Consider the following 121,896-nt stretch of genomic DNA (forward strand, 5'->3'; position numbering starts at 1 on the left):
GGTCATAAGCCTGTCCATGCACAGTATCTGGAGAAACTAAAGCTGGGGTGTTCTTGGACCAATGGAAATTCCAGGGTCCCTTCCTTCCCAGATAGCACCTTGTTGGTGACTGCTGCACAACCCTCTGGGGTGCCATCTAGTAGAGCTGGGGACCCTCCCCCATCAAGTCATGGCACATGTTAAAGAGGCGTTTTTTACTTTTTTCTAACACTGCTGCTGGCAAACTCTAAATTTGTCATGCAGGGGTTTCAAATACTTTGCGAGTATTTTAGATGCTTTCAAGTCTTTTAAAATAAATAACAAAATAGCAAAAACACTTTAAGGTGCCAAAGCCATGTGGATGGTTTTAAAGACTTACTTGTAACTCTACCTCATTACTTTGGTTTTCATTTTTATAACCATTCTTAAATATTCACTTTTGTCCACTCAACATTCTATGGTTTATTTTGACAGATCAACTGATTGTTGGGTATTGTTTTGCCCTAATATTTTTCCTTTCAGTATCAAATAGTCACAAAATCTTTGTTGGAAATTAATGAAAATATTCTTGGTATTTAAAGGAAAATATCTACTTCAAAACTTGTTTAAGAGAGACATGCTCTTCAACTGCAGATTTTAGCTGTTTTTGTATGGGCCAGTAGCCTTTGAGAGAGCACTTCAATTTACTCTTTCTGAAAAAATTTTCACAGCCAGAAATATGTTCCCCCTCTGACACAATGGTCTGATATGAAATAGAGTGCTCTGTTTTTAGGACAAAAGGTAACTTGAATGTGGCTCAGCATAATTCATCCTGAAATTGTGGTTATGAAAATTCATTTAGCATGCTCAGCTGCTATACTTCCCATTCTAACCCTTTTGATGTCGACTATATTATGGGTCACATTTCCTTTAATGGCCAGTGCTTTAATATATTTTTAGTTTCTGATTTAGTAACATTGTTTACCATTGGATTAGACTCTAACCTTGGATGCCAGTAAGTGATAACTGTATGACCCTGAATAAAATTGCTGCTTTGTTCATCTGTTCTAGGCCTAAGACACTGTCTTGAGTGTCAGTAAGTGACTTGTCAGATAAGTTAACTGTGGGGAAATTAGAACACTTGAGTCAAGAATCATTGTACCTTGTCTTTGTGCTCACTCAACTGGCTACACCATGAAAAAGTACCTGCATTTCCTTCATGGAGTCGTGGATTAAATGAAAGGGGTGGGAAGAGGAAAAGATCTTTAGCCATTATTAGCCTTTTGTAAATATTCTAACTGGCAAGCATAAAACAGTATAGTTAAGACATTGGTTTTGTAGCTTGTTAATCTTTAAAGTGTAATGCCGCTGTGGAAAACATTCTTACCTGTAAGGAAGACTGTAAGTTCTTGTGCCACAAATACAGCAGGACTAAAAACATTAGGTTACAAAGCAGAAAAAAACTCAGCCAGTAGTATTAATTTTAAATTATGTAGTGTAATCAAATGTGATCTTCAAGACTTTTTATATTTTTCTTTGTACAGAGGTCTTGTCCTCTGAGTGTTTCAAAAGGAACATTTTAAAGAAGCCTACAGATTGACATTTTCTGTTCTTTGGTTTTCTCATAATTCTCTACAATTTTTCCATTACTGAACACAACAGAAACTGGACAGTTTTGTGTAGAATATTGATTCCAGCTAATAAACCATCACAAGTGCTTGGGAGTTGATATGTACATGATACTCTCAGAGGTAGTAATGTATAAACTAATTTTATAAACTCTTCAACTGTGTAAAATACGTACATATTAACATCAACCATCTCCTTAAAAGTTAACCTACAAACATAAACATTATACAATTTCTTTGGTCAGAAACATTTGGACTAAGGCATGTTACCTGGGTCAGGACTTTCTTCAGTGCCATTTAGCAGACAGTATTTTGTCTATGCAAATAGCAAAGAATTACAGAATGAAACCTAAAGCAACCTCACAGTTAAATTTCACATAAAATTTCCTCATTATGGAATCCAGAGTTTCAAAATTATAAAGGAAAGGACCTAAGGCAGTCATATATTTAGCTTCACAATTAATACTAATGCAAGAGGAGCTAACCTGTACTACTGTAGAAAAGAAAGTTAACTTTTGTTGGATGGGAAAAGAACAAGTTGGACAGAGGAGACAGAGAGCTCTGGCCAGAAGCACAGACAAGTGGATCCAGGGGTCCTTGTCCTTATAGCAAAGCCATCCTAACAAGTCCTCAGGCTGCGTAGTAGAGGCTCGGTTGCCCATCAAGGACCACCCCTGGCTCTCACTCACTGTTACACAGTTGCTTCAAGACAACCTGCTTTCTCCATAAGAAGCTCCCTCATGCACAGCTTGCTACACTGTGCACAAAGCAAGGAGCTCAGGAAACTAGAAAATTCTTCATAATCAGGAGGCAAAATAAAACATTCCTTCCTGTAAGGTGATTGTGCCAGTGATTTGTCTGGCTATCAGAAGGCTAATGATCTCATAGCCAAATGAATGCATGCATTATTTCATACTGAAAATATTCTACTAAAGGGCCAAACATGTACACATTGTACATTTCATTCTTTGACTGATGAACACTTTGATAGTTTCAACTTTGCGGGTGCACTGAGAAATGCTGCTAAAATGTAGTGTCTCCATTTTCTCTGTGGAAACTGGCTTTTTAATCTGGAATCACTAGGTCACCTGAAGACTAAAGTTCAACTTTCTGAAGGATTGCACATGACTTCTCACAGGACTTTGTCACTTAATACCACCAGCAATATCTAAGGCCCTTATTCCTCCCAACTTTCCATGAAGATGTTTGGAATAAAAGCAGTGACTGAGTACAACAGGTACAGTGCATTAGACTGTCATGGGCCTCACTTGGCTGCAAGTGAACACACACACACACACACACACACACACACACATGCAGAAAAACATATACTTGTGTATATGAGCACACAGAGACACAAAGACAGAGACACACACAGACACAGAGACAGACACGTAGACTCACATTCTCACATAAAAGTATCCACACCCACAAAAACCCACATAGGCACACATACCTACACATATACTTAACATGGGTACACAAAGTTCTTCCACGCATATACATGTATGTGCATCCATGTACACTTACACACACAGAATATTGTACAAACAAAGACCTACACATATGACAGGCATGCTGGCGTGTGCGCAGGCACACACACACACACACACTCATACTCACACACATTCATATATACATAAACACACATAGAGGGAGACTCAGACTCACACTCATACAATCACAGAAATACATAAGAACACACCATAAATAAAAGCACAAACAACAACAACACACACAGATATACACATTCACACAATCCCTCCATTACCCAAAAATGCCAGAGAGAAGACTGGCTTGTTGCTTTCTGCTGCAGGAGCAGGTATTGGGTCCTGTGATGTGTCTACAAGGTTCTTAGATTCAGCCAGGCTCTGATGGCCTGGCTTGAAGTTATTTCCCCTTCCAGGATTTCTTTTCATCCTGAGACTCTCTGATCCTCAATGTAAGTTACACCCTCTGCACAGCAAATCTGAGCACATAAGAGAAAACCTTCAAGAAGAAGGACTCCTAACAAAGCCTCTAGCTAACTGCAAGTTGAGCCATCAGAGTAGCCTCACAAAACCTACAGCAGCTTTTCAGTGGATTACAGCATATAAAATATGAAAGCAGCAACCAGGTCAGTCAGGAGACCAGTGAAGTTCCCTCCAATTCTCTTCTAAAACGCAGTGCTGTGTAAGTCTGAGAAGGAAGCTGTGTAAGTCTGAGAAGGAAGCTGTGTAAGTCTGAGAAGGAAGCTGTGTAAGTCTGAGAAGGAAGCTGCACTCATTTTCCATTTGCCCAGAGCTCTCTTTCTTGCAAGCTGCTTCAAAACAAATGACCCACAGTCCCCAGACCTCACTCACTCAAAGCTGTGCCCTAGTTCCTAAGTACCTGCATAGCAGCCTGCCTACCATAATGACATGTAGGTGATATGTGACAGTCCCATGTCCTTCAGTAGAATTCTGCTTCTAGTATAGTAGGAGGATTTGCTTGTCAATCAACCAGCTTCTTCCAAGAAGCTAACACACCAGAAAGACTTGTTAATGATGACAGAAATGAACAGTTGGATGAGATTTTACGTGGGTGGAAGTAGGTATATGGTAGTGTGCGTGTGCGTGTGCATGTGCGTGTGCGTGTGTGTGTGTGTGTGTGTGTGTGTGTGTGTGTGTGTGTTTAGACAGGTGGAGAGCCTGCTTCGACTGTCTCAGCCTACCTGACCCTGCTTTGCCCAGAGGTCACAAACCTTCTCTTTAGACCTCACTGTCTCCTAACCTCCTTACAGGACTCTTCTAGCAAAATCTGCTCCTCTCCCAAGTTTCTTTTCTGCCATCTCAATGTGTTCACTTCTTTCTTCTTCTTCCTTTCTGGAGACAGCTGTGGAGGGTGCTGAACTAGCACCAAACATTGTGAGCCTCAGCCAGCTCCCATCTTCCCCTTGCACTTCCAAGTACTTCTGCCAACTCTGAAAGACAGGGCTAGGCTGGAGCCCACAGTAGCCATTCTAGCATTTCCAGGAGCCAGACCAAGTCCAGAGAAAAGCCAAATTCTAGAAGATTCATACTACTTCTGAAAATTTTATTGCCAAAAGTATTGATGTACCTTTAAGATCTAGATGTGGCTCCCACCTAATTTTAACTGTCTGTGATATTGGACAGTCATCAGCAGGTAGAACACAAACATCATCTGAGAGAAGACAGAAGACCTCCCCCATTCAGGAACACGTTCCATCTATGAGTCCCATAGAAACCATCTCTGAAAAGTCCCTGCCAGAAACTCAGAGGCCCTTGGATGTCTGGCATTCCCTCATAGTACAAAACATTTTTTTTATCCAGAGGCTCCTGAGGCTGCAAAACATGCTAGAAGGGGTTCACAGATTTTTCACACTTAGCAATATTGAGTCTAAGAGACATAGCCCAAGTCTATAAGGCAGGTTGCTTTCTAAGAAGTAGACAAACTAGAACCAGAGCCCTCACTATGGTTCATAGACAAAAAAGACAGAATCAGTACCTCCCATGATCCTGGGTCCTGGCCAGGTCAGGTGATCATCAACAGAATTTGCCTCTAAATCACTGTTAATTTCAAGTTAAGTATCCACTAAGAGAATATGAGGAGGAAAGGGAAGGGAAGAGACTCAGGGATTTTGTAGCATATAGCTTTATTAAGGCCTCATCTTAGCTTTCAGCTTATCTTTTCAGTGACTGTCAAAACAATCCAACCATGGCCAACCTTGAATGAATGTTCTCCAGATTTCTGGTCTTTTTCATTCCAAAGCCTATTCCATAGACCCTAGGATGAGAGGGAGGGAAAATGGGGTCAAGTGTTAGAAAAAGCTGGTTGCTTTTGCAATACTCAAAACACCTAGAAAAGAATGATAGATGCCCATGAAGTACCCAAAGATGTCAGAAGTGGATGACAGCTTCCCATGCAGTGACTTCCACATCCATAAGGTCTATAGCTTCACAGGCAGTACTAGTACTGACAGTGGGTAAAGAGGGTAGTGGATCTTCTGCTATAAGAAAGCATCTAGAAGATGTTTATATAGTCCACGTGGACCCCAGAAAAGGCCAATATATCCCATCTACATCCCAAGACATCTAAACAAGGTAATAGTTCCCAAACCACCCAGAACAGATGGATACATTTGCATGCAGTATCCCATGCATTTAGAAGATGGAGAAAAAGTCCACATCCAGTGTGCAAAGCATTAAAGTCCACTTCATTACCAAGAGCAAGTAGAAGGCGGTGATATAGCATCATGCAGTACTCAAGTCATGCAGAACAGGAAAACGCCTTTCCATCTGTACCTTCCAGTAGTTTCTTTAGTATATAAAGATAAATGAACTTGTATGGCTGATTAGCATAGGGCCAAGAGCAACTATGTTGAGGTCCACTAAAGATCTGAGTAAGAGGAAATGCTTGGAATCCACTTATGCCCCTAAAAGCAGAGCAGCTTTCCTCAAGTTGGAATCCTGTTTCCAACCACTATGGTTGGACCTGTTGCTCAGGCCATGCTGCAGTTCTACTGGCTCTGGATGCCATAAGCTAGCCCAGCCATGCTGTGCTTGGAGGACATTGTCAGCTAATATATGATGTAATCCAAGTAGGTCCAGAGTACCTAGTGCTCAGCACCACCAAGCTGTGATTGCCTTTGTCCAAGAGGAAAGCACCCAAATGTCTGAGACCTTGGTGCATGTCTACTGGGAGTTATCTTCTATGTTATGGGCATCAGATGTCCATAAAATTTAAAGGAATTCACTAAGGATGCAGTGCAGCAAAAGTTTACTGACAGAAACCCTTCAAAGAGGATCAATTGTGTGTGTGTGTGTGTGTGTGTGTGTGTGTGTCCCTGTGAATCCTTGGAGCCCTAAGTCTATACTGGAGACTCTTTGCAGGTGATGTTCTTGCTGAGGGTTAGGGAACCCCACTTTAACCAGCACTGTCTTAGTCCATATGCTCATTTTGGTGGTACATTAGAATTGCATGGAGAGATTATATAGCAGTCCTGATGTTGAGTATCCTCCCTGGAAACACTAATTATTTGCACCAGACTTCTGTGGAGCACTAAGAAGCCAGGATTGAGAATAGGTGTTTTGAAGACAGAAAGAAAACATATTAAAAGTTTTCATGTGGGCCAAGACCAGTGGCACAGACTCCTTAGGAACTTTTTAGAGAGCTAGTTTTTCCCTTAAGGGATATGGTGGACTCGCTGGATCCATTCCTAGAGATTCTTTGATTTCCTGGGGGTCAGGATACAAGGTTTCATAAGCAATAGAAGTCCCAGTATGTTGGAGTAAGATGTGGCAGCCACTATATGAGGTTACTTCAGAACATATCTCAAATTCACATGAACCTTGAGTCCTGTGTTCATGAGTACTTTTGGTGACCTGAAGAGTGAGGTAGGTTCACTTTCTTTACCCAAGGCAGAGAGAAAAGGATGAGAGCCCCTGCCACACCCCCATGCATTATGAAAATCATCCAGAAGAGGGAGCAAGATGCTCAGTATCCAACTATCCAAAAGAAAGAAAAAGGCAGATTCCCATGCAGTACCAAATCATCCAGACAGCTTCTCTGGACCAAATACAGTTCGTGTATAGCCCTAAGAACAAAGAGAAGTCTGCCTCCTGATGCCCTTCAGTGTGTCATGCAGCCTTCCCTCTAATCCTTTCTTATCTGTCGCTACTGTCTCCAACCAGCAGAAAAGGAGTGATGACACAGCGTTCTTTTCAAAGCAGTTTATTCAGGAACCTTACAGCATGCAAGTGTCTTTCTGTCTCCCCTTCTCTCTCTCCTCCTCTGCCCCCAAGCGCAGTCCCTTTTATCCTCTCTCAACTCCACCTCCTCAGTCCATGTTGCGTGGCTACAGTTCATAGGTCCGCGTCATCTGGCCTGATCTCACGTCATGGGTGCACCTGCGTGGCTCACACGGTGGGAGTGGCTAATCCCGGGGGCAGGAGGAAGTCAGGTGCTAGTCACAAGACTTGGCAGGGGTCCCAAGCGCCATCTTTGGACTGCCGCCACACCTGCTCTCCACACTTATCCTGGTCATTACAAGATTGTACCGTCAATGGAGGCATGCATGCATGCTTGCACACACAAGCACACACACATACACACAAACACACAAACACACATTCTTAAACTCTTAAACTATGTATGTTCTTATAATACAAGCATAGTACATTTTAGTAACCCCTTTATGTTTTCAGTAATGCTAATATAAAGATCCTCCAGAATACTATGGAGGCATAAAACAAATCTTGAATGGGATGAATATATAGTGGGCATATCACTTAGTGACCTAGATCAGTGATGTGCTTTCCACTCATAAACCAAACCTGGAATCAGGGTTCTTGACCTATTATGCAATCTGCCTTAGAAAATTCCCAAAGCTGTGTAGAATAAGTTGTTTCCAATAAAGGATCACATATTGGTGGGAGACCAGCCTCTTGTTCTTGGCCACTGCTTCTGACATGCACCAAAGTGAATAGCTTTTCCAATAGAAGTTCCATTTACCACAGCCTGACTGAATTTGTGTCTAAAGCTATGAGCCCTAAAGGACTCAGTAAGAGGCCTCCCAAATACAGGCTTCTTGTTGCCAAAAAAAAAATTTTTGTAGAATCCTGTCCTGACAGCAGAAAGGTCAACTAGGGTGCTTATGGGTCCAACTCTGTTGGTGCAGGTCTGAGGCCCTGGGTATCTGGGGAAAGGAAGCAGCACACACTAGCTCATAGCTCTCTCTGCTGCAACCGCTGGAACTGTAATAGGACTTTGTTTGTTTGTTTATTAGAAATGCCTACAAACTTGCCAGAGTTGGCATATGGTTTTCATCTCAGCATGCAAAACATTCTAAATTGTTCGTGTTCCTGCTGTTTTGATTGGGAAATTTTTTAACCCCCCCCCCCCCCCCCCCAGCTAAATGCTCTGCAGTGAGAATGCTAAGCTCCTGCTCTGGGAGCCCTGTTATTCATCTTAGTCAATGTTTTCATTCTCACCAACCACTCCACAGATCATCCCATTATTTGTTTTCAAATAAGAAAACAGTAATAGAAAATTAGTTAATCTGTGTGCTCTCATATAAGCTAGATATCATGACTGTACAACGGCCCGTCCCATCTTTTGCATTTCCTAAGCTTTACTTGTTTTATTTTTGAGAGGTCACTAAGACAGTAAAGATCCTGAAATTTCACTTATCAACTGAGAACTGGGAGCCATGCCTCCGTCAGTCAGAAACATGACCTCTCCTATGTCTCTTTTCAATCTACATCCTGTGCTCTGTAGTGCACTAATATCATTTGACATGTGAGGCAAAAATTTTAGAATTTTATAGTATCTTTGGCTCCATTAATCTAATCCTGTACAACCAGGTAAACATACAAGTTGATAGGAATCTACACATACAGACACACACACACTCACACACACAACCACAAACACACACACAAGGCACATAAACACATGAATTAATATATATTTTTGCCTGTACATGCATATGCAAATCTAAAACTTTATTTATTATTTTTATTATGACCCTTAAATTTTTTTACAGTCTGAACTTTATCCTCCTCCTGATCCGCCCTCTGACAGGTCCTCATTCCATTGTTACTCCCCCATCTCCAATGAGATATCCATGCCCTCTGAAACCCCCCACACCCCACCAGAACTCTCCATTCCCTAGGGTCTCAAGTCTTTCAAAGGATAGTTACATCTCCTCACATCAAGGCCATTCCTGGCTGTCCTCTGCTATAGGTGTCAGGGCCTTGGGCCAGCTAGTGTGTGCTGGCTGGTTGGTGGCTCAGGGTATGAGATTTCTCAGGGTTTTGGGAATGATGATACTTGGAGGAGTTGGAGACAAATGCATTCTGTCTGGGATTTAGCTATTTTTTTTTTTCTTTTTTGTGGTTCAGCATCAGCTACTGCCACTTCCTGAGTGAGTTGAAGCACAAGATAAAGATATTGTGAAATGAGAACAGAATGCTGCAAGGTGAGCAGATTGCTCTGGAAGAGTCCTGTGAAGAGGCCAGCATGATGTTCTATGACATATGTGCAAAACAGCAGCAGGTAGGATGAATGAAGCACAGGGCAAGCTGTCCTTCTGTCTAACTGTAACCCAGTCAGACTCATGAAACCCATGAAACCATGCTCCTCTTTACCCAGGCACTCTACTATGTCTCATCCGGTTGTTCATCTATATGATCATTGACAAGACTGCCATTGTGTTAGCCTCTTGCAAGAAACTGGAGAATCAGCAAACAAATTCTTCTGCTCAAATACAAGATGCATTTCAGTAAGGGAGGTAGGTTGATCACACATCATACACTCACATACGATTCTGTTATAAAGATGCTTTGTGGGAGCCTCCTTTAGAGTAGCACAGAGCTTTGAGTGATGAAGTCAAGGCCTGTAGCTCAGTTGTTTGCAAAAATCATGTGACGTTACAGACAGGAAGCAACTTGGAAGATTACAGCCCAGTGTAATGCCCAAAAAATGTCTCTCTTTTTTTGTCTTTTTGGAGAGAGGGGGAACTTTCTCTCTCTGCAGTGCAAATGCTCTCTTCATCCTGCCCATATCTTATTCCATATTGACAGAGCCTGAGTAGCAGATTGTCAGTCCTGCTTTATAGGAGTGATGCTGGAGTGTTCTTTCATGGTGCTTATATTCTGGAGCTGACTGAATGACCAGGGATGCAGTGAGTCTTCCCACATACTGAGCAGTATGTGAGAAATTTGGGGCTTCAAGAGAAAATTTATTTAATTACCTCAACAAACTTTGACCAAAAAGTGTCTTTCCTCAGCATTTTCAATCAGCAAGGGATTGGACAGAAAAGTTCAGGGTTTCACTTGAAACATTAAATTCTGGTGTTTCTCCACCAGAATGCTCTCTGCAGTGCTTTCTGTTCATTCATGTTTTCTATAGTGTGTGTGTGTGTGTGTGTGTGTGTGTGTGTGTGTGTGTGTGTGTGCGTGTGAGAGAGAGAGAGAGAGAGAGAGAAAGAGAGAGAGAAAGAGAGAGAGAGAGAGAGAGATGTGTGAAGGTGCCTGCAGAAGTGCAAGCATTTACTCTTTCCTGTGTCTACACATATGTAAGTTCACTTGCTCATATATCTTAAATGATGGTAGCCATCAACTTATTGCAAAACAAGTTCTCTGTCATTTCACTGTGTGTCCACCAAACACCAAACACAGCAGCCATTGTTCTGCGTGTGCAAACAGGACCCTAGAATTAATGAGGGGAAAAGCATTGTAGCATCATATTTTCAAGTATTGGTAGAGGCAAAACTGTTCATCTGCACAGAAATTCTTTGCAGGAAACCAGAGGACTGTCTAACAAGGTAGTGAGGAGCAAGCTGCCTTATAAAATCCATGTGCCTGAGAGATAAGAAAGGCTGGCTAAGGGTTCCTATCTTTTTCTGCTCTTGATGAATAGTGACTGGAAGGTCAGGTGTCTCAATATATCTTCTCAGCCTCCTGGTTTGCTTTCCTCATTGCCAGCTACAAGTTTTTTTTTCCAGCTTTCCATAAGCTTCACTCACATATCCTTGGTCTTGTAGTTTTGCCTGGAATTTATTATTTGGAAGATTGCATTGCTTGGAGTTGCAATGATAAGATGCACCTAGCTCTGCTGATGTTCAATAACTGGTCTGCCTCTGACAGACCCTTAGGCTCATGACTATCTAAAGCACTCACCCTGTGTTCAATCTGTATCACTCTGTAATTTCCTTTACTCAAAATCAGCCTCAAGGAGGGTTGGGAAAAATGAGGACCTTCATACATTGCTGGTAGATGTTGTAGCCAACACGACCTTCAGGGGCCATAGCCTGAGCCCAGTCATGTGCCTGTGGTTGATAAGGTTTGGACATGACCCTCAGAGTGCAAAACAGTCAAGAAAATGATAATTTGTATTTTCAGAACAATCAACCCTTTCTGAGGTTTTTTAGAAAAAACAGAGTCTGAGGACCCCATCAATTATTCACCATGAAGCCCTAAATTCTAGTTGAGAAAATAAAGGTGAAAATTATGTGGTTGATCTTTACTTCAGAGGCATCTGTAAATGGTGTTCTCTTGGGCAGTTGGGTGTTAAAGCATGTAAAAGAGAAGTGCTACCTTTGAAGATTCATGCTTCTAAAACATGCAGCATGACTTGCCATGGACTGAGGTAGACACTAACCCATTCCCTGTGAATCACTGACTTGCTTTCTGGTATGCAGGATTTATCCAGAATATGAAGTGAAGACTTCACAAGTAAGGTAAATCCAGTGTCAGGGACAGAATTCATAATTCATATTACTCTTTTGATAAAGGATTCTTATGAATAATTAATGCTTACATTTTCACTTTTAAGAGGAATGATCTGAAAAGAGCAACAATTGAATCTCATTGCCAAAGGGCTTTTTTAGAGATGTCTACTAGCTCAGTTTTTACCTGTGTGCCTGCAGTTGCTTAGTTCTCTAGGTTGTAGGACTATACAAAGTCATTATTGCATATAACTCTGTAGGGACAGTAACAGCTTTGAGAATTCTTGAAGCAGAGAATCTAAGAATTGCCACTTTCAACAGGTGAGTGTGAAAAACAGAGACTTGTGAATGGTTAAAGTTTTCAATGCATAAGACTTATCATCTAGTTCAGAGCTGAGAAAGAAGCACTCTATCCAGACAAGCAGTATTACATGCACGATATGTTAGTAAAATGAATAAGTTATGGGCTTCAGGAAAAAGACTTCAGTGAGACTGGCTGCTAACAACTGTATGCTACAAAATTATTGGTAGATATTGGTAGAAATCAGGAAGATAAACTTTGAAATGTTTATCTCATTAGAAATGGAAAGATTTGAACTGAGTAACTGCTGCGGACCATGTAGAAAAGAGTAGTGAGTTTCCACTAAGAGATAAGAAATCCTTCTTGCTGAATGCTCACCTGAGAGGGTCTCAGAGAAGTGCTGAGGCACCTCAGAGCTGCTGGCCATCCAGGAGGGGTCTGAGAGCGTAAATGGTTGTTTGTCTTGATTGGTCATCAAGAATAGGTTCATGGAGATCAGTCAAGAAAATTTGAAAGACTTCCAGCCAAAGCCTCTAAGATGTCTCATGCTTAGCCTTGGAAGACTGTGACCATTAAATCCCCTAAGGGCCATGTCTACAATCATCTTGAGAAGGGTATTGCTATCAGTGACTCCCTACTCACTATGATTCCAATGCCAGCCACAGGTGGTAGATCTGTGCAGCTAAATCTGCAGTAATAGAATGCTGCTTAGTTTAATTATTGTGTTTGGTTTGGGGTTAGAGATTTGATTGCTCAGGGTGTTTTGTTTCCTTTCTTTCAATTTCAAGTTTGGTTATTTTTTGTTATCTATTTTTCTGTAATTGATTTGCTATTTTGCACAGGTTATACATTGTAATTAATGACTGCCCCTTTAAGCCCCTATTGAATAGAATGAAAACATTTTTTTATATAATGTATGGTAGATACTTAAGTAAGGTTTTATTTTTTTTACAACTTTATTTGAAAAAACAAAGATAAATGTAAAGATTTTAAGCATTTTTTGCATTAAAGTATACAATACATTTTTGTCAGTACTTGGTTTTTTTTTTTTAAAGGTTTGATAGTGTGATTAAGATCTTACTAGTTACAATGACCATAAAGTACATGTAAAACAAGATGTAACCTGGAAATAGTCAAAGATTTTTTGGTGTGTAAAGATTTTTTTTACTAAAAACATTAATTAAGTATATAGTAGTCAAATTCTCTTACTAGTATCATGCTTAGATAGTCAATGATTACTTGCTAAAGAAATTGAAATTTGGGTTTGCTAGAAAGATCACATTTTATTTTATATATACATGAAAGCATTTCATGAAGCCTCATTTCTTCTAATAGGTTGTTTATATAATTATAAACCATATTTATGGTCTACTTAATAGACACCTTTTGTAAATTTTACCTACTAATATTATATGATTTTGTACAGATTATAAATTGTCTTTTGTTACGTAATACATATATGTATATAAAATCCAGCCATAAAATTAAGGGAATTCATGTGATTCCAACATTCAGTCACTTTGTTTTTTACGTATATTTCATTTTCTGTCTAGATAAACTAATAGCAACAGAAGAACAGTCAAATTAAGATTATATCCAGAAATATGACCTATGATAATTATACTAAATATTTAATAATGATGCAATTTATTGTTATTTAATAGCAGTGTACAATAAAATTATATTATCAACTCTGTGTTTGGAGAGTATCGACTGAAATAGAAATAATAAAACTGTTATAACATCTTGAATATGGAAAAGAAAATATTAGCAATATATTTTTGATGATATTGAATAAAAGTTTGTATGACTGATTAAGTTCTGTGAAAGAAACCGGTATGGACATGTTACTTATATCTAATATTGAATAATATTGGACAGATTGCATTTAGTCTTTTCTTATGTAACATTCATACAATTGATTATTTTTGTATTCTAAGCCTGAGACATGATGTTTCATGAGAATAGTATTGGAATATCACATCAAATGACATTTCATTAATCTGTAAAGCTTTTTTGATTTTATGTTTACATTATATACTTCAATTTTTGAATAGTTTAAAATTCAAGGGTGAAATATTTTTGTGTTTTCTTCAATTACTTCTAAAGCAATTTTTATTAATTATTTTATTACTTTACTTTCCAAGTGTTGCCTTTCTCCAAGTCCTTCCTCCCAGAGTTCTTTTCCCCATTCCCCCTTAACTTCACATCTTAGGCGTGCTGCCTTCTCTCAGCCACTCCCTACTCAACATCATCCTTTACTGAGGCATCAAGTCTCTACAGGATTAGATGCATCCTCTTCCACTGAAGACAGAAAAAGCTACATGTGTTACAGGACATCAGGATGCAGGAATGTGTCAATATACAAAAATCCATCAGCTTAATCCACTATGTTAAAAATTCGAAGAAAAAAAAGTCACATATGCTTCTCATTAGATGCTATTTTAAAAGCCTTGAAGAATTATTCTTTTGAATAAAAATGTGTTCTCCACTCTTAAGTCATAGGAACCTTTTTTATTCAGCTGTGATGACATCATTCTGTAACCCCAAAAGTATCACTCAGAGAAGGCTCTCTGTAAGTCCCATTAGGCTTGGGTAACATAATGAGTTCCCAACCAGCCAGAGCTACACAGGGTCTTAAATTCTTAATGTGAACAATGTGTCTAACTTTGTGGATACCAGTAAAATAGATTTGGACCAAAAATCTTCCAAGAAGCATAGCAAGACTGCTTAGTCATCAGATGATAACAGCCAACCATTGAACTGAGAATGAGATACTCAATGGAGGAGTTAGAAAAAAGACTGAAGGAGCTGAAGAAGTTTGCTTCCCATAAGAACAACTATACTCATTAAGTGGAGCTCCCAGAGACTAAACCAGTATCCAAAGTATACACGTGGACAGACCTATGGTTCCAGCTGCATGTGTAGCAAAGAATGGCCTTGTTGGATATCAATTGGAGGAGAAGCCTTTGTTCCTTCCAAGGCTCAATGCCACAGTATAGGGGAATGTCAGGGCAGGGAGGCAGTAGAGGATGGTTTCAAAAGTGGGTGAATGGGTGAGTGGGGTAGTACCCTCATAGAAGAAGGGGAAGGGAAATAGGGAAAGGGGATAACATTTGAAATGTAAATAAAATATATCTAATAAAAAAATAAATCTGTTGCTGGACCGTCAAAGGAAAAAAAGTAAGAAAGAAACATCTAGTTCATCTCTATATTTAGAACTGCCCAATGTGTGTTAAATGTAAAAGTAGTGAAATATCACTTTGTCAATAAGTTTTTGCTAAAAGGACTGAGAGTAGAATTAGGAAGCCCTCTGTGGACTACTGTCTGTACTTAGTGGTTTGGAGGAGGTATTGGTAGGCACAAAGACAGGCCAGGAAGATGTATTTATGTGGGACATTTCATAAGTCATTTCTACATATTTATAATTTGTTTTGTTGTGTGTTACATACACATGAATCCTGGAGAAACAGATGGAATAGGGTCTAGACCAGAACATTGCAGTTTGAAAGGTAGTTTCTGACTACAATCTTTCTTAGGTATGCAGTCTGTATGATGCAGTGTATACATGCTGGAAAAACTGAGGTACTTATTGGAAATATCTGGTATCAACTACTTTAATGTCATAACACTTTGATGTAGTAATGAGTGTGTTTAATTCTAGGCTCAGAGAGCTGTATCCCTGTGTTCCAGGCCAGCCAGGTCTATATGTACTATGCCACAAAAGGGTCAAAGAAATGTATGTAAATGAACTGGTGGGATTTCACAGCAGGTAAAAGTGCGTGAAACCAAGCTGGTGACCAAGTTTGAAGTCCAGGAGTCACACGACAAGAGAAAATTGATTCAGACCTTGTTTTCTAGGCTCCACACAAGTGGGATGGCACACAAGTTTACACATGGAGACACAAATCTATAACTGTACAAACAATGCACAACATTTAGAAAATGGAGACACCACATTTTTTGAATTGTTGTTTCATAGAAATCATTACACTGGCCAAAAAGTATCTGTAATAAGAAGACACGCTAGTCTTCAAAAGATTTTCCTACCCATGCCTATAGGTTCTCCTTCCCCTTCCACTCACATGGGACTCCCTTAAATTAATCATTAGTTGCTAGAAAATGGGGTTGATATGGAAGGCACAGGACACAGAGCTAACCTGATGCAAAACCTTTGTAATCAATGCATCCTAGAATGCTTAGGTTTTACCTAGCATAGACAAGGTTAGCTTTACCTGTCATTACACTGTGTCAAGTACATGATTATTTTCCTTCATGCTTACAGCAATCTTCTGAGATTAAAGAAAACCCATAGGAAAGACACTGAAACTCTCTAAACAACTGAATTCTTTCTCACATTTTATACAGGCTTGTTCCTACCAGAAGGAAAGTTAGATTCTCCAGTAGTCACAGAGCTAAACATTAGAAATGACCTACAAAAAGACAATCATGGTCAGGTTTTAAAATTCACATTGAAATGTGCAACTACCTATGAGATAAAATTCTCTTTCTTCCAAATAAAATTGCAGCCACTGCATTCACTGAGGATTTTGCAGGCATGGTCTATGCCTTGCCTGCACATTTGAAATATACCAAGCAACTTTTACAGAAGTGCTGTTTAGGAAGCTGAGAAAATCACATAAAAAGTAACAATAGATCCAGGCCTTATCCCAGGCATGATGTCACCCTCAGTTCACTTAACCATATGCCTCTCATGCTGGCTAAGAGTCACTATCGTTTCTGATTTGCAAATCACTATCATTTCTTGAATTTTCCTTTGTAGAGAAACCTAGCCCTGAAATATGCTCTGCCTCTTGAGAAAAGCTGCCAGGGAAGTGGAAATGTGTACTAAAGAAACACCTGATTCCTGGTTGACCCTGCTGCTTCCAAAATCTGCCACCTGATGCTGATCCCCTAAATTTTCAAGAATCCTGCTTGCTGAACTCATTGTTAGTCTTCACCTTGTGGGGACGTACAAATAGGAGTGGCTTCAAGAGTGGTGGAAACCTTGCCCTTTCCCAGCCTCCTGCTTGGCTTATCTGACCAGACAGTGTTAATGTAAGAAAACCATCTTAGCATTTTCTAGTTTCATGAATCCACATTGAAATTTGCCATAAACTCTTGGCAGAGTTCATGACCACCAGGAACACCTGGCCTTCCTTCTCTCCTTTGTCACCTACTGGGTTCCTCTCCATTTTTCTTTTCTGTTCCCTTTCCTGATTAGCCTTGGATACTCAGATTATGGGAACTTATCCCTTTCCTTCAGACTCTGTGTATGGGCTCTGTCTCTCTTTAGCATTCTATGTATCAGGCTGAGTTTTCTGCTCTGCAGAACCAGTTACCCACAGGGGCTTCATCCCAAGAATATTTGTTTGCACTGCCTACTCCACTGCTTCCCAGGTTCAGATATCAACAGTTTGCCAAATCTCTATTTGGTTTTCATTGCCTAGGTCATTCAGTTTTCAAAAAAAAAGAAAGAAAGAAAGAAAGAAAGAAAGAAAGATAGAAAAAAGAAAAAAGAAAAGAAAAAAGAAGAAAAGAAAAGAAAAAAAAAGGCAATTCATCTCACTACCTGAGAGACAGAAGGGACTTCTGAGTTCCACAACTTCTCCCCCACTTACATGATTTCTTTCCACTCTTACAACTGAGAGGCTAGGTGGCATTTTACCATGGATTTAGAGCACCCATGTCAAGAAGACAGAAGCCATCATCTGGGGCTGTTCTCTGGATTTGACTTTTTTCCATGTGATGTTCCATGGGTGATCTGGATTGTACTGAGGGCCTCTCTGGGGATCAGGGCCCATGAACTGCTCATAGTACTTGGAGGTGTGGGAGAAATGCTGACTTGAAAAAGTCATCACTTTTTCTTTGTGATTCAGCATCTGGAACTGCCACCTCCTGAGAGAGTCAATTCACATGAAGAGGAAAGCAAAGCTATTGTGGGATGAGAACAGAATGCTTGTAGCAAAACAGAATGTAACAGAAGTGCAGTACAACAGGAGAAAGTGGCTCTGTGGTGAGGCCAGCATGAATATCTATGACCTATGTGCCAAACTGCAGCAGGTAAGATGAATGAAGCATCAGGGTAGGTTGTCCTCATGTCTAACCATAAACCCTATAAACATCCTCTACCTTATCTAGGCACTCTCCTGTATCTTATTCAGATCATTTGTGTGATCATTTATAAGACCCTGTGGTGTGAGTCTCTTGTAAGAAAGTGGAGGACTGCCAAGCAGTCCTTCCTGCTCAACTACAAGCTGCAGTTCATTAGCATAGATAGGTTAAACAAACATTACACAGCCGTAACACATATGCTAGAGAAGTTCTATGTGTGTGCGTCCTTTGCATTAGCAACAAGATTTGAGTGATGAAGTTAGGGCTTTAGCTGATTTTCTCTGTAAGGTGCATTTGTGATTATAGATAGAAAGCAATTTACAATTATTAGAGCCCAGTGGAATTGCCAAATGAGTGGTTGTCATGTCTTCTTTAGGGAGGGGGCTTGTGTCCTTTCTCTTCATTTCTTCCTACATTGCAAGATGGTCTCCTCAGTCTGCCTAGATCTTATTCATACTGATAGAGCTTGAGTAGCTTGTCAGTACTGTTTTATGTCAGTGTTGCTATAGTTCTTTTCTTACATTCTGGAGCTTACATTCTAGAGCTAGCTCACTAGATGAAGAGGGATGCGTGAAAGCAGTCTCTCAGGCTGAGGGTTGGTGTGAGAGATGTGAGGCTTCAAGAGAAAAGGTGTTCCAACTCTCTCAACTTAGTCTGCCCCAGAAGTATGCTCTCTAAGTATTTTTGTCTGTAGCAGATGCATAGGAGAGTTCACCATCACTTTAAACATCAGCTTTGCATATTCTGCATTCAATGATTCTTCCAGCATTGGGGTATCCTCATTGTTTTCTGCTCATTTACGGTTTCTGTAGTGTGTGTGTGTGTGTGTGTGTGTGTGTGTGTGTGTGTGTGTGTGTTAGGTATCTCTGTGCTGATATGCATATTGGTGAGTGTGTTGAGAGGCCATTTAATTACATGTGGTTTTGATCAGTCTTTCTGTAAGGACTTTAAACCCAGGTTGCTGGGTGAACCTGATACTTCCTGTTTGGTTAAGCTGTCTGGGCAGCATCTTTGAATCTTCAGTCACCTCCCAGGAAGAGCTTCACATATTGTTTGGTCTCAAGTAATTGCTACAAGGTTTCATTGCCCACAGAGAGGACAAACCTCATGGCTTTCTCTGCATTGTTATATATTTTACTGTTTTGTAATTATCATCTTCGGTAATAAAAAAGTTAAACAAAATAGCTATTTTAAAAATAAAACTTAGACTTTGTTGCTTTCTTTGCAGTTAACCCGCTACAGATTCATGGTTTGTCTTATTGGCTTCAACACTAGGATGCATGGAATCCTACTTTGTGCTGCTGAGTATATTATGAGCATGGCTTTCAGTCAGGACAGATTTTCCCCAATAGATTTTCAGAGTGCTGCATTTCAGAAAAATCATTGCAGGTTAATTCACTAGCCTCCTTTCAAATGGCATTAGGAATGTTTTAATTTCACATGAACTGTAATGTATTGTAGAGTTTCTGAATAATGACCATGGTCTATTGTGTTTTTATGGTGCTACCAGGGTCTTCTGAGACATAGCCAAGGTAGGTTAAGAGAGGACAGTATGATTCGACAACTTCATGAGTATAGCCTTACCCTTGGGGAGATTTGCATACAGCACGAAATTGTAGATCATATCATCTCTTCACTGTTCATGGATTTCCTGTGAGACGGTTTCTCTGAGATTCACAGATGTAGGGGTTCACACGTAGAACACAGGCGGGTTTCCGTATTCTAGAAATAATATGAGAGTTCACGTCAACGATCGCCAGGCCCCACAGAAGGCCTGTGCATGGTTTTCTAGGTTGCTCCCACCTAATGTGAACTGAGATTCAGACATTGCTACACAGTTATTTTTCAATACAGTATATATGAACTATTGAAGAAATGTGTTTTTTTAATCCTGCTTGGTGTGTAGTTCACAGTTCAGTTTCAAGAATTACTGTTTAAAAATAATTACAGAAAAGAATCCAGGCCCAGATGCTCACAGGCCCTTCTCCTTTGGGAATGATTCTGGGAATGAACTCAGCTGAAAAAGTCATACTAGATTATCCCCTGAATAAAGCTGCTGTTTGCTGGATAGCCTACATGGCAAGTCCTCACGGGGTCTTTGTCTCTTTCATCCCTAGGTCTAACATACACCAGCAGAAGCTCAAACAGGGCACAGCCCAGGTCAAGATCTCCCTCAGACACAACTCTTCACCAGGAGCACTGACTGTGCCAAGCAAGTGAACCACCATTGCATCTCATCTTTATAACTATGGCAATCTTGGGCTACATTTTCTTACTTTTCTATGTGTGATGGGACCTGTATTTTGGCTAGCATCTGGTTCATCATGAGTGCAACTTTGAAGAGCTTCAGAGAAGTGCTGAGGGACATCAAGATATGCTGGGTATCAAAAAGTTTGAGAATTAAATTGTTGATTGCCCTGATGTGTCATCAAAAACAATTTAATGGAGATCCATCAAGGGAATTTGCTAGTATGTGGCTTAATTCCTGTAACATATCTCATGCAACAAATCTGAGATTCTACCTCACACCAGTCAGAATGGCTAAAATAAATAACTCAGATGACAGCAGATCCAGGTGAGAATGTGGAGAAAGAGGAACACTCCTCCACTGTTGGTGGAGTTGTAAGCTGGTACAAACACTCTGGAAATCAGTCTGGTTGTTCCTCAGAAAGTTGGACATAGTCCTACCCGAAGACCCAGTTATTCCACTTCTAGCATTTAGCCAAAAAGACACATACTCCACCATGTTCATAGCAGCCTTATTTATAATAGTCAGAGGCTGGAAAGAACCCAGATATCCATCAACAGAGTAATAGATACAGAAAATGTGGTACATTTACACAATGGAGTACTACTCAGCTATAAAAAAAAAAATAAATGACTTTATGAAACTCTTAAGAAAATGGATGGAACTAGAATTTATCATCCTGAGTGAGCTAACCCAGTCACAAAAGAGCACACTTGGTATGTACTCACTGATAAGCAGATACTAGTCCCCAAAAGCTCTAAACACCAGAAACAATTTACAGACCTATGAAACTCTAAAAGAAAGAAGGCCAGAATATGCATGCCTCAGTCCTTCTAAAGAGAACAAAATACGCACAAGAGGAAATACAGGGACAAATAGAGGATCAAGGATTAAAGAAAAGAACATTCAGAGACTCACTTACCTGGGGATCCACCCCATAAGCAGCCACCAAATCCAAGCACTGTTGCTGATGCCAAGAAGCGTTTCCTGACATGAGCCAGATATGGATGCTTCTTCAGAGGCTCTGCCAGAACCATACTGCTACAGAGGAGGGTTCTTGCAGCTAACCATCTAAAAGAACATGGGGACCCAATGAAGGTCCTAGAGAAAGGACTGAAGGAGCTGAAAGTTTTTGCTACCCCATGGGAAGAACAAAGTTATCAATCAACCAAATCCTCCATACCTCCCAGGAACTCAACCATTGAGGCCACATGGAGAGACTCCAGGTTCCAGTTGCACATGCAGCAAAGGACAGCATTGTCTGGAATCAATGGGAGGAGAGGCCTTTGGTCCAGGGAAGTCTTGTTTTCCCAGTGTAGGGAAATGCCAGGGCACTGAGGTGGAAGAAGGTGGTTGGGAGAGAGAGTGCCTTCATGGAGGTAATGGGTCAGGGAGAGTGGATGGATGTTGAAAAGGGGATAACATCTGAACTGTAAATACAGAGAATATCCAATAAAAAAATTGTGGGAAGTGAAAAATATGTGGTATATAATGTGAGGAGAAAAATGTTTATAAATTCTTTCTTCTTTATTTTCTTTTAATAAATTGACATCTAACATTGTGGGAAAAAAGGAAAAATGTCAAGAACACAAAAATTTTGAGAAGATTGACACTTTACTCCCATCTCAAGCTTTTATTCTGCCCCCAACCGCTTTTCTTTACCAAATTCATGTGTTCTTCAAAAAGAAAACAAAGTCCATTTATTCATCCCCAAAGAAAACTAACTTTATTCTCCTTAGCAACTGTCAGTTACCAACAGCTCTACACCTACGGATAGGAAGTCATGAGGGGGACCTCACTGATGTCTGTATTTAACTTGGAAAAACCGCGTGCATATTTTATGCATGCAGTTACAGTTGCTGTGTTTTCTTGTGTGCAACATCCCTGTCATAATTAACAAAACTGGCTTATTATATATATATCCACAACCTATGAATCTTACAGTATTCTCTTCTCCTACTTATGATGTGTTCTCTAAGGTTATGCATTTTAGGTTGAGATATAGAAACATCAGGGAGAGCTGAGCAATCAACTATCTCTTATTCTGTGTACAATTACAAACTGGTGCTGTGGGTCTCTATAAAGGTTGTTTGCTGTAATGAGAATCTTCTCTGATGATGGTTGAAAGTTGCACTACTTTTGTTTCTAAACATAAAACTAGGAAACAGTTTAATACTATTTTCATATAACAGGATAACAATAGTAAGATCCTTTGTAGGGCCTGTGCTCTAAGCATCCATGGGTATTTGATTCAGTCGATAGTAGCAGCCATGAGTCCTTGTGAGAAAATGGTTAGTTATTACCACACCATTCACACCACAATTTCACATAGTGGGATATCTTGCCAGGCTGATGATCATTGTATATCACAGGGTTGACAGTTAGATAACTGTTGATTATTTCCTTTCATGTTAGCATGAAAACCATATCTAATAATATGAATGCTAGCAGAAAGAGACTACAGGTTACTACCAGATTGATTTCTCCATAGCCTTGAAAAGACCTTACCATTGACTTTTAAATGGTAAGCAAGACCCAAGGCAACATTCCATTCTGGGAAATGAGGGGGCATACATATGACACAAAAGAAGGGTTATCTATGCCTAGCACTGCTCTTTTTGATGGACTGAAGTGTGTAGCATAGAAACTGCTTCCTAATTAATTATAATGGTTACTATATATATATATATATATATATATATATATATATATATATATACATATTTTAAATTCATATACTCCTGAGTGTGAAGCCATCAACTCGAGCATGATTCTATTTTGCCATGGTAGTAGTTAACTTAATCCCAGGGCTCACCACTTTCAAGGTTCTGTGAGATTATTGATCACTTTTCCCCCAGCTGTTTTCATAGCATATAGACTGCAGGGTATCGATAATTACTTTAACAAAAATATTTCTTTTAAAAGGATGCTAAGTAAAAGAAGCCAGACACAAATGATTACATAGTTGATGACATTCGATAGGACCTAGACATAGTTATGTTAAAATATTTATGTGAAATATTCTCTGACACAACTATCTATAAACTAATGGCCATAGTATGTGAACTCCCAGATCTCGGCTATTGAGGCATCTCTTGAAAATACTTCATAATAGATGCCACAGTTCCATATATCTGCTTCCACATAATCTTTCCTTGAACAGCTTTTCCATTTCCACATTTCAAAAGCTAACACAACTATTATAGTCCATTGATATATGTTTAGAGTACAACACTACTTTTCTTTTTTTTCTCTTTCAACTTTATTTCTTTTAAAAAAGAGATACATATACAGATATTTAAAGGCATTTTGGCATAACACTGTATGAATATATTTTTGTCAGTACTTAATTGTTTTAGAGGTTAGATAGCATGCATTGAAATACCACTAGTTACAATAAGCATAAAGTACATGTAGGACAGAACGTAATATGGAAACAGTTTTCATGGTATGTATAGATTAAGCATAATGATCATTGAATACCAAAAATTTCCACAAGGCTATATTCTTAGCTCTTGAATTATTAACGATTTAAGGACCAGGTGTAGCATACTCTGAGAGGGTGCCATACATTTTTTTTTCCCTAAGAAGGACTGAGGCTTTCATTATTTGGCCTTTGTTTTTCTTGAGCTTCATATGGTCTGTGAGTTGTTTCTGGGGTGTTCAGAGCTTTCTGGGGTTAGTATCCCATTATCAGTGACTGCATATTATGTCTGTTCTTTTATGACTGGGTTACCTCACTCAGGATGATATTCTCTAAATGCATCCATATTCTTAGGAATTTCATAAAGACATTGCTTCTAATAGCTGAGTAGTACTCCATTCTATAAATATACCAAAATTTTTGTATCCATTCATCTACTGAAGGGCATCTGGGTTCTTTCCAGCTTCTGGTTATTATAAATAGGGCTGCTATGAATATTGTGGTGCATATGCCCTTATTGTATGTTAGATCATCTCTGGGGTATATGCCCAGAAGTGGGTCTTCAGGTAGGATTATGTCTAATTTTCTGAGGAACCACCAGAATTACAACCCCACCAAAAGTGGAGGAGTGTTCATTTTTCTCTTCATCCTTGCCAGCATCTGCTGTCATCTGAGTTTTTGATCTTAGTCATATTGACTGGTGTGAGGTAGAATCTCAGGGTTGTTTTGATTCGAATTTCCCTGATGACTAGGGATGTCAAGCACTTCCTTAGATGCTTCTTAGTCATTCGATATTCCTCAATTGAGAACTTTTTGTTTAGCCCTGTACCCCATTTTAAATAGAATTCTTTGATTCTCTGGTGTCTAGCTTCTTGAGTTCTTTGTATACATTGGCTATTGGACCTCTATCAGATGTGGGGTTGGTAGAGATTTTTTCCCATTCTGCTGTGTGCCATTTTGTTTTCTTAGCAGTGTCTTTAGCCTTACAAAAACTTTGCAATCTCATTAAGGCCCATTTCTTTATCCTTGGTTTTAGAGCACAAGTCATTGGTATTCTGTTCAGGAAAATTTCCCCCATACCTATGTGTTCTAAGGTTTTCCATAATTTCTCTTCTGATAGTTTCAATGTACCTAGTTTAATGTGGAGATTTTTGATCCACTTGCACTTGAGCTTTGTACAAGGAGATAAGAAAGGGTCCATTTTCATTCTTTTGCATGCTGAGTGCCAGTTGAACCAACAACATTTGTTGAAGAGGCTGTTCTTTTTCCATTGAATGTTTACAGCTCCTTTGTCTAAAATCAAGTGGCCATATGTGTGAGGGCTCATTTCTGGATCTTCTATTCTATTCCATTGATCCACGTACCTATTTCTGTACCAGTACCACACGGTTTTCAACACAATTGCCATGTAATATAGCTTGAGGTCAGGGATAGTGATTCCCGCAGATGTTTTCTTGTTGTTAAGGATGGATTTTGTTATTCTAGGTTTTTGTTATTCCAGATGAATTTGAAAATTGCTTCTTCCAACTCTATGAAGAATTGAGGGGGGAATTGCATTGAATCTGGAGATTGCTTTTGGTAAGATGGCCTTTTTTACAATGTTGATCCTTCCAATCCTTGATCATGGGAGATCTTTCCATCTTCTGAGATCTTCTTCAATTTTCTTCTTCAGAGATTCAAAGTTCTTGTCATACAGGTCCTTCACTTGCTTAGTTAGTCACACAAAGTATCCATATTGTTTGTGACTATTGTGAAGGGCATTTCCCCCCCTAATATTTTTTTCTGCATGTTTGTCCTTTAGGTAGAGAAAGGTTACTAATTTGTTTGAGTTAATTTTATATTCAGCCCTTTGCTGAAGTTGTTTATCAGCTGTAAAATTTCTGTGGTGAAATTTTTGGTGTCACTTACATATAGTATCATGTCATCTGCAAATAGTGATATTATTACTTCTTCCTTTCTGATCTGTATCCCTTTGATTTCCTTTTGCCGTCTAATTGCTCCGGCCAGGACTTCCAGTACTATGTTGAATAGGTAGGGGAAGAGTGGGCAGCCTTGTCTAGTCCCTGATTTTAGTGGGATTGCTTCAAGATTCCCACCGTTAAGTTTGATGTTGGCTATTGGTTTGCTGTATATTGCTTTTATTATGTTTAGGTGTGGGCCTCGGATTCATGTTCTTTATAAGACTTTTAAAATGTAGGGGTATTGAATTTTGTCAAATGTTTTTTCAGCATCTAGTGAAAGGACCATGTGGTTTTTTTTTTCTTTGAGTTTGTTTATATGGTGAATTATATTGATGGATTTCTGTATATTAAACCACCCCTTCATCCCATTGATGAAGCCTACTTGATTATGGTGAATGATCATTTTGATGTGTTCTTGGATTCGGTTTGCAAGTATTTTGTTGAGTATTTTTGCATTAATGTTCATAAGGGATATTGATCTGAAGTTCTCTTTCCTTGTAGGGTCTTTGTGTGGTTTAGGAATGAGGGTTAATGTGGCCTCGAAAAATGAGTTGGGTAGTGTTCCATCTGACTCTATTTTGTGGAATAGTTTGGGGAGTATTGGTATTAGGTGATCAATAAATGTCTGATAGAATTCTGCACTGAACTCATCTGGTCCTCGGCTGTTTTTGATTGGGAGGATTTGATGACTGCTTCTATTTCTTTAGGTGTTATGGGATTATTTAGATGGTTTTCCTGATCCTGGTTTAACTTTAGGATCTTGTATCTGTCTAGGAATTCATCCATTTCCTTCAAATTTTCCAGTTTTTTTGAGTATAGGATTTTGTAGTAGGATCTGATGATTTCTTGAATTTCCTTAGTTTTAGTTGTTATGTCTCCACTTTTCTTTCTGATTTTGTTAATTTGGATACTCTCTCTTTACCCTCTAGTTAGTCTGGCTAAGGGTTTATCAATCTTGTTAATTTTCTCAAAGAACCAGCTCTTGGTTTTGTTGATTATTTGGATGGTTCTTCTTGTTTCTATATGGTCAATTTCTGCTCTGAGTTTGATTATTTCTAGCAATCTACTCCTCTTGGGTGTATCTGCTTCCTTTTGTTCTAGAGCTTTCAGCTGTGCTTTCAAGTTGCTAGTGTATGCTCTCTCCAGTTTCTTTTTGGAGGCACTCACAGCTATGAGTTTTCCCCTTAGTACTGCTTTCATTGCATCCCATAGGTTTGGGTATGTTGTGCTTTCATTTTCATTAAATTCTAAAAAAATCCTTAATTTCTTTCTTTATTTCTTCTTTGACCATACTATTGTTGAGTAGAGCATTGTTCAGCTTTCATGTGTATATGGGCTTTTTGTTGTTTTTGTTGTTATGAAAGACCAGCCATAGTTCATGGTGATTTGATAGTATGCATGGGAGTATTTCAATCTTCTTATAACTATTGAGGCTTGTTTTGTGACCAACTATATGGTCAGCTTTGAAGAAGGTGCAGTGAGTTGCTGAGAAGAAGTTGTATTCTTTTGTTTTAGGGTGAAATATTCAGTAGATGTCTATTAATTCTAACTGGTTCATAACCTCTGCTGGGTTCACTGCATCTTTGTTCAGTTTCTGCTTCTATGATCTGTCCATTGATAAGGGTGGGGTGTTGAAGTCTCCCACTATTATTTTGTGTGTTGCAATGTATGTTTTGAGCTTTAGTAGGCTTTCTTTTATGAATATGGGTGCTCTTGTATTTGGAGCATATATGTTGAGTATTTAGAATTCATCCTGATAAATTTTCCCTTTAATGAGTAAAAAGTGTCCTTCCTTATCTTGTTTGATAACTTTTGTTTTAAAATCTACTTTATTCAATATTAGAATGGCTACTCCAGCTTGTTTCTTGGGGTCGTTTGCTTGGAAGGTTTTTTTCCTAGCCTTTTACTCTGAGATGGTGTCTGTCTTTGCCTCTGAGATGAGTTTCCTGTATGCACCAAAATGCTGGATTCTGTTTATGTATCCAGTCTGATAGTCTATGTCTCTTTATTGGGGAATTGAGTCCATTTATGTTAACAGACATTAAGTAATAGTGGTTGCTATTTTCTGCTATTTTTTTTCTTTTAGAGGTAGAATTATGTCTGTGTGTCTTTCTTCTTTTGGTTTTCTTGCTTTTTTATTTTCTTGTTTTTTTCTAGGATTTAGTTTCCCTTGTGTTGGGTTTTCCATCTATTATTCTTTGTAGGGCTTGATTTGTGGTCAAATATTGTGTAAATTTAGTTTTGTCCTGTAATATCTTGGTCTCTCCATCTATGGTGTTTGAGAGTTTTGGGCTGACACTTGTATTCTCTTAGGGTCTGCATGATATCTGTCCAGGATCTTCTAGCTTTCATAGTCTCTGTTGAGAAATCAGGTGTGAGTCTGATTGATCTGCCTTTATATGTTACATGACCTTTTCCCCTTATTGCTTTTAGTATTATTTCTTTTCTTTGGGCACTTGGCATTTTGACTATTATGTGTCGGGAGGAATTTCTTTTCTAGTCCAATCTATTTGGAGTTCTTTAGGTTTCTTTTATGCTCATGGTCATCTCATTCTTAAGGATAAGGAAGTTTTCTTCTACAATTTTGTTGAAGATATTTACTGTGTCTTTTAGTTGATATTCTTTGCCCTCTTTGATTCCTATTAACCTTAGGGTTGGTCTTCTCATTGTGTCCTGGATCTCCTGGATATTTTGGGTTAGGAGCTTTTTGGTTTTTGCATCTTCTCTGACTGTTTTGTCTATGTGTTCAATGTTGTCTTCAGCCCCTGAGATTCTCTCTTCCATCTCTTGTAGTCTGTTGGAAATGCTTGCACCTGTGACTCCTGATTTCTGTTTTAGGATTTCCATCTTCAGGGTTGTCTCTTTTAGTATTTTCTTTATTATTTCTATATTCATCTCTTTGGTTGTGTTTCCTTTAGTTCTTTGAGTGATTTTCGTGTCTCCTTTTTAAAAGCTTCTATTTATTTATGGTTGTCCTCCTGCACATGTTTAAGGGAGTTATTTACGTTCTTCTCAAATATCTCCATCATCATCTTGAGGTATGATTTCATGTTTGAGTCTTCTTTTTCTGGAGTGTTTGGCAATCCACTGCTTGCTGTGGTGGGAGAGTTGGGTTCTGATGTTGCCAGGTTGTCTTGGTTTCCATTGCTTAAGTCCTTTCATTTTCCTCTTGCCATCTTGTTGTCTGTGGTTATATATGGTCTTGTTCTCAGTGACTGGTACTTTTCTCTCCTGTGGTTCTCAGGACCTGTGGGCTCAGGAAGGATATTGTTTCTGAGTGTTTGCCTTTTTGTGGGCAAGCAGTGAGTTCTGGTGGCAGGTACAAAGTTGTCTTTGTAGGCTTGGGGCGGGGGGCTCTTGTGAGGCTGCTCTGGGAGCTCGGCCCTTTACCCACTGGTCCTGAATACTAGTGGTGGGGATCTGGCTCCTTCTCCAGGCCAAAATGGAACCTTTTCCAGCCAGTAGAGCACTCTCTGCTCACAAAGAACGCATGGTGTGCCCAACCTGGGCCTTTGTGTCATGTTCACTTCTGGTCCAGGTGTAAAAGCACTCGTGCTGATATTCCAGAACCACCTTCACCAGTCAGTCATGATTCTCTCTGACACAGTCCCGGGCACTGCCTCCAAGCACTCTCTGTGCTCTGGGTACTCACTGCACAACCTCACTAGGTATGTATCCCAGGTTACCTGCTGGTCTAGATGGACAAGCTTCTTGGCATCAGGTCTGCCAGCACAGCCTTTTTAGCCGGGCAGTTCCAGATCCTTCCTTACTGTGGGCCGGAAAAAAACTTTTACCACAAGCACTGCCTCCAAGCGCTGTCGTGTTCTGGGTGCTCACACTGCAGCCTCCCCAGGCCTGTGCCCCAGGTTATCTGTTAGCCCAAGTGGCAGGGTCCAGGGGCACAGCCTTTCCCAGCAGATCTGGGTACTCCCTTACTGTGGGCCTGAAAGGAACCTTTGCCACCAGCACCACCACCAAGTGCTGTCTGTGTTCTGGGGACTCAGTGCACAACCTCACTAGGTCTGTGCCCCAGGGTACCTGCTGGTCTAGGTGGCAGAGTGCCTGCATAAAATCACTTTTTAACGGGAAAAAAAAAAAGATATCAACCATTCTTGCCATATCAAGTTGCAGTTAGACTTCACACTATTTTTCTTAATGGTATTACTCATGTTCACATATTACTGGTGCCAAAAGTTATTACTGGGTAGTCTTTTAATTAGTAGAGTCTGACTCCTAAAATTTTCTTAACCTTATTTTTATTTAGATGTTAGGTCAATAAAACAATGAGAGTGTCATTAAGTAAGCAGATTCTTTGTTGGTACTTGTTTTTATTTGTTTTACTTGAAGCTAGGCTGGATCCATTCTCAGCATGTCTACTGAACTCATAGACACTGACATCATCAGCCCAGCAGTGTCCAAACTGAGATCCATAGAGTTTACAGTCAGTAAGAACTGTTTTTAGTAATTTAACTTTTCTTATTCCACAAAATCATAATTCATTTAACAGTCTGGTACTATCCAATAGAAATAGGAACTAAGTTAATAGCTAGTAAAATCTTTAGGGTGTTTAAACCCTTTTATATCTATTCTAGCTTTATTTTAAAAACAATAAGATGCTATAGAAAGAAACGTCCACACATATATGTTCATACACAAAATGATTGCTATATCACAAGCAATTGGAATCCCACTGACATAAAGGACTGCATGTGGCCAAGTGCTGATTCCACATAGTTGTATCCATAAATGGAACCAACTCTTAAACATCAAGAAATTTCTTCAACAAGCTGGATTTGCAGTTGCTCTTAAGAAATTGATTACAGAGTCTTTTGAGCCTGTGTTACAGATTGGTTCTCTGTAGATGAGGTGTAAATGTGCACCACTGTGCTAAAAACCCAAATTTAATGCTTGTTGCCACTTACTTTACCTTTATAATATTAGAACTTACCACCTTTGCTATAGATCATAACAAAGCTTTTAGTGTTTTTAATATGGTTGGGGCTAATTTTATTAAAATATTTTAAATTATTGTTAGTAATTGTTGAAAATAAGATTAAATTTTAGGGTTCAGGATAGGGCCCAATGTTACATCCTTTTACCAATGAATATGAAGTGTTATTTTATTCTACTATTAAAATAAATGTCTACATTATTTATACTATGAAAATGCTATTCCACGGGAAAACCAGTCTTAACTGATTAATATGGTTACAGTTGTGCTTGTTATACATTCTGTCAAAGTTTTTTATGCCTCCCTTTATCATGTGCCTTCACTGTGCTCTGAGCAGCTTTATTGTGCTAAATGCAACTCACGTGGATCGAATTTACATCCCCTTTCAAAAACTGGTGTGTTCTTAATTATGATTTATTAGTAGAGACTTATAAAGTGTTTAGGAACACAGAAATTTAAAAACCAAATTCTTAGAATTTCTAGTACTTAACTAAACTTGATCATTAGAATATATTTTCAACTGATGTTAAGTTTATTCTTAAAATATTTTGCTTACTCTTTTGTGTAATTTTGCCACATGACAAATGTGTCTTCAACTTTAGGCCTTCAGATTAAGTAATTGATATTATGACTATTTCAGTAATAGACATTAAGTTAGATTGAAGTAAAAAGATCATTCTCAGTGAATAAATTTGTAGTTCCTTGTTACCACTCATCCAGGCTAATTTAGAGAATTGTTTCTTCCTCCTGTTCTCTAGGTGTCTTCATTGTCTGTACTGAGAGAGAGAATAAGAACACAAAAGCAGCCCAACTATACTTAACCTGAGTTATTTTCTACTGCTGTGAGAAGACACCATGACCAATGCAACTTATCAAAGAAATCATTAAATTTGGGGCTTGTTTACGTCTTCAAATCAATATTTTTATATAGTGTATTCACTAGTACTAGATAACACACAGAGAGGGGGGAAGGGAGAGGGAGAGAGAGAGGGAGAGGGAGAGAGAGAGGGGGGGAGAGAGAGAGAGGGAGAGAGAGAGAGAGGGAGAGAGAGAGAGAGAGAGAGAGAGAGAGAGAGAGAGAGAGAGAGAGAGAGAGAGGAGATATCATCATATATAACCTCAAGTGTAAGCATTTGTTTTGATTTTTGCTTTATTGGTGTTTTATTAGTTGAGCCACAAATAATGTTTGCTTGTAGCCTAATAACTAAATTACAAAAAGGGGCTTATATTCAGTTAGCTCTGTACTCATTTTAAATATAATTGTTTTATTCTCTAGAATAAACAATCTAGAGTCAAACTTCCTGAGTTCGTTTTATATATTGGATATTAGACATCTATCAGATGTGGGATTGTTAAAGATCTTTTCCTAATCTGTTGGCTGCTGTTTTATATTCTTGACAGTGTCCTCAGCTTTACAGAAACTGTCCAATCTCATTAAGTCCCATTTATCAATTCTTGACATTAGAGCACAAGCCATTGTTGTTGTGTTAAGGAAAATTTCCCCTGTGTTTTAAGGTTTTCCCCACTTTCTCTTCTAATAGTTTCAGTGTACCTGATTTTATGTGGAGATCTTTGATCCACTTGCACTTGAGCTTTGTACAAGGAGATAAGAAAGGGTCTATTTTCATTCTTCTGCAAGCTGGCTGCCAGTTGAGCCAATATCATTTGTTGAAGAGAATGTCCTTTTTCCATTGGATGTTTTCAGCTCCTTTGTCAAATATCAAGTAACCATATGTGTGAGAGTTCATTTCTGAATCTTCTATTCTATTCCATTGATCTACCTGACTATCTCTGTGCCAATACCAGGTGGTTTTTAACACAATTGCTTCATAATATATCCTGAGGTCAGGGACGGTGATTCCTGCAGAAGTTTTATGTTGTTGATAATAGATTTTGATATTCAAGCTTTTTTGTTATTCCAGATGAATTTGCAAATTGCTCTTTCCTACTCTGAAGAATTGTGTTAGAATTTTTATAGGTATTGAATTGAATCTCTAGATTGCTTTTGGTAAGATGGCATTTTTACAATGTTGATCCTTCCTATCTATGTGTGTGAGATCTTTCCATCTTCTGAGATGTCCTCCAATTTCCTTCTTCAAAGATTTGAAGTTCTTGTCATACAGGTCCTTCACTTGCTTAGTTAGGTCACAAGAAGTTATTTCATATTGTTTGTGACTATTGTGAATGGTATCTTTGCCCAAATTTCTTTCTCAGCATGTTTATCCTTTAAGTAGAGGAAGGCTACTGATTTTTTTGAGTGAATTTTATATCCTGCCACTTTGCTGAAGTTGTTTCTGAAATGTATCAGTCCTCTGGTGGAATATTTGGGGTCACTTAAATATACTACCATGTCACTGGCTGAAAGTTCTACTTTATTCAATATTAGAATTGCTATTCCAGATTGTTACTTGGGGCGATTTGCTTGGAAGTTTTTTTTTTTTTCTAAGCCTTTTATTCTGGGGACAGAGTTAAGAGGTCAAGTCATCTTTCCTTGCTATTCTTTCTCAGAGGTCTGGGGTTGGTTAAGAGTTTTCTATATAATGGACACATTTTCTTAAGCAGGGGACAATCACATGCATCAGAAACAGGAAACTAATAGCATGTCTGCTGAACCTCCTTCAACGCCTAGGCATATCTTGAGGTCTGTGCTTCTGTGTGCTGAGGCCTGGGGACCAAATTCCTGTATTGTTACCAGGATGACTACACATACTACTAGGCTGGCATAAATTTTCAAAGCTTAGAAACAGCAACAGGACTACCTCAAGGAATGGTTCTATGTTGAATTACCGCAGATCAAGAAGAAACATGGTGGGGGCGGTGCTGTGGTTCACACCCTTCTCCTTTATCACTAGGGCTGGTGAACCTCTGAAGAAAACGAGGCAGCGGATGAAACAAAACTAAAACCCACTTTTTGCAGAAAACACCCAAGTATATTCAGACTGGAGAAAAGAAGTTTGCCAAGATAGAGGGTCATTCTGGGCATCCATCAGCAATGGCCCTGGCTGTCTAGGCCAGCATCAGAGCCAGCAGTCTCCAGGCAGCTGCCAGTCAGGCAAGAGGGCACAAAGAGCATCGACAATGAAGAAGAGTATATAAGCTGTACTTCCTGCCTGCCTGCCTGAAAGCCAGGCAGGTGTCTGCCCTGGCCATGCTCACCGCCTCAGCAGCAGCTCCAGAACATGGTGTCATCTTGCTCCAAAATTGCTGTTATCTGTGACCATCCCTCTGAGGTAATATGCAGAGGGAGCACATATGAGTAGGGAACACATATGTACATGCACACGCATGCACTCAAGCAAATGCAAATCCCTGTCCTGGTGGTACTCAAATAGCAGGTTTGCTGGACTAATCTGTGAGCCACAAGTTATGTGTGAGAGCTTGCTTGCAGACTAGGTGTAGAGTGGGTGAGGAACGCTGCTGGTGTTCACCCAGGCCCACATGTGCATGCACACAAATAAATGTGCACATGCACACTGGCTGAGTACCTCTCTTCCAAAACCTGAAATCTGAAAACATTGAATTTCAGATCCAGGCTTTCTCCTGCCCTACACCTTCACTCAAGACATGGAGATGAGGCCCTCCAAGAATCATCAGCCAGTGAGATTGTAGGCCAGGCTACACACTGGCCCAGCCCTTCTGAGATTCATTCTACCCCAGGAGAAAACGGCAGGTGTTATGACAATACAGATACTCAAGACTCCAGTCAGATGCAGCAGCCTCCTGCTGGGCCAGGAGAAGACTCAGCATCAGGGTTTTTGAACCAAAACATATGTGAACACATGAGGGTGCTGTGCCTATGCCTTCAAGGCATCTTCAACAGCAGCCTAAATGGACCAGGAACTTTTGGGAATCTGCCTGTAGGGTCATTTGGGAATCCCTTCCCTTAGGTGTGGTCTCCTTAGAAGCTGCTCCAGGACCTCTTGACCCCCAACACTCTTCTTGGAGTACAGTCCAGGCAGAGGCTGAACACAGAACATTCTGATTATAAACTGAACTTGACAGATAATCTGGAACCTGAAGGCCCTGCTATCTACTGATAAAAATATCACTCAGGAAATTCCAGAAGTGAACTCCATGGAACTGAGGCCTTTCACAGCATTCAGGATCGGACTGAAAATTGTCCCATGACAATTTTGCCTGTGATCCATACCAAATGCCTGCTGTCAGTGCCCATACCTGAGGAGCTACCTGAGTTATCCAGGGGATGATCTTGAAGAACAAAGAATATAGGGGTCCCCAAAACAAGAGGGGCAGTGAAGAGGTACAGGGGATGAAGACCATGGAGACTGACATATGCTGAGGCTACACTCACCAGACTCATCACCCTGTCCAAGCATAGGTGTGGCAGAGGCACCTGGTAAATCCCAAAATGTGTCCTCCAGGATCACACTGTGGGTGCACAACGTGCCCTCCACTTCAACCACTCACAGGGTCTCTAGGAGTAAAGGACTTCTTTACCTTTTTAGTTTGCTTGTCATCCTTCAAGTACTGGGACTCGACCACTCTTCCTCCTGCAAGACACACAGTGGTTTTCCATAGAACACGAATCCTGCACCAGGAAGACCTGGAGTGTGACCAGGATCCGACAATGAAGAGAGGTCTAGCCCTTTATACTCAGTGATAGGACAGTGCTCAGCCTTTTCTTCCCTGCAGACTGGCTCTTTCAGCCTTCCAGATATGCACAGGGCACCTACCGCATGTGGTAGTACACTTCACAGGACACTTAGTGTTTATAAGACATTAATAGAACGTTTCTTGTATGAAGCTTTTTCAACTAGGAGCAAGCACCAAGTAATAAGGATGAAATACAGAAATATTCTATAGAGTTAAGGACAGGGGACAGAAGGATAGCTCACTGGCTAGAAGGCTTGTCACCAAGCCTGATATCTCAGTTTTGTGTGTAAGACCAAGATGAAAAGAGAAAGACTACTCTCAAGCCCAATGTTCTGACCTCAGTCTTCTGTACCAAGGCAGCCACATCCCCCTTCAAGTAAATAAGTGTAATTTTAAAAAAAATGTGAAGGAGAAATGGTTTATTGGCTGAGTGCTTGTTGCTCCTGAAGAAAAACAGATTTTAGTTCCCAGCACCCACATGGAGGCTCAAAACTGTCTGTAGTGTCAGTTCTAGGGCCTCTCTAAGGCCCACCAACATCTGTGACATCAATTCTAGGGGGTCAATGACCTCTCTAGCCCCAGATCAGCTACATGTGTATGCATTGGCATCTCTCATGCACCATGAAACAAACCTAAACAACAAAATATCCCTCATCTTCTAGGATCTGCCCCTCCCTGAGGGAGTCTGTGCTTCAACTCTAGAACGGTTTGGCCTTGTTTTTCCCACCTTCTTATTCATTATATCAGCAGGGAAAAAGAAAAAGATCCATTCCTGGAACCATGCAGGATAATGCCATGATGTCACTGCCGTGTTGGCAGGGATTTGGGGATCTCTCCCAAGATCCAGCCAAGGCATCTAGAGCACAGTAGACAGATGTAGATGGCCAAGTGAATTTGCCCAGAGCCAGCATACAGCAAAATGCTTGGAAAACACAGGTCACATGCAGGATTCTGACCGTCTGGAGCCTGCAGCTAAGATAAACAGGCACACTGGCCTGAGTGTCCAGGTCAGATCTCAGAGACTGTTTGTTGACCACAGAACACTCTAGATCTCTCCTCTCAGCTGTACCTTGTTCCTCTGCACCTCAGACCCCAAAGCTTCTCAATAAATGAAGCTACCAGGTTAAAAACAAAATCAGAAGGCAGGAAGAGCCTTCAGCATCCCAGAAACAGGGAAGCCAGTGCACATGGCTCCAGTTCATGCGCAGTCAGTCACTGTGTGAGCCATGGCTGCCTCATCCCTTCAGAAGTGAGGATGTTTATGCCCACAAACTTTCCTTTCCCGATTCCTGCCCTTACCTTGGGTGGGACCCTCATGAGATTTAATCAGATGCAGACCTCCTCAGACACTTTAGCTTCCTTTGGTGGTTGCTGTGCTTGGGGCCTCCAGCCTGGCCCAATGTAGGACCAACAAGAGCCAATTCTGCCTGGCCTCACCCATTCCACATCATGGGCCCCACTTTCCCCATAGGTGTATTCCACAACTCTCCAGTCCTCCCTCATCCTAATTCCCCTAGCCTTTCTAGGCCCTGCCCTTTAGTCTCTGATGGAGACTGTCCCAAGAAGGACAGAATCCTCTCCCCTGAGATACCCTCCTACCCCTTGCTGCTGACCCCCTGGAAGTCCCATGGGCTCAGGGAACTCTGTCCTTGGGCTTCCTCAGCTCTATAGACACAGCCTGCTGCTCCCCTTCCCCCGCACCCCACTTCCTAGCTTTTCTTCAAACACCAAGATCTCTACATGGGTTGCCTTTTCTTCTTTGCTCCCTGTATGTCCTGCAGTTGCTCTACTGTGCTCTCTCATCAGCGCAGGACCCCACCAAGACACTGTTCAGGAGGACAGCAGCCTCTGGGCACCCGGAGCCCTATTCCATATTACTTACCAGCAGCTGCCTTGTCAGAGCAATCTGGAACTCACTAGGTTTCTGGTATGTTATGTGGCCTTAAATGCAGGGCTGAGCATGTCTGAATGCTCAGCTTGTGGCTGCAACTGGAAATGCAGGTAATGCCTGAATGTATTGGCCTGGCCTCACATTCCTGGTCTCAGGAGGTTCTCCTGACTAAGTCTCCCATGTGCTGGGATGGCAGGTATATGCTACCTTGTCAGCTAGGAAACTTCAGGTCTGATGAAAGACAGGGATCTTGGGTCCTGGTTCCTTCCAACAGTGGAGACACCCACTAAGCATTCTGTCATCTTGGACAAACAGTCCAAGTGCTTATCTCAAGCACCGTGAGATCTCTGCACCGGTTCCTCTTCTCTTTTGGCCCCTTCTGCAGTCATCTAACAGTGGAGGTCTCCATGAAGATTGTGTCACCAGGACGACATGGCTAAATTAACAAAACCAGGCCACATGCAGACATAGAGGTTACAAAGAAAACTAGACTAGAAGACTAGCATTCTAGTTACACTACAAGACTAAGTGATAGGTGCTACTTAGACATGGTGAGGGCTCAAGTTCCATCCCTGCCTTCTTAAAAAACAAACCAAGATCTTCTGGGAATGTAGCTCAGTGATTAGGAACTTGCTTAGCATATTTAAGGTCCCGGGCTCCATTTCTAGGACTAAACCCCCATCACTACCCAAATCCAGCCAGGTCCAGGGATCACTGTCAACCCTGAAGGCTTGAGTTTGATCCTCAGGCCCTCTATGATACAAGAAGAGAAAGCTATCCAGTGGTGCTTGACCCCCACAAGGACGCCATGCAAGCCCCTGCCCAGATTATAATTAAAGAAAGCAAGGGGTTGAGGAACACTGGCTGCCCTTGCAGGATACCTGAATTTTCTTCCCAGTGCCCATTCTGGGCAGCTCAGCAGGTTTCAGGGTGGAACTGGTTATATGGCCCTGTGCCACAGTTACCAGTGGCACATCATTCAGAGTATTGCAGCTTCTGAAGAGGAATGCAAGCCTGGACTCCAGACCTCCACTTTCAGAGTATGTCGCCATGGCAACAGAGAATCCAACTCTCCAGAGGACAACTGCATTCCAATGACACCTCAGTAATGAAAAACCCAGTCCCAAAAGGCATGCCACTTAGGAGAGAAAGCTTCAGACATGTATTGCTGGCCTGCCCCAGCCACCACACCCCCAATAACTCAACCCTTTCAAAGACTAGATGCCAATACTCTGAGGCAGGAGGTTCAGCTCTTTCCTGACCTACTGGGCTCTATAAGACTTTCTCAGGAATCAGAGCCAGCAAAATACAGCATGTAAGGTCCTTGTGGCCAATCTCAATGACACAGCTCCATGTCTGGTACCCTACATGGAAGGACAACCTGACTCCCATGGTTTGTCTTCTACCTCCTACCCTCATGCTATGGCACTGCCCACCCCTCTGGTGAGATGAATACGCATGGAATAACAAAATTAAAGAGAGAGAAGAATGAAGACAAAACAGAGAGTTCCTTGAAGGACCCTGGTAGTCCTCACCTGGCACTTTCCTGCCCTTGGTCTTGGGAACAGCACCTGTCCCAGCAGCTGCAGGCTTCCTGCAAGAGAGAGGATAGAGAAGTGCTGTTCATTAGCTAGAAAGCTGTGTAAAGACCACAGCCCCCTGGATCCTTCTGAATGTGGGAGCTGGGCCCTAGGTGAGAGCTGCTCTCAGGACAGACTCCACAGGATGAATCCCAGATTTCTCATACCTTCATGGAAGTCAGAACACTGTCTATGGCCTTCCCTCACTCTTCTGATGCCTGTGTCACTCAGAGCCACTTAGGACAGAGAGGAGCCATAGCTTCCCCTCAGGACAGGTTCCCAGTCTTTTGAGGCTCGTGTGCTAGCAGCCATACAGGTGTGAGGTCTTAGGAATGGGACAGAGGACTTGACAAGGTCACACATAGCACAGGTCTAGGTGGATGATGAAAAGAGTCCTGGAATATTCTGGATTTGTTCTTTTAGCTCCAGTAGAAGGGATGAGTTGACAGGGTAGGGGACTAGGACATAGCCTTCTCTGCAAGGGGTCAGCTTTCTTTCACTCTGACCACCAACTTTGTCATTCTAGTTTCAAGGCTGACACAACTGTTGGACCAAGTGGATACACAACGTTACTGACTTAGACATATTTGGGACAATGTTCATGTGTGAAAGAAGACTTTAAAAAAATACATACAGAGATACAGGCCTGGTGAGAAGGGGTTCCAGCTAGCCAGGGGGAGAGAGATTACTGCCAAGTGCGCACAGAAAGCACGCCCCTGCCCTGACTGATCCAGGGACCAGGAACCCAGCATTGGGCCCTCTGTTTCCCAGCCTGCGGCTTTGGGGCGCAGAACAGGGCTCAGACCATCCGCCACCTGGACCAGCAGAGATCCAGGGACTCAGGACAGGTACAAGGGAAAGTTGAGAAACAATCACTGACAACAAGATGGCAAGGGGAAAGCAAAGAGCATACAAACTGGTAACAATAGAACCCAGCTCTCCTATCACAGCAAACAGCGGAATGCCAAACACTCCAGAAAGAGAAGACTCAGACCACACGAAATCCTACCTCAAGATGATGATAGAGATCATTAAACAAGAATGGGAAAAAAAAGCATAAAGAATTAGAAGCTTTTAAAGAAGAAACAAGAAAAAGACTCAAAGAACTCAAAGAACTAGAAGAAAGCAGTAACAAAGAGATGAAGGAATGGAAGAAGGAATTTAAAATGAAAATGGACACAATAAAGAAAACACTAAAAGAGACAACCCTAGAAGTAGAAATCCTGAAAAAAAAATCAGGAGTCACAGATGCAAGCATTTCCAACAGACTACAAGAGATGGAAGAGAGAATCTCGGGGGCCCAAGACAACATTGAAAACATAGACAAAACAGTCAGAGAAGATGCAAAAACCAAAAAGCTCCTAACCCAAAATGTCCAGGAGATCCAGGACACAATGAGAAGACCAAACCTAAGGATAATAGGAATAGAAGAGGGAGAAGAATATCAACTAAGAGGCACAGTAAATATCTTCAACAAAATTGTAGAACAAAATGTCCCTACCCTTATGTTGAGATGACCACAAGCATAAAAGAAGCCTACAGAACTCCAAATAGGTTGGACCAGAAAAGAAATTCCTCCGGACACATAATAGTCAAAACACCAAGTGCCCAAAGCAAAAAAAGAATACTAAAAGCAGTAAGGGAAAAAGATCATGTAACATATAAATGCATGCCAATCAGAATCACACCTGATTTCTCAACAGAGACTATGAAAGCTAGAAGAGCCTGGAAAGACATCATGCAGACCCTAAGAGAGCACAAGTGCCAGCCCAAGCTGCTATACCCAGCAAAACTATCAATCACCACAGATGTAGAGATGAAGATATTCCAAGACAAAACTAAATTTACACAATATCTGACCACAAGCCCAGCACTACAACGAATTATAGGTGGAAAACCAAATACAGTGAGGAGAAACTATATCCTAGTAAAAACAAGAAAACTCCTAAGCAAGAAAACCAAAAGGAGAAAGTGACACAGGCACAATTCAACATACAAAAGCAATAATAGCAGGAAACAGCAAACACTATTTCTTGATATCTATTAACGTAAATGGACTCAACTCCCCAATAAAAAGATATAGGCTATCAGACTGGATATATAAACAAAGTCCAGCATTTTGCTGCATACAGGAATCTCATCTCAGAGATAAAGACAGACACTATCTCAGAGCAAAACGTTGGGAAAAAAACTTCCAAGCAAACAGCCCCAAGAAGCAGGTTGGAGTGGCTATTCTAATATCGAATAAAGTAAATTTCCAAGCAAAATTATCAAAAAAGATAAGGAAGGACACTTTTCACTAATTACAGGGGAAATCTGTCAGGAGGAAATCTCAATCCTTAATATATATGATCCAAATAAAAAAGCACCCACATTCATAAAAGAAACCCTACTAAAGCTCAAAAAAATACATTTTACCCCACACAATAATAGTGGGAGACTTTAATACCCCACTCTCACCAATGGACAGATCATGGAAACAGAAACTGAACAAGGACACTGTAAAACTAGCAGAAACTATGAACCAACAGGAATTAATAGATATCTACACAACATATCATCCTAAAACAAAAGAATACACCTTCTTCTCAGAACCTCGTGGCACCTTCTCAAAAATTGACCACATAATTGGACACAGAATGAGCCTCAATCAATATAAGAAGATTGAAATACTCCCATGCATCCTTTCAGATCACCATGGTCTAAGGCTGATCTTTAATAAGAACAAAGACAACAAAAAGCCCATATACACATGGAAACTAAACAATGCTCTATTAAACGATAGCAGGGTCAAAGAAGAAATAAAGAAAGAAATTAAGGATCTTCTAGAATTCAATGAAAATGGAAACACAACATACCCAAACCTATGGGATGCAATAAAAGCAGTATTGAGAGGAAAACTCATAGCCCTAAGTGCTTCCAAAAAGAAACTGGAGAGAGCTCACATCAGCAACCTGACAGCACAGTTGAAAGCCCTAGAACAAAAGGAAGCAGATACACCCAAGAGGAGTAGACAGCAAGAAATAATCAAACTTAGGGCAGAAATAGACCAAATAGAAACAAAAAGAACCATCAAAAGACTCAACAAAACCAAGAGCTGGTTCTTTGAGAAAATTAACAAGATTGATAAACCCTTAGCCAGACTAACTAGAGGGCAAAGAGAAAGTATCCAAATTAACAAAATCAGAAAGGAAAGTGGAGAAATAACAACTGAAACTGAGGAAATTTAGGAAATCATCAGATCCTACTACAAAAAACCTATACTCAACAAAGCTGGAAAAACTGGAGGAAATGAATGGATTCCTAGACAGATACCAGATACTAAAGTTAAACCAGGACCAGGTAAAGCATCTAAATAATCCCATAACACCTAAAGAAATAGAAGCAGTCATCAAAATCCTCACAACCAAAAAAAGCCCAGGTCCAGATGGGTTCAGTGCATAATTTTTCAGATATTTATTGATGAAATAATACCAATACTCTTTAAACTATTCTAAACAAGATAGAATCAGATGGAATACTACCTAACTCATTTTTTGAGGCTACAATAACCCTCGTTCCTAAACCACACAAAGATCCTACAAGGAAAGAGAACTTCAGACCAATCTCACTTATGAATATTGATGCAAAAATACTCAACCAAATCCTTGCAAACCGAATCCAAGAGCACATCACTATGATCATTCACCATGATCAAGTAGGCTTCATCCCTGGCATGCAGGGATGATTTAATATACTGAAATCCACCAATGTGATCCACCATATAAACAAACTCAAAGAAGAAAAACCACACGATCATCTCACTAGATGCTGAGAAAGCATTTGACAAAATTCAACACCCCTTCATGTTAAAAGTCTTGGAAAGAACAGGAATCCAAGGCCCATACCTAAACATAATAAAAGCAACATACAGCCAACCAACAGCCAACATCAAACTTAATGGTGGGAAACTTGAAGCAATCCCACTAAAATCAGGGACTCGACAAGGCTGCCCACTCTCCCCCTACCTATTCAACATAGTACTGGAAGTCCTGGCTGGAGAAATTAGACAGCAAAAGGAAATCAAAGGGATACAAATAGGAAAGGAAGAAGTAAAAACATCACTTTTTGCAGATGACATGATAGTGTACTTAAGCGACCTCACAAATTCCACCAGAGAACTCCTACAGCTGATAAACAAGTTCAGCAAAGTGGCTGGATACAAACTTAACTCAAACAAATCAGTAGCCTTCCTATATTCAAAGAACAAACGTGGAGAAAGAATTTAAGAAAAAGATGCCCTTCACAATAGTCACAAAAACTATGAAATACCTTGGTGTGACTCTAACGAAGCAAGTGAAGAACCTGTATGACAAGAACTTCAAACCTCTAAAAAAGGAAATTGAGGAAGATCTCAGAAAATGGAAAGATCTCCCAGGCTCATGGATTGGAAGGATCAACATTTTAAAAATGGCCATCCTACCAAAAGCAATCTATAGATTCAATGCAATCTCCATCAAAATTCCTACCCAATTCATCATTGAGTTGGAAAGAGCAATGTGCAATTTCATCTGGAATAACAAAAGACCTAGAATAGCAAAATCCATCCTCAACAACAAGAAAACATCTGTGGGAATCACTATCCCTGACCTCAAGCTATATTACAAGGCAATTGTGCTGAAAACTGCATGGTACTGGTACAGAAATAGGCATGTGGATCAATGAAATAGAATAGAAGATCCAGAAATGAGCCCTCACATATATGGTCATCTGATTTTTGACAAAGGATCTGTAAACATTCAATAGAAAAAGGACAGCCTACTCAACAAATGGTGTTGTTCCAACTGGCACTCAACATGCAGAAGAATGAAAATAGACCCTTTCTTATCTCCTTGTACAAAGCTCAAGTGTAAGTGGATCAAAGATCTCCACATTAAAGCAGGTACACTGAAGCTATTAGATGAGAAAGTAGGGAAAACTTTAGAACACATAGGCACAGGAGAAAATTTCCTGAACAAAACACCAATGGCTCATGCTCTATGTCAAAGATTGACAAATGAGACTTAATGAGATTGCAAAGTTTCTGTAAGGCTAAGGACACTGTCAGGAAAACAAAACGGCAGCCAACAGAGTGGGAAAAGATCTTTACCAACCCCACACCAGATAGAGGCCTAATATCCAAGGTATATAAAGAACTCAAAAAGCTAGACTGCAGAGAATTAAACAACTCTATTAAAAATGGGGTACAGAGCTAAACAAAACATTCTCATTTAAGTAATATTGAATGGCTGAGAAACATCTAAGGAAGTGCTCGACATCCTTAGCCATCAGGGAAATGCCAATCAAAACAACCCTAAGATTCTACCTCACACCAGTCAGATTGGCCAGGATCCAAAACTCAGATGACAGCAGATGATGGCAAGGTTGTGGTGAAAGAGGAACACTTCTCCACTGTTGGTGTGGTTGTAAACTGATACAACTACTCTGGAAATCAGTCTGGCGATTCCTCAGAAAAATGGACATAGTACTACCTGAAGATCCAGCTATTCAACTTCTGGGCATATACCCCTGAGACACTCCAATATACAACAAAGACACATGCACCACAATGTTCATAGCAGCTCTAATTATAATAGCCAGAAGCTGGAAAGTACCCAGATGTCCTTCAGTAGATGAATGGATACAAATATTGTGGAACAATTACAGAATGGACTACTACTCAGCCACCAGAAACAATGACTTAACCAAATTCTTTAAAAAAAAAATGGTTGCATCCAGAGAATAACATCCTGAGTGAGGTAACCCAGTCACAAAAGAACAGACATAATATGCAGTCACTGATAATGGGATACTAACCCCAGAAAGCTCTGAACACCCCAGAAACAACTCACAGACTGCGTGAAGTTAAAGGAAAAAAAAAAAAAAAAAAAAACATCATGCTCAATCCTTACAAACCAAGAAAACGTTGACTAATTCCAGGTTCCATCCCGTGTTACATGTACTTTTTGCTCATTGTAACTGTAAGACCTTAATGCACACCATCAAACCTTTGGGGGAAAAGAAAGCCTACTATGGGACATCTGTGTCTCTCCAGTCAACCCTGGAGAGGTGACAGGAAGTAGGTTTAAGGACTGCACCTGACAAGCAACTTTCTTGATATATTCATTTCAATTTGTTTTCATGTTTTTTCTTCAAAAATAACAATTTGTTCTTTTAACACCCTTTAAAAAAAGAAAATGAGAAAAAATAAGATAGCACATTTCATGTGTGCTTATAAAAATGTCATAATTAATAAGAATTAAATATCAATGACTCCCATGGCAGAAAACTTCCAGAAAACTGGAATGCTGATAGCTGAGAAAGTGATCAAACTTATTCCCCAAACCTGTTTTCTCCTTTCTTAATAGAATCTGATTTCACTCAACAGTAGTAGCAAAATTCTGTGTGCCTTCTTCCAGAATTTTCTCATAGACAAAGATCTCTAAGAAGTAGTAATCATCTTGAATGATGGTTACTAAGTTTTGTGAACAACAGTTAGGAGAAATGCATGTAGCTCCAGTTATTCAAGCCTCACTATTGTGAAGAGAAAGAAACACACACATACACATGTGCATGCTTCAGAGTGCACGTGCGCACACACACATATACCCCTTTGCTTTGGACCACAGGGAAGGCTGGAACTGGCCAGTGGTTGGCCCCTGGTTCTGATACAGAAAACTGCTTCTGAACTAAAAATACTTTTCAGAGGTCAATGATAAAACCACACTAAGGTGATGCCACTCTAGAACATGGTGTATTAGTGATGAAATGGAAGTCTTTCCTTACTCATAGTACGAAAGATATGAAAAGTACACTGTGTTTATCTGGTGCAATGTATTAGTTTGCATTCAGTTTTCACCAGGCAACTAGAAGTTTTAAGTTCAAGCCATCATAATGATTTTTATTTAGCTTGGAAGATACCCCCATTTGAAGCTTGTGAATTATGTTGAGGAATACAATCTAGACACATTTGGTAAGAGGGAAAAATATATAGATAGATGAAAAAAGATTTATTATTTGAGCATACTCTTCCTGTCCTTCAGACACACAAGAAGTGGGTATCAGATCAGATTAGAGATGGTTATAGATTTCCATGTGGTTGCTGGAAATAGAACTCAGGACATCTGGAAAAGCAATTGGTGTTCTCAACCACTGAGCCATCTTGCAGCATTTAGAAGGCAGAGGCAGGCAGATGTCTGCGAATTCAAAACCAGCCTGGTCTACAGAGCTAGTTCCAGGCCAGCTACACAAAAGAAACAGCATCTCCAGGAAATAAAAAAGAAAAAAAAAATAAGAAAAAAATTTACGTTATGTATATAAACAGATACCCGCATGTGTATGTGTGCACCAGCATATTAACTAAAAGGGCAACTGTTGCCACAGCTCCGATGCTAGTCTCTGTACTGCCCACTGTCCCTTGGATCTCTTCCTCTAACCCACTGTTAACTCATTCCTTCATTTTGCAAAAAAAAAAAATGTTTTGTTGTTTACATTTTGAGACAATTTTTCTCTGGTTGGCCTTGGCTGTTCTGACACTCTCTGTAGACTACGTTGGCCTGGAAACCAGTGATCTGCCTGCCTCTCCATCTTGAGCACTTGGATTAATGGTATGTGCCAGCATGCTCATTTGAAAATTAACTAGTGGGTGTGGTGTGGTGGCATATGCCTTTAATTCCAGAGACAGAGGTAGTGGCAGAAGCAAGCGATCCAGACGGATCCTCCGGTAGCCGGGACGCGGCGGCGGGACTCCCACCCGACTCTCGCCCCGTGCCCCCCGGAAGAAGCACGGAAAAGGGTCGGGAAAGGAGAACCGGGCCGCGAGGACCAGAGGGCCGGCAGGGACCCGCACGCTCTCCCCCTTGACTCCAGAGACCCCGTAGGCTCCCGGGTATGGAAGGGACGACACCCCCTCCGCCGGGGATGGGAGAGAATGAGCGAGGGCGGCCAGGGCGCGAGAAGGAAGAGGATCGAGATCGCCTCTTACCCCTTCTCCGCCCCTCCTCACACGCAGCCTAGGCGGGATGGGCACTCGAAGGACCCACACTTCCTCTTCTTGCTCCCCTTCCAGAGAGGGACTCTTTCGGTCGAGGGAGTTTATAGCTTAGGCAGAAAAGAGAGAACACAAATTATTTCGGCTCTGCAATGTCGGACGCGTTAATAGTAACTGGGGAGCAATTGCGTTCAGGGAGATCTAGGGCAAGTTTCCTGGCCAGATCCGGTGAGAGTATTCTGCGGAGGTCACCTTTGGAGGACTATGTATTATTGATGGAAGAGGGCCCACCGTAAGGTACCGAAAAGTATTGCCATGGCAATTAGGTGTGTGTGGGTTCCAGGAAGGGCAAAGACGGGCGCACTACCAGTCTGATGAATGTTCTCATCACCGAACGTCAGAGTTTTTCAACATGTTGGATTTTTAAACATCACAGCTACTCTGGTTTCAAGACTGCAGAGGTCCAATCTGCCTAAAGGAAGGAGTTCCATTATACTCCTAACCCAGCCCCACAGAACATAGCACAAGGCCAAGTGGAAGTATCACCACCGTGTCTGACCCATCTGGCTTTTAGACAAGTAGCAGGGCACAGTGATGTATGCCTTAAGAACAGCAGGCAGAGGCAGGAAATTCACTGATTTTGGGTTAGCCTAGTCTACATAGCAACGTTCTGAACTCCCTAATATTATAGTTATATCTTTCTATCTATCTATCTATCTATCTATCTATCTATCTATCTATCTATCTATTTATTTATTTATTTATTTGATAGGGTTTCTCTGTGTAGCCCTGGCTGTCCTGGAACTCCCTCTGTAGACCAGGATGGCCTCAAATTCAGAGATCCACCTGCCTCTGCCTCCTGGGATTAAAAGCGTGTGCTATCACAGTCGGGCAAATAAAGGTTTGTTTGTTTCTATATTTATGTATATAAGTGCTTTGTAGGTATGACTGCACATCAGAAAAGAACATCAAATCCCAATACAGATAATTGTAAGCCACCCACCATGTGGCTGCTGTGATCTGAACTCAGGGCCTCTGAAGATCTTAACCCTGAGCCATCTCTCCAACCCACCTTGTCTTGTCTTCTCTTGTTTCCCTCCCCTCTCCTTCTTTCTTCTTTCTGGTATGTAGTTCCTACACAGAATTTCCTTTGTTGTTTTGGCAGCAGTGGCACACACTTGTAACCCCAGCATGTGGAAGTGGGGACAAGAAGATGAGCTCAGTTTCTTGGCTACATAGCAAGTTTAAGGCTAGTGTGGGGATTACTGGGACCCCCATCTCAAAAAGAGGAGGGGGTTAGTTCCTTGATAAAGTTCCTGTTTTGCTTACATTAAAATTTACCCATTATTTCAAACAAAAAATGTCTAATAACTTGATAACTGGTTTTCCAGCCTCTCCTATATTTTTCTTGCTATATTAATCTTCATAAAATGCCCTTTCTATAGCTTCAAGGACATGCTCTAACTGCTTACTAGGCCAAATGCAAATGCCTCAGGCTGGCTTTTAAGTCTGTTTCCCCTCCTAAGGGAGCAGTGAGTATCCTTGTGCTGTGTTTAAAACTGTCCTACTGTGATAGCTTTCTTCAGTTCTCCACTCGTCTTCAAGCTAGGCTGCTCTGCTGTCTCCGAGCCCTCTTGGCCCTTAACTGTAATTTCTAGTTGGTTCTGTGGTGCCACTGAGTTTGCTAATAGATCTTTAATTTTTTTACTTTATCAAGCAAAATATGAATTTTTGGGCAGGGCCAGAATGTACTCCACTTTCCACTCCTGTTTTTGACTCTCCGACAGTAGTGTAAGGCCAGAATGGGTGCTTGGCATGTCTTCACGAGTCATCCACACTGTATTTCCATCACAGGATATAAATGTTCCTACTGATATCAGCTAGGGATACTGTTTTGAAAGCAGACTCGGGCTCTGGTAGAAGGAGCTCATTTTTATCCAAAGTAGGTAAGACTGGAGTAAATAAAGGAGGGCATGGGGTAGGTGATCTCCAGAGCTCACCGACCAGCCAATCTGATAAGCTCCAGGTTCTCAAGAGATAAGTGAAAAGCAGAAGAGGAAGACGTCCAGTATCAACCCCCATCCTTTACCCACACGTATATACTCTCCATGAACACACATAGACATATAAGAAAGCCTCACTGTCATGTATAACTTTAAATGAGAATTATGCAATGGTAGCCTAGGCATGGAAGCACATACCTATAATCTCTGCACTGTGGAGAATGAGTTCTGGGTTAACCTGGGTTACTTAATGAGTTGTACGATAGCCTGGGCTACACAATAAGAGCCTAGCTCAAGAGAAACAAAAAAGAACAGAACAGTGACAAACTTCACATTTTGGACTGGCACTTAAATGCTGGCTAACTGTTGGGATGGAAATGGAAAAACAAGTACTCTTGTGTAAACAACTATACATATTTTTTAATATAGAACTTTACATACTCTCTGAGCTTAATTTGTATCTGATGGCCATTATACATTAGGCAAAGTTCCCTAACGTATTTGTATGGTTGTAAGGCTAGAAACAAGTAACTGTTTATCCTTTACCTAAATAAATCGTGGGAATGCAGTAGTTAAAAAGCACACAGTGTTTGAGTATTGCTGAGATGACAAGGTCAATGAGAAAAGTAAAAGATGGTGTGGTTTAGCCGTACTGTGGATTAGAAACACAGAATTACTTGTATAAATAAAGCTGACATAGGAAGGGCAAATGCCTAATACTATGGCTGCTTCCAAAGAGAGAAATTTGGGGTTAGGGTTGAGAAGAGATTTTTGTAACCATAAATATATGACTTTTTTCTGGAGCCACTTAATACCTTTGCAAAATAAATTCTTGACAGTTTATAAACTAATACTATGGAATATAAATTATCTTTTGCTGAAGTTGGATCACAAAGACAAGTTCTAAGTTTTGAGCTATGAAAGACCACCCATCGTGAAAGCATTAAGAAGATCATCACTAGCATAAGTCATGGAGTTTAAGTCATATCCAAGAATGGCCAGACAATGTGAATTTTATTCATAGTGATATTTCAAAGGCAAAGGAAGACATAAAGTGTCTAACACTTGATACACTAAGTTATTTTAAATGGTTTCTAGGATTAAGGCTAGCAAGATGGTCCAGCATGTAAAGATACTTGTCACCAAATCTGACATTCAGTTCCAAAGGCCCACACAGTAAGAGAACTCCTTTTAAGTTGTCTTCTGATCGTCATAAACATGCAGTAGCACATATATACTTCTCTCAATAAATACTACCTTTTTGAGACAGGGTTTCAATGTGTAGCTCTATGTGTCCTAGAACTTACTATGTTGACCAGGCTAACTTCAAGTTCAGAGATCTGTAGGCTTTGACTTTTTAAATACCTACTTTTATTATGGGTACTTTGATGCTTTGACCTCCTTTCTAGCCCACCACCCACCAGAGGTAGTGGAAAGGAAAGGTTAATAGGGCAAAGGGGGATGTGGACCTGTTTAGAAATAGTTCTTTGGAGAAAACTCAATGCTTGTCAGGATACTAACAGTTCATATCATACAAATCACCAGGGTAGCTTTACCCAGTAACAAACACCCTTCACAAATCAGCAACAGCAGTTCGATCCAGAAGAAACCACAAGGCTCTGCCAATCAGTCCAAGTCCTTGGTAATGGCAAGAAGCCAACGGAACACCACTAAAAATTCTTTGGTGCATTTCTCTCTATGAATTCACAACAAATGATGACTGAAGACCAGCAACGACAAAGCCCAACAACGACCATCGAAGAATGGCAAGGTGAACCAATACCACACAACACCACCCACTGTCTGTTTGGTTACATTTATTCCCTTCCAAACATCTCATGTTTTCTCCAGCATCCGCTCTAACAAGCATCACATTTCCCTTTTCCAGGCTGCTTGCAGAAAACCACGTGTTTGTTCTCAGCAAGACATCCTCTCACATATCTGTGTCAGCAAAATCATCCTCTCATAAGACAGTTTCTAGAAAAACATGATATAACATAACTGAGTCTCCAAAGAGACCACAAATTTACACTTCAGAGATCTACTGTCTCTGTCTCCCAAGTGCTTGGATTAAAGGCATGTGCCACTATGCCCAACAATAAAAATTTTAAATTAGAACAAAGAGCAATCAAAAATCTGTCTTCTTTTGTATGGGCAGCAGTTTTCACTATATTTGCCCTTTTCTCTAGAGCTACAAAGAGTACTTTAGTAACTCTTGGAGCTGGGTCTGAGAGATACTGAGTCAGGTGCCAGAAGCATCCATGAATATTGAATAATGGAAAAAAAATAAAAGCTGAGCACTGTGAACCTCAGTATTTGCAGGATAAGTAAAGAATTTGGGCAGATGGAGCTCTGAGTTCAAGGCTAGCCTGTTCTACACAGTTCCAGGCCAGCCAGCGCTAGCTATACAGTTGAGAGCCTGTCTCTAAAACAACAAAATTTTAAACATCATTGTAATTTTTTTCCTTTTAATTCTGTTTGAGACAGAATCTTTCCTTGCCCAGGTTAGCCTTGAACTCAGTCTTCTTGCCTCCACCTCCTGAGTGCTGGGATACTAAACATAAGCCACCCCACCCAGAAAATCATGTGAACTTTTATTGCTCAGCTAAAGCAGTTATGTCTAAATGTTAGCAGTAGGAATTCTAATTTTCTTGTTATTGTGGCACTTTTGCTAATACAGGTATCTTTGTATCCATGTACACGTAGCCAAAAGATTCCTAACTCTGTTAATATTGTTATATATAGTTCAGTATTATGTCATTATGTAACAATAAACATCTCTTTGAGGAGCAGTAAAATAGCAAAATGCAACTCCTTACCTGCATTATTGCTTTTCAAAATGTGGATTCCCTGGAGTTCTTAAGCACAAGCAGGCTGACCTTTTCTTCCCCGCAGGTAGCTTTGGATGTGTTAAATCCTCAAGTAGCTTTGCTGGCCTTGGTCCCAAATCTTAAATAGTGGTGTGTGTGCTGGATACTTGGCAAAGTGAGGAACGGAGTAGTGGGAGCGGGGCTTCAGTTTTGTCCTGTTATCTGTGGTGCTAGAGAGCAAACCCAGAGCCTTGCTCCTGCTAGTTATGTTCTACCACTGAGCTACAGCTTCAGCCTGTTTTTCATTGTGATTTTAAATTATCCCTCTCCCCCCACATGCACCCCAGTCCCACTCATCTGCCATCCCTTCCTACCCACCCTTGCAAATGCTCTCTCAAAATAAAATGAAATTAGAATTTAAAAAATGGTTTTGTCATGCAAACTGTAGTGTGTCACAGTGTCCCACAGTATACCCTTTTGTCACACATTGCAGTGAGTCACCTGTTTTCAGACCTCTGGCTTCTGCTATTGCTATACTCTCCATTCTGGGCCCTCATTGGGACTCCTTAGGTATCCTGTTGTTGTCCTGTGTCATGGAGATCTTGTACTTTGGGCTCTGCAGCACTTGCACGTGCTCCAGCTGTTCATAGACAGGGTAGATGTTGGGGTGGGCCAACTCAAAGCCTTGGATCTGCCTGAGTGGTAGCCGAGTTGGTCAGCACAACTCCCACTCATGAACACCACCAGGGCCAGCTCTATTGTGTTGCCCGGGCAAGGTGCAGGACTCACTTTCCTGAGTGCTCCAGCTGGTGAGTGGTGGAGCCAGCTTTCCTGCCTGTCTCAGGTCAGGAGGGGAGAGAGAAACACCCTCGAATTTTTTAAGATAGGGTCTCACTCTGTAGCCTAGGGTGGTCTGGAATTTCAGTTCACTATCTAGTTTAGGCTGTAACTTTCCTTTGCCTCAGCCTCCTGATGAAAATGTTTATTTTGGTTATATGTCAGGCTAAATGATCATTTTGTGTTAGGCATGGTGGTGCATGCCTTTTATCCCAGCACTTGGGAGGCAGAGTCAGTTGAATCTGTGAGTTTGAGGCTGGCTGGATCTACAGAGGGAGCTCCAGGTCAGCCAGGGCTACTCAGAGGAACCATATTTTGAAAGACAAAACAAAACAAAGTAATCATTTTGTAACTCAGAAGGTGTGCGTGTCATTTCATAAAAAAAAAAATGTTATAAAATGACCATGTGTTGCAAATTCCATCATATTACTGTTTAAATCATCTTTTACAAAAAAAAAAAAAAAAAAAAAAAAAAAAAAAAAAAAAGAGGTTTTTTTTTTTTTTTTTTTTTTTTCCTTAAAGATTGGAAAACTGAAAGTGTAATGTCAACAGTAAAGGTAAGTAATGGCCTGGTCTTTCCCTTAAGTAAGACTATACATACATATTACATACATCCCCACCTAACTTGCCCTTTTAATCTTTCCTTTCATTTAACTATTACACCTAGATTTAGGTAATAACATTTAAATTTGGATGAGAAATGTAGTTGAAGGGACTCACTATTTGATCAGAATATAAAATCTACTTTTCATGTTTCTGAAGGCACCACAAGGTTTTTGAACTTTTGGATGTGACTTGAGTCTGTGAACTGCTCTCATGGGACCAGACGAGTGACGTCAAGAATGGCTGCTTTGCTTTACAAAACACAGAGGTGGAATTCTGCCTCCAATTTCAGACCAAACATCCACACGAATTTACAGTTACATTGTCAGGAGGAAATTAAAGTTGGAAATGAAGTGTCTCACTTCCCTGGGAGAACCATGATGTGCTTCCATTTTATTTTATGCTTGTGTTTTTGATAATAAATACTGTAGATTCTTAAGTATGTTGACCAGATTGATAATAACTATCAGATACTCTTCAGGGATTTTATTTATTTTTTATTTTTTGTACAGAAAATGTGTTTTTCTATTCTGCTCAGTCAATTGCAAAATGTAATTCCTAAAATGTTGCTGGAGTTCTTCCAAGAAACAAGTTTAGGTACTCATATGGACACATTATTTAGGCCATGAAATGGGTTTCAGATATATTGATTTATGAAACAGGCTTATCCTTCTGGTTTTAAGCCTATCTGTAAAGTTACAGTGGGATCACTGACAAATGTTTCTGTTACTAACAGCCAAATAGCCCCGAATAAATGCTCAAAAATAAAGTTCTGAGAAAAACATTACAGGAAAGGGACAGTGTTTAACATTTCAACACTTTTTTGTGAACAAACTCTAAAACATTTGTACAGTGTAGTGTGCATTTTGTGTTACAAAAGAGTCATATTCTTGTTTTCCATATGAACCATATCCCTATATTGCTAGACATTTGGTAAAATGGCCACACATTGTCAGTACTGTTTGAGAATATATTAATTAAATGTTTCTTTTAATGAAGTCAGTGTTATGACCTTAGTTGTTTTCTCTTTTAAGCTAGCTCTTCCTATCTTGTGGCTCAGACTTCAACTGAACTGGTACCTGAGATGACAGCAATGGATTTGAAGACAAAGAAGTATCAAACTAGAGCTGTAGACTATCAGTCACTACTTCAGAACGTGTCTTCACCTTATTCTGGTATGTTTAGTTATAACTATGATTTGTATGACTTTAACATATACTTGAAAAATAACAGAAGCTAAAGACCATTGTACGGCTGGGTAACTGTCCCATTTGACATTTTCTTGCATTTAGTTTGCCATTTTGTAGCTGTGACTCCAGCTTGATTTAGTTGAGCCTTGTCATTCTTCACTCTCTGCAAACCATTCCATAGATTTGGTTTTCTTCACAAAATTAGTTTCATTTTCTTTGTTTGATTGATGGTCATTGGCTACTGAAATAAAATACGCATTTTAAGGTAAATTTTATGTATTTAAGATAAAACTTTATGTATTTTAATATACTTTTTGACTTTTTTCTTTATTTTATTTATTTTTTTTTTTTGGAGACAGTAGTGGTGATACTGCTTTTAATCCCAGCATTTAAGAAGAGGTAGCAGAATGATCAGGCTCTATGAGGCCCTATCTCAAAAAACAAAACAAAACAACAACAACCAAAAGATTGAGACAGGATCTTACTGTGTAGCCCAGGCTAGTCTTGAATCTCTGATACTCCTCCCTTAGCCTCCTAGGTGCTGGACTTACAGACATTCATCACTTGCCTGGACCTAGTACATATCTTAATTGCTTATGTGGAACATTAAAATAATAAGGAGCCAGGCTCAGTGGCACACACCTTTAATCCCAGTGCTTGGGAGGCAGAGGCAGGCAAATCTCTGAGTTCGAAGACAGCCTGGTTTACAAAGGGAATTCCAGGATAGCCAGAGTTCTACAGAAAAACCCTGTCTCAAAAAACTAAACTAAATGAATGAATGAATAGATATATGGATGTGTGGATATATGGATAGATAGGTAGGTAGGTAGGTAAATGATAGATAGATAGATAGATAGATAGATAGATAGATAGATAGGTAGATAGATAGATAGATAGATGATAGAGGAAGGCTCAGGGAGAAGGCTCAGTGTATAAAACTACTAGCTCTATAAGCCTGTGTGTTTTTATTTTTGTTTTGTTTTTCAAAAAAGCTACAGTGGTTGGTATCTGCAATCCGAACACTCCTATACCAATATGGGAAGTGGAGACAGAAGAATCATCTAAAAGCTTGCAGGCTGGCCAGCTAGCCTGTACTACTTGGTGCAGCAACACTGCCTCAACAAGGCAGAAGACAAGACCCGACTCTTGAAAGTTGTTCTCTAACCTCCAACACACACACACACACACACATACACACACACATACACACACACACACACACACACACACACACACACACACACACACACACCATAAACAAAAAGAAAATGGGGCTGTGGTAAATAGTAGAAGAGAACTGATGAGATTAATATAATTTTTTAAAATTATAATAAAGATGTAACTTTGTTGTTGCTTTGGTTCTGGGTATTGAAACCAGGACCTTAAACCTGGTACATCTTAAAGCAAACTATTAATAGGGTTTGCCTTCAAGACATAAGAAGTCCTTTTGTTTATTTGGTTTTTATTTTTCTTGGGTTTAAAGATGAGATCTAATATAGCCCGGGCTGGTTTTGGATTCCTGGTCCTACTGCTTTCCCCTCTACAGAGTGCTGGGATTACAGACATAAACCACATGTCTAGCTATAGATAGTGTTATTTTGAGACATTCTTGTTCCCTGATATTCTAGACAGGTCTCAACTAGTGATACTCCTGCCTTGGCTTCTGGAGTGCCAGGACACAGACATATTGTACTATACATTGCTTCAAGGTATAACAATTCTTAAATCTTTTTAGTCTACTCAAATCTTGTTTTTGATAGGGTTTGAGACAGGGTCTCATTCTGTAACTTAGGCTGGCCTGGAGCTTACTGTAATAGCCTAGGGTGTCTTGGAACTGGTGACACTTGGAGTCCTGCTCCAGTCTCCTGAGCACTGGAATGACAGATATGAAAAGACTTTTTAACTTCAAATGATGGGAGAAATGTACTTTAAAAATGTGAATTAGGATCAGGAATTATTCATAGGGACCAGTTGTTTTGTATTTTCTAATAACATATATTGATTGTCTAAAGAACTTTATTCATGTTTTTCAGATAGCTCATCTTCAAGGTTATATTTTTATAAAGTTACACAGCATTTTGTTGTTTAGATGTAGATGTTTCTCTGTTGGCTAGCTTTCACAGTGCTGGAGGGTGGTGCTGTGGCAAGCTGCTGATGAAGAAAACTACTCATCAATGGTCTTACACGTCAGTGAACCCTGCATGCTATGATAATACCAGACTTGAAAACAGGATGTGCCCACTGGCAAGATAGTGGCATGATTGCTATGGGGGTTGATGAACCAGTTCCATCCCAGTGAGGGAGTTCATCCCTGGTACTGCCAACCAGCTCAAAAGCCTTGGAGTGCCAGGATGCAGGCATGTGTTACCATAACTGTTCAAGATGTAACAGCTCTTTAGTCTCTTTTCTTATACTCAAATCTTGGTTTGGATGGTTTGAGACAGGATCTCACTTTCCAGGCTGTCCTGGAACTCATAGCAGTTCTCAGCACTAGAATTACAGGTGTGAGTTACTATAGAACCTTTTTAACCAGGTAAAAAACATCAGGATTAGTGTAACTCGTACCCATGAATAATCCCTGTTCCTAATTAATATTCCTAAAGTATATATCACCCATCATTTGATGCATGTCATTAAGTCTGACACCTTTTTAACCTGGTTGAAAAGATTCTGTCTATGGTAGCTCACATCAGTTGTTCCAAAGCTTGGGAGGTTGAAGCAAGAGGATTGCCATGAGTTCCAGGCCATCTTGAGCTATAAAACATTCTCTCCCAAAGGCTGAGCATGTCATTAGCTTTAGGAGAACCTACTACTGTTGTTCTGCTAAATGGACATGCTGTCAAGCTGCTTTCTAAACATTTGACCCCTAGATTAGTGCTGCTCTGAACCTTGGTCACAGAAGCCTTTTACAGTGGGCAGTGGTTAATACAGAAACAGATAATTGGTCAACTTGCTGGGAACACATGTCTGTTGAGTGCTCAGCCCTAGGTGGGATATCTGTATATTATTCACAATTCAGAAAGGCTGGGGGAAAGCATGTAAGAGGCAAAATGCTGTAAAAACACTTCTGCAAAGGACAGCAGCTCTGTACCTGCACAAGATCAAAACCATCAACATTCTAGCCTAGAAGGGAGAGGAGAGTCATTTTGCTCCAGGAGCACAGTCTCTAGTAAGGTGCCCTTGCTTCAGTAGAAAATAACCCCAAACCCAGAACATGTGAATGACTCTAACTAAACTTAGTGGGTTACCAAAAACAAAAAATCCAAACTGAGTATGATGAAAGAATTAAAGACATTAATCCTTCCATCCCAGCGCTCAGGAAGCAGGGGCACCTGCATCTTCCTGAGTTCAAGCCAACCTGGCCTACATAGCAAATGTCAGGATAGGCAAGGGAGCCCAGCGAGGTCCTGTCAACAACAATAATGTAAAGATATGGAATTAGGAGAAGGATATATTGCAAAAAAGGGTTCCAGAAGGAGAAGAAGGGTGTATAAAAATAGGGAGCACAGATTGAAAATGGTCAAAATACATTATGGAGGTCAAGGCAAGGCAGGAGAGCAGAAGGAGATTGGAACCACCCATCATGCAATGCAGGGCCGCAGAGGCCTTCTAAGGAGTTTGTCTTTTATTTTTAAAGACAAGATCTCAGATACGGTATGTAGCTGAGGTTGACTCTGAACTTCTGATTCTTCTGTCTTCTAAAAGCCAGGATTATGGGTGTGAATCACTATGCTTTTATTATGCAATACTGGAGATCAATCCTGTGGTTATTGAGTGTTTGTTTACCAAGTACTCTACAAACTGAGCTATGTCTTCAACCCAAAATTGTCCATCTTAAAAAAAAAAAAAAAAAAAAAAACCCTGAGGTGACATTGAAGAATTTAATTATGGGCAATATACTTGGATTTATGTTTGGATAAGTCATTCTGGCTGCATTGAGGACTGACTGAAAAGGAGAGCTAGAGTTTGGACACCCATTAATTGTCAGGTCCTAAGTGTCTACATGAAGAGGATGGATCAAAGGGAGAGGAAAATTTTGCCCTTTAACCTCTTTCATTTCAAACTAAGTGTACTTAGTTTCTGCTTAGCATATTGTGTTTGATGGATAATGAATTGAACAATACCCCTCTATCATTGTGCCCATCTTAATTTTGAGTTAACAATAAACAAATTAGCACTTGTTATTAAGTAGTTGGAGACACAGTTTACAGCCTTTCTCATTATGCTTACAATCTAGTTATGGACCAGGTGCCATCCCCTGCTACCTGACAGCATTTCAGGTAATATAGCTCAGACTAACCTTGAGCTCATAATCTTCATACCTCAGCATCCCAAGAATTATGACTATAATCATATAGGACAGATGCTAACTCATGTTAACTTCCTTCTTTCTTTCCTTCTCATTTTGTAATGCAGGGTCTCATGTAGCTTAGGCTGGCATCCACATTCCAGATGCTGAGGTTATGGGTATGTGTCACATACCTGGTTTCATGTTAGTTTTTGTGTTTATGTCTGACCTTCTTGTATCACTCTCAAATCTTCAGGGATCTGGTTCAAAACCGTCTTCCAATTGTTTTCTAGAGGATTTGCCCCACCTCTATCTTTCCTATCCAATAAATGATCAGTAAGTCTGCTGGTGGCAGTGCAAGTAAACCAAAGATCTCCACATTAAACCAGGTACACTCAAACTAATAGAGGAGAAAGTGGGGAAGAGCTTAGAACTCATAGGCACAGGGGAAAATTTCCTGAACAGAACACCAATGGCTTATGCTCTAAGATCAAGAATCAACAAATGGAACCTCATGAAATTGCAAAGTTTCTGTAAGGCAAAGGACACTGTCAAGAGGACAAAACTGCAACCAACAGATTGGGAAATGATCTTTGTGAATCCTATATTCGATAGAGGACTAATATCCAATATATACAAAGAACTCAAGGAATTAAGATTCCAGAGAATCAAACAATCCTATTAAAAAATGGGGTACAGAGCTAAACAAAAAATTCTCATCTAAGGAATACTGAATGGCCATGAAGCACCTAAAAAAAAAAAAAAAAAAAAAAAAAAAATGTTCAACATCCCTAGTCAACAGGGAAATGCAAATCAAAACAACCCTGAGATTCTACCTCACACCAGTCAGAATGGCTGAAATCAAAATCTCAGATGACAGTAGATGCTGGTAAAGATGTGGAGAAAGAGGAAAACCCCTCTACTGTTGGTGGGGTTATAAGCTGGTACAAACACTCTCTCTGAAAATCAGTCTGGCTTCACCATGTTCATAGCAGCCTTATTTATAATAGCCAGAAGCTGGAAAGAACACACTTGTCCTTCAACAGAGGAATGGATACAGAAATTGTGGTACATTTACACAATGGAGTACTACTCAGATATTAGAAACAATGACTTTATGAAATTCCTAGGCAAATGGATAGAACTGAAGAATATCATCCCGAGTGAGGTAACCCAGTCACAAAAGAACTCATGGTATGCCCTCCAACTCATAGAGATCCACCTGCCCCATCTGACTGTGCCTCTGAGTACTGGGATTAAAGGCATGCACCACTACTACATTGCTATAATCTATATTTTCAAATTCCTATGTGGTATTCCTTTCTCTCCCTTACGTTTGCTAGTCTCTGCAAACACAGTGCTCATTTAATGTTCTGTTTATACCTTATTTTTTCTGAAAATTTCTTACCAACTTTCTCTTACACAGAGAGAATTCTGTAGCCTATTCATTTATTTGTTGAAGACAGGATTCTCTATAGCTTTGGCTGGCTTTAGAACCTATAGTAATCCTCTGCCCTCAAACTCTAGAGTTCTTAGTTTATAATTTTACAATCTTTTATGTTCCTAAATATTGGTCATATAGCATATTCCCAGTAACATTATTTATCCATGAGCCCTATTCTGTTTATTTTGTGTGTGTATGTGTGTGTGTGTGTGTGTGTGTGTGTGTGCATGCGCGTGCACACTGGGGCTTGAACCCAGTGTTCAGTGCCTGCCAAATATATGCTCTTCCACTGAGTGCTATCTTTAGCCCTGATTACATCTATGTTAAGTATTGGCATAATGTGATTGTGCACTGTGTAAAGATTATCCTTGTATTATTCAACTGTTGATTTCTCTGCCCCCATATCTGGTGGGAATCCAGACATGACATTGTAATGCTTATTCTAAGAACGAGCAGTCTCAATTTTGCATAAACATTGCTCCCTATTTATTCTCTAATCTGTCAATAAAGCTGATCAGCCAATGTCTGAGCAGCGAAACTTATAAGACTGGACTTTTGATCCCAGCCAAGGAAGGGAAAAGAAAGGGAAGAGGAGGATGGGGAGAGGGAAAGGGAGATGAAAGAGGAGGAATTTGTCAAGAAGAGAGGGTCTAGGAGAAGTCATGGGAAAACACCTGGAGCAGAGAAAGCCAGATGAACACAAAATGCAAGTATCTCAGGGATTTTAGCTGGGAGGTAGTCAGATTATTTTAGAGGATTAGAATAGATTAATAACTGCTCAGCTATTATGTATCAAAAGATTGATTAAAGATATCTTAAAGTCTCTGTTTCATTTAGGAGCAAGCTAGAATAAAGAAAAAGCTTAACACTTTTAAAATTACATTAATAGTTAAGTACAAAGATTTTAAATATAGGTGATTGTGACCAGAACAGTGAATGGCAATATGACTCAAAATGAAGTTTAAAAAAGGTACTTACTTTTAAGAGAAATTATTTAGTTATAGGTTATCTAACATATAGGATATTCTGTGCCTGTCAATGCCAAAGGTAAGGCCTCTTGTGTTTTTTCCCTTATCTTTATTTTAAAACCTCAGGTTTGTGGATAATGGTGTCCATGTTTCACTTGGATTAGCATGGGTGCCCTGAGGCTGAAAGCAGCATAGAGAGTAACAGTGGCAGTTTCCTGTGGAAGTGTGTCATGGGTTTGAAGGTGTAAACTGAAGGGAAGATCATAAGTGTAGCATATAGAAGGCCCTAGGTTCAAACATCAACACCAAAGCAAAAATTAAAAAGTGGGTTCTGGAGAAATAGCTCAGTGGTTACAAACACTTGGCTGCTCTTCCCGAGGATCTACCCAGGAATTGAACCCTCAATTCCCAGTACCCACACGGTGCATGGTGGCTCACAAGCATATGCAACTCCAGTTCTAAGGGATCCTATGTTCTCTTCCAGCTTCCATGGGCATTGAACTCACAAGGTAAGAAGACATACATGTAGGCAAAAAATTCATTGTGTGCTGTTACTTTAGGTGGTAATGGTGTAACTTTTCAGTTTGTTTTTCTGTAGTAAAATGAATATTATAGCCATTTTAAAATGTCTTGGGGGATTGGGTGTTTTAGATGTGTTTAATATAAAGGACTAGCATAATATTGGTAGTCATAATATGTCTGACTTCTTGAAGAAGAATGTCTATCGCCCCCAAAGTGTTTTGACAGTGTTTCCCTCTATCTTGTCAAACTGACATTTTATTTTTAAAATCTTACAGGCATGTTTGTGTTAAAATTGCTTTTTGGTAGATGAAACTTCGAAACAAACAACAACAAAAGCAAACAAACATTGCACACCTTTAATCCCAGAAGCGGGTAGATCTCTGCAAGTTTGAAGCCAATCTAGTCTAAGTAGTGAGTATGGGCTACCCAGTATTAAATGAGATCGTGTCTTTAAAAAGAAAAAGAGAAAAAAGGAAAGGAAGGGAGAAGAAGTTAGGATGCATGGAAGAAAGTCGCTTTCTTTTGTTTAAAAGGTAAAACACTGACCAATAACTACACAAATAAAGACCTGGAGCCAAGACCATCTCCTGTGTGTCTTTCTTGTAGAACGTTTAGATGACTATAGACTATCGAGTGACAACTCTCCAGTGTATTCATCCTCCCTCCCCCACTTTAAAAAAGGAACTGGATGTGTACAAAGAGGCCTCCATCTGAGGTTCCCCCTACCTCCACCTCAGTGCTGGGATTCCAAGGCATTGCTTCTATACCTAGCAATAGTTTTTCTTTATATTGTTTGCCCTCTGACACTAAAAAGATTTTTAGGGTTAACCTTGAGATTCACAACTGTTGGATAAATATGTATTCCTTTCTCTAAGTGATGGTGGCACATGCCTTTAACCCCAGCTCTCAGGAAGCAGAGGTGGGTGGATCTCTGTGAGTCCCAGGACAGCCAGAGCTACACAGTGAGACCCTGTCTCAAGAAACAAAACAAAACAAAATTAGTGGCTCCCTAAAATTAACCTATAAATCCTAAATTGGGAATTTTATCAGTAAACATGTAAAAACATAGTTCCTTCTACAACTTCTGTATATCAGTGCCTTAGTTTTGTTTATAATCCCTCAAAGGCTTGCTTTAGGTTTTTTTTTAAAGATGTATTTATTTATTATATGTAAGTACACAGTAGTTGTCTTCAGACACACAAGAAGAGATATCAGATCTCATTAGAGATTGTTGTGAGCCACCATGTAGTTGCTGGGATTTGAAGAGCAGTCAGTCAGTGTTCTTAACCACTGAGCCATATCTCCAGCCCTAGTTTTTTTTTTTAATTGCATTTATCCCCCCCTCTCTCCTCTCTCTCTCCTCTCTCTCTCTCTCTCTCTCTCTCTCCCCTCTCTCCTCTCTCCTCTCTCTCCTCTCTCTCTCTCTCCTCTCTCTTCTCTCTCTCTCTCTCTCTCTCTCTCTCCCCTCTCTCTCTCTCCTCTCTCTCCTCTCTCTCTCTCTCCTCTCTCTCTCTCTCTTTCTCTCTCTCTCTTATCTCTCTCTCTCTCTCTTATTTCTCTCTCTCTCCCCTCCCCCCTCTCTCATGTGTGTGCTTCATGGACTACATTTCCTCCCAACTCATTCCACAAGCATTTCCAAAGGAACCCGGCTCTTGGTAGTTCCCTCTCTCCGTTAGCAGTCTTCTTAAAGCTTCCTGCCACAGCTTATTCTCACTGCTAAAAGCAGGGTTGTATCAAAGGCAGTAGAGTATAATGGGTAAGAATTCAGGCTCCGGTCACCAGACCAGAATTCAAGTATTACTGTGCAAACCTTACACAAATTAACATGAGCCTTGTTTTCCTTGTTTGCCATGTAGAGATAACAATACTTAACCTTCAGTGGTAGTGAATATTAAGTGTATTATGAATATAATGAGTTTGCTGTATTGCCTAGGACAATAAACATTATCCAATAAACATTACCCATTCTGAGGATCAAAGAATATAAAAGTAAAACCCTGGGAAATAAAAAGGGGATGGCAAATGACACTTTATAGTTAAGCTAATAATTAGTCCTATTGTCAAATATGAATATGACAAAGATTGTGCTTGGAGATGTTGGAAAGCAAGAAACTCCTGCCAGTGAAGCTGTTAAGCAAACACTATGTCCAGTAAAGGACGGGAACTATGCTCTACTGTCGGGGTGAGAGTGGTGGTTTTCAGCCTGTGGGTCGTGACCCCCCAACAACCATCAGAAAACACAAATGTTTACATTATGATTTAGTGGCTGAAGACAGCAACATTACATTAAATAAATTAAACCTTAAAAAAAAAAAAAAGAAGAGACTACAAGAAATCTGTTTTTCTTTCTTTGTCTTTTTTGTTTTGTTTTGTTTGAGACTGGGTTTCTCCATAGCCCTGGCTGTCCTGGAACTCACTCTGCAGACCAGGCTAGCCTCGAACTCAGAAATTTTCCTGCCTGTTTCCCAAATTCTGGGATTACAGGTGTGTGTCACTAATGCCTAGTGAAATCTATTTTTCAAACGAGGGAAATCTGTAAGAAGTAAATAGGATCGTATTGCAGAGTATTCTGGTGCTATTTCAAATCTAGAGAACAAATGACAGGGAAATGTACATATAAAAATAATTTGAAAATTATGGTATAGTTTGTATTTATGGCTAATTATTTTCTAGTTAATATATCACTGTTCTAGGTAATCATATAGATCTCAACAATAATATACACAAATAAATTATACCCATTAAAATAAGGTTTTCAAAGTCTAAATGACATAGGAAAATGATTTATAGTAAATAATAAAAAGCTAGCCTGGCTAGAATATGACCTAATTTTGTTAGAAATAGAAAAGTATATAGAAGAAACCAATAGTTGAATGGTGATTGTAAGTAAATTTATTTCCTTGGAAACATTTTTAAATAAAATAAACATGTCATAGAAACCCTTCAAGCCTTAATAGATGGACCTCATAGCATAGTAAGGTTCAGCTTAAGATATGCTAAAATCCTTTATAGTGTGTGTAGGCTACCACAAAGTGGGTATAGACAGGATAAACAGTGGTGACTTGAAGGGGAAGTTTTCAATACAACTTTAACTCAGTTATGTAAGTTATGCCCCCCTGCCCAGGAGCTCTGACTAGATAAATAACATGCATTAGTCTAATTCTACTTTACCATTGAATCGTACCTTGAGGATAGGCATTAATTTGAGAAGGATCTATCATGTCCATTGATACTGAACTGTGTAATTCCTGAGAGCGTTTTTCCATCAGCTCTACTGTGTCACTGGACGAAGATGACGATGAAGACAGTCCCAGTCTCATGTATCTTCCTTTCTTACCACACAGTGAGCAACCCACTGGCGTGGCACTCGGTCCCCGGGGCAGATGGACTTCATCTCTGTTGTAGTTCCTAACAGCTCCACTGTGGTGCTCAGGCCTCTCTCGCTGCCAGATGTAATGGGTTGGTGCAATGGCCATAACCTATAGAGAAGGTTACTTTGTGAATTTAATAACATTTTAAAATTGAGTAAAGTACAGAAATTGTACCTCAGGAGCAGCTTTTTCTAAACCTGAAGTTAAAATAACAGCTAAAGTACCTAAAAAAAGGGAAAAAAAGACAGTTGTGGTGCACACCTTTAATCTCAGCAGAGGCAGGTGAGTCTCTGAGTTAGAGGCTAGCCTGATCTACAGAGTTGGGCTCCAGAACTACACAGAGAAACCTTGTCTCAAACAACAACAAACAACCAGACAGAAAACTCCACCCCCTTAGAACAATAAAAACACTTTAGTTACCAATGTTAAATCAGCAACATTAAGTCTATTCATAGTAACATTTTTTGTAGAATGATTGCTTGGATCATGAATATTAATATTCACTAAGTATCTAAATTAGTTCAAGCAGATAATATGAATAAAGCAACCTTTTCAGTTGCTGTTCATTTTGTCAGTCAGTTTGTAATTTTTGAAGCATGTTCTCTCTCTACAGATCTGGTTGACTTCAAACTCAGATTCTCCAGTCTCTGCCTCTTAACTGCTGGGATTAAAGGAGTGTGCCAGAGTGTTTATTTTTAAAATTTCAAATATTTCTAAGTTTAGGAAAGATAATATAGTATAAAACATTATATAATTCTTAACCTTTGTATGTGTTGTAAAAAAAAATTAGGCTCTGCTCTTATCTATGTTAGGCTAATCTTAAAATATATCAAGTTATATCAAGGATGTGCTATTTTCATAAAAACATGTAAATTAATTTCTTTTTTCCTCAGTTTCCTTATTTGTTACACAGTGACTAGAGTATATTTTAGAAAGTTGAGAGGAAAGGGTACATTTTATAAAGCACTTAAGACTTCTCACTGTCGGCCATTGTCATACAGTTTTAAATAAAGGCTTTAGTTGTAGACTTACTGTCCTGGCTATACCATTTGCTGACTATATATTCTGCAGAGCTAATTATTTAACCTTTCTGAGGTTTAGCGACTTCATTGATAAAATGGAGGTGCCAACTACCATGCATTTTGTTTTGAGATTCAATATGGGATGTAAAATTCTTACCACATAATTAATATCTAGAAAATGACAGCCATTTAAGATGTCAAACTAGGGAAAGTATAATGTGCTAGCCTCATGAAATCCAGAACATCAATGATATTTTAGTCAAAGTCTTTAGCTGAAGTTATCAATGATAAGTATAATAACCCTAAAATGAGCCAAAGTCATATTAGTTGCCTAAACTAGTGATTTCTTAAAAAATGTTTTAAAATTCTAAAATTTCAGAGCTATATTGGGGGCCTAGGGGAAAAATGGGAAGGCAGCAGTAGAGGAGTGGTTTTAGGGGTGTATGCATAAGGGTTTATATGCTTTTTGATGAGAAAGAACTCGTTTTTGTTGTTTGTTATGTTTTAAGACAGGGTTCCTCTGTGTATCCCTGGTTGTCCTGGAACTTACTTGTAGTCCAGGCTAGTCTTAAACTCAGAGATGAGATCTGCCTGCCTCTGCCTCACAAGTGCTTGGACTAAAGGTATGTGCTACCACTGCCTTCAAGAAGAAACTTTTTTTGACTGTTCTAAATTGTTTATTGGATATGAATTTTACAAATATTATGTGTATTAGTGGTAAGGGTGGAGCTGGAGAGTATTGTGTCTTCTCCAGGCTGCACAGTGAGATGCACCAATAGTGCAGTGGAACCTGTGACCCTTTCCAAGGCCACGGCTCTTGGGGCCAGCAGATGTCAGCCCACGCATCTCTCTGTGCTTGTGGACTGGTTTGCTGATCCACTGGGTGTCACGATTTCTTCTGATAGCTTTATGGAACAGATCAATGAGGACAAGCTCAAAAAATTTATATGTCGAAAAGAACTTTTTTTACGGAAGAGTTAAGAAAGAACTCTTAATTTGAAAGTAAAAGTGTATTAGATTATTCAGCAAATGGAGGTGTTATGTCTTTGCAAAGCAAATGCTGTACCACAAGTTTCCATGCAAGTTCCTTAAACTTATATAAACACATATGTAAATAATAAATCTATAAAATAATAAATACATATATAAAATATTCACACACACTTACATGTACATGCACATGAAGATGGTGTGGGGAGGAGAGAAACTATGATTCATATAGTCTGTATGGCTAAGGATGACCTTCAATTTCTGATCTTGTACATCCACTGAGTGTTAGGTGTTTACCACCCTGCCCTTTTATGTGGTACTAGGGATCAAACCCATGGCATTTTGCATGCTAGGCAGTCATTCTACCAATTGAGCATCACACTTCTAGCTCTTAAGTATAGTTTAAGATTGAATTTGTAAGTCAGTTATATCTGTTAAGTTTTCAACTCAAACAGTTTAATGAAGTTTCATACATAAAATTAGAATGTTAACTGTGAAAGCATTGCACTGCTTTAAGTGGAGCTTAATGGGCTATCCTAGAAGGAACATGGAAGATTTTGTTGCTGTGAGTGATTTGAACTGTGCTGACCTGGCCCAAGAGGTTTCAGTGGAGAAGAATTTCAGTATGTAGCCTAGAGACTGTTTTTGTGGTGTTTTGATGAAGAATGTGGATGATTTTTGCTCTGTCTGAAGAGTCTGCCTGAATCTAAGGTAAAGAAACAAAGGAAGTCTCAGAAACACCAATCACAGACTTTGTTCTCTGGTTAAATCTCATGAAGAGCATTTTAAATAAGCATGGCAAGCTGAGAAAGGGAAAATATAAAATATATAGTTCAAGCAATAAAGTGAAATGGAGCTGAATCCTGTGTTCAAGGATATTACATTGAATTAAGGGAGTAGTGACCTTGGGGCAAGAACTCACCCAGGTAAATTTAGCTCCCGGCATGGTAGTACAAGCCTTTAATCCCAAAAGGCAAAGACAAGCAGATCTCTGAGTTCAAGGCCAGCCTAAAGCACAGTTTTTTTTCGTCTTTTTTTTTTTTAAGATTTATTTATTTTTCTATAAGCACACTGTATCTGTCTTCAGACACACCAGAAGAGGGCATCAGATCTCATTACAGATGGTCGTGAGCCACCATGTGGTTGCTGGGATTTGAACTCAGAACCTCTGGAAGAGCAGTCATGGCTTTTAACCACTGAGCCATCTCTCTAGCCTATGAGCATGTTCTTGACTTAAAAAAACAAACAAACAACCTTAAATCCAGACTCGGTGGACTGCACCTTCAATCCCAGTGTTTAGAAGACAGGCATACAAATCTCTGAATTCAAAGTCACTCTACAGAGCAAGTTCCAGGATAACCAATCTTAGGCAGTGAAGGAGTTGGAAAACAGAAAGATGGTGATAACAAGGAGGGCCAAGTTCCAGTCCCAGGAAGCAGCAGAACTCAGCAGCTTTAGTCATCTGGCTCTGGCTTCATAGTTAAGAGGAGAAGGAGATTACTGGGACAATTGATGCTGGTTAGTTGGAGCTAAGAAATTAGTGGTGATTAAGAAGAGCACAGCATCAGTGAGGTGAAATCTTCTAGGAAGTGATTTGAGAGCACAAAGAAGCTGTGTTCAGAGACAGCCAAGGTTGTACCTTGTGCTGCAGCTGGACTTGGTAATGTGTAAGAGTTACCCAGGTGGTACTGGTATTGAAGCATGAAGGGGTCATGAGAGGCCATGGAAGGCCATTGGGAAGGTGCCTCTGCTGCAGTTGATGGCCCAGGACTGAAGGGGTCATGCAAAGGAGTTGAGGCCTGACACCATGAAGAGAACCTATGAGAAATGAAGCTGATGTAAAGAAACAAAGTTTTTAGGGGCTCTGAGACTTTTCCAAAACACCTCATTCTTAGGATTACAGGTAAGTGATGGAATAGATCTGAGAAGAGACTTTGAACTTTGGACTTTTAACATTGCTGAGACTGTTATAGACTATGGAAACTTTGGAAGCTAGACTAAATGTATTTTACATTGTGGTGTGTTTAGGTATGGCCTCTACAGACTCATGTATATGAACAACCCTATAGGGGCCAGCGAGTGGAATGTCATGGTTTGAATATGCTTGGCCTAGGGAGTGGCACTATTTGGAGGTGTGGTCTTGCTAGAGTATGTGTGTCACTGTGGGCATAAACTTTAATTCCTTTATCCTAACTGCATGGAAGCTAACAGCTTTGAGATGAAGATATAGAATTCTCAACTCCTGCATCATGTCTGCCTGGGAGCTATCATGTTCCTACCTTGATGATAATGGGCTGAACTTCTGAACCCGAAAGCCAGCCCCAATTAAATGTTGTCCTTTATAAGACTTGCCTTGGTCATGGTGCCTGTTCACAGCAGTAAAATCCCAACTAAGACAAAAGTAATACAATTTAAGTGTAACCCCATACCGAGCTACCCTCACTCTTTTTGCTCCTTATCCTATTAGTTCCCTTTATATTTTTGTTGCTTTTCTTTCTCTTTAAAATATTATTATTATTATTATTATTATTATTATTATGTACAGGCTTTATTTGAAATCTTTTAAGAACCATTGCTACTCTTCAGGACAAGGACAAAGATCACCCTCTGCAGAAAGTTGGGAACTGCACAAGAGCTGTGCAGACGCAACATTTCAGCTGAGGTTCAGGCAAAGAGAGGTTGTCAACTTCAGCTGCCACTCAGTATCTTGTGGTGGTCACAGACAGTAGGCTATCTTTGGAAAGTTTGAATACACAGGAGTTCCATTCTCTGGCTATACCCCTGGCTGAGGTACCATCAAATCAATGTCACTCAAGTTCCTGGCCAGTCAAACTCTAGCAGCAAAGAGTCCCAAACTGAGGATCAAGTTCCTCCGGAAGTCATTCCGATTGGTGGCAAAGCGGTAGACACCGCGGAGCCAGTCTCCCACCTTGTCTGGAACCTCAGAGGTCTCACTGGCCGAGGAGCATACTCAGCACTCACTGTCATCCCACTGGAAGCAATAACAGCACCAAGCACATCCGTACCGGCTGCATGCCATACTGAGTCATATTATTATTATTATTATCATTATTATTATTATTTTGAGGCAGGATCTCTCTAGGTAGCCTTGGCTGGCCTAGAGACCAGGCTTGGTTTCAAACTCTCAGAGATCTACTTGTTTCCCACATGCTGGTATAAAAGGCATGTGCCACTATACCCAGTCATATTTTTCATGTCATATATATATATATGTGTGTGTGTGTGTGTGTGTGTGTGTGTGTGTGTGATATACATCTCTATAAAAATCTAAGATACACAAAAGAGAAAATTGTGGTATTTATGTTTATGAGCCTTGTAAAGAAGTCAAAGTATCCATATTTCCAGATATATTATAGCCAGCTTACTACTAAATCATGACATTTAGAATTTTGTAGCATTTCTAACACTGTCATCACGTCTGAAAACACTGCTATCTAGTTTCTAAATTCTAGCAAGTTTAGCACATTCCCAATAGAGGATAGTTTCTGGCATATTCCCAAGAGAGGATCTCTTTTACATGCCTTCATTGTTTTATTCTGCCAAAGTCTTATTGCTTCCTAGGTTACTAATGCGAGATCAAGTAGTAGTTAACAGAAGTTAGCTAGGATGTTACTAAAGCAACTATACCAGAGTACACAAGCAGCATAAAGAAAAGTCTTTCCCTGGCTTTTGGATGGGGAGAGCTTGGAGGACAAAATGTAGCCAACAAGAGGCCTCCAGTTTAGATGGTAGACCCACCAGGGTTTGCTACAGGAGTTTATTTAGAATAGCTTACAAAATTAGGATGCTAGTTGCTGTGCCCAGTGGTTGAACTACCGGTTGATTCCAAACCAAGATTGTGTGGTGTTTTCCTTCACATGGTGACTCAACTGAGTTCCAGAGAGAGGTTTGATGGTGGGGCACCCCAGCCAGTTACAGGAATTTAGAAGTGTGGGGCTGTCGTGGTAGTAACCCACCATGCAACTTGGAGAGCCAGGTGGAGAGGTTTCAAGAGCTCCAGGGTCAGATGAGAACAGTCCTGGTGGGCCTGCCCACCAGTAGCCTGGAAATCTTTTTATATTACTTCACACAACAGATGAGTTCTAATGTGGCAGACAAGAATCCACTAGAAATTTAAGATTCTTAGCCTTTAGTTTGAAATTTAGTTAGAAATTTGGAGTTTGGCAAGCCAAGCAGAATCAAGTCACATCTTGACTCAAGCACGGGAACCTTGAAACAAAGAAAGAGGGCTCTGAGGTCCCCTGCTGTGAAAAGAGACAAGATGACTGCTCTGAGTCAGAGAGCCCAGAATGGAAGCTGCCTACTTCTTGGGGGCAGATATTGATTGAACTGTGAGTTTATAAAATTGCAATTATTTGCTTTTAGGAGATTTATATACAGATTTTGTTGAATTACATGGAGAATTTCACCTGTGGGTTAGAATTAGTCACTGACTCCAAGTAGAGAGCAGTGATAATTGCCTCCTATGAACAGGGATTAATTAATAGAAGTCTGTGGCTCTAGGTAGAGAGCACAACAGATAGATATTATAAAAGGTATTAATTAATAGAAGTCTGGCTCCAGGTAAAGAGCATAACAGTTAGATGTTATATTAATGTCTACAGAATAACTCGTATTCTTGAACCCCATGGGAATTTTTGGGTTAATTTCCTGGCATGACAAATTAGAACAGGCCTAAAATAGGCTAATATAGTATTTGCTTAGTATTAGCAGTTCATTTGTTTTGCATAGTTTTTATTATCAAAATGAGTAGGACTATGAGGTTTTTTAAAATTTTATTCTATAACTTTTGTTATTTAAAATACTAATAAAATATTTGGTCTCATAAATAAAACTATCTTAATAAATACTATTGTTAAGGAAACCACTGAGCACTAGAAAACTGCTTCTTTAAAGTGACATCTTTCAGATACTTGGTCACTTTTTAGATATGCATACTCTTGATGGCCTGGGCAGTTTAATGGCTATTCTTTTTTTTTTAACTTCTTTTTTATTGGATATTTTATGTATTTACATTTTAAATGTTATTCCCCCCTCCCCCTTCCTCCTCCCCCTGCTTCTATGAAGATGCTCCCGCTCCCACCCACCCACTACCATCTCAACACTCTGACATTCCCCTACACTGGGGAAATTAGCCTTAAAAATATGGAACAAACACTTCACGAGTTTCCATATCATCCTTGTGCAGGGACCATGGGCCAAATACTTGAGGGGGACCAGACATAAAAAGAAGCAGAAAAACACAAACTATGATAAGGAGAAAAATCAATCAAACCAACCCAAAACATTGGAGGACATCAAAACATTTATAACTATTTTAACATAATAATTTATTTTTATTTTATGTTTGTTGGTGTTTTGCCTCCATGCATGTTTGTTTGAGGGTGTCATTAATCCTCTCTCTATCATTCCAATTTTAGTATATGTGCTGCTGAAGCGAACACAGGTGTTCTTAAAGTGAGGAAGATTTGAACCTCTTGATTTGCATGATTTTGTAGGGTTTTCTGGGTCAAGAGAGTAGCAGACCATCTTTAGAAGTCTCTGGCCGCTTACAGGAAGAAGGAATGCAAGGGTTACTGGGGAAATTCATAAGACCTTGACTTCCTGCAAAACAATATAGTCTTTGAAAAAAAGAGGTATGGATCTTAAGCGTATTTAAATTTATTTATATAACCATGCTGTTGGCGTCAATGGGGGAAACTTGAAAATTCATATACTTTAGTGGAAATTATTATTCAACTTTTATAATAATAAGATGCTTTAGTATGTTCACAAACCTTCTGCTAGGATACTGGTGACCTTTTAGATGGGGGAGGGGACATTACAATAAGAATAATATAGAAGTAGTCTGCTCTGAAAATAAATATTACAATTTTTAATAAATGTGATAAATTCAAACAGAAACAGAATATAAAGTTGTACTCCTAATAATGACCGAGACTAATGATCTCCATACATGTACAAAGAGAAAGGCAGACAGAGATCATTATAAACTAAGTAGGGAGGTCATAGTGGCCTAATATCCTTTCATCCTAAAACTGAAAGGGAGAAAATAGGACTGTGAGCTCCAAGGCAGGCTGGACTACTTGCAGGAATATATCCTCAAATAAAAAAGAAAAAAACAAAACTGAACCAAAAATAAATAAATAAGCCAAGGAAAATTAGGCAAACAAAGATAGATTATAAAAAAACAATTTTAAACACTTACCTCTTCACAGCATCGCCTGCTCACAATAGCCCTGTAGTCAATTCTGTTCCAGAGCTGGTCCCTTAACTTTAAGAAATTGGGGAACAATTTTCTCCAGTTTTTTCCTAAAGCCCATGGAAAAATTTCATACTTGGCTTCTTCTTCATCTTCTTCAACTGTATTAGCCAGATACCTAACAAAGTGGATCAACAACCAAAAAAAGAAATACGAAAGAATTATCAATACATAAAGGATACTCTTATCTAAAATACATAACAAAAGCAGTGATACAATGAATTGTATACCTTGTTGCCCCTTCTAGGTACTTCTGTAGTACTATAAATGAACTGTTCTGGGATGCAAGTAAGTTGCCTTAAGCCAATCTCTTTTGAGGATTTTCTGACTTTGTAGATGAATCTGTAAACAATGTTCAATCTGGACCTAATTAGCTCCTTCCCAAGACAAGACTTCTAGAGTATTTTTCTTACTACTCCAGGTTTTTTACTCTGGCTGAGGAGAACTGTTTATAGTCCTAGATGAATAACTGTAAGGCACTCTCTTATCTTCCTTTGGGCTATATTCAAATGGCTCCCTCATACACCTTAAGAAGTCAGTATTTTGCCAAATACTTGAGGAGGACCAGACATAAAAAGAAGCAGAAAAACACAAACCATGATAAGGAGAATAATCAATCAAACCAACCCAAAATTGATACATTGGAGGACATCAAAACATTTATAACTATTTTAATATAATAATTTATTCTTATTTTATGTTTGTTGGTATTTTGCCTGCATGCATGTTTGTTTGGGGGTGTCAGATCATCTGGAACTGGAATTACAGACAGATGTGAGCTGTCATGTAGGTACCAGAAATTGAACCCAGATCCTCTGGAAGAACAGCCAGTGCTCTTATCCCCAACCAACCCTTCAGCCCCTTACTCTATCTTATATGCTCAAAAAAGTAGATACTTGTAGTTGAATAAGAAACAAGAAATCACATGAAAATTAAATGATGGTACATCATAGATGAACTGCTCAAAAGCATTGACAAAAATCTTTAAGAGCAATCAGAAAAAAGAGACACATTGAGCTAGTGTGTTGGCACACATCTCTAATCCCAGTACTTAAGGAGTCCAGACAGAAGAACCATGAGTTCAAAGCTATCCTCAGCTATATAATAAGTTTGAGTCTAGCCTGAGCTACATGAGACCCTGCTTCACAAGACAAAAATGAAGCAAGATGTTAATGCAGGGATAAAGTTAATAATGGAACAGATTCCCAATCAGAAGCAATGCAGGCTCCATAGGCCACTTTTACAACAAAAAACATTCCAAACATACAAGAAAGCAAGACACCATGAGCAGAATAGAACCCAAAATCTAAACAGAATACAAAAATAACTGTGTATAGGCCAGAGAGATGGCGCCATGGTGAAGAGTGATTACTGCTCTTGTAGAGGACCTGGCTTCAGTTCCAGCATCTCATAATACCTCTGACTCCAGTTCCAGAGGATCTCACACCCTCTTCTGACCTTTCCAGGCACCTACCTGTAAATGGTGCACATAAACTCACACATATACACATTCACAAACCCAAACAAATAAAATAACTAATACATTTGTAAAAATAAGGTAATAAACATATTTGAAAAAATTTAAATAGTATACATAAAATGCATAACAAATATAATGAAGATCAAATTAGTAATGGAAGGTAAATTTAAAGAAATATCCAAAATGTAGCTCAGAGAAACAAATATTAAAAAAATGTAACATTGTGGTGGTTGCCACTGCATTGAGTACTATCAACTACCCATGTGAATCTCACTGCTTCTTTTGTATCCTCCATGCAAAAGGCCAGAAACAGACATCTTTGCCTGTGCCACATCCTGAGTGGTGTGGAGCTTATATATGGCTCCAAGTTTCCCACTGAAGATATCCAAGCACTGACATCAAACAATACAGTAGTTCAGGAACTCAGGCCATGGCTGTGAGATGCTTCATATATACTGCCACTGTGCCACGTACCTGGGAACCTTTACCTCCTCTCCCCAGAATCCTATGTCTAATCTCCTGTTCAGAGGAATGTGAAAATTCAGAGAAAAGGGCTAAGGCTCTACCTTCACTCCTTAAACCATGCCTTCCCTTCATGCCCTCAATGCCCACGGGCAAATACTGTACAAAGTTTTCTTTCTTGCTTGTTCTTTTTCTTTGTTTGTTAGACAAGCTCTCACTATGATGTCTTGGATATCTGGAACCTGCTGTGTAGATCAGGCTGGCCTCAAACTCAGAGACTGCTGCAGTCTCCTGAGGGCTGGTATTAAAGCATGTGGCTGTACATGTGGTGAGTGTGTGGAGGTGGGTTAAAACAGGTCTTTCTACAGAGCTCAAGCTAGCCTGGAATTCCCTATGTAGTCCAAGCTGGCCTTGATCTAGGATCATTATCATTCTACCTCAGCCTTCTGCATACTGAGAGTGTTCCGGGGTGGGCTACCATGCCCATGTATTTACCAGTGTAGATTCCTAGGTAGAAACACCTACACTCACTAAAATCTGTCGGTGTTTGGGCAAAATACCTCCAAACTGGGAGGATTTAAAGGATAGCAGCTAGAATTTTCTCCTAGGGCCCTTTGTTGAAAGATATCATCAAGTCAAGGAAGCTCATTTAATCTTAAGTAGAGTCTGACAATGTTTTTTAAAAGGCTTAAAGATAGCTAGAAAGGAAGGCGAAAGATCACAAGCATATTAGGCAAGTGTCCTACCACCGACTTAATTCCATTCCTCCTTTTACCTTTTATTTTAAGTCAAACTGGTTCTAGATTGCTTTGGCTGGATTTGAAGTCATTCAATAACTAAGTAAACTTCAGGATTCTGCTTAGATTTGCACTAAAGCTATTTTTGGCTTGTCTTTAATTCTCAGATGGAGAAAACTATAGAATAGTATGATATTGAATATGGATATAACACTGAAACTTACAAATGGCAAATAACAGAATTAAGGCTGAGTTTGGCTTGGGAATATCATACATGCATTTGCATCTCTGCTTTTTTTATTGCCCAGGCTGGCCTCAAATACATGATCTTCCCACCTCAGCTTCCTAAATGTTGGAAGTATAAGTGTATACTACAATACCTGGCCTCCTTACTGATTTTCCTGACCTTCAGAGTGCTTTATTATATATAAAGAAAAAGTGTTTTACTGTATATAAAACAGGAATAAGAAATGCATTTCATAAGAAGCCTAAAAAGGCTGGGCAGTGGTGGTGCTTTGACTTTAAGAACTCTGGAGGCAAAGGCAGGTGGATCTCTGTGGGTTTGAGGCCAGCCTGGACTTCAAGAGTTCTAGGACATCCAGGGTTACACACAGAGAAACAAAAAAGAAAACCCCAAGAAAAGTAAATATGTAAATATATAAGAAGTGGTGATTTACACATAATATTAAGCATTAGCTATTACTATTAAATTCTTCCAGTTTACCAATAATCACCAAATGTTAAATTCAGCTCATTTTTCCTATGTTCTGGAAAAAGTCTCTCTAATTAATCACAGATCAAGCTCTTCTGGTTTCTTATTCTGATTCTAAATTAAATAGATGTTAAAACTGACTCCTCAATGCTGACAGCCATTGTGATACTCCAATGTCTTTTTATTTATTCACTTTATGTGTTTGAGTGTCATGCCTACATGTGTATCTATCTGTGAACCATGTGTGTGCCTAGTGCCCACAAAGAACAGAAGTGCATCAGATTCCCTGGATCTGATGGTTGTGCTGGGAATTTAACCCCAGTCCTCTAGAAGAGCAGCCACCTTACTGAGCCAATCTCTCCAGCCCTCAATACTGCAATGCTTTCATATAGTCCCCCAATTTAACACTTAAATTATGTACATATATTCTAGTTGCATCATTGTGTCCAAGTATAGGATAGAAAAAGCATTCTTTGTCCTTTTTTGGTTCAGGAGGGGGAGTTGCTAGTAACTGAATCCAAGACTTCATGCACATAAGGGAAGCATTCTACTTTCTGGAGTACTATAACTTCCAAAATGTATTCTTAAGTTTAAGCTCTCCCCTTTAAAAAAAAAAAAAAAGAAAGAAAGAAAAAGAAAAAAGAAAGAAAAAAAGAAAGCAAACAGTGCTGAATGGTGGTGTACATATTTAATCCCAGCCAGGTCTACACAAAGAAACCCTGTTTTGGGAGGGGGGCAGTGCTGAGGAGTGTCCCAAGACCTTTGTGCATACTAGGCAAGAATTCCACCATTGAGTTTATCTCCAGCCCTGAAATTACATTTTTTCTAACTAAATTATGACCTATAAATTAAAAAAAACACATCATTAAAACAATTTAGCAGATAGAAAAGCTATCACTAATTAATGTGATATCAACAAAATATCTGAAAAATAAACAATATTCAGTGTCTGATGACACCATTAGTGAACACAAAAGTATCAAATATGTGTAACTCCTATCTATTTTTTCTACAAAGAATATACGCAAAACATTGTCCACAAAGGCTCACATTATAAAAGTATGATGATGGTTTTATTACAAACTAACTGGCAATTTAAAAGAGAATAGTCTAGTTTTAAAAAATAAATATACACATATGTGTATATATATGTTGCTGGATGTGGTGACACACACCATTAATCAGCACTCAGGAAGCAGAGGTAGGTATATATTTGTGAGTTCAAGGCCAGCCTGGACTACAGAGTGAGTTCCAGGACACCCAGGGCTACATTGTTTCAAAAACCAAAACAAAATAAAACACAGTGTGTGTGTGTGTGTGTGTGTGTGTGTGTGAGAGAGAGAGAGAGAGAGAGAGACAGAGAGAGAGAGAGAGAGACAGAGACAGAGACAGAGACAGAGACAGACAGTAAGAGAGAGAAAGTAAGAAAGAAAGAGAGAGAGAGAGAGAAAGTGTTGGGGAAAATTTATATGAGAGCACTGTAAAAAATGTAAAAAACACAGTGTAACCTGAAGTGGGAACAACAAATCTCTTGTCTGTAATGTAAGGCCAATGAAAAGAACACAAAATTATCTTATTAAAGTAAAAAAATACATAATTTCCATACACACTAAGGCCTATTAAAAATAGACATAAAAATTTAACGTTTCTGCTTTAAATTACAAATCACATGTTATAAATACACAATAAATTTCATTTAATAGAAAGCATACTTACAGAGCAATAAAAAAATTCATCCTGGTATGCTCATTTATAGTAAATTTAGCTCTCTTGAAATAAACAAAGGTCATAGCCAAAAGATACTACAAGGAAAAGTTAGAAATCTGTATTAATGGTTTGCTTTCCCTAATATAACTGCTATAAAATAGTTGACTTTAAACCTAAAGGCAATATTTATCTTTATACAATCACCAGAGTACTTAGTTTTTGGCCCCTTTAGTTAATCCACTTGAATAATGTGAGAAACGGTTACTGATAATTTATTATATTTTGCTAGGAGGATTTCTACATTTTATTATAGCTGGTGCATTTTAAAACTAAAACTCCATTTTCTTCTATCTTAAATGTCAAACTTATAAAGAAATTGAAATATTTCAATGAGTAGCCAAACGTCTTTTACCTAGATTCACCAATAGCTAATTTTAAAACTGTATAACAAAGCCCAATTTTCACTGAGACATCTTAAATGTCTTATTACAAAGACATACAATTAGCTTATTAGAACATATGCTAAGATCTAATGTTAAACAAGTTATAATATGAATTTTTTCTCTCTCTCATACTCGTTCACTATCTTGTAAAGGCATTATGCAACAAGATGATTCCAGGGGTTCCCTTCATTTCTGAGTAAAGAATTTTTGAAATAATGTAGTCAAGTATTCTGGGTTAGTTACTTTTCAAACACTGCCCCCTGCTGTACACCAACATTAAGACACTTAAACTGTATTGTTTACCACAACTCTAAACAAACTTGAATATTTGATTATATCATTAATGTTTATTTGAAAAGTGATAGTTTGTTTTAAAAGATTACATTCTGGAGATTTATTATAGTCTTACTCTTATTTCTATTTCTCTCTTTCTTTCTTTCTTTCTTTCTTTCTTTCTTTCTTTCTTTCTTTCTTTCTTTCTTTCTTTCTTTCTTTCTTTCTTTCTTTCTGTTATATGTCAGGCTACTACCCCGGTGTGATGATCAGAGAACAGTGGAAGTCTGTTCCATTCTCTCCTTCCCACCAAGTGAATCCTGGGATCAACTTAGTCATTGGGCTTGGTTGGCATTAGGCACCTTTACCTGGTACAGTTGTATGTGTCCCACCAGCATCAACTTATCGAATGTTTATGATAAAATGTTACTATGCCTCAGATTTACCTCAAAATAACTTACATTCCTGAGAAGAAACAAAAATAGTCATATTGATTTTTTTATACATTGATTAATTTTAAGAGCCACACAGAAGGTCTTTGTTTTTATTATATGTTGAGTGTGCTTTAATTTTTCTAAATTAGTTTCCAGAAGTTGCAGAGATTCCTCAGTCATTAATTAACAGCACTGTCTATTCTTCCAGAGGACACGCAATTTGATTCCCAGCTTCCACATGGTGGCTCATAACTGTGTATAAACACAGTTCTTGGGGATTTAATATTTTTTTTTTTTTTTTTTTTTTTTTTGGCTTTCAAAGGCACGAGGTATGCAAGTGATGCACAGGCATACATACAAGCTAAACAACCAAATACATAAAATTAAAGCTTTTTAAAATTTTCCAAAATATTTAACTTTTAAAAACTATTTTAGTTTTAAATTATGTGTGTGTGCATGTGAGTGTAGATGCCTGAGGAAGCCAGAAGTCATCAGCTGCCCTGGAGATGGAGGTATAGGCAGCTGTGAGTTGGTTGATATGCGTACTGGAAACTGAACTCAGGTCCTCTAGAAGAACAGAAAGTGCTCTTAATTACAAGCAAATTCTCCAGCCTCCCAAATTTAAACAAAATTAAGCATTTTTATCTTTGTCACATTTAAGTATGAAAAAAGAGCCTTCATTTTGACATTTAGTATGAAATCAAAAGCTAATCTTCTGAACATTCCTTTATTTTTTATTTATATTTTAACTGTTATTGGACTTAATATGACTACCCAGTCTAAATGGGTATCTACAAAAGCAAAATGACAACTATTCAGCTGATTCAAAAACATAGAAATAAATATTGAAATATGTCCACAAAAAGGTTTTATTATCACTATTCCTACTACATTAGACAGTTTATGGGATTCCGATATCTAACAAAACATGTTAAACTAATTTTAGCCTGTAAGATTACTAGGAGAAAGATGAAGCATGACCAGTCTCAATAAAAATAAAGTAGATGGGCATTTTGGCACATTCCTTTAATCCCATCCCTCTGGAGTCAGAGGCAGGTAAACATCTTTGAGTTTAACTCTACACAGGATATTTTAGGCCAGCCAGTGTTACACAGTTGAACCTGAGTAGGGGATAATGATACACATGGACCAAAATGCCACAATGAAACTCATTTCTTTGTATACTAACCAAAAAGAGAAAGATCCACTATTTTAAAAATACTTTAAATTATGTGTGTGTGTATATGCACACTCGAGTATGCACAAGAACTCACATGCTCTCTAGGAGCTGGAGTTAACAGGTAGTTGTAAGCGGCCAGATCTGGGTGCTGAGAAACTAATTTGAATTCTCTGGAAGAGCAACAAGTGCTTTTAATGTACTAATCTATTTTTTCCACCCCACAAGCCATTTTTTATAGAATAATTCTTAATTTTCATTTGTCTAGTGTTTCTCAAAAATATGTGACAGTTGTTATCTAGCAGTGAGGAAGCCAACAAGGAATAAGAGGTTATTTATACCATTATAAAGTATAGCAACAGCAACTTAATGCCTACCTATCAAAATAGTAATAAAACTGTATAAAAAGACAATTGGGCTCTTATGTCTGAATTACTTATAAAATATTTCAAACTTACAGAAGACTCCCTTGGTGGAGTGAGTCTCAAGAACTTTTTCTCCATACCAATTCTAGTCAAAATGTAATTCTAGCCAAAAATGTGCTGAATCTAGCTGAGCACAATATATGTCTGTTATCCTAGCTCTTAGGAGACTGAGGTAAGGTAAGGCTGGAATGAAAAGTATCCTTGCACTCCCCCCACAAAAGTATGGAATCTCTATTGATTCTTGTTTCCAAACAGATTTGATAAAATTAAGTGTAAGAATTCTTCTTTGGGGGACAGTGAGATGGCTCAGTGGTAAAGGCACAGGCTGTCAAGCCTGAAGATTGGAGTTCAGTTCCTTGGTCCCACATGGTGAAAGGAGAGAACTAACTCTGACTATGATTATACTATTCCCAGTTTACCTTGTCTGCAATTTTGCAGCAGCAGTCCATCCACAAGAAATCTTGAATTAAATCATCATCTATAATAAAAGATAACTATGAGTTATCTTCTTAAAAATGTTTCCTTTTGAAGAAATACTTTCTAACTTTAGACATTTTAAAGTAATGTTTAGAATTTAAACCAACATGGTTGCTAAGGTGTAGTTGTCAGTTTTTTTAGTATATTTATCATTGTGAGAACTATGCATTTCCCATCTGAGTCACTTTATTATGTATACACGCCTCTTTAAAGAAGAGTGACATAGTTTGTTTCCTGAGTATCCAGCAGGTTGTTAAGTACTCCAGCTCTTTGCTCTTTTGCAGTGTCAATTTTAAGAGGCAGAAATGGAACCTGGTGCAAGATAATTCATCTTCTAAGAAAAAATAACAGTACAGTTTTAAGGGTATTATTTTCTATTACTTTCTCCTTTTAAGGTCTAGGGGTTTTTTTGGGGGTGGGAGGATCCTTTCCTCCTATTTTCTCTCTAGTCTACTTATTATTCAAACAAAAATATAAACATGTATATATAAAGAACTTTAACTTTTACTTAGATTTATAATTAGCATTTAATTTTGAGAAAACTGATTAGGATAGAAAGATCAACAAAAAGAATAATATCTACCCCAGAGTGGTGGTGCAAGCCTTTAATCCCAGAACTTGGGAAGCAGAGGCAGGCAGATCTCTGTGAGTTCAAGGCTGATCTGGTCTACTCCAGGCCAGCCCGGGCTACATGGTAAGACCCTGTCTCAAAATAAAAGCAAAGAAAACACAACATAGAACAATAGCAACAAAACAAAAACAGCTCTTGTTTTGATTTGAAAGCATTAAAATAATTTCAAATTATGTTGAAAGCTATCAGAATATAAGAACCCCCCATTTTATTAAAAAGGCAAAAAGTTCTTTACATTAATTTTGCCTGTTATAAATTATGTCATTTTAATTAATATTTGGAAAATACTAGGAATAACTACTGATTTTCTCAGAATTAGTTTTGTTAATTCTGTTTCTATTTCACAAGTTAGCTAAAATGGTAGAATCAGGTGTTTTCTCAGGATTGTGAAGAGTATTCAAAAAGTTTGTGGATAAGAGCTGGAGATGATCAACAAAAAAGGAATTTGGCTTGCCTATGATGCCAGCATTTGGCAGGTCAAGGCAGGATTGGAAACCCAAGGTCATCCTTGGCCACATTAGGAGTTTAAGGCTAGCCTGACATAGGTAAGACCCTTTCTAAAACCAAGTGGGAGGAGTAAGGAAAGCTTGTGGGTAATAATTTTGTTTTATTCTTAATAATGAGAAATAGAAATGTTAACATTCTATATTCTGATGGGAAAAATCTTTGTAATTTGTTTATATTCCTTACATATTTTATGTCATCTGATAACTTTGATATTCTTCATTTGCTTACAAGCACATAGCCTTCTATAAACAAGGTCTGTGAGTTGTGTGGTATAATTATTTCTTATCAGGAAACATCACTGCTATCACTTATTCTAATGTCTACCTTGATGCCATGCCTGCAGCTGCAGGCTCCCTTCTTGTCTGATATAAATACCACAAAGACATCTCTATTTGTCTGCTAATAAATATATAAACAAAGTAGTCTTATGTAATGAAAATTCAATTTCAACTTCATTATATGAACATGTTAAGAAATGTTCTTACTTTTTAACAATATTCAAAAAATGAGTGGAACTTTCTAGGTTGGTCAACATTCCTATTTTGCTTTGTTTTAGCTATAAAAGTCTTAGAAAACACCTCCTGGCATAAACAAATTGGATTGGTACCTCATCTGAATCTCTATACTCTTTTAGGTCAAACAAAAATTCTTTCCTGAATTGCCCAAAATACACACTTGACCTTTAGATTTAAATAGCCTAAACAGATCGATTTAAAATTTTTCATCATAAAATGGCAAAAGAGGGCTGGCAAGATGGCTTGGTGGACAAAAGCACTTACACCAGGCTTGACAACCAAGTCCAATCCCTGGGATGTATATGATGGAAGGAGGGAACCTACTCATATCAAGCTGTCATCTGACCTTCACAAACATGGTGAATGTGTGCACTCCCCCACCCCGCACAAATAAATACACTGTAAAAAACTGACAAAATAGATTTACATTCTTATTTTTAAGAACACTAGACTAATAAAATGTTTTACACCTACCAAATAATTTAAAGAAAGCAGTCATTTCCTGACGCTGTATAATTAGACAAGGCCCTCTGGGCCGCTTAGATTTGTTATTATGTGCATTATTTTCAGATGCTTGCCAACTATCTTTAAGAATGGGACGCTTCAGACTAATAGGCTTTCTAGCTTGATGTGACCTATTTGAACCTGATTTTACATGAACAGTGACAGTAGGTGGTGTCTCACAACACATCTGATTATGCCGCATTTTAGCTTCCCAAGATTCCTATAAAAATAAAAATACAAAATTACTGATCACATTTATACATTTTTATATAAAAACTAGCTGGATACTATCAGAAGCAGTCATATAAAACGTTAGTTTTAACACTGATTCATATTAGAAATTGTTCTCATAGTGCACAGAAAGGCTATGCTTCCTCTGGGTAAATGGTATACTCTGTCTTGTTCCTTTTTGCTTTGGTTATTCTGGAACTCAAAATTAAGTCTGAAACTTATTTATTCCTTTTTGTGATCTTCCTTTTTCTTGGTACATTTTCCTTGATCACAAAGTTTCCATATTCCATAAGTAATTATTGGTGTTTTCTGAAAAGCTTTAGCAAATAAATGGCATATGTGCTTTGTAGGGTTTTTACAAATTGATGTTGTATGTAGGGGTGTTGCTGAGACAGGGTCTCAATATGTAGTTCTTGGATGGCCTGGAATTCATTAGGTAGACTAGGCTGGCCTCAAACTCTTAAGAGATCTTCATGCTTCTGCCTCCTGAATCTGGGTTTAAAGCTGTATACCACCATGCCCAGCTCTAGATTAATCTAATTTTTAAAGTTGTTACCACCCTGTTGGAATGGCTGACTATAAAAGTCTGAAATGAAATTTGTCATTTTTCAACAATGTAAATGGCCAAATTGTTTCTATAATAATAAGCAGTTGAGATATGAATAGACAAAGTGAGAAACAACTCTAAGATCCTAATGAGAACTTTTGAATCTATGACTCAATAGTGACCCAGGCAGCCACACTGCCCCTAGCATTCAAAGAGTTATGTACAGATTTTTCTCTCCTGACTCTTAAAAACTTCCCTGGAAGTGAGGTTATACCCAATATGAAAACTAGCTGGATACTATCAATACTGTTCAATCTGTATTTATTTTATGTGCATTGGTATTTTGCTTGCACATGTGTGTATGAGAATGTCAGATGTGCTGGAACTGGAGTGGCAGACAGTTGTGAGTACCACGTGGTTGCTGGGAATTAAACCTGGATCCCTGGAAAAGCAGCCAGTGTTCCTCATTGCTGAACCATCTCTCCAGCTGCCCCACAGTTTTACATTTTTAAAGCTGTACTAAAAAATACAAACCCATGAGGGCTGGAACTATAGCTACTTGTTTAGTTCACACAAGAGGTGGGCTCAATCCTCAGTGCTTAAAAAAAGAAGTTAATTTTGATATATCTAATTCAATAGATCTAACATATAATTTTAGCATCTGATATAAAAATATAATGTATTTTATATCCTAGATCACTTAAGTCTGATACATTTTTAATAGTTTATACACATCTCAATTTTGATGCTAATTACTAACTAGTTTGAAATATAATTCTATAAAAACAAAGTAGTGCTGGGCAGTGATGGCATATGCCTGTGATCCCAGAACTTGGGAAGCAGAGGCAGGCAGCTCTCTGTGAGTTCAAGGCCAGCCTGGTCTACAAACTGAGTTCTAGGACATCCAGGAATGCTATACAGAAAAGTACTATCTTGAAAAAAACTCACAAAAACAAAAAATTATATAAGAAAATATTTCCACTCCTTTCATTTTATATTTAAATTAAGTAAAAGTCGAACTTTTCTGCTGTACCCTCAATTTCAGGTATTTAATGGCCACATCTGGCCAGTGGCTACAGTATTAATCAATGTAGGGTAGATTATAAAGAATTAGGCAGAGAGCCTAGAAAAATGGCTCAACAGTAACCCAGGCTTGATTCTCAACACTCACTTCATAAGCATCCAATTCAGTTCCAGGGGATTCAATGCCTTCTCCTGCCTGGCCTTGGAAGGCAAAGGAATATAAGTGGGGTGTGTGTAACATGTGTAGAAAAGGAAGGAGGAAGATGGGAGGGAGGAGGGAGGGAGGGAGGGATAGAGGGAGGACACAAACTGCTCAGAGGATTGCTAGCCACAGAACCTGTATCACAGCTGTATCTTTAGTCTTATATCAGCCTGGACAACATATAGGAACTCTATCTCAAAACCAAACAAACAGAACCAACCAACACTCAAAATAGACAAAAGAAATTATAATTAGTTCTATAATTATTTTTTGTCTTTTGATTCCTTCATCTGTCTTTCTTCTCGGGAAAATAACAACAAAAAAACCAGTCATTAAGCGTCTCAAATGGAACGGGGCAGGGCTAGGTTCAGAGGTAGGACATACCAGAATTCAGAATACCGTAGTACATTTTCCAGGAGCTAAGTTTTACTCAATGATCGGTGACTTTCAAACAATGTTTTTATATTGAAGCTATATGTAAATGATTAAATGCAAACTTTGTGTATCAGATTATTTCATCTAAGACTTGAAAAAACAGGAAAAGGGAATGTCTCATGTAGAGATTCACTTAATAAGACTGGATCAAAGTTGTGCAGTTAAGAGCTTACGAAGAAAAAGTACAGCCTGTGTCAAATTCTACTTTGCGGTGTCTTTTAAATTTAGCTCTTTGTTTAGATGTATCAAGGAGTAAGAGTTCTCCTGTAAGAAGAAAAAAATAAAGAACAAATTAAGATGGGGCATTTCTGAAGAGAAAGAAGAGGAAATAAGAGAAGCTATGTAATTTTCTCCAAACAAGACACATTCTGTCCTAAAGGGAAGCTGCATAAGACTCATGAAGTAAACAAAACAAGGCTCAGAAAAACAAACAACTCTCAAGATTCATCAGCCCCCTCCCCAAGGTTCTAAAGCCCAAGGACCGCTGAGCACGGGCAGCTTTCCCAGTCATCCCCCGGGCTCGGTGGTCTTTTCAGTGACTCTTCTGTCAGTAAGCCCACACCCATACCCCTGTAAGCAACCCCAGTAAACTTGGCCTTCACCAAACTGGACTTGGGTGGAATTCCTACTTTGGTCATAGGATGAGCAATACTGGTTTGCACCTCTCAAGGAAAAAGCCTCACAGCTTAAGGTAAAGATCCTTCAATTTACTTGCATGCATTCTACCCAACATTTGAAAAATAAATCATAGCAAAATTCATAAAGACGATGTCTGGGTTTGTGAGGTTTAAGGTCCTTGTTTGTTTTGTTTTGTAAATACACCTGAATTTTGTATGCATCTGAAGAAAGTTCTCTCTGCTGACGACAGGATTATAAAATAGAAACAGTTTTTCTGTATGAAAATCAACAGCCAATCCCTACCTACGGGGACAAGTAGGCACAAGTACTTTGGGAGAAACGGGCTAAGGGTGTCGCGACGAGACAGCAGCTCAGAACTCAATACCCAGGCGCGACTTGGGGCGGGGGCCTGGGACGCGGGATAAAGCGGCAGGACCCATGTCCCCTCAGCCCCCTGAAGAGGCAGAGCCTCGGTCCCCGCCTGCACCCCGCGCCACCTGCCGGGGCCCCAGTGGCGGTGTCCGCAGCCTGCCGGGGTCCCTCCTCTTTCCCCGCGCCGCCAGCTCCTGTCCCCGCCCGCGTCCCGGCCCTTGGAGCTGGTCCAGGCCGCGAGACCGCGGGGCTGAGGCGTCCCCGCCTCCTCAGGCAGGACAGTGGGAGCGAGCGGAGGGCACAGGCGCCGCCGACACTCGGGACTCGCAGTCAGGCCCGGCCGTTCCGTGCGGGCGAAGGTACCTGTGCCGGCCGGCGAAGAGCGAGCGGCCGGCAGCCTCCACCTCAGATCTACCTCAGGCGGTTGCGCGCTGGTCGCTTGCGGACGGTCGCAACATCCGCCTACCAGCCTTCAGCTGCGGGCCGGGAGCGCGCGGCCGCTGGAGCCAATCAGAGCACCGGAACGTCCGGGGGCGGGGCCCGCGCCACCGCCCCGCCCAGTCCCGCCCGCGCGCTGACCTGGGCGCCTCTGCCTTCTGCCGTTATTCCGCTCCAGCTTGGCCCTCCTTGCTGCGCTGTGTGGAGCGTGGGGGAGCCCCGGACAGGACGAGGACACGGGGCTGCCCTGTAGGCCGAGTCTCGCACCTGGGTGCTCCTGAGAGAATGCTGGGGTTCCCGAAAACAGCGTGTGCACAAGTGTGTAAGAGGAGTTAGAGCCCCCCTACGCAAGCCCAAAAGGTGTGAATAAAGTGACCTTTAGTGAGAGGGTAACGTTCCCCGTTCACAGCCCTAAATGCTCCTTTTGTGGTCTCATGCTTTCCTGAGACGCCTGGGATACATATCGCAGTTGCTTAATCAGTGCTTGCCAGTTCCACATCCCTCTAACGCAGAATCTGCTTTTGTTTTTCTGTTGACAATACCAAATCCGTTTTTCCATGCTGTTAGTCTTTCATGTTTTACTGACTGCATACTCCAGAAAAGGTCCGTGTTTAAATCATTCTGGTGGTTGATGCCGCTTCTGTGGCCTTCTGTTACGGTAATTATAGCATTCAAGAGAGATTCAGCCTTGCCAGTTTGCGGTACTTCCCAGCAATTTGTTCCTCGGTCAGCAACTATGTTCATCGAACGCATCTCATATTTACACTAAAAATCGCTTACAAGGGGCATTCTGAGAACTATTTTTTCTTGGGGGAGGGAGGCTTTTGAGATTTGTTTTTTGTTTTATCCATCGCCCTTAAATGAATAAATGTGTCAAACTCTTTAGGTGGCTGTTCCATGCTTCTGGCTTTCCCTGAGGATCCTTCCCTGGGGTCACCCCTCCCTCCCAGATGTCAGGGATTCTTTTTTAAAAAGATTTATTTATTTCATGTATGTGGGTACACTGTTGCTATCTTCAGACACACCAGAAGAGGGCATCAGATCCTATTACAGGTGGTTGTGAGTCATCATGAGGTTGCTGGAAATTGAACTCAGGACTTCTGGAAGAACGGTCAGTGCTCTAACCACTGAGCCATCTCTCCAGCCCGGTGTCATATATGTATTATATATTAGTATAAATTCTTGAAATTTATACTAATTTCCAGCTATTAGTATAAAGTGTGATTTTCCAGCACATGAACAGCACTATGTTGTAAAATAAAGATACAGAAATAACTAAAAGACACATGAGCCCTTTCCTTGAGATGTAAAGTGTGCACGGCACACACACACACACACACACTTTTGGCTTATAAGGTTACAACCAGCAAGGCCTTCAGGAATGTTCTCACTCCTGTTCCTTTTTGGTTTAAAACTACTTTTGTGTACAGTATGAACACACTATAGAGTTTGAGTTCTGGTTTGATGTTAGCATTACTTTTTTTTTTTACTGGCAGTGTAATTGAGGACAGCTGATGTGACCTTCGTATGTCTTAGCATAAACACAAATGTGTCATCCTGGGACAAATCTCATATTGTGGGTTAATTAGTAGTGGACAGATACACAGAAAGCATCCTTTGATTCTTTGACACTTGAGACTCTGATGACTTGGTATTTAAACAAGTCTTTAGAGGCTGGAGAGATGGCATGGGTGTGAAGGGACTGAGGTAGCAGAATAAGCTCCATTTTGCTTTTAAGACTCCGTTCTAAGTTAACTTGCCCACCCTTGCAGTCTGAGAAACATCATGAACTGTCCCTTGCTAATTAGACACAGCAGCTGCAGCCAGCTGATAATAACAGTGGGCTAAGAAAACATGCCTTTCCCAGGTCAAAAAAACGCTCCCTTTTGATGTTTGCCCCTCCTTATGGTTTAATGAGGTGCTGTAAGCCAATTAGCTTAAAGGCCAACATTCCTTTACCCTGTCATTTCACCTCAAGGCTTGGAAACCCTTGCTTGTGGTTTCAGGGACAGTCTCCTCTCCTGATGCTTCAGGAAGGTTTGTGTCCCAAGCTTGAATTCAAGAATGTCATGTGTTTGTGTTGGAGTTGTGGTTCCTGATGGTCTCTCTTCCAGAGGATCCAGGTTCAATACCCAGCACGAATAGCAGTGCACATCTCTTGGTAATTCCAGTCCCAGGGAATTCAACACCCTCTTCTTAACTGTAGTCACACACCGGTGGTACACACACATGAAAGTAAACTCTCCTTTTGGTTGCTTGAGACAGCTTTTCTCTGTGTAGCTTTAGTTGCCCTGGAACTGCCCCAGGCTGGCCTTGAACTCTGAATTAAGAGATCTGCCTGCCTCTGCCTCCTGAATAGTGGGACTAAGGTTCAAGCCACCACCTCCCTGCTCTTCTCCCTCTTCTTAACCTTCCCATTGTTCAACCACTGAACCATGCCTTTGGTATTCCCCTTCTGAGAATTGAAACTGCCTACAACCTGTCCATTTCTTGCACAGTCTGAAATAGAAGCAGTTTGTTCTCACTGTACTTGAAGAACTGCATCCACAATCACAATCTTTCAGACTATATACTTTTTTGTTTTCCTTTAAAAATATTTTATGTATATGGCTACTCTGTCTTCACACACACCAGAAAAGGTAGTCTGATCTCATTACATATGGTTGTGAGAATCATGTGAGTGCTGGGAATTGAACTTGGGACCCATGGAAAAGCAGTCTATACTCTTTTAACTACTGAGACATCCTCCAGCCTTTACTTGTTTTATTAAATATGTCTAAAACATTTCCACTTAAAAAAATTAAAACCTAACTTATAATATGCTCTTCACCATTTAAGGCCCAGCTTCAGTTAAGGCGCCTGACTTGCTTGCTGTATGCAGGGACTGGAACAGGACCACAGGAGTGTTGTCTTTTGAAGCCCAGCATGGTACTTTTCAAAGCCTTGTCTCACCCTCAGATCTCTGGAATCCTTACAGCAGTTTTCTGCAGTCCTCATTTAGGCAATTAGGTTCTTAAAATAAAGCTACTTTTGTTTTCATATACAATTTTACATGAAGAAAATCATATGTATCTTTAAACGTATATACAAAGAACATATATAATTGTGTAGACTGCAACAATTGCAAGAATGGAAATAGACATCAGCCATCAAACAATTCTAAAGGTTCGTGTGTGTGCAGGTGCCACTGGAAGTAAGAGGAGAGCATGCAAGCCCAGGAACTGGACTAACTGGTGGTTGCGAGGTGCCTGGAATGGGTTCTGGGAACCAGACTTGAGCCTTCTGCAAGAGCATTAAGTGTTCTTTACCCACTGAGCCATCTCCCTACCCCACATTCCAAACTTATATCCAAGGAACAAATCACCAATACTGTTTAGATTCTACATGCTCCCTTTCCTTCGACAATTGCACCCCCTATTCCTAATAGGTGAGGGGATCACATTCATGAATACTCATCTCTCCCCACCCCGGCCCCCATTACTGGGAGACACAAGCTGTGCAAAATTCTTCTTAGTGCAATTTTTTTAATTGAAACCAAGCATTCAGCTTGGTCATTTAACACAAAAATAACATGGAAACCTGCTTTTCTGTACAGTCTCCTCCACAGCACCATTTTGTTCCTTTTGCTGCCCTTTCTCCATATTTTCTCGAACCCATGACACAATCATTGTTTTGCAAATGAGGCAACAATCTCTTCTGCTTTCAAGTCGTTTAAAATACTCACACCTATTGGACAAATGTGTAAAAATACACCATTATATAAGTATACCAGTTTCTCAAAAATATGTGAAGTGGTTCACTAAAAGAATGACGTTAAGACAGAAATCAAGAAAGTATCTGGGGATGTTTGACTTTGAACATATACATTTCCCACTGTGCCTGTAATGAGTTAGCTGCAGAATATTTACTAACCTGAACACTTGGACTTCTTAGTGCCGGTACACAGGCCTGCCCCTTGAAGAGTGTGATACCCACAGCCAGAAGCCATCAAGCCACACTCCATTGTGGCTTTCAGGAAGAGCTGTGTAGCAGCTAACAACTAACTTACGGTGTAAGCATGACTTGGTTACTATCTGCACTGTCACCTAGGCTGCCTCAGACCTCTAAATGCTGAGACTGCAAGTGTCATTACATCTCAGTAAGAGTTTTTTAAGCCTGGGCTGGAGTTAAGAACAATTACTCTTGCAGAGGATCCATCCAGGCTGTATCCACAACTCTCATGATGGCCTACAACCATCCATAAATCTAATTCCAGGAAATCCAACACCTTCTTTTGTTTTCTACAGCCACCAGGCACCCATATGCTACACACATACACACAGGCAAAAACACTCATACACATTAAATAAATAAAATGAGTAAATCTTAAAAAACAAAACTTTCTGAAGCAGCAAGTAGCTTAATTTGGCATGCTAAGTAGTTTAAGAAGTTCTACGACAGATAGTTTCTGGGACATTCTTGGAAGCTACCAGTTATCAGAGGGTTATATACTAACGTGGCTGGGTTTTGTTTTTTAAAGATTTAATTTATTGTATTTATGTAATTACATTGTCACTGTCTTCAGACACACCAGAAGAGGGCATCAGGTCCCATTACAGATGGTTGTGAGCCATCATGTGGTTGCTGGGAATTGAACTCAGGACCTCTGGAAGAGCCAGTGCTCTTAACCGCTGAGTCATCTCTCTAGCCCCTGAACATAGCTGTTTTTAACCCAACAGGGGTCACATCTACAGTGTCAGCTAAGGCAAGAGACTAAGAGCTGGAAACTAACCAGGACTTGACTCTGGCTCTAAACCAACAAAAACAGTAATAACCACTCCAAAAAAACCCCTCATTTTATTTGCTCAATACTTAATAAAAAAATCCTTTAAACATTTTATTATTATGTATATGAGGATTTTTGCCTATATGTATGTATATACCCATCATGTGTGTCATGTATGTGCCTGGTGCCCACAGAGGGTATAAAACAGCAGACCCCCTTGGCCTGGTCATATAGACAGCCTTGTGAGTGCTGGGAATTGAACCCAAATTCTCCGCAATTGCTTGTGGCTTTACATCTAGTCAACAGATGCTGTAATGTGTAGACTAGGCTTCAATTCAAAGATCCACCTGTCTGCCTAACCGTCATGGGGTTAAAGGTAGTCAGTATCTTTGTTTCTTTGTGACTTCGTCAGCAAACTGGTGTAATTAATAATCTGTGTGATCATTCTTAGGAGCACATGCTGTACTGAGGACCTATGTATGAGAAGCTGTAAAGTAGTTTTTAACAACCAATACTAATTTGCTTACTTCTCCCCCTTAGTTTTAATTTGAATGAATATTTATAAAAGAACAGTTTAAGATACAGATTAGTGTAGATTAACTAATATTGAGACTAAGGCTTATTTTCTTGAGCGACCTTAGGCATTGATTACTCAGAGATAACATCTAAAATCCTATTAGCAATTGTTTGATTTATACTCCAGTATGAAAGTTATCAAGTCGCATTAAACAAAATGTGTGAGCTAATGAAACATGGCTATATTTCAGGAACACCTTCAGTCTATGTCAATTTGTGCTTATTAAAACAAAACAACACAGAATAATCACTCAGACTTTGTATCAATTAGACAACTTTTACTAAATGAGAAAACTACATTTAAAATGTGCTTTAAACAAAATGGAATTAGAAAAAAAAGACATATGCATTTTAAAGAACTTTTTGCACTGTGCTGAAAATCAAATGTTTCTTGCAGTAATGTAATGTGCCAATCCATAAAATGTTAACAGAGTTCTCAATTTAACATTTTCAAAGTCAATATAAGGTTTCACATCTATGGTAACACATAAGAAGGGCATTATATAAACATTATGTCCATCCCTACGAGGCTTACAAATTTGACAATGTTCAATAAAAGACTTGAGACTCTTATCCAATGAGTGTCACATCCAAAGAATTACAAATTTGTGTGTTCTTAAGTCCAGCGTCTAAAATCTTTGTTGACTTTGCTACTCCTTGACATTTGTTAATGCTAACCCTTAAAAAAAGAGAACAAGGAAAGAAAAGCTGCAATAAACTCTTGATCATGTACAGAAATTATTGCTACTATACTTCACTACAAAGCATGTCTATGCACATCATGACCTTTGATTATGAAAACGCAGAGTAAAAATCTTTAGTGACATAGCCTTACAGTCAAAAACAACATTCACATGGCAGTTATTAGACAGTGAAGCACCCAGAACTCAGATGACAAATGTCCCACTGACCAGCGTTCATTTAAATACATCCTTCACATAGAGAGGGAGGAAGCGAGCCAGCCAGCTTTCCAAGGCTTGTCAAAAAGGATTCTCATGTTCTGTGGATCTGAAAACAAACAACAAACAAACAACAAAAGCCCCAAAAACCAAAACCAATGCAGGTGAGGGCAATACCAGAAAGGTAAGCATGCCAAAAGGTGTTTCGTGCGAATTAAAACCTAAAGCCAAGGTACCACATAATCACATTACCAACTAGTTTTGGATAATACTATATGAGCCTTATCTTAAATGAAATGCTACTGCACAATAGAGAGAGCATCAATAAATTAAAGATTAGAGTGCACAAATCCAAATCAGTGGCAATTTTGTAAAAAGCAAAATACTCATTATCAGCTGCAAACTTTGCCCAGTCAAACGGTTTGATTAAGAATCACTGGATCAGATGGCTTGTCTAAAGTTCCTTTTTATTATAAGGAGGCGTAAGTTTCTTAGTGAGATCCAACAGTTACTTGAGCAGATAAGTGAAGGAAACAACAGTTGGTGAATGTCTTGAAAGCGCTTCCCATTCTCATTTCTTAAAATGGTTAGGGAAAAACAGGAAAAGTAGATGCCATTATACTAGCAAAACAAACAAAACAAAACAAGCCCAAAATAATGAAACAACCAAGCAACACTAAAACCACATTACACAGATGGATCTTCATGCTTTCATCTGGGTAACTAACACAGCTAGTTTAACTGGGATGCTTTTCAACTTTAAAAACTGTGATATGAGAAGATAGAATTTTAATGGATACTTTTGAATTTGGATTTACCTTTGTTGAATATTATAACAGAGTATACTTATTACAATACAGTGTAGCACATCTTTCTATTAGAAAAAAATTTAAGATCCTTTACCCGTCTCCTTAAGTTAAAGGTGTGACATCATAAAGGGTGTCGAATGGCTGGATGGTTTTACAGTGCACACTTATATATTATGAAGTATGTCCTTAACAAATCTGATGGTTTCTCTTTCCAGAATTCCTGTCTTCACCTTTTCTTCGGTGGATTAGCTGTTCGAGGCGGAGTGACGGGACGTCCAGAGTTCAGCCCACCATACTGGTACTTAGCTTTCTTTTCAGATGGTTTCAATATCTTGAAATAAACAAACAAACAATTTACTAACAATATTATTCTTTCAATAAATACCATCTCTTAGATTCAAGTGTAAGTTTGGCAGAGCAATTCTATGAGTGCTCAACAGGAAGTGCCTGGGCTTGGTCTCCAGCATGGCCCTCCCCAAAGGGAGAACACTTAACTTTTGCTTTAGATTTTAGAAACACAAGGTTACATAATACAGCCTCAGTAACTGCTGAGTTCTTAAGTTTAAGTTTAAAACTTCTCTCTACTAGTGATACATTGTTGGTATAGTCAGGCCAACCTCAAACTTGTGCCTCACCATTTTGAGTGTTGAGATTACAGGGATAAGGCACTGCATAGTTCATATACAGGTAGATCTTAGTTTAAATTTGTATGGTATTGTTCATAAAATAATCATCCCCCCCCCCAAAAAAAAAAAAAAAACTCTATGTAGCCATAGCTGTCCTGAAACCCACTCTATAAACTCAGAGGTCTGTCTTCCTCTGCTTCCAACTGCTGGGATCAAAGGTATGCACCACCATGGCCCACTCCATACAATCAAGTTCAAAGTGTACAGTTTTTAGTATGTTTATTCACTCACTTAGCATGCTATATGTTTACAATAATTATCTGATTTTAGTAGTTTTTGTCCAACCCCGTAAACTCTTTGTTCTTAGTCAAGTCACATTCTGGTTAGCAATCACCTACTTTTCTCTTTACAGACTTGCCTATTCTACATTATTTCATGTAACTGATGTCAATTATTAGCATCATTAATATTATTAGCAAATAACTGATCTATGTGAATAGATTCTTCCACTCAAGATTTCAAAACTCTTTCATGCTGTCAGAATCTGTAATGATTTTTATTGCTAAAATGTTCTATTGCACGGATGGATAGCACATTTTACTTATTCATTCTTCAGCTGGGCCTTGGGGTTGTTTCCACTTTTAGCTATTATAAATAACGTTATATAAGTCTTTGTGTGGACCAAATTGTGCTCAATCATCTAATAACACAATGTTTAACCTTTGAATTAACTGTGAAACTGTTTCAAAGAAGCTGCAGTCATCTGCTCTAACATCATCAGTACTAAGTTTATCACGCCTTGCATCCTTTTGTTTCTTAAAGACAGGGTCTCACTATGTCATCTGGTTAGCAAACTTGCTACATAGTCCAGGTTAGCCTTGAACTTAAGGATAACCACCGGGCTCAGTTTCCTGAGTAATGGGATTAAAGATATATGCAACTATGTCATGCATAAACATTTGTTACTTTTTATTACACTCATTATAGTGGGCACAAATATTACTTGTTAAAAAATAATTTATTTTTAACTTTATATGCATTGATATTTTGCCTGCATTTATGTCTGTATGAGGGTGTTAGATCCTTGGGAACTGGAGTTACAACTGTTAGCTGCCATGTGGGTGTTGGGAATTGAACATAGGTCTGCTGAAAGAGCAGACAGTGGTTTTAGCTGCTAAGCCATCTCCCTAGCCCCTAGATAGTATTTCTTAAAACTACTCTATATACTAGAATGTCCAGTAAAAAAAAAAAAAAAAAAAAAAAAACATAAATCCAACTCCTCTATGACAACTACTGAAGGTCAAGGCCTGGTTAAAGCCCTTAATATATAATGGAGATACCAACCGTATGACATTCAACTGTAGCTGATGTAGTTTAGTACAAAAGGGAAAGAACTATGGAAACCTTGCTGACAGTTGTACACACTAGCAGTCTGCAACCAATTAGTTCATCTGCTGGACTGAACTAATTATATATATATATATATATATATATATATATATATATATATATATATATATATACACACACACACACACATACACACACACTCATGTATATACATACATACATATATATATATACACATATATTTTTTTAGAGTGAAATTATTCAGAAAAGCGTTTCTAGATTGGAGATATTTGGACATTTCTGACCTCTAAACATCATATATATGTATTTTTTGGTTTTGGAGGGGTGTTTCTCTGTATAGCCCTGGCTGTCCTGGAACTCACTCTGTAGACCCGGCTGAACTCATAGAGATCTGCCTGCCTCTTCCAAGTGCTGGGAAGTTCAAAGTCAGCCTAGTCTATATTGGAGATCCTGTCTCAAAGAAAGAGGATAAGGGAAAGAAGGGAAGACAGACAGACAGACAGACAGACAGACAGACAGACAGACAGACGTGTGCCGTGTCTTACCTGGAATGAGCACATCAAGGTCTCATCCACACTCATCATACCACCAGCATTGTCAAACTCGCCACAATAATTTGGGGCAGAAAATAAAGTTACCAGTTGTCGCTTAGCAAAAAATTCATATCCATCTTCCACCACCTGTCAAAGAGATAATAAATAAAAGCACACATTAGTGGGTCATTTGAACCATATATGCTAATGCAGGTTAATGAAGCAAAGGCCAGACAACAACAAAGCCTCTTTCTCTGGATCAGGTGTCAAGATTCTGACCTTATTCCCAAATATGATAAGAAAAAAAAAATGAATCTTCCATTTGTACACACTCCCACATATACACATGTAACTTTTTAAACCTACAAAACCAAACCAACAACAAAAAAAGAGGCTGTGAAGACACAGCTCAGCAGTTAAGAGCACTTGCTGCTCTGTCAGAAGGACTTGAATTCAGTTCTCACTCATGATAGCTCACAACCATCTGAAACTCTAGGTTCCAGGGGATCTGACATGCTCATCTGACTTCTGTAGGCACTAGGCCCACACATACATGCAAACAAAGCATTTACACACAGAAAATAAAATACACACTTTAAAAACAAAAAGAAGACAAATATATTTTCAGTCAATGTATTATAAACCAACTATAATTTAAAGATCATGAACACTTTTGAAAACAGTGGACACCCTTTTTACAGTATCAATGTTTTTTAAAAGCTCAAATAATTAACAATTATTAACCAGCTTATAACTGCATTCACCTCTGTCTCAGAAAAGTTCTCATATCAGTTTGTTTTTGCCAAAAAGCAATACTGACACATCTGGGTAGCATTAGAGTTTTACCATATTACACAGAAGCCACCCCTGGAAACTTCAACAAAGCACTGTTGGGGCTGCACTTAGCTCGCTGTACTACAGAATGTTCTCTTTTGAGACATAACCATGCAGAGTGAGCCGGCTTAGCCAACACTGCCTGGGTCACTGACTTGTGAGAGCTAGAGTCTGACCTCCTCAGCTACTCTCTACCCATATAAACCATATTAACTCTTGAGTTTGTAATTATTTTATATGCATGGGTGTTTTGCTGCAAGTGTGTCTATGCATTGCTTTCATGCCTGGTGCCACTGGAGGCTAGAATGTGTCTGATCTCCTGGGACTGGAGCTTCAGACAGTTTTGAGTGACACATGGGCGCTGAGAAGTAAACCCGGGTCCTCTAGAAGAAAAGCCAGTGCTATTAAATCACTGAGCCAACTCTTCAGCCCCTTTCCTCACTGCCTTTCCTAGGTATCAGTTCATATATTTGAATGCTTGGTCCTTAGAAGGTGGAGCTCTTCAGAAGTATTAGATGGCCCTGGGGATTCTTGAGGTTTCAAAAGCCCAAGCTGTTGTCAGTTCTCTCTCTGCCTCATGGCAGTTGCCTCAAGATGGATGTTCTCAGCTACTGTTTCAGAGCCATGTTGACCTTGCTGCCACCACCCTCCATGCTATGATGGTCACAGACTCTAGCCCTCTGAATCTGAGCTCAAACTTAAATTCTTTCTTTTATAAGTTGCGGGGGTCAAGTGTCACAGTAACTAAAAGACATCAGGGTAAATTACCTACCTACCAATAAATGAAAATGTGTGAAATTAACAATAAAATATCTTATACTGCATACCTGATGAGCTCGACAAATCAAGTCTAAATCATGACGATTCAGAAATTTACTGACTACATCAGCTCCAAAAGTAAAAGATACACCACGATCATTTTCTCCCCAGCCTTGTACATCCTTATCTGGGTCGGACCACAGTAAATCACAAAGCAAACCTTTAGAAAAGAGGGAAAATGAAATAGAGGCAAGCACAGAACACAACACACATTTACAGCACATCTCTTGCCTGCTTACAGTTTTAATGATCATCACTGGTCCCTAGGGACCCCAGTCTAAACCATTCTTTGTTAGAGCAATCACACAAGTACAACCGTCCCTGGTTTCCTAGGGCTTTCTGCATACAGGAAATGTGTGTGGCACATTCAAGCATAACACATGGAAGCCTTTATTTAGTTCCCTGTATAGTCAGCTTATCCACTGCTTACATTACACTATTGAGCAACAGACTACTTACTGTACTGCATTACTTTACTTATTTATCATGAAGCCATGAACAAACACATTGCTGCTTTTAAATAAGACTGGCAAGGCTACTACTTTAATTTTTTTTTTTTTTTTCAAGATTCCTCTGACCACTTTGTTAACTGTTTTCAGAGATGATACCAGGTTTCTGAATGACTTTCACTAAATATAATTAGGTTCAAGCATGTCAACATTTTACATAAAGCAATTAACTAGACTTCTGTATATACTAACCTGTATCCGGTACGTCAGTGGGTCTCATAATTCTCCGAATCTGTTCCATAGATTGTAGGTCAGGTGACAGTCCTATATATAAAAAGAGGAAGACTCGATATCTAGCAGAATATTATACTCGGGTGGTTTCTTCTATCTTTCTACCAAGGGAATAAATCATTATCCTGCAAGAGACTTCAAGGAGGAACTCCACAGTTTCCTTCCTGAGAACACACTCGGCTGCACCCTTCCTACTGCTTCTGTACCTTCATGACCACCAAACCTCAAAGCATTTTTACTTTCAAGTTAAAACACCTCTCTTGGTCCCCTAAAAAGCTTTCCCCATATCCTACCCTAACATGCTCACTATCTGCAAAAATGTGTATTAAACTACTAATCAGAAGGATAAACAAAAAAAAGCATAAGAATATATCTTTAAAGTAGAACATAAACGTAAGGCATTGTTTCTCTAGTAGGTAATTCAAGTACCACCACACGACATGAAACTAAATACACATACTGCCATATTCCCTTTTCAACTACACCAACGCCCAAGAACCATGGCTCCTTCCATGTTTAGTACGGAGAACATTTCAGCTAACAGTGTTGTCAGAATAAACCACTCACACCCCAGGCCTTGCCACCAATCTTCTCAGTACTTGACTTCAACACTTCCCATAAGACACTACTGTGTATGATACCAAGGAACAATTTTTCCTGTTTTTCATTAAAATTCTTTCTTATATAAAAACCTAATAGTTATTATACTAGGAAACCCTGGCTGGCATGGTTATTGGTACATAGGCGAGGATGGCCTGGAACTCAGAAATCCACCTGCCTGTCTCCTGGGTGCTGAGAGTCTATTTTGTTTCAAGGAAGATTACCTCACTGGCCTGAAAAATCATTGATTAAGAATTGAATTTAGGTCAGAGTTTTCAAGGCAAGCAAGCCCTTAATCTTCCCTAACTCTTGAAAAAGCATGTACGTGTAACATCATAGAAAAGTTTATTGCACATTCTCCAGTGAGCCCTCATGTATGTGAACTTACAAAAAACCTTCATCTGAAGTAGACTGACTTGTTCATGGTGACTACACATTTGGGGCTCTTTAAAAAGTCCCCCAGTCATTAGTGATGGCTAGATCCCAGAAACATATTCGACTAGCTGGTCAAGACTCTACTGAGGCAAAGTGAAAATACTCTGTACACCCTCTAGGTATCTTTTCTCTTTTCCTTTTCTTTCCTTTTCTGAGTCAGAATCTATGGCCCAAAATGGCCTTGAGATCTTTTTGCCCCAGCCTCTGAGTCCTGAGATTACAGTGTATGGACCATTTTTACATTAACACTTTATATGAGGAATTCTTTATGAGGACCAGTACTGAATTTATTTTGAGACGGAGTGTTCCTAGCAGTCTGGGCCCTGCCTGGCCACTGCTATGGCAAGCTGGCTTCTAGGGCTGTTCACCTCCTGCCACACTGGGCTTTCCCACAGCACCGTGATTATTACACTTCTCTTCTAAATAGCAAATGTATTACTCTACCTCCATGACAACAGAAGATTTTCTCATCAACAATAGCAGCTATAGGCAGACAGTTAAAACAATCAGTGAATGTCTTCCACAATTTAATATTAAATCTTCGTTTGCCTATAAAAAAGAAAAACAGAGATTAAAGAATCAATAACTGTTCTTATTAGTTAACTGAAAGCCAGAATATAATATCTTAATTTTCTTCTCTGTGCTTGATTACTTAGCCCTTTTTTCTGCAAGTGAATAAACTATGTTTAGTTTCACACACTGAATATGTAGCTCATGTCTGAGTACTTGTCCAGCATTCAGGTTACACCACACATAATTTTTTTTCTTATATATTTCTAAAAGGAGAATAAAACATTCAACAACTTCTGTAGAGTTGCAAAAACTTCAAAGACTGTACTATTCTATGAAACACATTCATCAAACAACTTTATCTTATAAAAATCACTATAGTACAGCATTTTTGAAATCATCTAATATAGCTAATTTCTCCCCATTCAATACATTTCCTAGCCAAGTGAAAATAACACCTCTGGAGCTGGTCCATGTTAACTTAATGCACTGAGTAAAGAACAAACTTACTGCCAGCAAAGGAACACTTTCAATGCCTAAGTGGTACTCACTTTAGAGCAAATTACACCTTGCCACTACAAGCAAGTGAAAAAACACAAGGCTATAATTTTCCCATAGCCCAGCTATAACAAAGACAGCTTCCACTAAGAGTTACCCAATTTTCCTGATTTGGCATTGAGTTCAACTACCAAGCCAGAGAAAGGATGAAAGTCACAACTATTAATTTCCTGTTTTATGTCCAAGCCAACCTTTTAATGAATAAGTATATTAGACTGTTTACAAGCAGTTTTCCCACACATTGTTCCATTTGATATCCTTTGTACCAGTCAGGGCACTCACGCCTCACTCTATCTTCTAAGAATATACCAATATACCTCATACAAAGACGGCTATCGTCTGATGCACTTCAACTTACTTCCTCTGCACAAGTCTGACTTAACTAACAAAAATGTAATGTGAAACTCAAATATAATGATTATTATTTTAACATAAATTCTGAGGTGTTTTTAAAGTAACTTGCCTTGAATATTACTACATTCCAATGTTAGAAGTGACTAGCATATATAACACATTCACAAACACTTGTTTTATCACCACAGGAAACTAACCTATGGGTTTGATGAAGACTACCATATTTAAGTAAAAAAAAAAAAAAAAAGAAAGAAAGAAAAAGTATTTTCTAATGGATAATTTAGCAGTCAGAAATAAATTTAACCAGAAAACTACTAGAAATGACTCAACTGTAAGTGACCAAATATACCTACTTTCATATTTAATTTAGCTGAAAAACCAAATCCAAATGCAGTGTAATGACACTGGGAAGACTGCTACACATCAGGAAATCAGACTAAAACACAAGAGCACCGTATAACAAAGGATGCAGTAGCCTCTCTGGGTGTATAAACAGATTAAAATCCTAATAATGAAATTTGACTTTTATTTAGCGTTCTATTTCTATGTATGTACGTGTACCTGCTTGCCTCTGTATATGAACCATATGCATGAAGTAACTGCCCAGGTCATAAAGAGAATGGGATCCTCTGAACTAGAGTTAAAGGCAGTTGTGCATCTCCAAGTATGGAAGAGCAGCAAGGGCTCCTAACTGCTGAGCCATTTCTCTACTTCCAACTTTTAGGTACAAGGAAAGGACTAACTACAAGCTGTTCTCTGATCTCCAAACATGTGTCATGATACCATACACACACACATACACATACTAATGAATAAACAAACACTGTAATAATGAATAAATATAAAAAGCAAACCTTATCAAACAGCAGAAATAGAGACACCTGTCTATAGTGATCTGTATTTGTCTCCCTTGGATATTTTACCAGATAAACTAACTAAAAGAGGGCCTCCTTCAGCTAACAAAGCTGCGGCCAGCCTGAAACATGACCCAAGAAAACAATTGAATGTGTTTCCTAGCTTTAGGTTGCTCTTTCTGGGTCTTTGAGATCCTATTTAGAACACATAAAAAGCCAGTTTCTCTGAACTGCCAAGCAGATGCAAGCTCCTGCCACATGCTTTCCATCCACTCACACTCATCGTAGAAGCCATAGATGCGGTTGATGCTGGCACACTCATGGTTTCCTCTTAGAAGAAAGAAGTTCTCCGGGTATTTAATTTTGTAAGCCAACAACAAACAGATGGTTTCCAATGACTGCTTTCCTCTGTCCACATAATCTCCTAAGAAAAGGTAGTTGGCTTCTGGTGGAAAACCTCCATATTCAAATAATCTCAGCAAGTCTGTATACTGTCCATGAATATCTCCTAAAATCAAAAGAAGTCAGGTTAGAAAAATTGATTGCAATTTCATGCAGCTTCTATGACTTAGAACCCGAAGATCTAGCAAAGCTGTGTCTGAATCCCTACCCGATAAGGTAATATTGTTGTACTCCACAAAAATTTCAGGATAGTTCTTATAAAATAATGGTACTTTTTTCACACTAGTGAAATGTGGTCCAAATGATTACAGCTGTAAACCTACCCATGGTGCACAGTGCAATGTGTCAAGCGATAATGTTCAGCATTAGTGTTCTAAATGTATTATTATATATTCAACTTAATATTATTACTTTATTTATAATAATAAGATATTGAACATTTCTACAAAGTTTCAAACTACTGCTTTTGCCTTAAGGGTGATACTCTAAGCTGATTAACCAACATTTACTTTGCTACTATGTATTTGATGGATACTGTACAAAGCACAACACATGATTTAATAAACCTCACAGAGAAAAAGAATACAAAGAACAGAAGATGTAACTAAATCTGTAATGTAATATTAATAATGTACTGTTTTTGTCTTAGGCTAAAACAACTATAAGACTTAAAAGAACAAAAAGAGATTGTAAGTAGTGTCTTGAAAATCACTACAAGCTCAAAGACAATGAACACTGCCCACTGATACTCAAGATTCCATAGCTGGTTTTTCTTTTCTTTTTTTTCCGGACAGGGTTTCACTGTGCAGTCCTTGCTATCTGTAGTCCAGGCTGGCCTTGAACTCAGAGATAGATCTGCCTACCTCTGACGGCCAGTATTGGGATTAAAGGTGTGGGCCACCACTGCCTGGTCCTATTAATTTTTTCTAAGCAGCATTCTAGAATGCCAGTTTCCTTGCATCCTTAAAAACCACTAAATGTCAATCTCTGGCATTTTTTTGTTTGTAATCTGATGAGGTAGAGATGTGTTTTAAACTACATTCCATCAACTTTGGCAATCTCCTAGGATCCACCCATTTTCCTTAACACTATTCTTTTTATTTCCAGGGCCATTTTATATGCTACAGATAGCAACCTTTGACCTTCTGTAGTGTACCAAATATTTCTGTTGCTTTTAATCTGTCATTATTATGAATTCCAATGGATTCCAATTTAATAAACCTATCAAATTCAGATGTTTTCTCTAATTCATCCTCAATATACATACAGGAGAAAATGTGCTCTAGAAAATTCATTTTTAACTTTACCCATTTACATACCACAAATCTTCAGTGGTGCTTCCAATTCCAAAAGAATAGGCTGGCTGAGAAAGATTTCACGAGACTTGATACACAGCCCCCGGACTTCTGCTTCAGTCATCTGCACAATCTTTCCTGGACGACATCCTCGTACTGACAAAACAATGAGGAAGCCCATCAATTTTACAAAATTATCCATAAAATAAGGATGCTTAAGAAAAAGCTGCATCCATATTTTGAAGGAAAAAAAAATCACACATTGATTGATTGGGTTGTATGGCTAACAGTGAGTTTATTTTGTGAACTGTGGCATTAATTCCTGGTGTTGCTCGTTTCTGAAGATACATCTCAAATCTGCACCAATTAAATGTACTCTTCACTGTTTCACAGTGGCCAACATGAGCCAGTAGACCATGATACTTAACGAATTTCAAAGCTAGCATCTCTGAAGGCCTAGTCTACTCTCATCAAATCAAGCCTTGCACTGAGCAGGAAGCAGAAGAGCATCACTAGGGAACCAGTGACCATGAATGAAGAAAGGGTCTGAGATGATCCAGCTTCAAGCAGTTTGTAAAGTATTAGCAGCACCAAGGCTAACCAACTTGAAGCTGCTGATTAAAATATACATCGCAACATGCCACCCCTGCTATTTCCCTTTTATACATTAAACATCTCCTCTCCCCCCTTCTCCTCCCACCCTTACTACTAACTGCTATTAGTCGTTTCCTTTGTCAGATTGAAACAGGTTTAAAAAGTCAGGCTGGGCAGTGGTGGCACACACACACTTAATCCCATCACTCAGGAGACAGAGGCAGGTGGATCTCTATTCTGAGTCTGAGGCCAGCCTGGTCTATAGAATGAATTCCAAAAGTATACAGAAAAACCTTGTCTCAAAAAACCAGAAGTCAAGTTAGGCACTCACACATTAAAATTGTATTTTCTGTGACTATTTTAACACCAAAGTAGGAAGAGATAGAAGGATACAACATTGTACCTAAGTTGAAACTTAAAGGCTATTATAATTAAGATAAGTGTGGATATTTAAAATATAAGTTGGCAAATATGCCAGCTAAGAAGACTATCTTAAAAGCATAAGGACCTAATTTAAATCCCCAAAACCCATGTTAAAAAGCAGGGTGAAATAATCCCAGAACCAGGAAAGCAGAAAGAGGAAGTAGATCCCTAGGGCTCTCCCTGGCCATCCAGCCTAACCTGCTTAGGAAATGCAAGTTTCAACACCTATAATCTGAGCACTCACATAAAGCTGTGTTGGGTTTATATTTTTAAAAAGGTAGTTTTGCTGATTCAAGAATGAATGCCAGGCCAGAGAGAGACTGTCTCAAAAGGCAAAATAAAAGCGGAGGTAACTAAGGAGCGATACCAAGAGGCTGTCCCGTCTTCATACATGCATGCATACACATGCCCTTGACTGAATGGACCACTACACTTGGTTTTGGCATTTGGTTTTTGTTTGTATTTATTTATTGTACAGCCTCGCTGTGTAGCTCTGCCTGACCGTAAGCACTAGTGCTAGTCCCAAGTGCTAGGACTAAAGCTGTGTGCCACCATACTTAGCTTGGCATTAGTTTTAAATTGGAAAACTTTTAGTTTAAGTGGGGAAAGTATGCACCATGAAAGATTAAAGGTCTCTGGCCAAGTAAATGCAGAGCTAAAAATGACTGTTCAAAAGTCATCAATTCAGCAAGCACTTGGAAGCCCGCTGTGTATTAGTTGTTAAAGACAGCAGCAATGGAGCCAACAAAAGCACTTCTGGGTATCACAGAACCAAAGATGAAAGGGCTCTACATTCAAAGTCAGCCTGAGCAACATGAGACCCTCAGTAACATCAATGAGGCTCACAATCTATGATTTATACTTTATGAACAAAATTAGTTGAAACTCAATGGCAATTATAATTAAGTCAAAAGATGAGAGTGGGTCATTTAAAATGTCAGTTTAAAGTGGACATCTTTTTCTGTTATCTGTAAATTACATGTTTAATTTGTTACAGGCTCATCTGTGAGTCGAGCAGAGCAGAGAAAGCCTCTGTCCTATTCTCAGGGCCCCTCACTGACCATAGAGTGAGGCTGGTGGCCATCCTCCACAGTATGGGGGTTAAGACTACACTTGGCTTTTAACACTGGTGCTAGGGGGTCTTCATTTATGTTTGATCAAAGAACTCTTACTTGCAGAGCAATTTCCCCAGTTGTAGGTTTAATTTTGAACCCAAGTTATTCTATGACTTTTATTAACATATTTACAAAGTTTAAAATGCATAAACTTAGCCATGTTAATCTACAAAACTAGAAATTTTGTCAAATAAAACCATTTTGCAATGATGGTGACTAAAGTTGTGTTTCTAACCAACAGCTTCTTAGGGTTAATAATTTTTCTCCCCCACCTAGTAGCACACAAAGGCGCATTTCCTACTGAAGCAGATCTTAGGGGCTGATGAAATGCTAGCAGAAACTAAAGGTCCCATGGGCCTGTAACATGTGATTCAATCTCAAAAATAAATTGGCCAAATATTAGAAAACCAATGTCCTCAGAGCAACTCAATTCTTTCAGTTCAGACGGATGCCTTGAAGACCTCCCAGCCAGGTCTAAGAGCACATCACATTTCTCAGTCATCTTGGAGGGGTAGAGGTGGCATAAAATTGAGAAATCAGCTGTTCCTGCTACACAGAGCCCAGCCCACAATATTCACAGGACTCTAGTGTTTGAATTACAGGTTTAGATGTAAGGTCACATTACATTATAAAGGTACAGTCAAGTCTGCAAACTTCATTAGGCACAGAACACTACCATCGTCTATCATTGACCCTTCTAGTAGCCCAGAAAGTCCAAGTTATCAATCTCACTGTACAATAACTTTGATTTGATAACTTAGGATCACAATACTCAGCTTTCACACAACTGTAGGAAGCAAAAAGCAACAGAACAATTCAGAACCAGTCACAACCAGTACTTTTTCCACTTTATGTATAAAATTTCCTGGTGAAACCCTTCAGTCTGCAATAAAGCTACGCTAAGAAAGACCCCAATATAGCAAACATCTACTATACTATCACTAAACAAACAAAAAGTTCTAATGTATTATATACATGTAACTAAGCCTGAGTGTAAACTCTATGGATGACTAAGTACCACACACCGATGGAAGCTACTTCTCATCTCAGGATATGCTGCTCCTGCAACCATAATCATGCCCTAAATAACAATGTACAAGATCACTACTCCTTCAACTGCAAAGTAATCTGACCTGTTTTTTTTTTTTAATTTTAGAAAACAGAAATAAACTCTTTTGTTCATAATCTTTTCTGTGACACCTACTGCCCAGGTAACTGTGCAGTCACCTAGAGTGCTCCACTGAAAGACTCTTAGCATTTTGGTGCCACCATTAATGTTATTAATAACTTCAAATATATCTCTCTTGAACATGTCTTAACAAGTCACAGAGAAGACTGACTTATTTAAGAGATACCAGCACAGTTTTACATAAATAATAAAACCATCACACTGCTCTGTAACTTTGCCAACACTAGCTATTATCCGTATTTTAAATTTTAATGGCTTTGCAGGATATATAGCAGCATTCACTGAAGCCTTAATGTACATTTCCCTGATGACTAAGGTTTTTGAGTGCTTTTTCCTGTAATTAGTGGGTCACTTAAATATTCTATTAGCTTGTTTTTTAAAACTTCATGGACCTTTTCCCTTCCCTTAATACTGTTTCAATGAAAAGAAGTTCTTTTATAAACATTAATCTTAAAACAATTTCAACTAGGTTAATTTTGTTTTCACTTAGTTTGTTTTAATTTTTTTTTCATCTTACCAAGAAACCACTACCCTAAGAACATTTTTCTTTTTGTTTTTTGACATTTGGTTAATTAATTAATTGCATAATCTATTATAATAAATTAGGTTGGTATACTGCTTGAAGTAAAAGTCAATTTAAGATTATTTTATGTGCATAGGTACTTTGCCTGCATGCATGTCTGTGCACCCCATGTATGCAGTGCCGGTGAGCACACAAGATGTCAGAGTCCCCAGAAATTAGAGCTGCAGACAGTTGTGAGCCATCACGTGGGTACTTAGGGCCTCTGTTAGAGCAGCACGAGCCCTGAACTGCAAAGCTATCTCTACAGCCCAGAGTTCATTTTTATCCAAGCACAAAATCAACTCACTTATAGCTCTTGTTATAGATGATCCTTTCCCCCATTAAACAGCATTGGCAGCTTTGAAAAACAAAAACCTTCCTCTGAGTACAGTGTCTCTTTTTACATCATTGTATATCATAGTTCTTTGTAAAGTCTCAACATGGGATTAGGAACACTTCAATTCTGATCTTTAACATTCTTGGGGTAACCTAGGTATTTTATGTTTTCCCAAGTTTTAAAATTAGCTTGTGTCTATCTTTGACCCGATTTGTGGGGCTTGTGCGGTTATGGGAAATGAACTAAGAAGTCTGGTAGACCTGATGTTTTAACTTTAAGTCTTCCAACTCATGACTTTCTTTGTCTTTTATTTCCTTATGTGTGCATGTGCATGTGTGCCTTTACTTGCTGGGCTAGGTTACTAGCTCTGGTCATTTTCCTCAAGAATGTTTCTTTTCCCCTTGTAGTACTTACTGTCGCATACTTGTGTATTTTTCATCAAGCTGAATTTGAGAAGACTAGTGTAAATGATTTATTTTCCCCACCATGTGATGTTCTATATCATTGGCATATATACAGGAACCAATTTTGTATGCTGACTTTGTGTATTGTAAGTTTACAGTTTCTTTGAATTTTAAGACCACTCATGTTATTAAAAAGTTTTAATTCTTTTCCAACCCACAGTGATTTAAATGAGAGTGTCTCCTACAGGATCATACATTTGAACCCTTAGTCCCCAATTGATGAACTATTAGGAAGGATTAGGAAGTGTGTCCTTGTTGAGGTAGGCATGTTGCTAGGGGTGTGCTTCTAAGTTCCAAAAGCCCAAACTCAGTTGCTCAGTCAACTGTGCCCATCCCTCAGCTCCTCAGCTACTGCGCTAGCACCATGCCTATCTGCTTCCTACCATAATGATCTTGGAATAAACCTCTGAAACTAAACAAGCCCACAATTAAACGCTTTCTTTTACAAAAGTTGCCTTGAAGTCAGGTCTGATAGTGCATGCCTTTAATCCCAGCACTTGAAAACCACAGGCAAGTGAATAGCTCTGAGTTCCAGGCCACCATGGCCAGAGTCCCAGGACAGTCAGGCTAAAAAAATGAGGAGAGACCCCGTCTAGAGAAACAAAAACAAAAAATAAAACAACAAAGGTGCCTTGGTCCTGGGGTCTCTTTCACAGCAACAGAAGAATAAGACAGAAGTTGTTACCAGAAGCAGTACTGCTGTGACAAGTTTGACCATGCTGCTTGTTGGTAGAAATAGCTTGAGGGCTAATTTGAACTGTCCAGGCCCAACTCAAGAGTTTTCAGAATATTATCAGATGATCCACAGACCATTCTTCTAATAATTTGGCAAAGAACATAGCTGCTTTTGCCCGAGTACTAAACATCTGCCTGAGGCCAATCAGAGTTTTAGATTACTGTCACTGGCAGAGAAGACTCCGAAGACTTCCTAGTATGGACTGCATGAAGGTTTGAGTGAAGCCTGGGCTGTGTTGGAGAACCCATGGTGTTGGAGATGTCAGAGTCATGGGATACCTGCCAAGGAGAGTTGCTATCAGATTGTGGAACTAGCCCAGGAGAGAAAAGTGTGTTGCAGTCAACAAAACTGAAAGGAATTGGAGATCTGAAGAGCGCACACAGAACTTGTCTATCCTGCTCAATTTCAGTCTTGCTTTGGTCCTGCATTTTATCACTATGCTCTCTTGCCTTCCTTTTGAAATGGTGAGTATATTCTGTGCCACTGTATGTTAGAAGGATGTAATTTGCCTTTTGATTTTACATAGGGTTACAGTTAAGAGATTGTTTTGAGTCTCAAAAAGGAGTTGGACTTTTAACCGGTATTGAGACTGTGATGAGACTAAGGGGACTTTTGAAATGCAACTAAATGTGCTTTTCATTATGGTACGGCTACAAGCCTGTGGAAGCCAGGTACTGGAATGTCCCCACTAGCTCACAGATTTGCATGCTTAGTCACCACCTGATAAACTATTTGGGAAGAATTAGGTGGGTCCTTTGTAGAGTAGGTGTGTGATGGGGTGGGAGGGGTTGGGGGTGAGTTTTGAGTTTCCAAAAAGCTCAGGCCTGAGTTTCTCCCTTCCTCCTCCTCCTTCCTCTCCTAACCTCATGCCCCTGCTGCCTATGGATCAGGATTATAAAGTTAAACTAAATGCTTTCTTTTGTAAGAGTAGCCTTGGTCATGTCTCTTCATAGCCATAGAGCAGTGACTAAGACACAATCCTGTTTACTTTCTCTTCCTTGTTGAACTAGCCAGAACTTCCAGGAACAAAAGTGATGTTGTTTCTTTATTCCATGTTCCTTAATTGGAAGAAAATGGCATCAAGGAACACAGCAAGGGGTCTGACAACTTTATTTTTTTTTATGTTCCTTTATCTTGAAGATAAGCTTGTTTCTACTTTACTAAGAATTTCTGCTGGGAAAGGTACTCAGTTTTACCAAATACTTTTAAATCAAGATAACCACCAACTCTCTCCTTTTATATTAACATGATTTACCTTGGCTGACATACTGAGTATTAGTGACTATGGACTCCTAAAACAAGCCCTTTAGTTTATAATGTATCTTTTATACATAGCCAGATTCAACATGCAAATATTTTTGCTGAGTTTTTAAGATCATAATTATTAACACACATTAATGGGTTTCACAGTGACAACAAATTTGCTTAAGATTTTAGGGTCTGTATTGATTAGTGTTTTTTTTTTTTAATTTACATTCACATGATTCCTGACAAGTCAGGTCAGAATTTATCACTCTGCTATTTGTTTCCAGTCTAACCTGTTATTTCCTTTTTTCTTCCTTTTTTGCATTTCTTGGGGTGGGGGACATCAACTCATTTTATTCATATCTCCATTTCATTTACTTTTTCTTTTTGAAGCAGGTCTCATGTAACCCAGGTTGGCCTTTGATCTTCTGGCTTCCACTTTTCTAGTGCTTTGCAAGAACAAGTGCTCTTACCCACTCTCCAACCCATCCATCCCCTCCCCCTCCCCATAATACGTTTTAAAATAGGTCTGTGCCACCATGCCAGGCTCCTCCTTATTTGTCCCTCTATTTAAAAATTTTATGTGTATGAGTGAGTGTTTTGCCTGCATATATGTATATGTATCATCACATTGGTAAAATGCCTCCTACAGATTCCAGAAGAGATTTTCAGATTCCCTGGAACTAGAGTCTCAGATGTTTGCAAGCTGCCATGTGGGTGCTGGGACTTGCAGCCCTGCTCTTAACCACTGAGCCATCTTTCCAGACCCTTATCTCTAATTGCCTTTATTTCTTCCTTTACTGGTGAAGGATGATGGTCTTACTAGATTTGGAGTTGTTTTTAAAAGCCATCCTGCTTGGACTGTCAGTTTGTAAGCTGACAAATAAGCCAATATCCTTCATGCTGCTACCCTAGGGGTGTGGCTGAGCAGCACTCTTCATTTGTTTGGTTGCTTAGTTTTGTTTTTTGAAGTCAGGGTCACACTATGTAGCCCTGGCTGGCCTCAAACTTAGAATTCAAAAAGAAAATTTCAAGTGTCAGCTAAGTGAAGTTAACTATTTACCAATGGTAAGTCAATTATGTTTGGTTGGAATAATCTTCAATAATTAAAGAGCTGACTGAGTGTTTTGTCATAGCCCTGCCTTGTTGGCAGTTGTAGCCTCTAGGATAGCAGGTGTGTGAAAACAAGCAAAAGTGTTTTCAAAGACGATGAGAAAAAACAACTTACTATTACTAATAGCAGAACCTGATAAAAGTTACAGCCAATGGTGGTAAAAATAAAATAGGTAGGGAATAAAACCTTCGCTGGACAAAATATAAAGTCTGTGCAAATGTAAAGAAAGGGTCTAAAGTCTATGATAGTTATTCCGTAGAAAAATACCTTAACCTATCATGTTATCAAACCAGTGGTATCAGTAACCAGCTTCCTTTGTCCTCATGAACTTAACCATTGCTAGTTTATTATGGCAGTAATTTTAACTTAATGTAAAAGTTTTGGAATGAAACTTAGTGTGTGTGAATAAAGGTGTCTGTTTGTAGGCACGAGTGTATAAGTACAGGCACTACGGAGGCCAGAATATGGCCTCCCTTAGCACTGAAGTTACAGAAAGTTGGGTTCTGAGAACCAAATACAGATCTTGTGCAAGAGCAGCCCATGTTTATAACTACCCATCTGTTCAACCCATGAAATTATTTTTAATCATTATTACTAAGTACAAAGCAGTTTTAGACAGGGTCTTGATGTGTAATCCCCACTGACTTCAAACTCAAGATCTCTGTGCCTCCGACTACCCAGTGCTTGAGTTACAGGTGTGTGTGCCCTCACTACTCAGCACTTGGTGCTTGCTGCACAATGTATGTCACTTTGACAATAGCATTTTCATTTCCCGTTCTATCAAAGGTTAAATAAGTTAGATCTTATCTACAGCAGATTGTTTCCCAATTCAAGATACAGGCTCCTTCAGACTTTGGATGCAAAAACAATTTCCACATCAAAATCTATTTACTGTGTAGCTAAGCAGCTTTCACCTAGCTCTGTGAAAATAATATGTGATAACACATATTAAAAGACAAATGTCAAAAGAATTGTATAAACGTGTTCTAAGTAATGACTATGCTCAACTAAGATCATATGCTTACAGACCACTGTTACATTTGCCAGCTCTTAACTGTGTGAAAGGACATCTTCCAAGATTAAATACATAAAATCTCATTACAGATCATGGTTAGCAGATGAGCACTTAAATCAAACTTGATGATCAATACTTTGACTCTTAAATAAAATGTTAGTCTCTCCAAAAGAATTCAATTCCAGTGATTAAAAAAAAAAAACCCAAACTGTACTTAGCCATTTTAGTAGAATGTTTTTATGTGTGAAAATTTTCCACTACAGGTTTGACTTTTGAACTAAGAAGGATTTGTGATGTGTCTTCATGAATACGTGAACACTAGAGTTTATCTTTCAGTGTTATACATCTGTACTTTCTCCAATTTACTCTAAAACATAAAGGCCAGAGGGCTGGAGAGGTGACTCAGTGGTTTAAGAGCACTAGCTGCTCTTCCAGAGGTCCTTAGTTCAAATCCCAGCAACCACATGGTGGATCACAACCATCTGTAATGGGATCTGATGCCCTCTTCTGGTGTGTCAGCTACAGCATACTCATATACATAAAATAATTAGTTCTTTATAAAAAACACAAAGGGACAGCAGGAAAACAAAAGGAACCCAGTCTATCCCTTTATAAGTGTGTCTAACAAAATCTTCCATCTCATTATCAACCCTCCTCCCAGCATTACCCCACCACTGATTAATGTCAGCTAATCTATAGTTCCTAAATAGGAATTTAGTTCCTGTATAGGCAACTCTTCTATACTGAGCAACAAGCGCAAAAGTAACACTCAGTGTTTTTTCGTGAATTCTCAAAGGGATCTGTGACACACTGTAAGTAACCCCCCTGAACACACACATGCACATGCACACAGGCACTCACGCAAACAAAACAGCTAGTATAATACAAAGAGTGGAAGATGCTGATACAGGCTGGGATGAAATCACTCAGGAATAAAGAAGTACAAACTCCTATTATGCTGAGTCTGAGGGGACAAAAGCAATGTCCTTAAAACTCTAGACACTTTGACATACACTTGACCACAGGTATTAAACTACTGGGAATCTAGTGTGCTCACTGCCATGCAATTCAGTAAAATACTGAAATAAAAGCAGTAAGAATAATCAATTAAGCCCAGCTCCTGAAATTCTATCTTTAATTGTCTATACCAGAAAAATGCAAAGTACCCAAATGTATGTCTGCTGCACACCACACCACAGTAATTGTCTCAAAGGAAAACACATGACTAAAAAACTATTGTTACAAAAGTTACATAATTGATACTTTCAAATCAAACAAAGATGATCATTTCAAAGAAAATGGTACTTGTAGGCAATGATGAAGTGGAAACCTCTAATACCTTATCCCTGTCTTTAGGTCTCTTCTGATGAAATCTATTGACATAAATTAGTTTAGAACTATATAATTCAGTGAACCATTTTCCAAATGACAAATGTCCACCACCAAGTCATGCATAAGACATTTACAGTACAAGATGGATCTAGGTTAATGTAGAAAAAATTATAAATTATATTACAAAAATAAGTGCCCCTTGTTGAGTGCTGATAATACCAGAAAGTATTCACAATCATCTAAAACGCTTAGCTATTTACTTACTTGGAATGGTTATCTCACTATGGCCTGGAATTCACTGTGGAGACCAGGGTGAACTTTAACTCAGAGATGTGCCTGCCTCTGCCTTCCCAGTGTTGGGCATTACAGATGTGCATCATGGCGTGCAAAGACACCATTTCCCAACTTAAATATAGATATAGGTAAAGCTACTTGTTCCCAAGCTGAGTTGGCACCCCAGATCCAATATGGTAGAAGCAAAGAACCAGCACCCAAATATTGACCTCTGACTTTTACAAACACATATGCATGCATACAACATAAATGTAATTTTTAAATACCAACATAGATATAATACAAATACAGATTTTCTTCACATATTTCAGCCAAGGCCATGAATCAAAACAGACTGAACCTGATATCCAGGAGGCAAAGACAGATCCCTGCAAGTTCCAGGCTGACTTCATCTACACAGAAAAGTTCCAAGTCATCCAAGGCTACATGAGACCCTGTCTCAAAACAAACAAACAAAAAAAAAAAAAAAAAAAAAAAATACAAAAACCAACCACAATGAAACAAAGAGGGATAAGAATTCTCAAAAATTTATGAAGTTTTTTTTCACAAATAATCATTTATGCTAAATTACAATGACTACTGCTTCAAATAAATTAATCATAAAAGTTCTTATGTTTTGTAGGTATTCTCACAATAGCTTCTGTTACTCTGGGATAATGCTCTTGAAATAAAATTCCTTTATGGTGAAAAAGCTGGGTCAAAGCCTCCCTGTTACAGTCTGAACACAGACTAAACACCAAAAGCATGTTTCTACTATGTCTGTTTGTCCTTCCTTATACAGGGCAAGGAAATTTGAGAATCTATCTAGCCAGTGGTTCAGGGAGGTTAGAAATACTTTATAAATCACTGTGCTACACACATGAGAGCTAGAATAAAGGACAACACCTTGCCTCGTGCATTACAAGTTTTTACCAGTAATTATAGATCATCCTCTACCAAACCAAGGGCCTTGGCTAACGCTGTTTATAATTCCTTTCAGTTCAGAATGGGTGCCTCCACTTTTGGTCCTGTGCCTCCCACAGTAGAATAAAGACTGTCTCAGTTTTTCCATCTCATTAATCAAATGGAGAGTCTGTTATGGGATATACTTCAGAAAACAGCTGTAAAAATTACACTTTACCTACTAATAACAACTTTGGAAGTATGGCAACTCAGTTTTCAGAATAAAGTGATATACAGAAAGATTAGCAACCTTGACTTTCCTTTCCAACCTTCAGGGACCTTTTTTTTTCCCTAGAGAAAATAAGCCCCGAAATGGCTATTTATAGTTACAGAAGAAGTGGTTGCCAGAGGTTGTAAATTTGTACCCTAACAAACCAAAAAAAATAGAAAACCCAGGACAGTCAAGAGTCTACCAAACATACCCCAGGAAACCATTTCTTGTCTACTGACACTGAAATCATCTGAAACTTGTGTTTCAGAAATACTAAATGAGATTTAGTCATATAAAAATACCTTGGCATTTCTGTTTACTGGGTGCATTTGCCACTATGGCCGCTGAAAATGGAATAGTCACATGATAAACATAAAGAGTATGATGGCATCCGCCTGTCATCCTACCTACCTGGGGAGTTGAGGTCAGAAGATTCAAAGTTCAAGGCCTGTTTGGGATACTGGGCAAGCTCAAGGCCAGAATAACTACTCTCTTAGCAAAATTTGTTACAAATTAAAAGAGCTGGAGAAGTACCTCACTGGTAGAGTATCTTCGGCATAATGTCCCTTAGTACTTAAGGGGTGGGGTGGTGGGGATAACAAAATTCATACTAGAGTTAGCCTACTAGTCTCTTCACAGACAGTTATTCCAATATATCTCTACATTTCAACGAATTCTTATTTGTAAACTTCACAAAAACCATCTCTGGATATCCCCCTCCCCACTTGCTGGACGAACAAGGAAAGGCTACCTATGACCATTTGACTCACCTCTCACCCAGAACATGAAAGAGAACGTCTACCTCCACTGATCTACTTACTCTCCAGCCTACTCTTACTTCTAATGGGTTCCATCTCATGTCCACACACAGTGTGATGATGTTGCCTGTGAAGAAGAGGCAGCCAGGGGAGCTAGCACCGGTCTTTAATCTGCTGGCCTGAACTTGAAGCAATGTAACCAGTAAAGAAGTCTTAACCCCTCAGCAAGTTTCCCGAAAGTCTACACAGAGTTACCATGTAACAATTCCACTCCCCGCCTATATAGCCTAGGGAACTGAAAGCCTGAATCCACTCAAAAACTCTACACAGAAGTTGAGAGCAGACTCATCCACAAAGGTCAAAAGGGGAAAAACTCAAACAAGCCATCAACCACACAGACATGATGGAGTATTATTCAGCCATAAAAGGAATGAAGTACTAACACATTTTACAACACAGATGGAACTTGAAAACATTAAAGAGGCCCAGGAGTCACACAGCCTTTAATCCCAGCAGCATCTTGAGTTTGGGGCCAGCTAAGACTGCACAGTAACACTTTGTCTCAAATATTAGTCACAAAATACCACATCATAATATGTGCATAAACAGGCAAATCTATGGAGAAAGAAGGCAGATGAACGATCTCCTCTACAGCCTAGACTGGGGGAGGCGAAGGGAGGGAGAATGTTCTAAAGCTGACTGTGGTGATAGCTGCAAAACACTGGACACACTAAAACTCAGCAGCAATAGGCAAACCATGTGGTATGTGAATTGCATCTCAAAGTTGTCTTTAAAAGGGAAGGTTTGAGCTGGAGCAATGGCTCAGCAGTTAAGATCACTGTTCTTGCAGAAGACCTGGGTTCAAATCTCAGCACCCACAAGGTGATTCAAGACATTGTAATTCCAGTTCTAGGGCATCTTCTGACCTCAAATGATACCATTTGATTCTCTTTCCCAAAGCACCAGAATTCTTACTTAGCCCTTTTGATCTCTTCCAAAATGGAATATGACCTAAGGCCCCCAGGTGATTTCCACTTCCACTTCAAATATCTAGAGAACTACTATAAGCAAAACCTTTTACTAGGCTTCCAAGCTCATCCACAGAAATTAATCTGAACTTAAGTAATCAATCAATTATGATAAATCACAAGAATATTGTAGTAGGGCTACAACAGGTGACAAAACAATAGAAGTTATCGTTCAGTTTTAAGTAAAACTTGAACTAAGAAAACACTGAAGCACCCTATCCAAATAATGCACCAGTAATTTTATTTAAATGCCCTAACATCAAGCAAAGTAACATAAAAAGTAGTTACCACGAGTGTACATTTAACTGGCAGAGGTTAATATATTTTAGATGAATATATTGTAACATAAAACACTTTAAAATGTGACTAGGTCCTGATCAATTTTCTTCTCTTAATGCGAAAATATTTTTACAAAAGCAAGGTTTGGTTGTTGTTGTTGTGTTGTGTTTTGCTGGCCTAGAGCTCAGAAAGATCTTCATGCCTCGACCTACTGGGTAGGTGCTGGAATTAAAGACCTGTACCAGCCACATCTTTTTGCCCAGCCAAAAGCAATCTTTAATTGATAGACAACACTGCATCTTTTTAGGTACAACATGTTTTAAGGGTATATGCACTATGAAATGGCTGAACAGACTGAATTCACACACCTCATCTCCAAGACTGTCATATTCATCATATTTGTCCTTAAGAGCACAGCATGGGGACTCTCTTCCCATTTTCAATACAGTGACCACTAACTGAAGTACCTTGCTATAACAGATGACTTCTGAAATTTATTCTAACTATAATTACATATATTTTACTGGTATCTTTAATGTTACTTTCATTTAGGACACACACAAAATATATAACCAAGTTATTCTGTTCTGTTAGGCAACTTTTCAGAATAGTGCCACCTGAATTTGAGTTAAATTAGCATGTAACATCATTGAGAACTAAGAGAGACTCCCCAGCAGAGGTGGTGCATGCCTCTAATTCCCAGTCCTGGGGGAGGCAGAATCTGAGGCAGCCTGGTCTACAGATCAAGTTCCAGGACAGCCAAGGCTACACAGAGAAACCTTGTCTCAAAAAAAAAAAAAAAAAAAAAAAAAAAAAAAAAACTTTTTTAAAAGACTGAAATTACTCACTAGAAAATCCAAGTCTTTGGAAATGATTTGAACAGGTTTAGATCTGGGGAGGAAGGGAGGGACTGGCAATATTTCAGAGTAACAAGGCCATGTCTTCAACTGGATTAAGGAACAAGTGTAACAAACTACTAATAAATTGTCCGTTCAACACAGGAAGAGCAGGAAGGCGAGCAAAACTGAAAAGTCACTTGTTTATACCGAGCTCCTTGAGTGAGGAGATCCTGCCCTATCTTTGATTCCTGGTGCCTGACAGCGCAGCCAATAAACACTTGCTATATTAGAAAAAAAAGAACACTGTATCTTGACAAGAATTCTTACTCAAAAAGGGGGCGGTGGTGAGTGGGGTTAGAAGCAGATACTTAACAAAGATTAGCTTAGGCTACTTTCTCTTTCTCCAGGACTCTCACTTCACTCCTCACACTAAGTATCTGTGTAACCCTATAGAAGTACATTTCATTTAAAAGCTTCTAGATCGGTTTAAAATACATGCATCTGATATCAGGGCTTTATGAAAAATTTAAAATATTAATAAGGAGATAAAATCCGACTCAAATTTAATTTAAATTTTAAATTATATGAAAACAGCGGTAGGCTTAAATTCCCCTTCTCCGAAGAGTAACATGATGTAAAATTTTAAAATAACTATATTCCCCTAATAGAGCCAGCCATGCAGTACAAGCCTAATTTTTTTTCTAAACAAATTTCTCAAGATGTTCCTATCAACTAAAGACCACAAAGTCCTTAGTAGTGAACACAGCAAGCAGCAGGGGGCCTCCCAGGAATAACTTGATACTAAAGGAAAAGGTAAATAAGAAAGAGTTCCTGGTAAAAGTTCTGCCTCTGTCTCAGCCTTAAGGCTGCTGGAAAGCTTTAACATCTGGAGCAAATATACAGCGTTTTTCTCTCCTTTTAAAATTTTAAACAAAGAATAGAAACTTCGTACTTTAGGTGAAGAAAAGTCACCCCTCTCCACGCTCTTCAGTAAAATTCCAAGCACAAACTGTTTCGTCGTAGTAAACACATGCATTCATTAGGAGGCTGACAAAGAGGACTCTTAATCATTCAAAAAGACAATTCCTTTTTACACACACCCTAAACAATTAGTGACGACGCAAATTTTAGAGTAAAAGGGTTCTTTTGACCAAGACCCGCCTTTAACTTTGCATAGCATCCCACAACGGACCAATACATTTAACTATTGGCCTCTCCATCTCCTCTTTTCCCCGTATGTTCCCACCAACACAAAACTAATTAATAAGAACCCGGAACTTCAAATGCTGCGAACACTTGTAAAAGCCCAAGAGAGTCATTACCACGGACATTTACTAAGTTTGTGCAGAAATTAAACACGGCTCAAACACGGTTTTTTTTTTTTTTTTAAGGAAGCCCCCAAATCAATCCCTTCAGCACATGTACCCGGGCGTTTCGTATTTCTAACGGACGTCTTTAGCCTGATCCTAGATTTTTACTATTTTTTGTACGCCAGAGACTAAATGGTGAACTAGTCATCGTATCCTCTCAATTCTTTCTAGAGCATCCAGTATAATGCAATCGACCTGAGAGCCTTACTGGGAAGGTTTTCTTTTGTAAAATTCACTACCGGAACGACAATCTGGGGCTGCCAAGGGCAATGCACAAAGAGAACCGAATACACATTCCACGGACACACAAAGCCCAGCGGCAGGCATCCTCGCCCCTTCTTTGGACCGGTCACAGCGACCGAGCGGAGTCCGGCCGCCTGTCGGGAGGGCTGTACCGGCCAATGGGCCTCGGGCCTCCGGCCGGCTTCCCCTCCCGCCCGCCCGCCTGCCCGCGCTCCTGGCCTCCTGGGGCATCCGGCTCGCTCGCCTTCGGCTAGAGCGGGAAGGGCCCGGCGGCCGGGCTGGGAGGAGACCCGGCGCCGCACTCACCCTCCAGCAGGCGGGTGATGAGGCTGTCCACGTTCAGCTCTCCGTCCGCCATCTTGTCGGCACCAGACTCTCCTCCCCGCAGCGGGAACAAGGGCTTCACGGCGGCGGCGGCGGCGGCGGCGGCTCGGCGTTCTCACCTACGAGTCACGCGGCGTTTCGACCCCGGCTCCAACTCCCCCCGGGCGCGGGCCCTCCCCCCACCCCCTCCCCGCCGAGCAGCGAGAGCGCGCGCACACGCCAGCGGCACCCAGTAAAAATAAATAAATAAACAAGCGGGCCCCCACGAACCGGGCCGCGTCAGACCCCAGCCGCCACCGCCTCCTCCACCTCCTCCTCCACCTCGGCACCGCCCAGCTCCGCAAAGCTCGCCAGGCGCCGCGGCTAGCCCCGCCCTCCGCGTCACTCCCTCCCCTCCGCCCCTGCGGGCCGCCCCGCCGCGCACGCGCGCCACGTCCCCCTCCTGCCTCCCCAGCCCCTCGGCCTCCCCTCCGCGGCCGCTAATGCGCAGGTGCGACTCCCTCCCTCTCTCGGGCCTCTGCGCCGAACAGTCGCCACTACGCAGGCGCAGGGCGGAGCCAGCCTTTCGTGCAAAGTGAGCACAGAGCCCGCGTAGGCGCGAATGACCTTCCTCTTCCCTGCTCCCTGGGGCCTGGTGGTTCCGCAGAGTTAAGGATTGCGTTCTTCCCGCCTTGCTTTTCTTGTCTTGGCTTCATTCACAGGTTTTACAAACAATTGCTCGTATTTCCGCTAACCCGGAAACGTGGGCTGCAGTTGCCAATGTTGGAAACCCAGGTGTGTTAGAGGTAGGAAGAGACTTCTCTGCTGAAAAAGGTTGACATTGCAAGTCAGAGTCTCTATCCTGTCACCAGTGTGCCAGGTGGCTCTAGATGAAACATGAGTCAAAGTGGGCTTCAGTCAACAGCAATAGATTTTACACGCTCCCGATTTCTG

General features: G+C 39.5%; 3 protein-coding genes and 2 pseudogenes across 8 annotated transcripts in view; 2 read left to right on the forward strand and 3 right to left on the reverse strand.

Annotated features, from left to right (window-relative positions):
* LOC308416506 (diphosphoinositol polyphosphate phosphohydrolase 2-like) overlaps positions 1–183 on the forward strand; it is a 562-nt pseudogene extending 379 nt beyond the window's left edge. The window contains exon 1 of the transcript in view: positions 1–183. This exon is cut by the window's left edge and continues 379 nt beyond it. The product of the transcript in view is annotated as a diphosphoinositol polyphosphate phosphohydrolase 2-like (transcript).
* A 17,941-nt stretch (positions 184–18,124) lies between these two features.
* On the forward strand, positions 18,125–50,021 carry TRMT61B (tRNA methyltransferase 61B; the record flags this gene model as incomplete). The annotated part of the gene is given in 5 exon segments (XM_080911532.1): positions 18,125–18,160; positions 47,004–47,090; positions 47,094–47,116; positions 48,676–48,727; positions 49,854–50,021. Coding segments are annotated over 5 exon segments (366 nt in total).
* Positions 50,022–53,679: 3,658 nt separating this feature from the next.
* On the reverse strand, positions 53,680–87,584 carry SPDYA (speedy/RINGO cell cycle regulator family member A). Of its 4 annotated transcripts, none has more exons than XM_080936908.1 (7): positions 87,495–87,584; positions 83,884–83,923; positions 81,489–81,547; positions 78,327–78,412; positions 73,166–73,337; positions 64,738–65,032; positions 53,680–54,572 (listed from the first exon to the last, which is right to left on the reverse strand). In XM_080936908.1, exons 2-7 carry the CDS (start codon positions 83,903–83,905, stop codon positions 54,481–54,483), a joined length of 726 nt encoding a protein of 241 aa, XP_080793034.1. In that variant the 5' UTR covers positions 83,906–83,923; positions 87,495–87,584; the 3' UTR covers positions 53,680–54,480. The 4 variants fall into 4 exon arrangements, with proteins under 4 accessions (XP_080793034.1, XP_080793033.1, XP_080793032.1 ...); XM_080936907.1 differs by having other exon boundaries at positions 83,674–83,923; positions 87,495–87,534; XM_080936906.1 differs by lacking the exon at positions 87,495–87,584 and adding an exon at positions 86,091–86,658 and having other exon boundaries at positions 83,674–83,923.
* On the reverse strand, positions 69,710–70,106 carry LOC308436573 (mitochondrial import receptor subunit TOM6 homolog; annotated as a pseudogene). The gene is made up of 2 exons: positions 70,094–70,106; positions 69,710–69,977 (listed from the first exon to the last, which is right to left on the reverse strand). The product of its transcript is annotated as a mitochondrial import receptor subunit TOM6 homolog (transcript).
* A 5,593-nt stretch (positions 87,585–93,177) lies between the features above and the next one.
* PPP1CB (protein phosphatase 1 catalytic subunit beta) lies at positions 93,178–121,334 on the reverse strand. The gene is made up of 9 exons (XM_080924440.1): positions 121,234–121,334; positions 120,946–121,082; positions 104,574–104,705; positions 103,130–103,360; positions 101,021–101,125; positions 99,503–99,574; positions 98,810–98,961; positions 97,161–97,295; positions 93,178–94,949 (listed from the first exon to the last, which is right to left on the reverse strand). The coding sequence occupies exons 2-9, from the start codon at positions 120,995–120,997 to the stop codon at positions 94,845–94,847; spliced, it is 984 nt and encodes a 327-aa protein (XP_080780566.1). The 5' UTR covers positions 120,998–121,082; positions 121,234–121,334; the 3' UTR covers positions 93,178–94,844.
* Positions 121,335–121,896: the final 562 nt, after the last annotated feature.

This window comes from Micromys minutus (genome assembly GCF_963924665.1).
Source record: "Micromys minutus genome assembly, chromosome: 1".
Classification (NCBI taxonomy): Eukaryota; Metazoa; Chordata; class Mammalia; order Rodentia; family Muridae; genus Micromys; species Micromys minutus.

Coding starts and splice junctions, on each gene's coding strand:
- SPDYA (XM_080936907.1), bottom strand. CDS start 83,905: ATGCGGCATAATCAGATGTGTTGTGAGACACCACCTACTGTCACTGTT. Junction 81,548..83,673: donor TGCTTTCTTTAAATTATTTG/GTAGGTGTAAAA, acceptor CTTTTATTATAG/ATGATGATTTAATTCAAGAT. Junction 78,413..81,488: donor GCTGCAAAATTGCAGACAAG/GTAAACTGGGAA, acceptor TTTTCCTTGTAG/TATCTTTTGGCTATGACCTT.
- PPP1CB (XM_080924440.1), bottom strand. CDS start 120,997: ATGGCGGACGGAGAGCTGAACGTGGACAGCCTCATCACCCGCCTGCTG. Junction 99,575..101,020: donor AATCTTCTGTTGTCATGGAG/GTAGAGTAATAC, acceptor TTTTATATATAG/GACTGTCACCTGACCTACAA. Junction 94,950..97,160: donor CCTTGATGTGCTCATTCCAG/GTAAGACACGGC, acceptor GTTTATTTCAAG/ATATTGAAACCATCTGAAAA.